Source organism: Sprattus sprattus (genome assembly GCF_963457725.1).
Source record: "Sprattus sprattus genome assembly, chromosome: 17".
In the NCBI taxonomy this organism is placed as follows: domain Eukaryota; kingdom Metazoa; phylum Chordata; class Actinopteri; order Clupeiformes; family Clupeidae; genus Sprattus; species Sprattus sprattus.
Genome location: NC_137915.1, coordinates 20,696,919 through 20,803,097, shown reverse-complemented (window position 1 = coordinate 20,803,097; position 106,179 = coordinate 20,696,919). Strand labels below are relative to the sequence as shown.

At 42.2% G+C, this 106,179-nt stretch overlaps 9 protein-coding genes across 12 annotated transcripts in view; 4 read left to right on the top strand and 5 right to left on the bottom strand.

Moving 5' to 3' along the window:
* Window positions 1–5,306: 5,306 nt before the first annotated feature.
* chodl (chondrolectin) lies at window positions 5,307–11,176 on the top strand (the record flags this gene model as incomplete). Its single annotated transcript, XM_080855486.1, has 7 exons — window positions 5,307–5,388; window positions 7,646–7,970; window positions 8,293–8,450; window positions 8,783–8,833; window positions 9,096–9,165; window positions 9,747–9,902; window positions 11,092–11,176. 7 exons carry the CDS (start codon window positions 5,307–5,309, stop codon window positions 11,174–11,176), a joined length of 927 nt encoding a protein of 308 aa, XP_080711612.1.
* A 2,606-nt stretch (window positions 11,177–13,782) lies between these two features.
* Window positions 13,783–15,140, bottom strand: lyz (lysozyme; the record flags this gene model as incomplete). The annotated part of the gene is made up of 4 exons (XM_080854702.1): window positions 13,783–13,888; window positions 14,251–14,326; window positions 14,570–14,725; window positions 15,008–15,140. The coding sequence occupies 4 exons, from the start codon at window positions 15,138–15,140 to the stop codon at window positions 13,801–13,803; spliced, it is 453 nt and encodes a 150-aa protein (XP_080710828.1). The 3' UTR covers window positions 13,783–13,800.
* An 18,057-nt stretch (window positions 15,141–33,197) lies between these two features.
* LOC308378666 (stomatin) lies at window positions 33,198–36,417 on the top strand (the record flags this gene model as incomplete). Its single annotated transcript, XM_080855626.1, has 5 exons — window positions 33,198–33,273; window positions 34,768–34,854; window positions 35,121–35,320; window positions 35,777–35,911; window positions 36,229–36,417. The coding sequence occupies 5 exons, from the start codon at window positions 33,198–33,200 to the stop codon at window positions 36,415–36,417; spliced, it is 687 nt and encodes a 228-aa protein (XP_080711752.1).
* Window positions 36,418–40,493: 4,076 nt separating this feature from the next.
* On the top strand, window positions 40,494–44,960 carry lipib (lipase, member Ib; the record flags this gene model as incomplete). The annotated part of the gene is given in 10 exon segments (XM_080855485.1): window positions 40,494–40,523; window positions 40,525–40,998; window positions 41,452–41,560; window positions 41,800–41,901; window positions 42,271–42,360; window positions 42,734–42,901; window positions 42,990–43,079; window positions 43,187–43,295; window positions 44,444–44,617; window positions 44,873–44,960. Coding segments are annotated over 10 exon segments (1,434 nt in total).
* A 1,256-nt stretch (window positions 44,961–46,216) lies between these two features.
* LOC308378731 (uncharacterized protein) lies at window positions 46,217–55,218 on the bottom strand. 2 transcript variants are annotated; one of them, XM_080855703.1, is made up of 10 exons: window positions 55,039–55,218; window positions 52,957–53,592; window positions 51,805–52,455; window positions 48,230–48,399; window positions 48,010–48,106; window positions 47,794–47,854; window positions 47,453–47,586; window positions 47,233–47,341; window positions 46,857–46,965; window positions 46,217–46,642 (listed from the first exon to the last, which is right to left on the bottom strand). In XM_080855703.1, exons 2-10 carry the CDS (start codon window positions 53,580–53,582, stop codon window positions 46,629–46,631), a joined length of 1,971 nt encoding a protein of 656 aa, XP_080711829.1. In that variant the 5' UTR covers window positions 53,583–53,592; window positions 55,039–55,218; the 3' UTR covers window positions 46,217–46,628. The 2 variants fall into 2 exon arrangements, with proteins under 2 accessions (XP_080711829.1, XP_080711830.1); XM_080855704.1 differs by having other exon boundaries at window positions 47,453–47,583.
* A 2,325-nt stretch (window positions 55,219–57,543) lies between these two features.
* On the bottom strand, window positions 57,544–69,358 carry map7d2b (MAP7 domain containing 2b; the record flags this gene model as incomplete). The annotated part of the gene is given in 14 exon segments (XM_080854749.1): window positions 57,544–57,793; window positions 58,288–58,462; window positions 59,261–59,327; window positions 59,532–59,579; window positions 60,877–60,981; window positions 61,418–61,598; window positions 62,510–62,648; window positions 64,353–64,591; window positions 64,834–64,961; window positions 65,296–65,423; window positions 65,574–65,678; window positions 66,927–67,010; window positions 68,768–69,202; window positions 69,205–69,358. Coding segments are annotated over 14 exon segments (2,238 nt in total).
* Window positions 69,359–80,597: 11,239 nt separating this feature from the next.
* Window positions 80,598–83,941, bottom strand: eif1axb (eukaryotic translation initiation factor 1A X-linked b). The gene is made up of 7 exons (XM_080855730.1): window positions 83,784–83,941; window positions 82,795–82,878; window positions 82,565–82,668; window positions 81,937–81,987; window positions 81,343–81,424; window positions 81,083–81,174; window positions 80,598–80,858 (listed from the first exon to the last, which is right to left on the bottom strand). The coding sequence occupies exons 1-7, from the start codon at window positions 83,797–83,799 to the stop codon at window positions 80,853–80,855; spliced, it is 435 nt and encodes a 144-aa protein (XP_080711856.1). The 5' UTR covers window positions 83,800–83,941; the 3' UTR covers window positions 80,598–80,852.
* Window positions 83,942–88,746: 4,805 nt separating this feature from the next.
* LOC308378111 (uncharacterized protein) lies at window positions 88,747–90,796 on the top strand. The gene is made up of 2 exons (XM_080854929.1): window positions 88,747–88,868; window positions 89,175–90,796. The coding sequence occupies exon 2, from the start codon at window positions 89,259–89,261 to the stop codon at window positions 90,357–90,359; it is 1,101 nt and encodes a 366-aa protein (XP_080711055.1). The 5' UTR covers window positions 88,747–88,868; window positions 89,175–89,258; the 3' UTR covers window positions 90,360–90,796.
* Window positions 90,797–91,168: 372 nt separating this feature from the next.
* rps6ka3b (ribosomal protein S6 kinase, polypeptide 3b) overlaps window positions 91,169–106,179 on the bottom strand; it is a 34,554-nt gene continuing 19,543 nt past the window's right edge. For 2 of the 3 annotated variants that reach the window (XM_080855600.1, XM_080855602.1), the window contains 20 exons: window positions 103,948–104,064; window positions 102,503–102,584; window positions 101,690–101,770; window positions 101,490–101,569; window positions 101,222–101,328; window positions 100,399–100,436; window positions 99,771–99,913; window positions 99,281–99,351; window positions 98,013–98,101; window positions 97,709–97,773; window positions 97,453–97,555; window positions 96,841–96,965; window positions 96,297–96,422; window positions 96,079–96,168; window positions 94,630–94,788; window positions 94,151–94,312; window positions 93,963–94,039; window positions 93,111–93,228; window positions 92,778–92,918; window positions 91,169–92,629 (listed from right to left, as the gene is read on the bottom strand). In XM_080855600.1, coding sequence (XP_080711726.1) covers window positions 92,507–92,629; window positions 92,778–92,918; window positions 93,111–93,228; window positions 93,963–94,039; window positions 94,151–94,312; window positions 94,630–94,788; window positions 96,079–96,168; window positions 96,297–96,422; window positions 96,841–96,965; window positions 97,453–97,555; window positions 97,709–97,773; window positions 98,013–98,101; window positions 99,281–99,351; window positions 99,771–99,913; window positions 100,399–100,436; window positions 101,222–101,328; window positions 101,490–101,569; window positions 101,690–101,770; window positions 102,503–102,584; window positions 103,948–104,064 — 2,097 coding nt within the window. In that variant the 3' untranslated portion in view covers window positions 91,169–92,506. The remainder of the gene's footprint in view (window positions 92,630–92,777; window positions 92,919–93,110; window positions 93,229–93,962; window positions 94,040–94,150; window positions 94,313–94,629; window positions 94,789–96,078; window positions 96,169–96,296; window positions 96,423–96,840; window positions 96,966–97,452; window positions 97,556–97,708; window positions 97,774–98,012; window positions 98,102–99,280; window positions 99,352–99,770; window positions 99,914–100,398; window positions 100,437–101,221; window positions 101,329–101,489; window positions 101,570–101,689; window positions 101,771–102,502; window positions 102,585–103,947; window positions 104,065–106,179) is intronic. The other variant, XM_080855601.1, reaches the window with a different exon arrangement.

The window sequence follows — 106,179 nt, the reverse complement described above, 5'->3', positions numbered from 1 at the left end:
GAATCTCTATATTTGGCTCTATATTCTGGAGGAGTAAGACATGATGAGTGCAAGGGTGTTTATCAAAAGCCTTTGATGAGCAAAGCATATTTTTTTTAGATATAGTTAGGAAGAAAAACACGAGACACACTCCAATGTGTGTGTTTTTGTGGGAATATTTTTTCCTTTTCTGTATGTGTGTGCCTGTGTTTAATCAACTAGCACTGTGTTACATCTCTTTCTCAACTGTGATTGCTTAGCTGACGAACAAATGGTGCCTAGTTTCACAAGTTGCTCTGAGGCAGTGCAGCTACGCTCACTCCCCAGCCTATGCTGTAGCCTCATCACTGATTGAATTAGTCCTGAGCACCAGTCACTAGCTGATGTCACCCCGGTATAGCATTGTAGCTGTGGCCGGCCGGGGTGCTGCTGGGAGGGGAGTTAGCATTAGTGCTAGGGCTCTCTAAGTGATGAAGAGGAGTGGTACTCCGCTTCAGCCCAGTGCAGTGGGTCTCAGAGGGGTCATAAAGAAGGCCGATTCATTAGCTGGAGACTTTCTCCTAGCCTGTTTTTACTGGCTTGTCCCTTTTTTCACTATTTTCTTTCCCGTGGTCAATGTCTTTCATGGTCCATCCTCCCTAGTGGCCTCTAGGAAAGACTTGTGATGGTGCTGGGTTAATCAACCTGCTGCAGTTAGTCCTAATGGCAACCTTACAGCATGACTTTACAAAAAGAGTATGATTACATGTAACTATACTTCTCAATCAGTTTAATTGACAATCTGTTGGCCCACTCAGATGAGCTGCCTTCTCTGTGGAGTTTACTCCTGAAGTGGCCCAGAGCAAGTATCCTTCCATGTTTGGGGTGTGAAAAGTGCATTATCAGGCGCTAATCTTCATGCCATGAAATATGAAACTATGAAAACAATGCTCTACAAATGAATTATGGGATACAATGATACGGGTCAATGATCACTTGAGCCGAAGAGTGAGCCCTGCACAAGAGGCATTGGGTTTAGCATTCCCATAGATCTGAATGAAGTTGACTCATTGGGTTCTTTAATGGATGTCTGGTACTTCCTTTTAATGTTGTGGCTCATCTCCCATCGCCTCGGAGTGGCCGGTTAATCCAATCAGAGAAGAGGGAAGACTCATTTCCCCAGCAGACTTCAGGGGCCCCTCGTCTGTCTCTGCCGGGGTCAGTGATGGCAGGCGTGTCTTTCTCACTCAACCCTCCAGCTGCCATTTGTCACAGTCTTCCCAGCGTTCCCTTACGTCTCTTCTGGGACTTGCCGATCAGTCGTCCTGGGGGGGAAAGTGGGAGAGGTGAGGCAGGAAGAAGGGGCAATTAATCTGAGGAATAACCCATATGTCAATACTGAGAGATGTATGAACCAGGGGTGTATGTAGTGAAGTTGGTTCACAGGATCGACGTCTCTGTGGTACTGTGGGTTTGCTGCACTCAACATTGTAGTCCCTTTTGTCAGAGCCTTCACAGGTGTGTTTATGTGATCTGTTTAGGCAAACTGTGTGTTGAGTGATTTAAAACCAGTGGGACACAAGGGGTATTGATTGGTGTGAATTCGTTCATACATAACTTTAGGCCCTAAAAAGGATCTACTGTTGTAGTTCTGCTAGATTTAGTGGCCGAGTGTACCTCAAAAAATATTCTACACACAAATAATGTATTTGTCTTGCGTTGAAGGGTCTTAGCCTGTTATAAAACCAGCACAGACATCTCCATATGCACTCCTGGTGGCACCCATCCAGATGATTTAACACATAGTTCAGCATTGTTCTGATTTTGGCAGGCAAGCTTAAATCAACATTATTTCGATTTGCGTTAATAGATGGACTCCTGTCATTTGCTTATGTAGTTATATTGCAATAGCACTTAGTTGGAAGGCTCTGTAATAGTGTATACCAGTTGCATCAATTAATAGACTTTAGCTTCAGGCAAAATTGTATCATAAGCCATGGGTGGCGCTTCTTTTAAAAGTGTGATTATCTTGTGGATTGTACGTTTATGTAATAAAGTAGGCACAGACATATGACATCGCTGGAGGAAAGTCATCCTAAATCAGGGAGATCGAAGGGAGAGAGGTTTGGATGTGCAGATAAAAATAGTGTTAATTTCCTACTTTCTGCAGTAGGAATACACAAAGGACCACACCGTTAGCTTGTTTTTGTTTAAGAACAAGGATATTGTTTGGTTAGACCTAGATTTTTGGTGCAGAAGTGGGACTACCCCTTTTTTCACAAATTATATTGAATACATCCTAGAGAATTCTAGATTCTAGATTCTAGAGACAATGTGAAAGAATAGAGGAATGAGCCCTGGCCCTTTGCTGTGTTTTCCAGGTCAGGACCCTACCAGGTGCAGGCCAAAGCACTCTATCTAACAAATGCTCTTTCAAAGGGAATAGCTCCTTGCCAGACTCTGGCCTCAGCAGAAGGTTTGGCCAATAAAAGTGTCTCGTAGACACAACAATGCATTTAACCATAATCACTTAAAAAGGCTAGACTTCCCACCGGTGAGCGCGCAATAATATTAGATGTCTGTCTGCCCTCATGTAAGTAAATCATGATCCAGGGTTGATTAAATACACCACTGATTGTTTCATGTGGACAAAGAGATATTGGTAACAATAGACAGGAAACACCAGAGAGGCACAGTCTGGTGATGGTGCTGCTGCTGCCACGGAAACGGCATGAGGGGGATGGCAAGTATGTGGATGTGGACGTTATTGATGGTGATGCCCTTGCTGTATCTGCAGACTGGGCCGTTTGTCAGAGCCTTGCAGTCTCAGCGCGGTCTGAAGTCACCTGGCCCAGTTACGGCTCACTTTCTGCGAGTTGCCCCCCCCCCCTGCCTAAAGGCATCACACTGCACTCAGCTCTGGATTTTTGTGATTACCCGACATTTCTTGTATAACGTTCCCCCGCAGCATTTCCTGCCAGATCTCTTTAATAACCATCCAGATGATGCTTCTTGTAATAATGCAGCTTCCATTTGTATTGATAATGTGTCACCGAATCTCTCGGTGTAGTTATCGAGCACGTGGGCAACTGAATGGCATCCACTATTTGGGAAATAACTGATCAATAGGGAATAGCAAATTAAGTAATAGCATTTTTGTGTCGATGCATATTATGGCACACTTAACAGCCCATGGATCGGCATGACTCCACAGCCAGATCAATCCACATGCGGAGCAGGCGTCTGGCCATGACAACATGATTGGCTATCAGAATAAAGGAAGTGTGCAGGGACAATGCCACAGGCCTCCTCAGACATTCAGGTCCACTTTCAGACTCATGCTGGGCACTTTTGGGGCTGATGAGAGACATTTGTGGTTCGTCCTGCAGGGCAGAAAATACTGCTGTTGGTATTATGTGTGAGAGATGAGAGGTGGCATAGGGAAGAGTGATTGGTGACTTCACAAAACATCAGGGAGGATTTCATAGACAAACCAGTTAATCCAAGAGCTAGTATAACATATACTATAACAGAATGCAAAACAGGGGATAGATGTAATGCTTTCAAATGGGCTATGACCACTCTGAGCCAAGCAGGCCAGTTTGAGAGTGTGAAGAAAAAGAAACACATTTTGAAAGTCTGAAAGAGTTGCCCACTGGGTGAGTGTCCCTATTTGTAACTGAGACCTTCCCCCCTCTCTATCCCTTCCTAGACGTTTATTTATTTAATTTTCTATCTATTCATTGCCTATTTATTTATCGCTTCTTTTTAATTTTTTTCCTACTGATATTTGATCGCCTCACAGAATGGTTGACGCATTGTAAATATTTACTATATTTGAGCCAATAAATGTGTTATGGACATATGAGGGCCTATGTTTTGGAAGAATATTGATGCATAGCTGTAAGAATGTACATTCATGACTGAGAAATGTATTTTGTTTTTGTTTTTATGAACATACTAACTGCCAAGAGGTGTATGGGGAGGGTGGGTGAGGGTAATCTTGTTCGTGTTTAAAAAAATGAATGAAAACATGGAGGAAAAATGCTTGAGATACTGCTTGAGATAACCTGTATTGTGCAATTCCTTCAATAAATAAATTATTAAAAAAATAAAAGAAACACTGTAGTTGCTCAAAAGTCTCAGTTGGTGTCCACCGAGTGTGGCAACTGGCAGTTGAGCATACTTCTCCCAGGGAAACTAAGGAAATGGGCCTTCCACTGCGATCTGGAACAAATATATCGAGGACTGTAAATATGGTGCCATGGTCAGATACAAGAACATCCTACATGTAGAAGTTCATGTAAAAATATCCCTTTAAAATGGTAGTTCTGTGCCCATGCAAACAGTTACTGCTCTGAGTACAAAGGGGGGTTGGACCAGTGGTGTAGTCCAGGCTATAGGCAGGTATATGGAGTATACCCACTTATCAGTCAGCATTGAATATACCCACTTCTCAAAACAGTGCGTTTATCCTGTGCTGTATGTAGGGCTGCTTAAAAAAATTAAGAGTATACCCACTTCTCCAGGGACCTCTACACCACTGGGTTGGACATAATGTGGTGATTCACCTGTGAGTAGTATCAATGGACTTTACTACTGTGCCAGGAACCATTTAAATTGATCATAGTTAAATTTCAAACAGCTAGACCCAGTGAGAAATTGATGAAACTCCCATCAAAATCAACACATGTCCAGGGGGAATGATTCAGTCTGTGCCCATGACTAAAGCCATGATCTAATCGCATGAGGTATCAGTTCAAGGAATTCCTCTCCTCCGCTGGTTCCTGGTAGTGGCAGGTTAATATATCCTCACTCAAAAAGGACTAGCCAACCTCTGGTTTGTTACAGAGTGAACTATTGGGATATTACCACTTTTTGTTTATCCGGATGATTCCCGAACTACGTCATGAACCTTAAAATGTAATTTCATCCTTTAGATATGCCATAATTGCCTCTCACACGGGCTCAGTCGTGTTTTAGGCTTAATGAAATAGGTTGTGGAGACGCGGGGTTACAGCTGTGGCCCTGGTCGATTAGCTGTAGTCGAGCCTTGGCAGGCGCGAGGGAGAGATCAATAAACGTTAGAGTCGAGTGGTCGAGCGTGCTCGCAACGTTCGGAACACATCACACATCCGACAGCGCGCGGAGAGAGGGGGGAGTACTCTGCCTCTCCTAATCCAAGAACCTCAAACTGACAGCAAACCTTTACACAGGGATACAATGTCTAGCTCAGAAACTGACAGCCAGAGTGGCCGCCTGTGAACGGAGACAAAGGCACTCTGAATCTCAGGGACCGTTTTTCTACGTGTATTTGTTTTGAGCGTCTTTTAACATAAGTTTGGAGGATGCGCGTGGACACAGCCATACGAATTTTGTGCGGGTTGGGCGTCCTGGTCGTACATGCCCATGGCGCCAGAGTTGTAAGCGGTAAGTCTTAACATTAATTTAGTTAAATTGCATTCATTTTAACTCAAGTAAAAGTTTAACGGTGATTATTATGAATAGGCTACTTTACCTATTACCTATCTGTAATTAGTTATGATTAAAACTAAGTATGAATATGTACATTGCACATTTCATAATTAAAGCAAAAGTCTTTATTAAAATATAACATTAATCATTCAGTACAGTTTGTTTTGTGGGTGAAGTTAGTTAAGTATGGATTTTAGGTATCTAATATTGCAATGCACTGCTGGGTTTCACATTAAAATGCACGTATGTTTGCTCATATCTAAATTCTTAAATTCACACATTGTGTAAATGCGTGTGTTTGAAAGAGAGAGAGAAAGAGATGGTTGTTGAGTATGAGTGAAATTACACTAAAATCTAAAAGATAGTAGATTAGTGTAGTACATTGCAAGGTGGTGTGACAACCACAGCTGAGATCATCAGTGCAAGGTGTAAGATATGTCTGGCAGGTTTTGACATATCGAAAGTGATGTTGAATGATGGGGTCAAAAGTTTAAAACCTGCCAAAATGCACTTGGAATTATGAGGTTGAGCATCAAAAAAGAGGGGAAATGGGACCACCACAGGAAGGAAGAGAGAGGAAGAAAAAGTGGGAAGTTGGTGGGGAAACTGCTGAGTCCAGTACTCCCTCTTGCAAGACCCGGCCCATTACTGGACTCAAAGTGATGATAGTGCAAATCTGGATCAGGCAATTATTTAAAGTACCTCCTGGGCAGTGAGCTAATGTTATTATTAGACTTTTAACAGAGTGTGTATTAATCACAGTTATTATTCTTAACGTGCCGCCGTAACCCAGGCTTTTTAAAATGGCTTCTGCCCTCTACTGTAACCAGTGGTTGGGCTGCTGGATGGCCAGGTAGCAGAATACTGTGCTGACTCCTAAGTGATCATACATAGAAATGTTTAGATGATGAAGAGTTTCATTTGATTGAGTCTTATGTGATCATACATAGAAATGTTTAGATGATGTAGAGTTTTATTTTATTGAGACCTATGTGATCATACATAGAAATGTTTAGATGATGAAGAGTTTCATTTTATTGAGTCTTATGTGATCATACATAGAAATGTTTAGATGATGAAGAGTTTTATTTAATTGTTAGAAAGGCTGGGCTTATCAACTTTATACCTGATCAGTCTGTCATGCCCTCGATACTCTTGTAAAAACATGTGCACTCTACTCATAATTGTTATTTGGTTTGTCTATGTAAGAGTCTCTTACATAGACAAACCAAATAACAATTATGAGTATCTTACTAAGAGACATCTAAAAGGCTCCTGGATCGTTGACTGCCTCACAAAGGCTTGTATAACCTTTCCTGGAGGTTTATAGACCATCAGTTTTGTGCCATCATTCTTTGTGCTGTCTGCCAGTCTATGTATTGTGAAAGCAGAGAAGGAATCAGTTATAAGTAGGTATATCATGGCATTGTCTGCATTTAAGCAGCCTGTCGGAGATATTCAGCAGAAAAGAATGGGCTACATCAAGAATGATTTTGAATACACTTAGATTGTTGGCAGAAGAAAAGTCATGTCAGTATGATGTAGTGATTGTGATTGATATCTAAAGCACATCAGCTGCATGCATGGTTTACAGTTTATTGGATGGTTAAATTCTGGATGGGACAAGATAACTTGATTAGGCCTGCGACTTGCTCATGGGTCAGACAAATTGAGGAGAAGAGATCATCATTGTTCAGAGAAGGAATGTAAGGATGAGAGCGTAAATGTCCACTCTAGTATTTTGTGTCATCCATCTACATTTTCTAATTAGCAGAGTTCTTGGACCAAGAGGCAGGCCTAATGAATGAAATACACTCGCATCAGTGCATGAGTGGACTGAAAATATGGTGCTTTTGGCTCTCCACATCTGAATCTCAACTTGATTGAGTAACTTGAGTTAAATATTCAATAATATAGAAATAATTGCAATAATAAATTAAAAATATGAAGAACACATTTGAACATGTGACTTGAAACATTTTAACCTACCCCCCCCCCCCCCCAAACACACACACACACACACACACACACACACACACACACAAACACACACATATACAGTATATATATGTGTGTGTGTATGTGTGTTTTAAAACATTATATTCATTTTAACCATGTTTGAATAGAACTGATTTATTGAATAGAACTGTTTATGTGACATTATGGTGAAAACACATCACTCAAAATGTTTACAATAATCACCTTATTCCAGGTCAGAACGTATGCCAGGGGGGCCCAGAGCAGCCGTGCTACAAGATCGCCTACTTCCGTGACATGACGAGCCGTGTGGCCTTCTGGGAGGCACGACAGGCGTGTGAAATGGACGGTGGCTCGCTGCTGAGCATTGAGAGTGCCACTGAGCAACGCCACATCGAGCATCTCTTACAGGAGCTCATCAGCACCGGCTCTGGCATCGCCGATGGCGACTTCTGGATCGGGCTGACCCGCTCGGACGGCGACAGCGCCCAGGAACATGCCGGGTTCACTTCCTGCCCGGACCTGTACCGCTGGACAGATGGGAGCGTTTCGGAGTTCAGGTGAGATGGGGCAGCAGTGAGATGGAGATGATAAAGTGTGGAGAATGGACTCCTTTGGGTTATTTAGAAGGTTTGAACTAAATGGGCATTGTCTTAGTTTTGCCAAGTGCAACCTGAACATAAGTCCCACCTCTGTGTCATTGTGTGTATGTGATTGGTTGATTCATGCTTTCTACATGAAGAACCAATCATACAGAGCTCTGAGCTATATTTTTCATGATTGTTGTGCATGTCTGCACACTGACCCTTCTGCCATTAGAGTGGTTTGCATGAAAACCCTGTGATGGCTTTTACATGGCTGTCTCTTCTGCCCTTCTGTAAGAAACTGGTACTTTGATGAGCCATCATGTGGGGGCGAAGCCTGCGTGGTGATGTATCACCAGCCAACCGCTCATCATGGCCTAGGGGGAGCCTACCTTTATCAGTGGAATGACGACAGATGCAACATGAAGCACAACTTCATCTGCAAATATGAGCCAGGTAGAAGAGAAAATGTAGCATTTTAATATACATTAATGTGATACCTGTGCCCACTTAGAGTGCATCAAACAAAGGGTTGAGAAAGTCATGTGTTGGATTGTCCAAAAATTGTTAGAACAGAACTGCATTTCTTCTACATACAGTATGACTTCCTATTCCCATATCATGTCGGTAGGCCTTTAGGATAAACCTGAAAGCCAGTTGTCTCTGCAGAGAGCAAATGCTCACACAAACAGGCACATACACACCCACACAAACAGGCACATGCACACCCCCACAAACTTACACAAATGCTACCATGGTTTTGACAAAGTTAATCATTTCTGGTACAGAGAGTCACCTGGTGAAGGAGCAGGGGGATAGGCCAGGAGTTCGTGAAACAGGTGAGAAGCTTTTCCATTGGTAATATTATAGACAATCTTACATTACTCACTCTCATACCTTAGAAAGACAACTTTGTCCATTCTACACCTTGATGCTTAGACTGACAACATTCCTGAGCTAAATTATAGTGTAGGGGAAACAAATCCCTATTTGTTAGCCTCAAACTGTCATTTCCTCACTTGTAAGTATCGTTGGAAACTCAGGCTTAAACACACTGGTGGCATAACAGGAAGACATTTTTACAAATGTATTTATCCTCAGATCTACACACTTCAGAGGAGTCACAGGACAACAAGCCCGCTGTGGTCACAGAGAATGGAGACAGCCCTGTGTTTGTGGCAGACCCTTCAGGTAGCATATGAGAATCACATTAACAGACGCTAACTTTGCAATCTGTCCAATTGTGTGCTTATTGTTGGTACCTTCTCTGAAATGTTCAAGTGTAGCAGTTGGTGTGTGAGTTCACAGAGACCCAAACTGATAAATTGCTCTTGGATTTTACAAGACATACTAAGTGGATGTTTGCAACATAGCCCTGGTCTCTCAGGCCATATAGTGTAAATGTTATTGCATCTCTCCACTCTGATGGAGAAGGTACTTCTATCTCCAGCTGTGAAATGCAGAGCTAGTGACGTCAGTCTAAGGTTCTGCTTCTTGTGAGTTCATGAACATTCTCAGAATAAAGTTGATACATGGGTTTTTTTTTAAGTTATGTTATATATACAGTATAGTCTTCTCCACATTCGTCGGAACATTTTCTTTGTACTACTAAAGAATCCTATGCAATGAAAACCATTATAAAGCTACAACAGAGTCCTTCTTGAGAAAGTCCAAAATACAATTCTTGAAGGACCATCTGCAGAGAGAAAAAAAAAGTACACTACAGCCATTTTTGTAAAGCCTAATTTTTAGTCATAAAAAGTCTGTTCATAATGCAATTGATTCCATGCATTTCCTTCTTCCCGCCTCAGGAATGTTCCTGGTGTACGTGATCATTCCAACCATCCCACTCCTGCTACTCATACTGGTGGCCTCTGGGACCTGCTGCTTCCAGATGCTCAGCAAAAGGTGATCTCACATTTTCATGACAGAAATGACTGGAAGCTTGTTTTTCATGTAAACCCTCTGGTTTACCTCCAATTAAACTTTTTTCAGTCTGTAACCAGAAACATCTTATACAGTGATACTAGGACTGCATGTAAAAAATAAATAAAAAATACTTTCTCACACACTCACACAAACATACTCTCAGAGACAAACAGTTTATTTGTTTCATTATCAGTAATCACTTGGCTTACAGAAGAGCATTTTACTGGCATGCTCTCAGCCTAGCAGCGGTGGTGTCTGTCTCCTGTTGTTAGCCTCTTGTCTGTGTGTGTGTGTGTGGACTCAGTGCTGCAGCATTACAACATGCTGGCACTGTGTTTCAAAGCTAGTGCAGGATCCTCTTAGCTGTCCCCTGCATTGTGCTGTTATCCGGAACAGAAAGCCAGACATGTACAGACTGAAATGCTGAAGCAAGCCATTCTCCAGCAACCCCCGCCCCCCCCCCCCCCCCCCCCCGCACCACAAACCCCTTCCTCCACTAGCCCCTCTACTGTATAAAATCCCCCCCAACCTATCAAGTGGAGACTAGTCTTTGTGATGGGGCATTACAAAGCTCTTCATTTGTGTAATTTATGATGTTTATTAAGCCCCCCGCTCACTCAGAGTGATGTCTTTTTAACATATTTTCGATCATTGGCCCAGATGGGGCATCTCCAGACAATGCATTTAATCATGGTCTTAAGCGGCCTGGCTGCCTGCATTAAAAGGCTTGCTGGACCGCGTTCAAGTTCTCTCCAGATTAAACGCCTTTCGGGTTTTAATAAATGCGAGGGTCCTGCTTTACAATGCCTGCCACTTGTACCTGTGACACCGTACAGCCATCAGACAAGATGAAATGTTACAGGAGGTCTGATTTCCTTTGTATGTGTCACGAGAAACGCTTTGACAAGAGTCTGCGTCTGCAATTTATTATACACAGCATTTTTCACCTGCGTTGCAGTTCCCAAACACAATTCAGCCCTTTTTTTAACAGGGAATAATGCCATCTAAATAGAGAGGGTAATGGGTCTCCATGCAGCAATTTCTCAGACCAAAGTTAGATTAATGTATTGCCCTGGGCTTGAAAAGTGGGTAAATGCTTGTGTGTATGTGTAACTGTAGTAAAGACTTGATGGCTTAGGGTGAAACTTGTTTCTTTTCCCCCCCACAGCAAACCAAGGACGAAGACAAGTGTTAATCAGTCAACGCTTTGGATCTCCAAGACCCCCAAGTCAGACACCGCCATGGAGGTGTGAGAAACTGGTTTGAGAGTTGGTATAAAATACTAACAAGCCCTCCAGTGGGCATCAGACAAAGTGACTGTTGTCAGCTTTGTTAAGACTGCTGCTAGATTCCTCTGCTTATCTGCGTAGCAGTGTGTTGTCTCAATGTGTAACTGTCTAACAGTCAAGGTCTACCATGACAAACGATGACATTCTTCAGTGTGAACTGCATGTTTAATCGCATTAGTATGTATCTCATCAGCATTTGCCAACAACACCCTCCACCTGTCAATCATCCATCCATCTTGTCTCACCCCTTGCTTCACTAGTTTCCCCCATCAACCGCCTACTCTTGTTGCATATCTTTTTATTTCCTTCTCCACCGCCTGTATCTCTCCGTTCCTTGTGTGAGGGGGAGCCTTGCCTGCTAGTGCACTCAGTTGCTAGGGGAGGGCTAACACTAATTGGCACCAAGCGCAGGGAGTGAATTAATTACAGTAATTAAGACAGATGCAAATGGGATGGAGATAAAAAGTGGAATTAAGAGTCCCAGCTGACGCAAATAGGGTCACAGCCATTGAAGACTTTGACGAACACAAAGACACACACAAAATGAAACACCAAAAGCTGAGCTTAGTCCACTTTGTGTGTGTGTGTGTGTGTGTGTGTGTGTGTGTGTGTGTGTGTGTGTGTGTGTGTGTGTGTGTGTGTGTGTGTGTGTGTGTGTGTGTGTGTGTGTGATAGACAGAGAGAGAGAGAGAGAGAGAGAGAGAGAGAGAGGGAAAAAAGGGAAAACTCTCAAGTGCTCTTCTTTGAACTCTGTTTCAAGAAAAAATTAGTAAATTCCCTCTTCAGAGTTCCACTTTATCTCAAAGTAGCTGTGCCCATGGTGTTCACTGCTTGTGAAACGACTTTCATTTGGATTAATACTTTCTGGTTTCACAGTCATTTGTGATTGAACTAAGCTGAGTAACCAATATAGTATTTTAGGTTTGTATAGCCTTATGAACAATCAGTCAATATAAGCCTCCATAAAAAATATAGTAAATGTTGAAGACATCCAAGGAAAATAACTGAAAAGGAACATGAAATATTACTAAAATAAATATTTAAAAAATAAACATTGTAAAACAATTTCACATGTATGATATTTTTTGTTCTCAAACACAGACAATATTATACATTTTGCATGTGAAGCTTTGTGAAATACAGTTTCCATTTTAAAATATCAATAACTTCTATTTTGTATAATTGCATATATTTTACAATACATGAGCCCTGACTATTTAAATTAACTGAAAATACTTGTACAGTATTAGAATCCGTGATGTTAGGAACAACTGAGTCATATTTCCATTCATGTGTGTTAGTGTCTATGTACACCAAGGGAGAAAAATAATGTCATGAATCCACAACAGTTTCACGCCAGATACACCTGCTATCTATGAGGTGCTTATTTATTGGAATGTGTGTTCTCAACGTTACATTGCTATATATGTCCATCAAATGACATGAAGGTGCACAGAGAGTGTGTAGCTTTTGGTTGTGAGTTTGTGGCTTGATCAGTTTGTTGGTCTGATCTTAAAAAGTTGCGTGTTTTCTACTCCCTCTCTTCACCACTTTTCTCCTGTAGCATGTACAGTATTCTTAATCGTTGAGAAAAAAAAGACGGAAAAAGGGATTATTTTTCACGTGTACCTCCTTTTGTGAACATGAAAATAAAAGTGCTTAGTGTGTGTTCAACTGTTGATTTTCATGTTAGAGCCAGTATTACAAATCATTTCATTGCTTTGTGTGCTTTTGCACACACACACACACACGCACACATGCCCACGTACACACATACACACGCGTACACACACACACACACGTACACACACACACACCCACACACGAACGCACACGCACATTTGAGGTTACAGAAAACATAGAAGCCCATAAAGAAGAGCATTGGCTCTGACGGGTCTGACTGATCACATTCTCTCTTCTTCTTAGTGATCGTGACTGATCACATTCTCTCGTCTTCTTAGTGATCGTGTTCTGTATCCTAGCCATGCCATGTGGTATTTGTATGTGTGATTTTCTTCAGGCCGTAATTAGAAACACAAAGCACTCAAAAACACACTGGTAATTAACGAACCAATTAAACTAATCAGTCTTTTGCTTCGACAGGAGAGCTGGCATCATATACACAGGCTTTGGTAATTATAGATATGACTGTAATCACTGCCTTTGAAGCACAGGGGTAGAATTAAAAATACATAGCCTTTCCCATCTGGAGAAGAGGCTGATTTTGACTAATGAGGGTAAAAAAGGAAAGCCATAACAATCTTACGCTGATTCAAAAACGGCACCAAAGACTTCCATAAATGTTTCAAAGAGACTCAATATTCAAGTATGTCGCATCACTGATTTCGATGGCAGTGTCATTTAGGTATTGAGGAAAGTGGAAAAATGACAAAATTGACAATTACTCATCAATGTAGTCTTGTCTACATAATTGTCCAGAGTATCAGTGTACATGACTATGACAGATAATTATAGAAAGAGCAACCATTGTGTTTGGTGAAATATGTTTTAATGACATAAAAAGTACCATGCACAGATATTTGCATTTGCATCGGATGCACTGACAGACACCGACACACACTGCCCTCTCACCACACACAACTCTGTGACCTGAATTCACACCCTTTAGTCCAACGTCTCATCTTGCGATCCTTACACCATCTAGACCAGCTGTCCCTGTGGGCAAAACAAATGACAGTCAAAACTCAATATCATTGACTGACCAATCACCACAAACAACAGTAAGAGCAGATGGCAGGACTATAATTTCAGTTCACTTTGGACTTTATATATGCATTTCAACTTCAACATACTCTGTGTAGGTCTGTCCAACCGCTGACATAACTGACTATTTTTTCATGAACACTCATATATAATACACACATGCTCAAAGTATCTTTTAAAGATAAATGCCATTGAAATATTGTGCAATGTTATTTCCATTTTGTACTGCTGAATTTTATTAGTATTATTTAACTGAGTTATCATGTATTTTTTTAAAAAGATTTCATGTACATTATATCATGGCTTTGACTTACCACGCCTTCAGCCCATCACGCGCCACAATAGTTTTGAGACAAGCAATGGAAGCCTTCAAGTCATCGTTCAGCAAATCTGTTGAAGAAAAATGAACAAATATTTTTGAAAAAATAACCCTCATTTGAATGAACATTTTAAGTACTTACTTTTAAACAACTTCTTGTCTAAAGGGCTTGATCTCCTTCATTTCACTTGTCTAATATGATTGCTTTTTCCCTCAAGCTTTTTAATAAACAATCGAAAAAATACAATTTCACAAAATGTTAAATGTTCCGAGCAGTAGTAATGAAAGTATCACATTAGCCTGGGATCCTTTACCTGCACAGCTCATTCTGCACAGATTCTTTCCTCCAGGGGTGCCATCATCACACCACTGGTAACTGTTGATTTGGAATATTCCGTAGTCTTTCCCCACGTCAGCCTCTCTCACCTTATGGCTCTTCCACCCAGTCTCCCAGTAGGCCATGCACACATCTACAGAACATACAGTAAGGGACCAGTCCATTAGAGAATACACTATAATGGTCAATTCCAAAATGTCAATCTATATCAGCTGTCAATTTAGCTCACTCTACAATTAACATACACTCACTGCCAGAGTACAATATATTCACTACTCTGACAATAAATGCTGAATAATAATTAAGAAAAGTATCTAGAAATAAATTCATAAAAACATTTGAACAGAAAATATACTATTACATTAACCATATTCAATGTGAATCATAATTTACTTGAATGCATAAATGTACCTACAGTTGCCTAGGGAATGTCCATCCAAACCATCCAGGCCCCCCGTTTTGAAGATCTTGGCAGCTTCACAACGGCTGAATTTACGTGCCAAACACAGGGGCATGCACACCAGAGCCAGCAGCACAATCGCCCTCATGTTGTGATGATGATCAGATGTGAAGCAGGCTGCAGGAGTACAGTTCTCTTGGTGTTGAGGATGGCTACCCAGTGTCATCTTTATATCGGGACAGAAGAGGAAGATGGTGGTGGTGCAACAAAAACATTTGCAGATATTTTAATTTCAAAACAGAGAGAAAGGGACTTCTGTTTGTTTGAGTTTGTTTGAGAAATGGGATTTAGACATCGTGAGGGCACCTTCTACTAAAGTGACAGTTGCAGAAGTTGAGAAACATTGTTGCAGAGGAGAATGCAACATTTAAAAGTATGTTGCCTAGCCAAGAGACACTCAACAATAAATCTTCCTGGATGGCTTATTTGATTGCCCCAATCTTAACATTAACTTTAGTGTTGCAACTTTAGCAACGATTCAGCTTACAATAGACTCCATGCTGAAAAGATGGTTGTGAAAAGGTAACAGAAAATAACAGAAGAATTAAGAGAAGTAAAAAAGTAAAAGGAGAAGTTCAGGACATGTTCTAACCAACACCTCAGAGAATGCAATGTGGCAGTTAATGGAATATGCCTCAAAGTTTGATGCTATTCAGAAAGAAGCTTGGTATGTGGTAAATGCTACCCAGTGCACCAGTTAACTAATCGAAGTACACTCTCTGCTTCATGTCTCTGAAATATCATTCTAATAAAGAATAATTTCATAATTTGGGAGGTAAACATCTGGAATATAGTAGTATCTGGAGTATCTGTTTGGAAGTATTCTCATGTTTTCCAACACTGATAATGAATAACAATAAGGTTATTTATGTACTTTAATGCTCACAACAGTTATACATACATTGTTATAAATAACAGTACAGTATATAAATTGTAACATGTAGTATTTCCTGTCAATGGACCATTGGATACATTGTTTATAATTTTAACACTTTTCTACAATATTGCAAATTTTGAACTGTATAGATGAAAAATGTTCTGTAACATTTGAGAATCAGATTTAAAATAAAATTGCACATGTCATCCCTACAATGGTGCAAGTTAAAGATGCACATGTTACTTTCAGCATGCTATTGTACTTCTTATTTTCATATACACAAAACTGCTGAAATTCAAAACTGCTATAAAAATCACCAACCCTTTATGTCATTAATTAAGGTATGTAAAAAGTTCTTAGTTTTTCCCATCTAGAGGCTTGTAGTTCAGAGAAGGCATTTCAGTTTTTACCCTTCACCGTGTGAGTTTTAAACTCTCTAGTAAAGGAATGCGTTCATCAACAATATAAGATTCCACATTAAATTCGATGGACACAGACATTCTTTAGAATGTTCGTTCTACAACAGTCTAAAAACACCGGTGTGACAGTACCGTCTGAAGGGTTTCATGGTTGTGCTGTTTCAGTGTTTGTGCGCTATTATAACATGAAAGCTGCCAATAACCTGAATGTGCTTTGCTCTAAAATCAGAGCACTCAAGGCCTCTACCAGACAGTGAGTATCCACTGAGACGGCCACTGGTCAAGCCCAATCCAGCCTCTACACAGCAGGGCTCTCCAGACATCGAGCTTCAGCATGAAGGAGCTACAGCAGAGTGTCGGTGTCCAAATTAATCACTTGCTTCTTTTCTTGCTGCTGTGGGCCCTCAGTGCATCACTCTGTGCTCTCAGAGTAAACATCGCATTCCTCTGGAAGACGTTAGACGGAGTGTCAAAATCCACAACGCGGCCAGCGTCTAGCACCAGTACTCTGCAGACACAGGGGAAAAACACAACATTTATTTGTATTTTTCTGTATATATTTTTGTTTTATGACCCAAAGTGACCTTGAAAGAAAAATGAGTGTATGACATTTTCATTATAAGCAGTATTATACATGCACTGTAAACTCCAAAGACTTAAAGTCATGATACAAGGGGGAAAATAATTATAAAAGGAAACCATTATTCCCACACAAAGGTCAAATACGAGCTATTTGAACGGGTTGAAATCTTTCAGAAGGCATTCCTGAGAGTCCTCTTGAAGGTTGACATCGTATTCCCTTCAGTAAAATAAAGTCCATTTTATAGTGTATCTTTTAAAAGGGTCACACATAGCCTTTGTGTGTGACGTGGATTTTGTGGAATCAGTGAAACCCACTCACCTATGTGAGTGCATTACGGAGTGTGGGTTCTGCGCCAGGGTCAGCACGGTGCAGTCAGAGAACTCTGTCCGGATGACCTGCTGTAGCAGGCTCTCCGTCTCAAGCTCCACTGAGGCCAGAGGCTCCTCCACCAGCAGAACGCTGGAGACCCTCAGCAGGGCTCTGGCCACACACAGCAGCCTCTTCTGCCCCTCACTGAAACACAATACACAATGATCTACTATGGTATTGCTATATACTGATGGAATAGCATTTGTTTTATTAAACTATACTATCATACAGTACAATACAGTTTACAATGATGATATACTGTATGTATGGTAGTACGTACAGTACAGTATGGAACATTATGACAAAACACATCCATATAGTATAATATATGCTAGATGTATACAGTATACTGCTATGATGTAAATAGCACTAATAATATTTTTGGTGCTGTATCATTCAAGTAATACAAACAAAAAGCCAGATGTTACAGATGGAAGACACCATGATGATCACTGCAGAGGCCCTGCCTTCACAAACCTTTAGAGAACAGGGAAAGTATAAAGGGTGACATCTGACAATCATTAACTAAACACTTCTCCATCGACGCTTTGTGGCCGTGGCTTTGTGAGCACAGCATACCGACCGATAACAAAGGCCACTGTTACAAAGCACTAGTTCTGTGCTACCTGTCTCAGTGGTGTGAAGGTTCTCGGTGAGAACATGAAAGGTCTGTAATGTTTTCTGCCCCGCCCAATGTTGCACCTGGTTAACAATTTTACCAAGGCCATCAATCCAGACGTCTGACACAAAACACTGGGCATTACCTGCAACCCAACTTGCCCCGCCCCTCTAGACACACCTGTGTCCGGCCCCACCAGACACCTGTGCTTTTTGGGGGCTCACCTGAGACTGGCAGTGCCACCATGCAGTGAGTGCAGCAGCTGGCCTGGCAGCGCCTGAACGGCCTCCTTGAGGTGGCACAGCTCCAGCGCCAACCACACCTGGGCGTCAGGGAGCCTCCTGGCAGGGTCCAGGTTGGCACGCAGAGAGCCTGAGAACAGAACAGGCACCTGGGCATGGAGACAAAAAAAACAAAACATCAAAGGTAGGCTACATGAGAAATGTGAGGCGGAGTACGAACACTGCACCTTTTGCGGCCACACCCTGCGGAACAAACTTCAGAGCCGTGCCTAAGTACACTGCCACATACCGACACACCCCGGTCTGAATCGGTCCTGTCAGCATGCTTTCAGAAGTGATACAAGGGTGAAGCACAAACATTTGCTGTGTAATAGACAAGGACACTTTCACTGGCACAAGCTCACATGTGTATTTGAGTTCAAACAACCTACTATTTTCACATTCCTAATTAAAACAACTCTTACTCAGATCTCTGAACTAACAAGTTGACCCCCTGTCACTCATATTTAGGGGCTAAGGCTCTACCATTTGTCTTCTACCATTTCTACTTAATGCAAAGGAATACTGTACTGTCCTCACACACTTACACTTTGTCCTTACTAATTTGTTAGGTACTTTATTCCAACACAAACTACAAACTATCACATCTCACCTGGGGGAGGACATTAATGCGGCAACGCAGGTCCTGCAGGCCCAGGCTGGCAACATCTACCCCGTCGATGAGCAACATCCCGCTGTCGCCCTCTAGTGTGCGGAGCAGGCAACTCACCAAGGCCTCTGTCTCACCTCTCTCTCGGGTCAGCACACCCACCTGCAGATATGAACGTAGCTACATATAAACTACATGGGGCTGTGAAATCAGCCAGAAATATGACATCACGTCTGGCATTGAGAGAAGAGATGTACACACAAATTGAGCTCACAAAAAAAACATCTATCACAAAAATCAACCCTGGTTTTAAACATTGATCTCATATTTCAATTAATTATTTTTTCATGGAAACAGATGCCAAAAAAAGAAGCCTGTGATCATTCATACCATACACATGGTGTTAACGGTGTTAATGGTTTATACTGGTGCGCTGAATTAAAGTGTGGAAATTCATAGCACCTTTTCTCCCCTCTGTATATGGAAGGACAGTCCTCTGAATGCTGGTAAGGGGCAGTCTGGACATTTGGTCTCCAGGTTTCTGAACTCAATCTCTCCCCACTGCGGCCAGCCTGGGGGAGCTCTATGGGGCAGGGTCCACGGGCCCTGTGGGAAGGTGGAACTTAAATCAGTGTAAAGGATTTTCTGTCTGATAAAAAGCACTCAGTGATAAAAGGCAGTCAGTGGCCATAAATCAGACACAGCACTCTTAAACCGGAACTACGGAAGAGCCGTTTCTCCTTGGAACTTGTTAAGTTACAGCATGTTCCCTGTGGTGGGTTCTACAATATAAAGTACAATAGTCACATCCACTCTCTTAATACCAGGCAGTGTGATGGCTGGCACAAGAACATGATTGATCCCACATAATGGCCTACTACTGACTCAATCTTCTCTATAATTACACATACAGAAGATGGCTCAGACACATATATCTATGGACAGTTTTGGAGGACCTTGCTGAATTAGCCTTACAATGTACCAGTGCACAATGATAAGAATACCTCTTTCTCCAGTTTTGAATATTCAGCCATTTTCCTCACAGACATTATGCAGTCATGGACATCAGAGGATGCCTGTCTACACCGGCGGAGAACTCCCCGCAACTGCAAAAGATCCAAATTCAATCAAACATCATGCCTGTGCTACTGTAAGTACATTAAAAACAAAACACAGCTGTTGGTGTCGTAGAACACTGGCTACCTTAACGATACACATTGGAGTTAAAAGAAAAGAAAGTAAAAGTCTTCCCAATACTTGACACATGCATCCAGAAAACAATAAGATCAGACTCACACTTAGTCCATATAAAAGTGCCAGGCCTAAAATCCCAGAATCCACTGTCCCGGCACTCTCCATCAGGATGACAATGACCAGGAATACCAGGATCCACATGATGGCATCTAACCGCAGTGAGACCCACCTGCACCAAAATCAACAAAACTTTCGGACATGAGCAGGCTAAAGGACTTCTGAACAATTAATTATACAGTAAATGGTAAATTATTTTGAGTTGTTACACAGCGCAGCCATTTTCGCTCTTTTAAAAGCGGCATTGTGGCCTAGGAAGTGTTTAGTTTAGTAGGGCTATGGTCTACACATGACATTTGACCAATTTTACCACTTGGCAAGTCATAAACAAATTACCTTTTGGGGAAATTCACCATAAATTCAACATAACAACCCACTCACATCACCTTCTTGCCAGTACACTAGAAATAGTTTAGTACAATACAAAGTATTTTATTTGATACTTTAGAACTAGTTAAGGCTATTTTAATAACTAGCCTTGACAAAAAGTTGTTTCTCTGGACAAACAATCTAACGCCATACTATTTTTTTCTGCTCTAAAAAGAGATTGAAGGCTAATAGCAATTCAGCAGAAAGCTAGGGAGGGTCATCTATCATATCAGTAGACATGTTATTACAGGCAATATTCAGATGAGCTTGTATTTCACCAATTTTCAAATAAAAATTGGAGAGGTTGCCTCTGTTCCAGATGAAGTGACTGGTTTGAGCTCATGTCAACTTTAAAAAAACATTTAACATTTCCCTTAGATGAAAGAAAGCCACCAGTGTAAATATCTGTGCAGTTATGGTATGCTATTTTAACATTTAATTGGTAGATTAGATACATATCTGTATTTCAATTCTTAAAAAATTACATTTCAATATCCACAATGATATTCTCCCTATCCACAATTTTCATATCAGATTTCCAGAATGTCATTTGTGCTTTTTTGCCATTGATGTGTTTTGATCTTTCAGTGTCAGATATCCACAGATATCTGCAATATAATTTTTACTAGGAAAAACTCCCATTTCAGATATATACAATCCAACTGTTACTAGTCATAATTTTAAATTCAGATATCCAAAATGAAAAACTAATTCCAGATATCCATAATGTAATTTTGAACATCCAGAATATATTGTGAAACGTCATTATGGATGTCAACAATTCCTATTATGACTAGAAAAAAATGCAGATTCCACTTATACTTTTCAATTGCTTTTATTTAACTTTATTTTCAACAACCCCTAACAATTTCATAGATTTTACCTGCTTTTTCACTGTCATTGGCTCTAACAAAATGCATGTTAGAAAAGACGAGAGTTATTTAATTATGTTCTTCTAACTAACAAACCACATCAGAAGAAGGCACAGCACTGATCAACACTCAACAGTGTGGATGTGTAAGCTTATCAGCGCCTGTCAGTGGTGTAGTGGTCCCTGGAGAAGTGGGTATACTATAAAAAAAATTAAGCAGCCCATACAGCACAGGATAAACGCCCTGTTTTGAGAAGTGGGTATCCGCAATGCTGACTGAAATAAGGTGGTATACTCTGTATACCTGCGTATACCCTGGACTACACCACTGCAGCCTGTGGACCTAATAAATCAGTACATTTGAATCTGTTCATGAAAGGCCCAGTTTGTTGGAGGGCATTTCATGAACCAGGGTTTTGTTAAAAATTACACTTGGATGACATTGATTGTGATTGTGCTTGAAGTCTGACCTGCTCATGATGTTTCTGTTGTAGTGACACACCAAGTAGTCATGGAGAGTCTGGTGGCAGTGACTTCGAGTTTGATCCTGATAGCTGAAGGCTGCAGAGTTGACCTCATCACCACGATCACCACGTGGCATCTCTCGGAATAGAGCTTTGACGGAGAGGTGAGCGGCCATTTCCAGACACTCCATGCGCCTCGAAACAGATGAATACTGAGACTAGAAACAGGGTACAGGAAAACACAAAGTGGGTCACCGAGAAGGCGAAAGTAGAGATACAGACATGAAAAAGAAGAGAGAATAGATAAAGTGAGGTTAGAAAATAAACCACAAATGCCTGCCACAACAAAGCAAATCTTTAAGCTCCCCCTGCTGGTCATAAACATAATATTGACCAGCAGGAGGAAGAAAAGCCTCATTTTTAAAAGGGTTGTTTGGTGCATGCATACCATAGGATAGATAAATTGACCAACTGTCAGATAACCAGCTCAGTCATAGATTTAAACTTAAGAGAGTTATAAGAGAGCAAGAGAATTGGCACTTTCATTTCACCCAACAAACACTGACCAAGATAGATAAGCCTTACCTGGACCCTAATAAGGAAAATGAAAAGAGGGCTAGCTGCCAGGATGAAGACGGGTGTGACGACAGAGATGAGAAGAACAGCTCCACACATCTCCAGCTGGGAAAGTGTCCACGCACGCAGACGCTCAGGGACCTGATCGTCAATCAAATACATATCCTGGAAGAGAGAGGGAAGAGAAACACATGGTTCAGCACAGTCTTTAGATGCTCATTTAATGCCTTTGAGGTTTTTTAATTTTTGTGAAGCACAGAGGATAGACACCATTGTGGTAACTTTGCTCACTACATATCAGCCAAATGCCCATATGTAAAACAATGTTCATTACTAGTTTGGGTTGTCTATGATTAACTAGGATAGAGAGACTCGCCCTAACCCGTGTGAGGGACTGCAACACCCTCTCTGGTGAAGACTTCTGGAAGAAGCTGAGGGGAAGGTGCAGCACGTTAGACAGCAGCTCACTGTGGAGTCCCCCAGAGGCCCTCAGAGAACCCTGGGTCAGGAAGTGGGCAGCCCCACACACAAGTATGGCTGAAACATACACACACACAAAAGATAGAGAGAGAGAGAGAGAGAGAGAGAGATTAGCTTTCATCAATCTCCCTGACATAGTACCTTAAAGGAGGAAACTTTCTCATTGTCACCAACCAGCATCCTCACCCTGCAGCAGCCCCAGCACTGCGTAAAGAGAGAGACAGGAGTCCCTCAGCTCCGTCCAGCCCTCCAGACCCTGGACCTCCTTTGCATCGCTGGTCCACTGGCCCAGCAGCCCATCCTGTCCGACTGCCACCAGAACCAGGCCTGTCAGGGCAAGCAGGGACATCAGGACCCAGCCCCAGCCAAAGGCATGAAGGTACCATTGGATATCTGGTCCAGATCCCTGTGTGGCAGGAAAGACGTCTTAAATAAATCACATGCTTAATAATTGACTCAATAAAGCATTGAAGAATTTTCATCTTGTAATTTTGGCTGCAGGTTTAATAAAATATGTTCAATTTGGTTTCTTTTTTACCAAATTCCTACTTCCAAGTTACTAATTTCCCAATTTCCTTTTGTCATGTATACCTTTTGGATGCATATACAAACAATGCTTTGTATTCTCTCCGAATGTGTATACTTCGCTAATATTTACTACTTTTTGGAAAGGCTGGCACAACTGTCAAATAAAGTCATGGTAACAGATCATTTATACTCACACTTAGGGATGGGTGATCCATCTCCACTTTTAATTCACCGAGTTGGTCATCCTGGTTGTTCCTAAGTGGGAACACGTCAAGAAAAGGTTCTGTTGTTTGTTTATCCTGGTACGTTGTCTGTGTACATCCAGCATGGGGATATCATGACACTCATGATCAGGGCTAAATGAAATGCTCTTAGCATCACTGAGTTTATGCTGTGGATTAACTGACTGTAATTCAGGATTGCTGGCTCCCTGTGCCACGCTATGACTGACCTCATAGGACCACACACTCTCAGGAGCTTGATGAGGGCTTCTGTCCAATAATACAGCTCTGTGCAAGCTATTTGCCCAATCAAAGTGCGGATTAACTTGGCAATGATCCCAGTGTCATTTCATGAGGTCGCATGTAAGGGATAACAGCCAGAAAAGCCATGTCATTCCTCTAATCACGTTAGATAATAGCCAAGCAACCACAGTAGATCTAGCAGAGAGCTGGCAGGGATGACCAACTCTCCAAATCGCACAGACGAGGGGATGAAAGAACAACAGCAACCATGACAGGTGCAGATGCGGGAGCAATGGTCATGACCTCTGTCCAACAGCTGGTGGGGAAAATCCCATCCACCCACCTGTGCAAAGCCTCCGTCAGGCAGCAGGATGGCAGGACCAGTTCAGCTTCATCTGAGAGCAGGAGGACATCGTACATATGAAAACAAACACACACACAATCCCCCCCCCCCACACACGCACACACACAAACCAACTGCATGCAATCTCTCTCTCACACACATACACATCCACATCAATTTAAATCACATGCACACACACAAACACACACACATTAATTGCAAATCCCTATACAATCACACACAATCACACAGGCAGTAATGAAATAAGCACTAATGCAAAAGTCACAATTCACAGGACGTTAAAATTCGCTTCTAAATAAACACAACAGAAGGCCATAGGCCAAGAGTCCAGATTAAGCCATCTGCCATCCGTGCACTCCTATTCCGTTTATTCCATTTTCCTTTATTGAGTGTTGGTAGTAAGGTATGAAAGATTGTGTTCAGACTTTTGATGTATATAATCCAAACCCTGGACTAGCTGAATAACGAACCTCTGTCTATCTCCTAATTGGCATATGGCCGATATGCTGAAACCAGTTGACCAGTTAACCCGTTGAGAGACATTTTTTCTCATTATATTGCACATCCATGGAGATATTCCTTTTACCTGATGTAAAGGCAGGATGACAGCAGTCTAAGTCTGTGGCCTCAGTGCGAAAGATGCTTTCCAGGCGACACAGAGACTGCTTAGCCTGCAAGGGGCAGCAAAGCACATCAGTTATTTTCAACAGCAGGGTAGAGTGGCAACATGCAACCAGATATCAAAGTATTGCAGCACTGTGATAGGTTACAGGCATATTTGGTTGCCTTCCTGTATTAGCAGTGAACCATATATTCTGACAATCTTCCAGTTAAGATGGAAAGTATGTTTGTAGAAATGAGTTGGCTTCTGTGTGTGTATGTGTGTGTGTTACCTGAGTCAAGATAGGTGAGAGGTTGGGGAGACTGAACAGTGGCGGACGGAGTAGCCTGAAGAGCCAGATGGAGGTGAACACCTGAGAGGCCGTGAGAACATTCCCTTCATCCATCAGGACAAACGCCCCCAAGCTGGACAGACAAACCTGTGAACACAGCATGCATTTACATAGCAATACATTCATGCACTCACATCCAATGGTACCTGACTCTACAGGATGATAACGCTGTATAAATAAATGTTCTTATTCAATTAGTTATTATGGGAATAGAGTACCCCATACTGTTTTATAACATGTATAATAGTGTGTTATTCTGATGTGAAAATAAAGCATAAATACCACTGAAGTTCTTTTAATGCCTTTATTCATTTATTGTTTGTTACTCCATCATGGAGCTATTTTAAATGTAGCAGAGAAAAACAGTAGTGACAGAGTCAGAGATTGATGAAAAATGGGACTCATACCAGGAAGGGCACACACATGTGGCTCAGCATAGAGAAGGCTGTCAGATAGCCAAGGATGCTTAGCGTCTCCAACTCTCTCTCTCGTGCCGCCGTCACACGACACTGGAACCATGCCTCCCAGGCCAACTGCTTCAGCATCTGCATCCAAACACGGCGCGCATGCAAGGAGGAGAGATGCAAAGAAGATGAGAGAGAGAGAAGATATCAGACTGATGAATGGCACTTGACACATCTGTTTTCACACAGGATAGCAGTATAAAATGGATGAATGCACAGAGGTTATTCTTGCACTGGCTTTGAGAAGCCCTTCGTATTGTCATTCATGTCAGTGGCAGTCCTGGTTCCCTTTATGCCCTTGGCAAACACATACATTTAGGCGCCCACTCTGTTGTGTACCCATGCACTGGCATCCTTTGAAGACTGCCAACATTAAGAACCACCACTGACTCCAGTTAGCAGAATGAAAATGCCTCTTCTTCCACATAAATTGCATAGACAGGGAATGTGTGTAATCTTTTTTATGTTGACATCTCTTCTGTATTCAATTTGCATCCATTGTGGATTACCTCTGTATATGTGTCTGTGCGCGCGTGTGTGTCTGTGTGTGTGTGTGTGTGTGTGTGTGTGTGTGTGTGTGTGCGCTCCTTGGGGATATAAAAGCATCCCTGACCTCCAGAGGAATGATAAGTGGGTCAGGCAGGAGGGATTAGATGAGAGGCTCAAGTGTAGCATGGGGTCAAGCCTGAGAGGGGAGTAGGGCTCACGGAGGGAAATGCATAATCAGGATATGACCAATGAGTGACCATAAGCAGAGGTAATGAGGAAGACAGTTAAGACTGTTAAAACAATACGGGGTGATTAAAGGCATTTCAATGGCAGGACTGCATATTGCAGAAATGTACAGAAACATGGAGATGCATAGTGCAAGTCCAGAAATTATATGGAAAGGATATTTTAAATATTTAGTGGTAACCTTCGGAATTGAATCATTAACATAATTTCTAAATTCCAGCAGGATTTCTAGTGTCAAAGCCTCAATTCTCACACAGCTAGATGACCCAAACAGAAACCGAGTGGAGTATGATGCAATAGCAGCAGCAGAGACTAACCTTGATCTCAGTCAGCATCTCCTTCAGCAGAGTTTCCCTCTCCTCTCTCACTTTCATCTGACTCCTCTGGGGATAGAAGCGCAGTCGTTAACATTTACATGTCACGCACCGACAAACATTCAATTGCACTTTATTAAAACATTTAACAGGAAGAGGCCTATCATGTTTGTAGGATCTGGAATAAAAAAAAAGAAAAAAGAAAGACTGCCCTTCAGCCAGTGTTTAGCAGTTATCACACACCCCCCATAAAAAAACATTATTCTCCACCCCGCCCCAGCCTTCTCTTTCACCTTCAGCAGTTTGACTCTGTGCTCCACAGCTGAGTGGACAGGAATGAGAAACAGCAGCACGGTCACCCCCACCAGCACCGCGGGGCCCAGCTCCCTCCAGAGGAAGCCCAGGCACAGAGCCACCCGCAGGGGAGAGGACACCAGCAGGGGCAGGGTCACCACCAGACCCGTCACCTTCTTAACGTCTACCGACAGGTGCATGGCCGCGCCCGCGGCAGTGACCTGGCAATGAGAACGGCTGGAAACACACAAGACCTGTTGTTTTTTTGATGGTATGGACGAATGGAGCGTGAGCAGATTGAGGTGAATTGAAAGGGAGCATGTTGGATGAGGTGACACAAGAGAGAAGAGAAGAGGGTTATTTTAGACGAGTAAAAATGGAAGACGTGACTCATCAAGCATATATTACAGTGCCAGACTGTCAGATTAAATTCTCGCTTCAGTCATGGTGTGTGATCTCACTGCCCGCCTCTTGCAGCATCAATGGCCTCTGATGCAAAGCCAGAAAAACGTCTTGACAGAAAAGGAGCTCTGTGAATGTAGCTTACAGTTTGACACACATCCACTTATCTCTCAGTGGAAAATGTTTGTCATCTGACATGAACAGGACAGCTTTTGTGATTCACCTTTCTGCATAGCATGCCCGTCAAAGCCACTTGGGCCTTAGCTTTGGTCATGCCACTGTGTTTCTCGTGAAGCTGCTCAACAAGGGAATGGCAAACGACTATGCCAACCAGTGCCAGGACGTACGTGCGACCTTGCCAGTCGTACACTCCCTGGTTCTCGATGAACAGGATTATCCACCTGCGTGAATGAGGCGCAAAGAGAAAAAGGCCAAAAAAAGATGAATGGCACTTCATTTTTTACTTTACTTCCATATGTAAAAGTGGATACAAATATACAAACATCGACATAATAATGAAAAAAATGATGTTTTTTCATGAGGGTAACAGGGTTGATGTGAAATCAAGGGATACTATTTACAAACTCCCAGTTATAAGAGCATACTTCACACAATATGGAAATGCCAAAAAAAACAGGGCAAAATCCTCACCCTCTTCTGCATGAAAGTGATTACAAATAATATGTAGTTGACTTAAGTCAGATTTAATATTGAAGAAAGAAGAGATAGTAATAATAAGTTTTATAAATTGCAAATGTGTTTGTTGTTATAGTAATATTATTGTGGATTGTTTCTGGGGGACCTAAAAGGCACAGATTACATGTAATCACGATTGGATGCATATTTTAAAAATCCATCTGGATTTCTCAATTTGCACAAAGAGGCACTATCAGTAGGTGAAATTAGGTATACTGAAAGGTCTGAACTGGAAGATTTCTCACAAATCTTCATACTACCCCAGGTTATGTCTGTCCTTGTTTTGTTTTAACACCCCTTATTAAAGTTACCAGATATTTCTGAAGCCCTTGGCTGACCGTATCCTTGGTGACACTACTAGTCAAGGACAGACTAAAAACGTACAAAGTTTTGAATCCCCAAGAGAGACACCAGGGGACATTTTCTTAGTAACAAATGATGGGGCCACATGTCCCCCCCCCCTCAGGTCAGGTGTTTGTGAGATCACAGGCCTACCTGAGAGCCAGGGGACCAAACAGCTCCAGCAGGTCGGTGAGCAGCCTGAGCAGCCCCACCTGGAGCAGGCACTGAGAGAAGGTCTGCCAGAGGGCATGGAGGAGGGAGAAGCCTGGACTGACGGGGCCCGGGAACAGAAGCTCCTCCGCCTCGGACCTGACAGCTTTCTGCTGGAGACATTGGACCACACAGGCAGTAAAACCACAATCAAGTCATACTATATGCATCCAATAGAGAACGAGAGAGAGAGGGAGAGAGAGAGAGAGAGAGAGAGATAAATAGATAGATAGATAGATAAAGATACAGAGAGAGAGAAAGAGAGGGAGAGAAAGTGAGAGAGAGAGAGAGAGGGGGATATTCTCAAGTTATTTAGCCGCTGACAATTATTGTAGACCACACTGACATTTAATGACAAATCTGTGAAGTTGAAACATTTGATGGAGAGGATTTGTTGCCTCTGTTATTACCTCTTCATTGCCAGCAACCGCCTCCTGGTTCCTCCAGTGTTGTTCAAAAGTAGAGCAAACATGCAGGGCAGCGTCCTCCTGACTCAGTGGGCTCAGATGCTCCAGCTGTAGTGGCCGTCTCTGACCAACCGCCACCACTCTGAGGACAATGCAACAAACAGCAGCAACAACAACAAACTAATATTATACCCCGGTGTCCTCACATTACGATATTATTATACAGCTAAAAACAGTTTACACAACACATGGCAATGTGGTTAAAGGAGGCAACATTTTTGAATACCTGTTAAACCACCAGTAGGTGATTCGACTCAAGAAGAAGACTTCTTTCTCCTGTGGCTGGTTCTGCCATTCACATGTTAAAGTATAACAGTTCAGTTACATCAGAATTATGCTGTCTAGCATTGCATATCTCATTGTAATTGTAATATTTCATTTTAGGTGAATTGAAAAATTGATTTTAGAATAAGTCTCTAGCTTTCAATTCAATTTAAATTGCCTCAATATAATTTCGAATTTGATAACGATATGCATTTTAGCTTTCAAACTTAACAAAACAATTGCAGGGCATTGTCCTGTATATTGCAGTGAACATGACAGTACGAAAACATGAAACATACAACTATCAACACTGTACCTCTGTCTCGCAGGCACACACCTTTATTTGCCATAATCCATTGTTTGCCTTTTAACCTTTCGCGTGCACAGCTCGCACAACAGTAAGCGGAAGAAAGTTTCTCTCACCTGGTCTCCATTTACCCAGCTTCTGAAGAACACATATTTGAGGAAATATGCCACCGCCAGTTTGGTCAAGCGTCTGAGAGACAATAGCTTCAACGCCGCTGTATGCCGCACAAAGGACGTGGCTACACAGATGTATGCTTTAACAGAACACTCTTCCAACAATTATGTGCAATTAGCGCTACGTAACAGTGCTGTGCAAATAATTTCCCCCTTTTAAGTCATGTGCGCTCGTAATAGTTGTCCCGTCTATCTTAAAATGTAAAATACAATGATCGACTCTGTTAAATGTGGAATCGCGACCGCATCCAATAGGAGATGAACGCAGCCAGGGGCGTGTTTATTGCCTGTCAAATTTGATGAAGCGAGTCCGGTGTGAATTCGAACGGCGGGGTTAATTTATCCTTAACAGAGCGCAGTTATTATGTGTGTCCTGCTCATTGTCTGTTAGACTGATGATTGAATTCTAAACTGTCACACATTTCTGAGAAGGACCTTGATTAAGTTACTGGATTATCGAGGCAGTCGTCCTCATAGGGAGGCAGTCCGCGTTGCTGCACTTTCCTCATCCTCATCTCACTACATAAATTGAAATCAACTAAAGGACCATCCAGGACAGATATCAATTATTTTACCACTCATGAAATAAATATCCTCCACAACGTTGAAATCATTTATCTGAACATGTAAATGGTGTTGACACACAGTGTCAAAAGACTGTTGACAAGCAGCTGAAAGCAAATAAGATGTCAATCAGTTATTGTGCCAAATTAAAGTTGTATTGTGCCAAAATGAAGGTAGGACACAAACAAGTTTGCATAAGGAGAGCTGGAAATGTTTCATCCTCAAAACGAGAGCCAACAAAACAGCTGTTCATTACCGCACCACCAAAAAAAACCCTCTTCAAACCTTCAAATTCTGAAATACCACAATGATATGATAATCAACTTCAACTTGTGAAGATGTTAAACTTGAATGACTGATCAGCATATTTTCAATTAAAGCTTATTTCACAATATCACCATTATTTATCAGTTTGTTGAATAAAGTGTCATTGCTGTGTTCTCTAAGTTCAAGCAAGTCACCATTTGTCTGCAAGAAGATGTGCAATGTTGTATGTAGAAGGAAATACATAATTGATGTTATGTTTATGACACTCCACTGATGTTTGATTGATGAAGAGTCCTTTGAGGCCTTCAGTTTTGAAAAGCACTACACAAAGCCTGTAAATTATGCTTGAAAGGTTACATCTCTGCATTCAATGAATACCTCTCAGGTTACTCTGAGCAGGGGATATACGGGTCTAGCACACTATAGTTGTCTGTTTACAAAGGTAAATGAGAGATGGTTTTCCAAAAAATATTAATTACGTAGGTCTCTATATTACAGGACTATTGAGTAGGCTACCTTTGTGTTTGTACATGAAGTCCCACATTGTGTTCATGTTTACCCCTTGTGGTCATGGATATTGGCTTTGTGTAAATGCTCTTAGGATATTCTGGAAGGTTACTATAGGGATGGTGTACTTTCGTAATGTGACTTATCATCTGATAACTATGCCAGTGTTAGAGTAGGTACAACCACACACACACACACACACACACACACACACACACACACACACACACACACACACACACACACACACACACACACACACACACACACACACACACACACACACACACACACACAAACAAACACACACAATCACACACACACACACACACACACACACACATACACCATAGTTGTTTTGAATCTTAATAACCGTGTGGTTAGTGTTTCATGTTCCAACGACAGAGTCGAAAATCCACCAGTAGTCTGGTAATAAGAAAATTCTGTGAAGAACGAATTATACGCAGAAATGTTGGTAGGTACAGAACAAGACCTTGATATGTGTTACATTTGAATCCCTTAGGGGGCAGGTGGTGAGGCAGTGCAGTCACACAACAGAGGGCTACACTCAGGATACATCAGATGAGGATTTATGTGAAGATTTCTGTGTGATTAAGTAACGCTATGGCCATCTGGGATTAAATTAGGTCCATTCTCAGATTTCAGAGAAAACAAGAGTGACTTAGTTTGACAACAGGCTTGTGTAACAAACAGAATGTGATTAGTCTAAAAACATTTTTTTTATAAGAGTCAATGCGGTACGGTAAGACTGAATGAGATTCTTCTAGAACTCCACTGATTTTTTTTCCACAGGTATAAATCACACTTTCCTCATACAAATGTGAATAACGTTAAATACAATAACAACAACTGTCAATTGTTATAAAAACCTCACAATAAAAATTGTAGATCAGAAAACTATCTTATCTAAAATATTTAGATACATTTATAATCGATATTCACAAATCTAGGATTGGTGGTTAAGACACCCATTGCAAATTCAACACTGTATATTCTGCTGCAAGGCTGGTTTATTTATCTCAACCATAGTGATATGTTTTCCATCGCTTGAACATTTAGATGTTTAGATAACAACATGGAAAAGTCACACTATGAAAAATAGATTGCGTGAAGCGAGTTATGTTGCCTAGGGATATGACGCACCTGCTTCCCTTGTTGTTTGGTGTGAGAAAAAGGTGGTTCTTGGAAATCAGCTCCTTTTAAAGGCAGGTATAAAAAACCCGGACTGATTTAGACCAGGTAGCAACTCTTTAGTGAAATTGATCCGTTGCAGACAAATAAATGATGCCCCTTCATAAAGTTGGGGAAGACACTGATGAAGCAACGGACAACATCGAAACAGGTAGACTAACTCTATTAGTTATAATGTGCAAAATGAACTGTGTTAACTGATGGTCTTCTAAACAAGTTCATGTGTGTTTCTCTCAGGGGATGATGGACCATCGTGTGGTTCTGGATTATGTGGGATCCTCCTTACAATCCTTTCCATGGTTCTGATCATCGCAACCCTCCCTCTGAGCATATGGAGCTGCCTAAAGGTCGACATTTACTCCAAAATGCTTTTTATTTAAACCACAATTGAATAGTTTAATGAATCATTTATAATAATAGAATCATTTAGTGTTGTTTCATTATTTTAATTACGGACCTTTTTTTCAAACCCCTTCGATTCTAAATAACAGTGGAGAGTACAGAATATTACAATGTTATAAATATTGCAGGAATTCTTAGTTTTGTGTGTCAGTACAAAGCATAATCAGTTTAAGGATGTCATGGATTTCAGTAAAGTATGTCATTGGTCTTTAACAACTTTTTCCGCTAGTCATGGGGTTGCGCCTCTGACATCTATGTTTCTATGTATGTTTCTGCTTAGACTCATTTGTATTTGTATGTATGTTTCTGCTCAGACTCATTTGTTTACATATCTGCCTGTCAGGTCTACTTAGCCGTCACATGTTGGAACTGTGTAATTTGGTCCCTATGCAGGTTGTTGCAGAGTATGAGAGAGCAGTGATCTTCCGTTTGGGGCGAATCGCGGGTCGAGCAAAGGGACCTGGTAAGTAGCTCTTCCACTGTAGTGATGTATAGACAGAAGACCTTTGTTTATTACAGTTTTTTACGATCGGATACACACAATTTTGACTGCTTTGTTTTGCTTTTCAATCGCCTCACACAATAAGCACAACCACACACCCAATGAGCAAAAACATTAGATCCATTGCAAAATGAAACACTCTTGTAAAATCTATGCACTCATTTATAAAAAATGTGTTACCATATGAAACACACACATTGCATATACTGAATTCTGTTTGTACCACTTACACACTTCTGTTATAAACCTAAAACACTTTTAGCAATACTACTTCTTAGTGATTACAGTAGTGTAAGTGAAGTACACAGAGAAAGTGAAAATACACAATACAGTAAAAACACTACCCAAGAGCAATGCTGATGAAAATATTACTGTATTTACGTAATTCTCTCCATATACCCAAATCAGTCAACATGACAACATGGAGAATCACAACAAAACATGTCCCAGGTTTCATGCTACTTCAGTAGTGTGCATAACACTGTAAGCTCAGCAAATATCAGACAAAGGTGAAAAGATGTTTCCAATACAGGTGACAATTCCATTTACAGTAAAATGTACAGATTTGTCAGTGTCGCCAGTGTTGACTGAGAGACCTGATGGATATTACTGTATTGAAAATGGCATGGTCACCGATAATGTTTGCTTGAATTTTTCTGAGCCTGATAGCATTACGTATTTGCCATAAGCATGTTTATGATCTCTATATTTTGTTCTTGCGTGAATATGGGCCTGTCCTTCTTTCAAGTTTACTGTATTTGATACATTTGGTCTTCTTCTTTGAGCACATTTTCCTCCTGCTACAGGTCTTCCTCTTCCTCTACTTCCACCTTGACCTCAGCCTCATGGCATGGCCTCGGCCTCTTCCTCCTTCTCCTCCTCTGTGGATTCCCCCTCTCACCCTCACTCTTCTTCTTTTGACTCCTTCCATTTTGGTTGAAGACAGATTACAGTTACTCATCTGCTGCATTTCTATAGTGCTTAAACCTGTTTGTTGTGTCTACAATTAAGCAATCATGTGTTTGGGCACTTGATGGCTGTGTTTATTTGACCGGTTCATAGGTGTGGTAACTTGACAGAGTGTTTTGGAATTGCAAGGAAGTGACCTCTTGATATACGTCTGTGTCTAAAGCATAAAAGTGTGTTTAGTGCTTTGCAAATCACTTGTGTGTATGGTTTCGCAAAAAGTGCGATGTTTAAATGTGCTTATAGTTGTGCAGATCTGAGCCGTTGTTTTGCTCCTTGAGTGAAGGTTTTGATAAATGTGTTACACTTTTGACTTTAGTGTGTATCCGATTGTAAAAAACTGTAAGCTGATCAAGGTGTGGAAAAAAATTGGTTGGTGAAATAAAATATTACATTTTCATTAATATAGGGATAAACATATTGTGATTACCCAGATTTCTCAACTAATTGAATTACTAATTGTAATAATTGAAAATGTCTATTATACAGGCATTTTATGGGTTATCCCATGCGTGGACACTTTTCGAAAGGTTGACATGAGGACAGTGTCCTTCAACATACCTCCCCAGGAGTTAAGTACACAGCGTTACTCCACACATAACCTACATGCACCTGTTCCACAGATGTTCTCCCTGTGAAGCATGACACTGAAGTGGTAGACTGACCTCTAGTGCTTGCTCTCAATCACTGCACATAATTCTTTTAGGGAGACTGTCGCTGTATAAAATGCAGAAGCATGTTTGCCTGGCAAAATGTATTCAGTGAAAGTGGGTAAAAAATAATATGTTAATGTGGAACAGGTTAAATTCATTGAGCCTGCACTGCTTTCCTAATACAGGTACTTACCAAAGACTCAGTAACCATTATGGTTGATGCTGTGGTGTATTATCGTGTCTTCAATCCCATCGCGAACCTCGTCCAAGTGGAGGATGCAAACGTGGCCACGCAAATGATCGCACAGACCACCCTGAGAAACATGCTGGGCACGAAGAGTCTGGCGGAGCTTCTGATGGACCGTGAGGAGATGGCTGAACAGATGGAGGTCAGGCCCTCGTCTAGTATTGATGTGAATAAGATCAGGGCCAGATCTGGCATCTTTATTATTGTATGACCTCATCGGCATTAGGGGATGAAACCCCAGATGAGAAGACGACTCTAGACCAGACCTGACACTGATCCAAGTCAGATCTGATGCCCACCCTAGGGTCTACTGGCTGTCTGGGATTTCATCTCTGTTGCCTATGAAGAAATAAATACAAAATGTCCCTTATGTTAACCTCAATGCCCAACCACTGACCAGTGTCTGGACAATGACCCGTTCAATTAATCACATCTTCCTTTCAGTCATTCTTAAATGTTGCGGCCCATGATATTATTTTCTGGATTTTCATTGTGGATGACCAATTCTAAAAACACTTTACTTTTTCATTCACAAAACTATGGTTGCTTTGAAAAGCATGTCCAATTTCTTCATGCAGTAATGGTATCTGTCCAGTAGGTGGTGCTGTATGACGCTTCCAAACACTGGGGAATCAAAGTGGAGAGAGTGGAGCTTAAGGACGTCAAGCTGCCCCAGAGTCTGCAGAGAGCCATGGCTGCGGAGGCAGAGGCGTCGCGGGAAGCAAGGGCCAAGGTGAGCATACACAATATGTGCACACTCATTCATTATTATTTCTGGAGCTAGGAAATAAGAGAGCAATGCATTCACATCACCTTTAATTTAAAACAGAGAGACAAATTACAATGACTGGCTGATGGTATAGTATTTCAAGTCATACAAATGTTAAACCATTAATGAAAATTGCCATTACTGTCTCCACCGACAGATGCATTAGATAAATACAATGTTTATATCTAAGCGCATATAATAGGTTTACATCAGTGCATCATTTATTCCAAAGGGGAATGAGAGTGAGTGTGAATGGTAGGCTACATTGGGTTTTGATGCAGGTCATTGCAGCTGAGGGCGAGATGAACGCCTCCAGGGCCCTGAAGGAGGCTGCGGACGTGATGTCTCAGTCGCCGGCTGCCCTGCAGCTGCGCTACCTGCAGACGCTGTCCGAGATCGCCGGCGAGAAGAACTCCACCGTCATCTTCCCCATCCCTCTGGACATGATTACGGCCTTCATGAAGAAATAACCATTGAGATGACTCACCAGCGAATCACTATAGTCCTATAGCCACACACAGTAGGTTGTGTTTTGATTCTGGAGGGGGCAGGGTTGAGTCCCATATAACATGTTAATTAATAAAGCAGGTATACCCACACAGAGGATTTTATTTCATTGTAGTTGGAACATGAGCCAATTTACTGACTAAACAGAACCATAACCAGACATGATGTTATCTTTTTAATTAAGGGCAGAACAAATGCAGTAATAATAAGCCAATATGTTAGGTGTTTATTTGCGAGGGGGTAGCATTAATTCTTCAATGATAAATAACAGCTGTAGCTGCAGACATGATGTTTTTATTTTATGTGTGTGGTGATGTGAAGTCCCACACAATGACACGTGCAGAAAGGGCCCTGGAGATTCTCACCCTTCACACCCCAACCTGAGACTGTACAGACTGTACAGTAAAACAAACAACAAAACATTCAACTAAATGTAATCAGTTTGTATTGGTTCATGCTGCCATTTTTCACATTGCATCTAAGAAGGGTAGTGAATGGGATTGGGAGCTGTGGAACTCAAAAGATGGAAATGTTCTTAACATCTTGGAAATAACACTCTCAGCCACAAACAAAGTTTCGAGTATCTTCACACTGTTTCATAATTTTTCAGCTAGTCATTTCTTAGGGGCAAAAAAATTGGTGGTAGTGGGATAAAAATATACCTACTGGATCTGGTTTTCACACATAGGGTCATATTTTTGTTCTCCTAACAACTAACTTCAGTGGAAGTTGAGTACAAAAATGTAAAGAGTTTAACAGATATTTTAGAGAAGTACAGACAGTTTTCTAGAACAGTCTTGAGTCATGATTGAGTTACTCATCCGCTTTTTACCTCACCCCCCAACTGCTACAGGGCTAATCTCCAAACGGAGAAAAAGTCTGTCATCTTACTTTCTCCCTCTCATTTTGATACATGTCCTATTGACTTGGTCCAAATGCACACTTACTGTATGTGCTGCTTCCTGCCAACAGGGAAGATAAAGAGGCAGAGGCGTCACCTTTCTAATCGGATCTTGTCCATTTGATTAGGGTTATCAAGGGTCACAGGTTTGTGAGATGCGTAATCTATCCCCCTTATCTCCGTGTCAAATTAGCAAGGCCACCATGTGCCCTAAAATCACTTACTAAGCAATGGCATTACTGTCATTTTACAATTTTCAACACTTGTATGTGTGCACATTTATGCATGTGCATCTTTTATGATTGCACATTTTATGTTTTGTGATGATGTGCATACAATACAATTTCTAAATCGCATTAGTGCGCCATATATTTTTGGAAGCCACGGCTTTGGAAAGCAAAGGATATTAATTACCTAATCGGCCCAGTAAGGCTTATTTTTGAAGCTTAAATGAAAAACTGGAGCTGGCCTAGGTTTGGCCTCCTCACCTGCATGGATTTACAGGCTAAGTTCACCATTTAGGTTATGAGTGCTCTGGCGCAGGAAGCTTGGAGCACTCCAGATCTGTTTAACCTTCAAACCTTCCAGGCATAAGACGGTCTGCATTGTGACCTGTTGAGCAGCGTATTCACTCAGACGGGCTGGTTAAGAAGTCCAGCTCTGTCCAGGGATGCTCCCTGGAGTCAGTGGAGGTGGTCTGTCTGTTTATTTCATTATTTATTTTATTTAGTTTTTATTTGTTTATTTATTTTTATGTTCATTATTACTTGCAATGTGTTTACTTACTTTTTAATTATTATATCTTGCTTTCTTATACTGATGCTTCCTGCTACTGCACTATTCCCTCTACAGCTGTAACACTGCAAATTCCACCGTTCCTATTAAGGAAGGGTTATCCGACCTAAACCCATTCCTTACACACCTCTCTCATCTGTCTCACAAAAGTCACTATGGTCAAAGACGATGTAACTGAGAGACTGCACTTAATATGGCCAACAGATTTCCTGTACTGTATTATCTTGGTCTCATATATTATTTTGATATGGTGTCATATATTATTTTTGACACTTCTTTCACATTACCCCAGACACAATTACATAACGCATTGTGAAACACGTTTGTATAATCATACAACTCTTGTTTAATTCCTCTCTGATCTGATCTCCCGACGGATCACTATAGATGTCCCAGTCTTAGGGCTGAACTTGAGCCTTTTATCCTGTGCACCATGTGGAAATTACATAGATGCAAATGCTTGCAGGGTGCACTTCGGCTAACCACACCTCATGCCTGTGGCACTATTAATAAACTCGCTGATGTGGCTCTTTTCTGTGCCTGGTGCGGTTTGTGGGTGGAAACGCCCTGTGGTTGGTGACCTGCGTAAGGTAAGAGGGAATAGCCGCTGATGCATACGCACCGTATGAGTGGCAGAGTCAAGGAAAGACTGCCACTTTACCGGAGTAGTCGAGGGTGGTGCACAGAGAATATGGCAGGAGCAAGAGTGGAGGGTGGGGGAAATATTTTAGGAGATGATTGGTGGTAAAAGATGTGGGTGTTATTTCAACCCTATGGTCTTGGGGGAACTCTAATTTTTTCTTGACATCTGAAAGTAATTATTTGCAATGGTTACTTTCTGCAATTATTTTTTAAATTCTGTGTGTGTGTATGTATGTGTGTGTGTGTGTGTATGTGTGTGTGTGTGTGTGTGTGTGTGTGTGTGTGTGTGTGTGTGTGTGTGTGTGTGTGTGTGTGTGTGTGTGTTTTAACAAATCTTTCTTTTGATCAGATTCAGTTCTCTTTCTGACCAGTCAGCCCACTCAAAATTGCGGGAGAATCTTGGACTAAGTGCGTTGACTGTGCAGAGAAGTCCACTGATCTCTTAGTCTCCGCCCTTTTTCCTTCCTCCTCCTCCTTCTCTCTCTTCTTCTCTCTGTGTACTCCTCTGTTGTGCTTCAGACTTTGTGAGCACTCTGTTTGTTCCTCATCCCTTCTGTTACCTCTGCCTTCTCTACCTCCCTCTCTCTGTCAAGTCTCGTGCTCAAACCACAATGAGGATACTACATTTGCAGGTCCTATGTCTGGTCAGCGTCATGATGCTCTGCAAAGGTAGGACCGGGTTCTTGTTGACAGCATGATATTATGACGTGTAGTAGTAACTGAGTAAAGGTGTCGCACTGTGCAAGAGCTGACATACATTCTAAGTCCAATCAGCAATCTCTTGTCTGCCCTAGCATCCATATCTCTTCTTACCAAAAAAGCTAATACATTCGCTCAGCATAGTATATTCAGCAGAAAGGTTAATAGCACCTCTTTCAGACACATCATTGAAATCTGTTCAGTCTGTTCAGTGTCTGAGTACAGCAGTAAACACCCTTCTCTGCCAGGAGATGCTTAATGATTCATCGCCTGGACAGTACAGCATCACGACAGACTGACCTGTGGTGAACCTGCCATCTTTCAATGAACAGCACCACAGGGGAGGGCACAGAGACACGAGACACGAGACACAAGCGCAAGCCATGACTTGAGCCGGGGGAGGGGGGTGAAGACAAATGCTTGTACTCTCTTCTTTGATCCCCATGTTTATAAACAATAGCCATAATCACCACCTGATCCTTTGGGCAGACGAGGGCCGAGCAGGGAAAATCTGAGGATATGCCAAGTGAGAAGTGGGATGTCCTGCTTTTTTATAGAAGCATGATCCAATTGTGCCTGGAACGTTCACGCTAATTACAGACCACAGATCACCTCTAAAGCCCTGGGAGCTTGTGCGCAACACCCAGGCCTCTGGTGTAAATGGGGATGTCAAAGGTTCAGGTGGTCAGAGATAATGAGGTCTCAGCTGGAGAGAGCGGGAAAAAGGGCAGAGAGAGAATGTGGGGGGCGAGTGGGGTGTTGTGTAATGATGATGATGATAATGTGTGAGAACTCAATGATGCCGTCAGCTTAGGAGGATCAGAAAGGCTAGACATGAGGGAATTGGGGCGCAAGAACCCAAGCTGACAGACATCCCCTTCTTTCAGTCTCTATAGGTGGACAGGTAAACAACATTGGTACCTCCTACTCATAAGTCTACTCTATATGTGCTCTTTAGAGCTACTGCTACAACCTAAATAGCTTGGGTAATTATACCTGTCAATGGTTATATCTTTGAATAACACATATGCACAACCACACAGCATCTCCAGGCGCCTCAGTAGTGACCGGAGAAACCAAATTAATCAGATGTTGGGGTAATCAAACCAGGTCCTCTCTCCCAACTCCAGGTCAGGACAGCGAATGTGACAACTTCACTGACCTGTTCTTCCACGAGTCGTTTATCGGGACCAATCTGTATGTGAGGCTGCTGCTCTACACCCGTGCCAACCTGGAGTGCGGCCAGGAGCTTCCCCACCACAAATTCACCTCCCAGCCGCTCTTCAATCTGTCCAGGCCAACTGCCTTCGTAATCCACGGGTACAGGCCCACAGGCGCCCCGCCCATCTGGATCGATCACCTCGTACACCAGCTGGCCAGGCAAGAGGACATGAATATCCTGGTGGTGGACTGGAACCGTGGAGCTTGCAACCTGAACTACTTCATTGCTGTCGCCAACACACGCGAGACTGCAGCTAACCTGACAGGGTTCATTCAGAGTATGCAGGTGAGCGGGAGCGAAGGTTCCTTGAGGTTGTTAAGTTCTTCATTTTGTCCTGTAAGCTTACATTTAGTTCACGTTCAAGGGTTTCATGATGTAGAACCAATAGGTTTTTTTTTTTTTCTTAAATCAGAACATGTAAGAGATCTCTGAGGACAAACCCGAAAACCTTAAAGAGTGTATTTGAAAGTTTCCTTTATGTAAGATGTCTCTTCCTATGGGCATCCGCATCAGTAGCCTTTTGACAAATGCTTAACCTGCACACACCTGCTTTAAAAATCTGCTAATGTGACCTGTGCTTAGGGATACATAATTCATTTGAAATAAAACAGCTCAAATTCACAGACTGACACAGACACAGAAATGTGGGCCTTAGTGCAAAGGGTCAGGCAAGACCACAGTGCTCTTGCCTGCACGGTGAATAAGAATTGTGCTCATAACTCCGTCTTTGTGTTAAAGGACAAGGGAGCATCGCTGGACTCCATCCACCTGATTGGGATCAGCCTCGGGGCACATGTGGCAGGGTTCATTGGGGCTATGCTGGGAGGCAAGATCGGCAGAATTACAGGTAAGAGAGGTCCTGGTTAGTGCCATTTCTTATTTATGGAGGGCAGGCAGTTTACAGATACTTGATCTATTAGACATTACATTGAATGTTACATGGTGATTAAAAAAAAAATGTATTCAAATTATTGTTTCATATTCTCACCAGAAATTATTCATTATTTTGTTGAATCAAAGTCACATATTTTATCCTTATAGAAGGAGGTAAAGATAGATAGACTAACGCTCTGTTCCATCACATAGGTCTGGACCCTGCAGGGCCCATGTTTGCAGGAGTGTCCCCAGAGGAACGCCTGGATCCCAGTGACGCTCAGTTTGTAGACGTCCTACACACAGACATGGATGGTAAGCCCACGTATATGATATTATGCAGATTACATTGAGCCATCCTGACTGTGGCTGGTTGTTAGAGTCACTATCCAGAGTTTTCCTGTAGCTTAACACAGCATGGATTTGATGCCTTGGTATTACTCCTTCTTTTAAAATGTACATCTTCCCTGTGCTCTGAGCAGCTTTGAAGAACAAAGTCTGCTTAATATCTAAATGTAGGAATGACAATTATACAATGTCAGTTTATGTCTTTGTCTTTGTGGTTTCAGAAAAAGAGGTTCTACTGCTGTGAAAGAGTTTATGTGTAATTGTGAGGTTTTTAGTGTTCACTGCAAACCTTATCTCATGTCATTATGTTTCTGTATTCCATAACTGTTTTTGTAGGTTTTGGTCTCCGAGGGGCACATGGCCATATCGACTTCTATGCCAATGGAGGCTCAGACCAACCAGGATGCCCCAAGACCATTTTCTCAGGTCAGAAACTCACACACGCACAAGATAGATAGATAGATAGATAGATAGATAGATAGATAGACAGATATATAGATAGATAGATAGATAGATAGATAGATGGATACTTAATTTATCCCTAGGGAAATTTAAGTAACAAATCTGTGTTGCCTCAAAATGACAATATTTATAGATATAGATTATAGATTTATAGACATGTATTCTAAAAAATAATTTTGCAGTAATCAACAAGGGATGTTGGCTTAGGAGATATGGCTCAGAACAATACAAAATAATGAAGAAAGATTTTACCCTTAATTAAATTACAGATTTCTGCAAAAAAGTGCATATCCACATGACACATGTCAATATTCACTCCTCACTTGCTCCCCTGCAGGGAAGGCCTTCTTTGTGTGCGACCATCAGCGATCTGTATTCCTCTACCTGTGTGCTCTCAACCGCACCTGCAACATCACAGCCTACCCCTGCTCCTCCTACAATGACTTCCTAAATGGACAGTGCCTGCAATGTGAGGCCTTTAAGCCCGCCTCCTGTCCTGTCTTGGGTAAGAGAAAGTTATAAAAATGCAGATTAGCTAGGACTTAAACTTAAGTGAATATTATCTCTTCAACCAAATGTTTTCTTTTTCTCAGGGTACGACATGAGTCCCTGGAAGGACACTCTTGTGAAGCTGGGAGAGACCAGGGCCTTCTTTTCTACCTCAAACGAATTTCCATACAGCAGTAAGTTCTTACATGACTTGCTTCCTTGCCATACCTTAATTAATAAAGGAACTCCACATTTTATGAGAAACATGACAGACATCTTACAGTCTTCTGCACTGTGCCAGAAACCAGCTACAGGGTGGACATCGTCACATGGAACCAGTATCTGCGCTGGGGAGTCGTCATCCTCCGTCTGCACAGTGGGAAAAGCTTCATGGAAGCCAGAATGGACCAGTAAGTCCTATACACGTTACATCATAACAAATAAAAACCTTATTTGTACGCCGCATTTCATACCAGGAGGTAACACAATGCGCTTCATAGTAGGAAAAAAGGGGGGGTGGAGGTTTACAAACACTTGTAAAAACACACAGATTATCCAGAGATAAATAAACAGGAAATGTCATACTAACCACACTGGCACCGTAAAGGACTGGTCAGCACGGTTATCTGCTAGGGTTAAGGGGGGTGGGGGGGGGGTTACAAACACTTATAAAGAGACATTTTGCCAGAGATAAATAAACAGGAAATTATGTACTAACCACACTGGCACCGTAAAGGACTGCTCAGCACCGTGATCGTCAAACTAAGAGACAGCTGCTGGGCAGGGGGGGGGGGGGGGGGGGGTTACAAACACTTGTAAAGAGACACAGATAAGTAAACAGATAAATGTTATAGTGAGTGGTAAGCGAGATCAAAGAGGCATGTCTTAAGTGCATGTTTAAAGGTTTTAACTGTTTAAGCCATTCTTAGGTATCCTAGCAGAGTATTCCAAAGGCTGGGGGCATAGAAACTAAAACCTGCTTCCCCATGTCTCTTTGTCCTGGCTTTTGGAACTGTTAGGAGTTCAGTGCCAGAGGATCTACTGGGTGTGTACCTTGAGAGCATGTCTGTTTTATATTCAGGTGCATGACTATGGAGTGATTTATAGACTAGTAAGAGAATCTTGAAATCTATTCTGAAATTAACAGGTAACCAGTGCAGTAATTTTAATACTGGTGTGATGTGCACTCTCCGTCTTGTTTTAGTGAGGACGGGCGCTGCTGCATTCTGTATTGTTTGTAGTTGAGTAATGGCTTTTTTTGGTAGACCAGACAAAAGCAAGTTACAGTAGTCTAGCCTGCTTGTGATAAACCCGTGCATCAGTCTTTCAGTGTCAGCCTGAGAGAGAAACGGTTGCACCTAAGCAATGTTTGTTAAGTGATAAAAAGATGTTTTAATTATATTTTTGATATGGGTTTCCAAATTGAGATTTGAGTCAAATATGACACCAAGGTTTCTGGCAAACCAATTTAAGGGTCTTAAACACAATTCCTCAAAAATCCCATTTCCTCAGTGGATCAATGTTTCTGAGGCCTTCCTTTTATTCCCTTCAACCTCAGCCAGCGGTACAGATTTGAGCAGTACACATCCACAAGACTACTGGCTCAGTTTGATGAGGACTTGTACCCAATTCAGAAGATCTCTCTGAGGATTTCCACGGGGAACGTGATCGGACCCCGCTACAAGCTGCGTCTGCTGCGCATCAGGATAACACCACTGAACCAGCCAGAAAGGTTCCTGTTCTTCTTTTTCTCTGAAACAACACCAACCTAACATGACTCGAATGTTTCTCTGCATTTTGTGTGTTAATACTTCCATTACCTAATTATGTATTAAGGTGTGTTGATACTTGGGTTAGGGTTAGTTCCGTATCTGACAGGGACAATTACAACTTTTGCCCACATTCATGATAAAGCTAAGATTAAGGTACTTAAGGCAGACACTCCATTCACGTTTGTCAACATGCCTCTAAATCTCTCCGTTCACAGGCCACTGATGTGCCGATATGACATCATCCTAGAGGAGAACATGGAGGTGTCCTTCAGACCCCTGCCCTGCAGCGAGTCCAACGCCTGAAGCCAATGCTGCGGAGTTCAAACCACTGCCATAAGAAAATCACAGTTAACCTTTCTCCACAAGTCAACACTCAGCAAAGACAGACTGTACTCTAAGGTCTCTCTGGCCTGAAGACACTGAATGAACAGCTACAGCATATTTGGAAGGTTGTAGTGGTCCTGTCTGACAACTGGGATTATTGTGTTATGACAAGACTGCGTATTTGAGCAAAGCCTGGTTTGTGCCTTAATGTTTCTGCCAATTTCTTCGGACTGTAAAGGGACCTGCAGTAAGGCGAGATCAGGTGTGACCAGTAGAAGTCATAAGATGTACTGCATTGAAATATTTCACAGCATTACGTGGTTGTCTCACTGTGTGCTGCTTAAACAAAACTCAATGTGCACTTTATTGAGAATATTTCTAGGGCTTTTTCAGACTACAGTGACTATGTAAAGTTATTTTTGTTAACCATGTTTGACCTTTGTGTATGTTTGTAGATTTGTTTTTTAATTACATAAAAAAAACCTAACACAAGTATTTCTAAGCACATACCGACTTGATTGAGCAGATTAATTGATTACCATATGATCAGAACCTACAAAACTACTGAAAGACATTTGTCTTGCTTCAAAAACTAAAACGAGTTTGATTATAGTCATGCTACACTTAGAAAAGTATCAAAGCTTTTCATAAATGGTCCTTCACCATACTTTAAAACAGCTGCAATAAGTAGTCTTTGGCTTGTAGCTCCCCCTAGCGGCGAAACCTGTTAGAATTTGCTTTCCTCTTTTATGACAAACTGGCTAGCTCTGAATCAAACTTGTATCCAGATGTGGATTTTAGCTCTCACCAACGAGGAAAAGCTGTTCTGATAGTGATTGTCACTACCAAATCCAAGTCACGCATGCTCGGAAACAAAGGGCCGGGCGGCTCCAGATATCTTACATACCGCAGTATTTTCCCTAGACCCCCTATGGCAATGGCGGAGAGGCAATTCTTCATATTAAAAGTAATTGAAGCGGCACCATTTTTTTGAAGCTGTTGAGGGTAAAAAAAAAGTTCCACAATGTTACTATAAACTATAGGGTTTGCTAACAGAACTTTGTGAACCTTTGTTTGAGTGTAACAGCAACTAGTCACGTCCATGAGGAGAATGTGTGGGATTTCAGTCCTGTACTAAAATGTGGAGAACGAAAAAGGATTTAACCAGAGAAAGGTTTATTAGACAAATAACATCAAGATGAGGAATGAACCAAGGCTCTCATAAGCATGACAAATTGGGGGTGGGGCAGAAATTATGTGTTCTTAAAACAATATTACCTGAAGAGTAAGAAAATTTCAGTCAGTATGATTAATCAATCTTCAAACCATACCAAAACAACCATTCAAATACATAAATGTTATTATTATTATTATTTTTTTTTTAACACAAACTATGAAAGAAAATAATCAGAACCATCACACTGTAGTTATTGTAATTACACTGTACACATACTCTTTACATTAGATCCTTTCAGTCTTTTTGTCAGAGCTGAACTTTGTTAACAACGTAATCCACGAATTGAGGATTTATTTTTGCAGAAATTAATTTCAATCAGCTCCACGTCTGTGTTCCACTGTTCCAGGTCCTTCTTCAGAAATGGAAGTGAAACAGTGTGCTCAAATGGTCACCCCCAGAGAGTCTTCTGGTTACCAGTTGGCACCTAAAGGAATGAAGAGGTTGATCAGTTTTAGGCCTACTTAGCAAACCAGAAATGTTACCGTCTGATCAACATGAACTAACATCCTGTCTGAAAGGACAATACATCTCGGTGAGGTTAAAACAGACCAGAAAATGCTTGTTAATGTAACAGCTGGATTTCTTTGTAAAGGGTTTGCTGGGTAATTATAAAACAATATGGAAACAGGAGGTGGTACCATTAGCATTGTTGTAATGCCGGTTGGGGCCAGGCTGAGTCCCAGGGCGGTTAAACCTCCGATTGAAGTCCCTCCGGTTGGGTTCAGACATTCTCTGACGTACGTCAGTCTGTAAAGCAGGAGTGTTATAATAATACAAATTATAACACCAACAATAAGGAGACACACTTGTAAAAGCAACTACATTGTGTAAGGTTGGCTCCGAAATGATCTTCATGGTTCTTTTAAAGTCTGGCACTGTAAGGGACTAACATTACACCACAAACTGACAAGATAACTCAATCCTACATACTTATCTACTTAGCCATGATTTTTTTGTATTTATCTATGTAAAAATGTCATAAACTAGTGGAATTGTCCCACAGACAAACTTTACCATTTGACCACCCCAATCCCTGCGTTCCCCTTGGCCCTCTTCAGCCCAGTGACGGCCATCTTCATCACCCCTCCTCTCATGCACTTTAAAAACCGGCTCACTTTCCACACTAGAAAGAAGGGAGAGGATCGGTTAAAAGCAAACATAACTCAAGTCAGACATGTCAATGTGGTCAAGGTGGATGCCCCTGTAGCATACACATATTTTAAGCTATACAAACCTTTCGGGCACAGCTTGAGAGAAGTTGGCACCAGAAATGGTGACCTTCACTCCCTCTAGACGTTCCTGTCTTCGTCTCTCAAGGTCATGACGGAGGTCACTGGGATCGCAGGCCGGCAGCCGTCTCTGTAGCTGCTAAAGGCAATCAAAGAAATTATGACCAATCCAGCAGGGGCCAGAGAACTAGACTCAAAACAAGAGCTCTTCAAAGTGCTCAGGTTCATATTTAACTTAGAAATTTAATTTGGAGGTAATGTGTTCCAGATAAGTGGCATGTAAGAGCCTCCGGATATAGAGGCTATGCATATTTTGACGCTAATTACGTGCCATCTGTCAGCTCACCTGCGTGTTCTCCATCTTAGAGAAGAGAGGCATAATTTCGGGCACAGAAACTTTTATCCTTCTGCAAAGTAGAAACGCGATAGATTAATGTAGCTGGATATAATCTCAAACGGAAATTAGGTGAAGTAACTTCTCGAACTGCAAAAAACTACAAAACAGCAGAGAAGACACTGACATAAGGGCCCATAGATAGGTAGTAAAATGGAAAACACTTACTTGTCCATCGCAGCCTCTTCATTCACCTCTGGGTCAGCAGTCATGACACTGGAGAAGCGATCATTCAGTGTAACATGTTCACCTTTAAAGTAAGTTTCTGACAGGGAAGACAAGGGAGCATCAAGACATGAAGGCTACCATGATATCTATGGCTTGAGTTGAGGTATTGGCTTTTCAGCATTCCCAGTCAGTCTCAGTGAACAAATGAATGTAAATGAACCTTTGACTTGATGGACCAAAGTGATTATCTCCTGTGCAAAAGTCCCAGTGTGTACTGGGGTCTCCCTGAAGGTCCCGGAATGCTCCAGCATAGGGAGGAAGTCCAGTCGCTGTCGACCCACATTGACCAAATCCAAAGACAGCTGTCTGTCTGAGTTGTAACTGAAAGAGCTGCTGGTACACAAAGGATCAAAAGAGGACATGACCATGGGTCTCAAGAATGCTGGCTTGGGTGTGAATCCAAAAATTACAGCTTTAAGTCTAAAATCCTTATGGATCAAACAGGAGCATAACTATGATTATATTCTAAAGCCATGTAGCCATCATTGTCAATAATCAAAGTAACCTTCAACAAACATGCGACAGGTTTGTCTAACATGAGGTCGTCATTTGTCATATGTTTGAGCTGCCTGTACCAGTTTATCTTACCAATATCTGCAGCGTGCACTTACCCATGGAGAGGAAGAATATCAGTGTGTTCAAATCACGCAGTGATCTATAAATATAGTACACAGCGCTAGCCATCAAGAGAGGCAGACATGGGAAAACGGCCTTCTCAGGGGAAATAAGGCATGACTGCACTGTTAGTGGTTCTATGATTTTAGGACTGTTAAAGGAAGCAGCCTATAACTTATAATGTATGTTTGCATATGAACACTCAGTTTTAATATTCTGTTTAAGGTGAGAACAGATATGTAATGCTGTTGCTGAAGAGCCATGAAACTTTCTCTAAATATCCGATACATCAGTTGAAAAATAGATCACATAGATCAAGAACAAACTATCGTTTCAAGAAATATGCTGTAGAAAAGTTTGTAAATTGTTATGCTTTTTAGACACTCATTTCCCCCTTCTGGCTCAAAGGCAGGTGAAAGATCATGCTTCCCTTCCAATTTTGCCCTCTCTACAAATCCATCCACAGTTTTCTGGATCCTCAAGCTTTTGTGGTAGTGGTGTTCGCTTGCCAGAGTCCTTTCGATTTGTAACTTTGGATTACATAGAAATGTAATTTTACTCCTTATAGATGGAAACTGAGTTCTGCACACAGAGCACAGATAGAGCACTCAATGGCATTCCAGAGTGTTTTCTTGATATGTTCTCTTCTGAACTGCTGATGTGCTGGTGGGATAACAGACCCCCATAGACGTTAGATGGCACAATGGAGAACAGCTTCAACAGAAACTCCATAGCATACTCCGACTTCTGCAGTGTTGAGCACAGCAGAGAACACCGCTGGTCATATATTCATTTCCCGGTCAAGTATGTTTGCCCGTAATCCAATACGGTTTTGTTGCCTGGCCATTGGCAGTGGAGCTCAACTGAAACCCATGCCAATGAGATGCATTCCACTCTGTTGTTCATTAGAGTTGAAGCAAGACAAGTTGTGGATTGTGGCAGTCTTGTGGTTTGTATGTTGCTGTTGTCCATCCTCCCATCATTAGAAGGCAAGACACTCCTGGTCCAAACCTAGGTCAAATGCATTCTTCTAGCAGGTGGAGTTTTCCATGTTTTGTGTACATAGAGCCTGGCAAATGTTTGTGAAATAAATGTCTGTCAAAGTATTGCCCTCTTCCAAGTTGAACTCCTCTTCTGCCATCTAAAAATCTGGTCAGTTTTCCTTTTGCAGGGGTGCACTCAGAACCAACAATCCTGTTGATGCTTGAGAATGAGTTTTCCTTTAGGGCCACATAACTTTTTACATTTGGAATGGAGACTCCTGAGAGAGTTGAGTAAATGAAAAATTGGTAAGTACAGGAGCAAACAACTCTGCATAATGCATTATAGACCAGTGGTTTTTATAAGGGGTGAAAAGTGGGCGCCGATATCAAAAACATCCATCAACATCAAGTGTCAGCCATAACATTGTTGTTATTTATTCAAAGCCTTTCAAACGGAAGTGGAGTAATGGAGTAATCTTCTGCAGTGTCTTGCCTGATATTCAGAGTTGAAAGGTCTGTTTAGTAATCCACAGTTCACAATCTTGATGAAGCTTCATCCTGAGGACTTGAAATGATGCAGGTTCTTAATGGAATATTAACAGCTGTTGGAGTGCTTCTGCTGTATAGCTTCATCTCCAGAACTCCACTGTTGTTGCTTTATGAATGCCACAGGGAGCAGGTCAGAAGATGTTTTGACAAATTGATGTAAAGTTGCAGAAACGGTAGGGTCAACCCCTTTGCCTCAGGAGATATCCATCAGATGGGATCACCAACATCGGACAGAATGAGAACACCACCAGCTGGAGCCTTAATTGCAGAAAAAAAAACATGCCGACTTACCTTGAGGATGTACCAAGGATGAACTAAAATAAAAGCCGACATAAAATAGCTTATTTCTTTGTTGTAGGTAAGTGCTGGCATTTTGGTGGACATATCTTTCTTGCAAAACCAGTGTGTACAGTGAGAGTGAATCCACTTATCAAAAGAGCTTTCAAACTTGACCATACATGGAAAGTCCACTTCATCCTCCAGAATGATCATCCAGTGTATTAGTCAAATCCAGACTGATCATGGTCTCAAGTTGAAGTACTGTCCAGTAAATCCCTTTTTGACCAGGGATGTAACCACTGTTTGAATAACTTCACCCTTATTGGGAATGGAAAATCAAAAGTCAAGACTCAAGTCAAGTTTATGATGGTTTTAGAGCTACCAGAGGGCCCCGACTCCCTCGAGTGATGCAGAGGGTCTCCGTCCATCTGCTGAAAAGCATCCTGGTGTACAATAGGGACGGATTATATCTTCCAGAAAATGTAGCCGTTTGTGCTTTTCCTTCTTGAGTGACGTGCATCATGGTGTGTAAAATGCAGGAATACTAGGGACACAGTGATATTCAGTTGCATAGACAGTCCGAGTTTGAATACTGGGTCACAACTTAGGACATGGATGAATTCACCACTTTTGGGCCTGCAGCTATGAAGTGTTGTATCCCTCTGAATGATTGTCAAATAAGTCCAATTAACTCATGTCAAAATCTTTGACTTCACATTTGTAAAATGATGGCATTGCAAAAAAATTGGAGCTCTTTCCTCAGTCAAGTCCAGGAATAATGTTGTGTTAGAATGCAGACCATTCCTTCTCCATTTCTATCTCCACGACACTGTAAGTCCATCATTTACATCTGGTGCGTCCAGCAAGTCCTCGGTCCTGATTTTTTGAAGTTCAGGATGTCTCCACTCACATGAAAGAACCACTGTCAAGTCTTCTCAATGTTCTTAAACCCATGACGGACTGGCCATTTCTTTTGTGACTAGAGGTTTACATTCTGACTTGATACCTAGAGGGAATGTGACTCTGTGCGGTCTTAAAGACTTCCTTTAAATATGATGGGGAGGAAAGTAATAATTTAGTTTGGAGTATGCCTGGATCAACTTTGGAGAATTCCTTTTAACTTGCCATAGAGAAGTACGGTTCCAGCATTCAGTGATTATCCACTTCAACTGTTCACATTGTGCTTCACGATCAGGCTTCTGGATCTGAAGAGAATCCTTTTACACAGGGCTGGGGGCAGAGCATGATTTAGAAAGGAAGCATGAACTTTCAACCATACCTTACAATGTTGGAAATGGCAAGACTTTACCTGTCTTGACCCATGGAGCGATTCATGTCCACCCTGATCTTGAGAGTTTCTTGTTCACTGCTATCAACTCTTGGTGTTATGGATGCGTCTCTGTTCACGTTTGGATTCCTGTGCCGATACGGCGGCCTTTGTGGAGTAATCGCTGGTGCGGCCTTGCCTCTTGGTTGTTTAACATCTTGTCTTTGCTGTTCCCACTTTGGGCCAGAGTAGCCACCATGTTCCACTCTGTCTGGCCTCAAGTCCACATCCTGAACTGTTGCTCTTTTGGGTTGTTCCTGGAGGTGATATGGCCGCTTGTGATCTCCTAACGGCTCATTGTGCCTTTTTCGAACATTGGGAGGAGATTGACTTCTCCTCCTTTTAGGGGGAGGTTCCATCCTTGGCTCCTCACGAGCATCATGCCTTTCCTCCTTCCTGTGTCTATCCTGGGAAGGTTCTGCATGGCGAACATGGTCCCTCCTTTCTCCAGCTCCACTCCTGTTCACTCCTCCACGCTGTGAGATACCATGGTCATGCTCAACAATGACAGGTGTAGGGCCCGGACTTCGGCTGTAGGGCCTTTGAGGGCCACCGTGGTCCTCATAATGACCCAAATCTCTGGATCTTTTATCAGGGCGATGGTCTCTAAACTCTGACTTCTTGGGCTGTAACCTGTGTCGACAAAGCAGGCAATAATGTTCAATACACAAGATACTTGTCTCGATACTAGCCAACAGGAACTGCTCAGGTAATAGTCTATAGCTACCCATCCTATTCCATACTTACCACAGGAAACTAACAAATGATGCTGCAATATGAAACTGTGTTTTAAGTGATGTTTTGTGGCAGATACACCCTACCAAATAACTACAGCTTTTTTGGCAAAACATCACATTTTATCACCACTTTACTACTTTAAAACAAATGTTGACAAATATAAGCTGTTGAGATTACAATTATATCACAACTTATATGTTACACTAAATAATTCACTCAGCAAAAGCTAAAACTGATACACGATATGAGCAACAGATGTGTGTTAAAGATATGAGATACTGCTTTCAGTCGTCTTCTGTGGGATATCGCAATCAGATGCTCTTCTCGTCTCAGCCCCCAAGACTGTGGCCTTCTGATGTGTAATTTAATGATTTGGCATTTTTACTCTTCCTGTACCTATCTGAAAACGGGCTCCTTTCACTATTCCGCTCGTTGTGCTCCTCTGAGTGATAACCATGCTCCATCCGGTCATGCCTCTTCTCCTGCGACCGATTAAATGATCTGCCTCTGGGACTGGACCCTCGGGGTCCCCTCTGCCCTCTGCCTGTACCACTCTCCTGCCTTTCAGGGTGGCCCACACCGTGCTCGTTTCTGCCCCAGTTGGGGACTGGACGTCTGTGGTGATGGTCAATGGTCAACAGTGATGGTAGGCTCTCTCTGGGTAGCCGTCTGGGAGAGTGGGTCTGTCTTTCTTCAAAGGTTTTTGGGGATAACCTCCGGCGCTCTGCATATCCCAAAGGCAGCTCAGCCGGGGGACTTCTCTGACGAGTTGAGTACTCTGAGGGTGAACGTCTGGGCTTGTACTCCTCCGATGACTGTGGTCTTCGGTCAGCGTGTGGCATGAACTCTTCTTTGAACCTGCCCCATTCATCTGAGGGCCCTTTCCTTGGAAAATGCGCATCATTCCAATGCTGGGGGCTGTGTGCCTCAGGGACTCTCCATGGCGGATCGAAATCATGACCAGGGACATAAGTGTCTGTAAAAGGTCTCTCACCACGTCTTCCTGGGCTCCTTTTATACATCGTAGTGTTTCTGTTCAAATGTAAAACATTATTAAATGATGTCAATTTCGGAATAAATTAGTATTAACTTGAGTTTGACACATTAATAGCTGCTGGGGCGAATTAATAGGTGGTTGTGACATTTTCACCTTGAACCACAAGACAATGTTACAACAATATATCACTTGTCAGTTCATAGACATTTGAAGATGAACTACAGAATACCATATTTTGCCTATTTATATAAGGAGTATATGGAAAATAATATGGGAATTTTGAATAATGGCACCTACAAAGCAGGCTTCACCCTACACTCCCCATAGAAGATCACAGGAAATGCTCGAAGCCAGACTATAAAAAAAAATGTAGGGCAAAACAGGAGCATTTCAGAGTACTTTGTTACCAACACAGCTTGGTAGGAGTGATTATTCAAAATCCCCACGTTATCTTCCTATAGAGAAAATCGCTTTGACACAAGGGTTCACAATAGACTACGAAATGACGACATCCTCAGGACACTTAACTAAAACGAATGCAGTCTAATATACAAGTTCTGCAATAATTAGCTCCATGAAGTTCATAATGTTCAGTAGTTGTTTAATATTCTAAATAAAGCTGTTGATTCAACGGTGTAAATATCTGGAGACAGCAGTTTGTGATGCAGTTGATTGTTGTACTGACATGCATTTCCATGATTTTGACTATCCCATTTCAATCAGTGATGTTAGGCTAAATCGCAAGAACACCTATGTGTTTAATCCTATACAGTTTAACAACACCACCACAAACAACATCCTCCAAACTTATAATGCAGTTGAATCGGTACCTCTCTGTTTCAACATAAACTGAACATTCTAACCCCCATGAAGGGGAATGTATTGCAAGAGCGTTGTATTAGACTGCATACATTTTCGCCAGGGGTACACAAACGTGCAACTGACATAATATGTATATGTTTGCGCATCAGTGAAGGAAGAAGCGGTTATATATTTAAAGGGAAAAACCTGGATATGGTGAGGGATCAGGATAAACATAACAGAAGTATTTCCGAGTGCACGAATCACGACAGAACAACTTAATCGACCAAAGCTCGCGGTGTTCATCTCAACAGAAGAGGCCCTAGTAGCTTAACGTTAGAATGAGAGCTTCATTGGTGATTAGTGAAATTGTTCCTCTGAGCAAAAAAACTCATAATAAGTTAACCAAATGCTAAATAAATCACACGCATTAAGTAATTACACAAAGCATTAAGTGACGCCATGCAGCAGAATTAAGATGGGCCTACAAACGTAAACAGCACGACCCTAAACGCATCTATGCTTACATGCGATCAACTATCAAGTAACTACGCAATCACTGTAACTGCTACTACATAAGTAGAATCAAAAATATGCCTAGCCACAGAAAGCATTGCCAAAACACCCATGTATTCTAGCTTCCGTGCTAATGCCAACAGATTCAGGCAGGCTGTACTTACCTTGGCGCGTAGATAGCTCGCTATCTTCCTGAAGGAAGATATGTCCACCAAAAATACCAGTCACTTACAAGAATTAAAAAGAATACATTCTGACAATATTATCGAGCAATACACTAACATTCAATACTCATTCCGAAGACAAGACTTTCGAAGTTTCCTTGCTCGGTCACGTAGTACCGAAGTATCGTTTATTTCCCCGTTTTTTCATCCACAAAACGCTTCCGGCTCAAAAACGTACACGAAAAATCTAACAGCGCCCCAAGAGTAAGTATGTATCACTGCACGATTTAAAAAAATAAAAAATAAATAAAAAATCATTTTTGTTTTGTTTTTGTCTCCAATGGAAAAGGGTCAAGGACCAAAATAATAAAAAATAGGGAATAATACAAATGTGGGTCTACTTTTCTGGTATTCTTTTGAAAATCTGCACTCTAAATGTCCCCCCCCCAGTAAATGTGAATTAAGGGAAACAATAGTATTTGTGAGCTAATGTAGGCTAATATTACTGCGATGGAGTATTATTTCTGATTTATTTATTTTGTGTCTAATAAAATATAATGTGCTTTCAGAGGTTCAGTGGTTTAGTGGTTGTTGGATTCAAATGATTTTCCCCAACAAATGTACAACAAATGTACACCACACATGAAATATCTCTCAGCCTTCAACATCAATTCATTTTAAATCACCAAATAAACAAGTGGTATGACCAATCAGTGTTTTATTAATGCTTTCCCCCAGTGCTGCAGATCCATGCACCATGTCTACATATTCCACGAAGCAGAAATGAGCTGAATTTTACTTTTCAGGATTCAAAATAAAATATTTCTTTCCTTCAATCATATTCCACAGTACAATTGATGCAGTGAAATATTTGGACATCAACAGTAAGATGGTTTGACAGTGACACAGAGAGGGGGGGGGGGGAGAGAGAGAGAGAGAGAGAGAGAGAGAGAGAGAGAGAGAGAGAGAGAGAGAGAGAGAGAAAGAGGGAGAGATAGAGAGGGGGGGCAGACAGACAAATAGACAGTCAGTCAGTCTAGCTTTGCCGTACAGTATGCAGCCGTTCATTCTTTTTATCAGAGGGAATTCCACCCTGATTGGTCCTAAACAATTTACATCTGGAGGAATATGTCATACTATGAACATTTTATGTTAATCTGCCACCAGTTCCTCTAGGACTTCACCAGTAAATGGAAAACAGCAAAAAGCACACATGCTGCACCCTTACATCCTGCATAATAACCACATTGACGACAGGGCAGTTTTTACCAGGTAAGTGATGGTGGTGTTGCTGTTGTTTTTCTTTGCACATTGTGAACCTTGTCACTTGTGGCAACCCAAAGAGGCACATTTGTACATTTGTAGGTTTTGCGGATAAACTTAAGTCTTTCGATGCTGCACACTCTCTTGCATAACAGGCCTGACTCCATGATCTCCACAGAATCATGTTTAGCAGTGTTTACAGCAAAATATAGAGAAATGATGAGCAACCGGACAGTGCATTAGACAATACAACTTTTTTTTTACAGTGTTCAAACCACGGACGTTGGTTTAACAGTTCATTAGAGTCTGAACACAAACAGGATGAGCCCCTTGCTGTTTTCATGTCTGTTCAAAAGACAAATTCTCACTTCACAAGTCAATGCCTTCCAATTTCATTCAGTTGTTTTTTGTTATTTACAGTAATTTGAATGTGTAACAGTGCATAATGTTATAGTTTTATTCACTGTATGTTTGCATGACATATACATATTTGCCTACATAGCCTTGATTGTGATCAGAAATGTAATTCATGATCATACAGTAGAGTTTGCAACATTTTCCCCAGCCATATGATACAATACACCATATAGACACTACACAAAATCACATGTACAGTGCACTGTAAGACTGCTGGTCAGAATACTCTCAAGACAGCATAATACATCAAAAGAAATGTCGAGTTGCTACAGGACTAAACTGTGCTCACCTATCAAATGCTAGGAGTGGGTGAGATGAATATAGAGTTCCCAGCAACTGCTACACTATATTACATTGGCTTGCACAGCCAGTACTGTCATAGAGTAATCTGAAATAAAACTGCCCTGACAGAGAAGCAAAGCTATGTTTTGTGTGTGAGTCCCTGTGTATGCTTCTGTGTATATTGCACGTTGGTATTTGCGCACAAGATGTGTATAGTGTATGTCAGTGTCAGAGTGATTTAACTGCAGGTAACATTCAGTGGTTGCTCTCCGATCTTGCGTCAGAGAATCTTGGGGACAAGGAATGGAGGGGCTTTCCTGCAGGTTAGAGAGGTGAAACTGATTGGCTGATGCAGTCCCTCTTCTGCTTCCATTGCCCAGCACACCTGTCCCGCCAAGAGTCACCGACACGCCCTGGGGACACGGCAGGAAAATATTCACAATGATCAAAACTTCAACCCAGAGACAGAGAGCCATTCTGGAATGAGGAGACACACACAGAGTTATGAAAACTACCGTGAATGTGTTGTTATCACCTGGTTACTTAGATGCCAAGCTTGTCAGAGGTGGCGCTCTGGATGAGCTGAGAGTCAGCACCGGTACTGCTGAACCCCTCAATCAGGTTCTTATTGAGGTCCCCAAGCGTGCCTCCGGAGGGGAGTCTGGGGTAGGAGGCCTGGCCTGTTATTTCCAGCAGATCCTCCAGGGCCTTGGCATTGCTCATGCTATTCTGGGAAGCCTCGTTGACTGGGGAGAAGTCTGGCACAGAGACGAGCTCATCTCTTGATACGGGGCTGTTGGGGTGGGGGGGTGGGGATGGGGTTGGTAGGATGGGTGTGGGGGATGAGAGTGGGAGGCAGGGATTGGTGTGGGGTTGGGGGAGAGCACATGTAGGATACAGCGAAAGAGAAGTATCCCACAAGTAAGTAACCACGTGACGCAGTGTCATGCAACATGGCACTGGGGCTAAATTCACTGTCAAATCAGTCAAACCAGGGAATTTGAATCCATCAGGAATTGTATCTGCACAGATAATGATAATGATTGCCCAAAAAGCAGCATCATTACTGAATTCAATCAACTACCTGAAGCTGATTTGAAATTGCAAAGAACTGAGCTGAAAATAGCCCCAAATGAGAGCCATATAGCAACCATATGCAATGAGATGGCATTTTTTCTAATGTTCAGTTAATTTAATTTCTCCTCATTTCGAAAGAGTTGAGCTGAACACAGAACAGTAAGACACAGTGGATGTGACTCAGGAATGATAAGTGGTGGATCAGGTTACCTAACGTCCATAGACTGGACGCCATCTGAGAGGTCGTCTGCCCCAGAGTTCTTGGCCTCGAGGGGCTCCAGGCTGATGGGGGGAGACTCCATTGTGGTGGGAAGCTGATATTCACCAGCCTTCACCCCGGCAAGCTCTGGTCTCTGCAGCTGACCCACGCTGGTCTGTTTGATGTCTGTGGAGTAAGTCAGAGTAGAAACTGAACTTAGTGCAGGCCAAATTCAGATCTTGTCTCAATTAATGCACTTACATATAAATATTCATTGCATCTATCAAATTACTAAGTCTGATTACATATACATTTTATATAAAATGTGGTCACTATAGACTCATACACTAATTGGGTCAGTTATATTTGTGATTTAACAGGTATATTGACAGAGCGATGTAAAAAATATATTGGGAAGTTTCCTATTAAACCACACAGTGGAGCTGTTCTCAAAAGCTGTTCTGGCATGCTGAGTCACTCTGCAGACACTCCTTATCTTGTGTGTGTGTGTGTGTGTGTGTGTGTGTGTGTGTGTGTGTGTGTGTGTGTGTGTGTGTGTGTGTGTGTGTGTGTGGTGTGCCCGAATAGGTTTGTGAGTGTGTGTGTGTGTGTGTGTGTGTGTGTTTGTGTGTGGTGTGCCCCAATAGGTTTGTGTGTGTGTGTGTGTGTGTGTGTGTGCACGCTTACTTTTTGTGTGTTGTGTTGGTTGCTAGTGATAATGCTTATAATAAAACTTTGAAATAGATAGGCAGAGAATCCATCATCCTTGTCTTAGTGCTGTGGACCTGTGTGCTATGTGTGTGTGTGTGTGTGTGTGTGTGTGTGTGTGTGTGTGTGTGTGTGTGTGTGTGTGTGTGTGTGTGTGGGTCTGTCTGCCTGTGTGTGTGTGTGTTAGAGAAAGGGAGAGAGATAGAGGACCCGTGGCAAAGGCTGCAATCCCATTATGAAATAGACAATCAACCTCTATTTAACCTTTGGGCATACCTCTGCGCTCCTGTACCGGCTCTTGCGAGTAGATGTGGGATTGCATCTCCACTGGCACTTCGTCTTTCTGAGCAGGCACAGAATGTACAGCACAACAGTGTCTGATTAATGCCTTGTGTTCCTCTACCATGCTCTTTGTTTTGAGCATCAACCAATGCACCTCATCAGTATACTCTACAACCTCTGACAGTGGAACTGCTGAATTACCAGTTACTGAATTACATCTTTTGTTTAAAAATGTCTACGATTGTTTTCATTTTTTTTTTTTTACCTTTGGGTCTTCACTTTTCCGTGTCCTTTTCATGATCTCCTCAATCCTCTGAGAGGGAAACAGCACAGTACACAAGATACATGACGGTTAATGTTTCAAGAATGGACACCAGTACTTTGTTTAATTTCACTGAGTCAGTTTTGTAGCCACCTAAAAGTCATATCCCTTATGTTTACCACCAAATGTGTGGTAATAGGAACATTAAATTGTAAGAAATGTTAAACTTGACAGCTGATTGACAGGAAGTGTACTCTGTGTGAGACCGTGAAGTGCTGTACGATGTGAGGAAAAGTGGGAAGTCTGCTCCTGCTTTCTCTGCTGTACACAGATGTGTTTTATAAAAGTGTTAAATATTTTGTATACCAGCTGTTTATGTTTCTACTCAATGGGAACTGAGATGCTGTCTTGGGGAGTAACACAATGTTATGCAATCTGATAGAAGACATTACAGACTTCTTCCTGCGTAGTCTCACCTGCTTCCACCAATTTGACTATAGAGAGGAGAACCTCTTCCCTTTTCCAGCTTCTCTTGTTGTTAGGCAGATGTGTATCTGCTACTTATTGCTCTAATATGATGAAGATAAGCTACAGGGTTATACAACCTAATAAACAATGTAGTCCGTCTTTTTCTCAGGAGTGTCACTTAGTGTGCGGTAGTGACTGATGTTTTGTACATTTTATTCCAGGAATGTTTTGAATATCTGAGATTTATCAGCTGATAACTTTTTTACTCTAATGGGGGATTGAGGCGTTGAAAAATTCCATGATTAAGAATCTCATAAAATCTCTTTTCCACCTGCAGTTTCTCCTCCTTAATCAACAAGAGACAACTGGGACAAAATGAATGCATTCAATGTTTTACATATCAATACACTCTCCAAATCACTCTGTACACTGTGATTGGGATTAAATTGTCTAACATAATGACAGCAGTGATGCTGAGGTCAAGTTTTAAGTTATAATAAAATGAGTGTATTGAATGTTTTATTTATCAGCGCTGAAGTCATCCATTCATGGTGGATTAAGATGCTGAAGGGCAGAGCAACATAACAAATAAATATATCAAACAATCTGCAAGATTGAAACCTTTACTGTGTAGTTTTGTTCAAAAAGGGTGTCTGTGAAACTGTCTAATCACTCGTCTGTTATGACAATTGTGGTGCTGATATCCAGGGTTATAAAATCTAATAGATGAAACAACGCCAAATAATCATCTCTTTCTGCAGTCTATCTGGCTGATACCATTGTTACCTATGTTGTTGTAATTTAATGTTAAATATTTGTGTGGTGAATAGCTGAGGAGAAAAGAAGTGCTGTAGGTTTATCTGATGTAGAAGATGGGCACCTTCTTCCTCTGCAGTCGCTCCTGCTCCTCCCTCAGCTTCAGCAGCTCTCGCTCCTGCTGCTTTCGCTCCGCCTCCCTGTGGGCCCGAAGCACCGCCTCCTCTCTCTGCCCGTAACCATGGCGCACACACAGAAAGGCATGACGTCATCACATATGAACAGAAATGAGTAATGCACAGATTCATGTTTACTGACAACACGCATGCTTCCATTTGAGGTTGATGTTTCCACACGTGTATGTTTTAGATGCCTGAATAATTATCCCTTAGTTGAAAACAAACAACAGATCTTAAAAAGACAAAAAATTGTCTTCAGTTAATGTATTTTATATGTTTAATCTTACGATATAATATAATATACTACAATATTATATGATTATAATATACTATACCACAATATATTATAATATACTACAATATAATTTAATATGATATACTGTCTCTGTACTATAATTTACTATACTATAAATGATATTATATTATATTATAGTCTATAATATAATATAATACAAAAGTGGGAAGTAAGTGTATTTGCCCCCTGACCTCTCTGTCCCATTGATCCTGCATCTCCTTCCAGCGCCGCTCTCTCTGTTGTCTGTCCTCCAACTCCTTCTGCTGCCGCGCCTCCTCCTGCTTCTTCCTCTCCTCCTCCGCCCAGCGTGCCGCCTGCTCCTGCCTCGCTCGCTCCTCCACCTGCCTCCTCTGATCCTCCTCAGCCCTCAGTCTGCGGGTGGTAATGGAGAGTGTTAATACACACACACACACACACACACACACACACACACACACACACACACACACACACACACACACACACACACACACAAACAACCAAAACATATCAACACACTTGGGCATGTAAATGCACACGCATACTAGATACATCCTTTGCCACATTCACACAACCATATAATATGCACAGTCACACCCATGTATTTAATCTCAGAAACCCAGATACACACAACATACTCTGGGAGCCTGAAATGTCCCTAAGACTAGACTGTTAACCAGCTAATTTTAAAGCCTGTTAGGTTTGATTGATTGTTTAATGCTTCATTGAGCATTGCTTCTTTTTTCCACCGTGATGAAGCCCCATCACTTCCACCCCTGACATGCAGTCAGAACAAGAGATTGGTCATCCATTAGAATGGATAAGTATGCTTTCATTGCATTTCAAATGTCACGATGGCTTATTTTACAGTTAAAGGAAACCTTAACCTTTTTCATATCAAGAACCCTACGTTGTCAAAAAGTCCCATTGAAAGCTGAAAAAGGTTGCCTAAAAGCTAAACATGGTTCTGCCACACATCTCTCTAGACACATTCAACATAAGGTTCTTAAAAGTGGCCTTAACAACTCAAAAGAAAGGTGCATAAACCATATGGGTCTAGATCGATTTTATTCCATCTAAAAGTGCACTTTTTGTTTAAACATCAAGACAACAACAACTGGTCATCTTAACGGTTAGGGTTAGGGTTATCTCTGTTAATCATACTCCGTAACCGCCAGGCGTTCTGGAGCACCAGCAAGAGGTCTTAGGGAAGTATACAAAGTGCAAATGGAATAGATAGAAAGATAAACTTGTATTAATCACGTTAGGGACATTTAGAAAAAAGAGGGTAAGGTTCCATGTACCTCTCATCCTCTACTCGCTGTTTCTCCTCCAGGTCCTTCTGAACTCGGGCCTGTCTGCGCCGCTCAGCCAGCAGCCTGGCAGCCTCCTCAGCATCCGTGGTCCCCGCGAAAGACTTCCCTGTGGGAGTCCCTGGGGACTCTATATACATAAACACACATTCTTATCATTTATAATTTATGTCCACAGTGTAAAGCAGAAATAAAGGACATAAGTTCAGAGGTGGGTAGATGGGGAAGTTGTACTAGCAGTACACAGACACACAAACGCAAGACACAATGAATAAGCATGACAGTGGGTTCAGAGTCTTTTGACACAGAGTTTTCAAGGCGGGAATAGTGCGTCATCATTCCACCTCATCGTTCTGTATAAAAGGTACAGAGGCAGAATGGGGTGTCATTGTTGTTCTGCCTGTGAGCCTGCAGTGAAGGTTGTCACAGAGGTGGAGCAATGTCTGTGTAAAAGGGAAAGCCGGCATGTCGGAACAGGGGTGTGACGCAGCCTAGCAGCTAACCAAAATGAAGCAGGACTACTATGCTGTCAGAACACACAAATCTGACACGACAAACATTAACATGTGGTACATGTGGTACTTTGCTTAAGCCTGAACATTGCGATAAATATGCACAGCTTGCAAGAGCATGCAGACACTAAGTTCAGCCATCATTGCTTTTGAAAATAACAGATAGGCTAGTTTATTTCCGACACAGATGTTATGGAGCTTTCGAGGCAACTCGGAATTCAGAATGTCCACATATTCCCAGCTCTGACTTTAATTTGAGCAAATGTAAACACAATGTGGTGATGACTCATCAATGGATTTACCTTCTACCTGCTGGCTATCAATAATTAAGTAACAAAATGTCTCGTGCATTTTGATAAATTTCCTCTTCATGGATCTTCTCACATATTTAAAAAGGTGTTTATCCTAGTTAATCTATGCTCAAGGTCTCTGTAAGGATCTGTTAGGTTCCTCACCATATTGATTATGATGCCAAATTGATGAAATTGCATGCCTTACTGAAGCTGGGATATTTTTTTCTTTGAGTTTCTGAGTCCGAGCTACATCTTCAAGTGGCTTTCTAGTGCAATTTTCCAAGTTGGAACTGTCTGAGTTGTCAGTGGTCTCGTACACAACTTTATAGGTGAAGATTGATGCTACATTAAACGTCACGCCTTTGGTTCCGCAATGCTGGATAGCTCTGGTTGGTTCAGCATATACAAGCAAAGGTGGCTTAATGAGGGGTCTTCATAACGCCCTTATCTCTGTATAAAAAGGACCTTAAAGGAAGCCACCCAACCACACACAGATATTTAGGGGATACAAAATGGAGCTAACCCCAACCATGAAATGTAAATCACTTTTAGATGATCTGCTCCCACCACATTTTGCTCAGCGTTTTGACCAAATAGCTGAGATCTGACATGTGTACTGATATGTTCTCAATGTTATGTGAATACACACATATAATCTGAATGTTTTGTGAATACAGACATATAATGCATACAATTCTGGAAGCAACCACTATGTTCTCTGCTCTCTACATGCATACCATAGGTATAATCTGTATCTCTGATAAAGCCGTTTCAAGCCAAGGTTTCATTTTGTACATTGAATTTCTGTGATTTAATTTGTTTGTTTCTGAGGACAATAGATATCTTACAGCTAGAGAAAGGTTTTGGCCAACCTGCCTTTGTCAGACTCTCACCTGGCAAAGGACCTATTCATTTCTTGTTTATACTGTAGCTGTTACCACATGGTGCAAAATACAATTCCCTCCATAAAAAATTGAAATGTGTTTGAGGACAGTGCTACTTGGCTGGTGATTAAAGGGAGTAGTTCACCTGCATTGCGGTCTCCCAGGTCCCGGCTTGCAGACTTGGGCATTCTCCGCTCTGAGTTCTCAGACTTGGTGTTTTTTCTATCCAGAGTGCTAGAGCCTCGGGTTTCAGCAGCTGCTTTCTCCTCACCCTCCAGCCTTCTGGGGCCGTCGGACGGAGTGGTGGCCCTGTGTCTCATCGAGGAAGAGGGGAACAGTCCTGGGGAACAGGGGGACTGGGTGCGGCTCTTGGAAGATCTGGCCCTGCGACCATAGAAGCTTTTGTAACAATGGCATCCAGATTTTGATTTAGTATTTAAGGTTAACATGCAGCTAGAATTACACTCTGATAAACCTACAGTGAAATACAACTATTTATGTTGGCATGTGATACCATTCAACATTAGTCAGACCTTTGCAAATACACATAAGTATCAGTATTTGATACATTTTGCATTAACAATTCAAAATTAAAATAGAATATAGCAAAGACAATAAGGTGGAACCTTTTTGGGGTGCCATGGTTCTTTTGTGTCTTAGGAGAGGCACTTTTGGTTGGTGTGGTGGGGGATTCAAGGCGTTTGGGGGTTGGGTCTAATAGGGTGGGGGTGGTGCATCCAACCTGTTTCTCCATCTGAGAACAGAAAAGAGACAAAGCTTTTGGGCTAAGAACACATGCATATTCATGTGCGTGTCTTACACATAATTCAACTGTGTGTTTTGCTGGGGGAAAACCCTACAAGACAAAGCAAGATCATGTCTTGACTATATGTGAGCCCATGCATGCCGTGCAACAGATTCCAGTACGATGTGGCTGGACTGGAAAGGATCACAGTGGTACAGTTGCTAGGAGACCAGTTCCACAGCGACATGTGTCCCACAGTGCTGTGCACCAAATATAACTGTCTGAACTACGTGAGTCCATTTGCTTTGAGCAAGAACATGATTCCACAATTGAGATGGCGGACCTGAACCGTCTTGAGGATTGTGGCTAAGTCCTTGGACTCCTCCATGACTCCTGCGGTGCCACCGTTGTTCTTCCTGCGATCTGCTCGGCTGGGGGAGCCCCTGTAGGGAGACCGGTGGGGGCTGGAAGCTAAATGAGGACAAAGGTACAAGACTGCAGGGTCAGAGATCACGTCGGGAGGACACAGGGAGAGACAGGAGCAAATTGAATACGTATGATTTATGAGAGCTATTTCAGAGGCAGCCACCCAAACACAGACACAGATACACCTTCACACACACTTGCCTCTCTCTGTGAGAATGGGTAAAGCGGCGGAAGAGGAGGACAGACGTTTGTTGAGGGACGAGTCTTGAGACTCAGACAGGGCCATATAATCAGCCACCACTTCAGAGATGAGATACACATCACAAGAGGGGTGACAGTCCACGGGGAAAAAAGGCAAAAACAACAATGAGAACAAAGCAACGATATAGAAGAAACCAATATCAACATTCACATGGCACAGAGTCACAAAACACATTACAAGGAATGGATATCTCAATTTAAAAGGGACAATTAATAAACCAAAAGACTTATTTTCCAGCCAGCTTGTCGGTTTAGCTGGAATATATTAGTGATATATTTGTTTTTAAAGTCTCCCACTGGGTGAAAAGACAGAACTCAGATATGCACTAATTTACATAAAGCAGACTCAGTTAGAAGTAAGTAGGCCTTAGGGTGGCCTAAGAGTGCGTGTATGCTGCCCTAGTTGTGTTTGAAGGACTGTGCGTATGTATTTGTAGCTCTGTCTGTATGTGAATGTGTGTTAGCACATGTGTGTGTATTTGTTTGTGTGTGCATGTGTGTTTGCACGTGTGTGATTTGTTTTTTTTGCGTGCATGTCTCTGTCTAGGATGAGGAGGGAGGGGGGCACTGCTGGGATGAATCACTGCTGCTACTGCTGCTGCTGCTGCTGCTGCTGCTGGGCAGTAGCCTTAATGTGATTTGGGGAGCAGAAGCAAACTGGAGCCCAACAGGACACACACAGCCGCAGATCCAGTGCCCTCCATCTCTTCTCTGCCTCATCCCCACCCTGCCAGAGCCAAGGAGACGTCGCTGCTACCAATGTACGGTGCCTTGTGCCTCACCCACCAACCAGCTGCCCACGCAGCCAGGGCCCCTGCTGAGACAGGAAGCTGTTCCAGAGAGGGGCACTCAGTGATGAGAGGCAGAGGCGGCATTATACCTTTAATTACTCATTTATTTATCTGTGATGATTATCATCACAACATTTTCCATTCCTCTTGAGAAAAATCAGGGAAGGGTTAACAAAAGAAAGAAGATGCTCAGTAATGAGGGGAAGAACAACACAGTATCTCACCAAATACACGTCATGCATATCAAGACCAAAACATATTGATGATTATTACTCTGCATATCCATGACACACTGTGAAACTGAAGATGTGAAGGTTACCAATTATCAGTGATCCGTGAATCCATACCCACACACACACACCCACACACACACAAAAACACGATCACAATTCCAAACTCATTGTATCTGTGCATGCGTGTACAGAATGGCAGGCTACTGTGGTGGATCAGGTAAACACAGACTGGAGTGGAACATAGAGTATCAGAAGGTCAGTACCCATCCCGGAAAGGCTGGCAGAGGCGGGGTCATGGGCTAAGGAGGTGGCGGTAGAATGAGAGGGCGGGGCGGTCTTAAGGTCACCTGGGCATCAGGTAACGTCACACAGAGAGAGGAAAGCCACACACAAGCAAAAAACACACAACCAGCGTTAATGACACATGTGCGTTTCCGCAACACATGAGAATCACATGGGCACAGTAAGCCTTCTACTCTCAGGGCTAGCATCAACAGTGACGGAGAGGGAAACAGCTGTGCCTACACGATCAGGAAAAGTACATTAGCTCGAGCCCAAAAACAAGGATGAATAACTGCATGAGAGACTGCGTTTCACAAGCCTGTTCTGAAAACATACTTCAGCAGTATGAACAAAATGGCTAGTTTAAGCGAGAAGGGTCAGCAAAATGGTAACAAAAGGCTATAGCTGGCTCCAGCTAACAGCCTCGTAATGGTAATACAAACTGCACAGGTTATCATATGTAAGATGAGCATCCTGGTAATGAAATCTACAGTAAAAAAAAAAAAAAAAACACCCGAGGACGTTGAAAGATTTGCGCACTGCAAGGGCCCTGTCACTGCAAAGATCGGGTTTCATGAGAGGCCTAACTGCATCAGAGACAACCACAAAACTGACTCCCGATCTGGGCACTTAGATAAGCCGGCCGTATGGATCAAATAGAATTTTTGTCAGCGCTCTCAATACTCTGATCCCAGGTCAGTCCCTGTGCTAACCCCCTTCCTTCCCTCATAAGAGCTGGGCCACCGATTTCTGATTCGAGATTCCAGAGCAGGTCTCCGGATCACCTCGTGAGTTGGTGCTCTCGGACAGTTTAAATAATTGATAGCATTATGAATGCACCACAGAGCCTGGGTGGTGCACTTGTCTCGCTCCCAATGGCAGCAGCCTCAGCCTTATGTGTATCTCTCGCTCACTGTCTCTCTCTCCATCTCTCCACATCTCCTCATTTTAGCAAACCTCTCTTCTTAGCAAACATATATATATATATAATATATTAGATGTATAGAATTGTTCAGTAGCACCAGTTAATTCGTTCACACATTCATTCAGTAGCACTAATATTTGATATGCTGACAGTGTCTGACAGAAACAGACCACTGGGTGTTTACCTCCACAGTAAGCAATCTCAAAGGAGGTTTAGAGACGAGGGGGAGGGGGCGGGGGCGACAACTGGACCAGCAGACTGACAGGCTAGTTTGAGGGACTGCGTTTGCGAGCTAACTTCGTCCGTGCTGGTTTTTGCTCTGAGCCGGTGATTAACCACAGGGTAGTGTGAGTGTGCCGACCGGAGATAACGATCTGAGAGGGCGTCAGCTCTAACCTTGAGGCTGAAGAGCACACTACACAGCTGGGGCAACTCCCTGAAAACAGCCGCTGAGCTCCGCAGAGGGAGCAGGATGTGATGTAGCTGACTGACATTGCCCTCACACACACACACACACACACACACACACACACTCACACACACACACACAGACACACACATTCACACACACATACAGACAATCACACAGGGAGCTGCCCAGGTTTTTCCAGCTAAAGTGGCAATGGCTTAAAAAAACACAAGGCCAAATATAGCTATAAGGCTAGTGACGGTGATTAGGCTGTGGAATACAGCAAAAAACCTACGCATGTATACAAACACACATACACACACCCATCACTAACACACCCCAATCGAATTTCCTCCTTCCTCAGTGACTCAATCACCACATCCAAATCCACATTTTTTGAGACATAAGCGCGCCCCCCCCCCCTGCATTGCAGCCTCCACACCCAGATAGATTTTCACCCCCCCCCCCCCCCCCCCCCCAGGACTCACCCTGGCAGTCTCCAGGCGGGCCCCCCCACGTCCACCGCTTCGGCCTCTGGTCCATCGGCTGGCCCCGTTCCATGGAACGTCGCATTAGGGCCTCCAGACGCTCCTTCTCGTTGCGTTCCAGAACCGGGAAAAAAAGAGACTCTTTCACTGAGCTGTCGCTACGGCGACGCGGGGACTGAGCCACCTGCTCCATGGCGACCGCCTCTTTCGCTCCCTCTCTCGCTCTCTCTCCTCTTGGTCCCTGTCTCCCTTCTCCCTCACTCGCTCTGTGTCTCACTGCCTCTCCTGTTTCTCCCTCACCCTTTGCATTAACTAACAACTGAAACAAGGCCCCTTCTGCCGTCTTTCTGGCTCTGTATTTCTCTCTCTCTTGTTCCCTCCCTTCATTCCCCCCCTCCCTTTTTTTCTCTCTCTCTCCCTTTTCTCTCTCTCTCTCTCTCTCTTACCGAGTGTCTCTCCGAGGCGACCAGGTTTGTCTAAGGGAGCACACAGCCAGACAGATGAGAGGATGGCGACATGTAACTCCACCCACCACCTCCTCCCCTCCACGGTTGACACACAAATGAGGCGTGAGCGTGCACACACACACATGCACACGTATAGGGGTGGCTATGGTAATGGCACAGGTTACATCAGTAGCATCATCGCTGCTCTTTTTCTCCCCCTCCTCTCTCTCTCTCGCCCTTCTGCTCTCCCCTCCTTTCTCTCTCTTGCTCTCTCTCTCCTTTGTGCTCCGCCTCCTCTCTCTCTCACACACTTTCTCTCTCGCGCTCTCTCTCCTTTCTGCTCTTCTCCTCCTCCTCCTTTCCTCTCCCTCCACCCATGCAGTGCTGTTTCCTCTCTCTGACTTCAGCAGCTCACTGATAGGATTTCTTCTATGAATTTAACCCCCTGGTGCCTGCATCACAGCAGTGCAAAATGCAGAACAACACAGCAAAAAGGATGGAGCTCTGCGATGTTAATGAGTGGAAGGAAGATGCTACTAAACACAATGTCCATGAACATGAGTAATTGATTAGCAGTGATTTTCATCACAAATGAATCTAATGTTGACAATTAATCTAATGTTAATAAAAAAATGCTAGCATCAAAAGGGCAAGGCTTATTGTGGACTGTATATACTGTATAGACACACTTGCTTAATCCCTTAATTAATTGGCTGGATGTGTTTTTCCATACAGCTGAAACCACACCTTTTTATGCATCTGAGGGCAACAAGCACATCCAAACAAAAACCAGCTGGTCTGATTCATCTGATTCTTACTGAAGGCACTGCAGTAGAAGGGGAATCAATGTAAGGCAGAAGAGTCTGCCAAGAAGCGAGTCATCTGAGGTGAGGCAAGTGGCTGGGTCCACAGTGCCACAATGCAACATAATGCAGACCCAGAACCAAGGGCATTCCCTTGCTGGTCCAGCTGGCCCAGGAGGACAACACACCGAGAGACTTCAGCTCACAACACAGACCGAGTGAACCTACGGCAGCAGTGTTCCAGAGGCTAAATCAGAGCAACCCGATTCTTCCCCACAAAGGAGACCACAGGGAATTGGCTTGGCATACATAGGCGTGGTCAGCATTACAGAAACACCAACAGAACTGAGAGGCTCACTAAGGAATGCTTCTAAATGCTGCGTTATTGCTGAAAACCAGCACCTTAGCTGTAGCCTGATAGGAAACATATCAAGTTCATTCAATTTTAAAGATAGAAATAGAAAGCAGAAGACTGATGCCTGACAGCAAACAAGATATTCCAGGAAAGGCACCTGATTTGTCAGAGGGGTCACTGTGTGTCATCTCAGTGAAAAAACAATCATTAAGCCATTAGCAAATGGGGGGATGGTCATACAATGCTGGGTCCTGAGTCAATACGCACTTAGAAAAGAAAATTCCATTTTTATCAGATGCTGGTTAAAATTGCCAGGTGAGGAACGATAACAGACCTCTTCGATAGCAATACATTTTAAATAATTAAACACAGGTTGCACAGAGAGACGATAAGGTCACAATAGACACTCAGTTTCATTCTGAAAGACTGCCGTCCTGGTAATGTACAAAACCCAACAGGCCAAGGAGACGTGAGAGTGGAGAATTAATCAGGTATGGTGACAGTATGACGTCATATGAAGGTATGAATACATCTGCTTCTTTTGTTCTGGATTTTAGCAGTGAAATGCTTTGGTAGGGATTATCTTGATCTGATGCATGGTATATAGACAATTGTAAGTGTAATTATACTGTATTGTACTAGCAAGACCTAAAAATGAATCTGACAGTGTCAATAATAATAATCACTCTAAATTTGCCAGAATAAAGGAATCCTCCTAAAAGTGAGTTTGATCACATGATCTAATGATCCACTATTGTGCTGTATAGAACGTCATTCTGCATCATTATGGTGACCTTTCATAAATGCAGATAACTAAATACAGTTTATTATGTTGCAGTTCTGTTAATACAAGCTTCTACATTCAACAGACCCATGTGCAGTAGACTGCATGTGAATTTTACAAAAGACTGAAATACCTTTTGAAATAAGTAATACGTAAGTTAACACAAGAGATCTACATACTAGTACCAAATTATTAATATAAATCAATGAGACGCACCTAAATGTATATTTAGATTTCCAAAACTGGACGGAAGGAAGGACGGAAGGATAGATGACTATGACAATGTTTAGAGGGCCACTAACAATGCCACTTACAATGTTAATAGCCTAACCATTATCATTCCAGTATGCATACCCTGAAACAATCGGCCAAAGAACATGAACTTGAACTTGAGTGTGTATGGAGCTTGCTGTGGGTTCCTGACCTTGTCCTGCTCCTCGTGCTGCCTCCTCTTCTCCTCCACGGCCACCCTGCGGAGCTCCCCCCGCTGCCGCTGGCCCTCCAGACGCCTCTCGCGCTCCTCTGCCGAGCGCTCCAGCTGCCTCTGGGCACGCTGCTCCTTCTCCATCAGGGCCTGCTCACGCACCACTGAGGCACACAGCAGAAATACATTTGGGTTCTATTACGTCACGCTTAAGCATGCTATATTACATTAGCTGCATGTAATGTGATCCAGGGAGCCACAGCGTTGTGCGTTGTAGGTCTCCCCCTTGCTGAAGCGTTGCTAAAGTAAACGCACTAAGGGATTCACATTATAAAAGCTTAATTGGTGCTCGAAGGCATTTTGATTAAGAATGCCTCACAATGCCTTAAGGGCAAACAGTGGTAATATTTCATCACCCTAAGAATAGAAGCCTTGACCTTTGGTGTTTGCACGTGCCATGGTCTGCCTACTTGAGGACACCAGACCTGTGTATGGTTGTGGTAAATACAGGCAGACAAATAGATTATCTTTTAGCACTTTTTATCGACAGTGACTTAAAATGCCTTGAAGGCATTGCACATGCATGTTCAGCTATATATTTTAGCTTTCTGGAAATTCAGCAAACCACCTTTGGAGTGCTGATGTCACACGATAGTGCCCTTTAAAGAGTCTGAGACACAGACAAGTAAATAAAACACCTTTCTCCATCCATGTGCATTTTTTCTTTTTTTTATTAAACGTTAAAAATCCTTTTTCATGGTTTTGCACAAACCATGCCCTGAACAGATCTAAATCTGGCTTCATCTTAAATTAAAGAGTACTAGTACTAAAATATAAAGATATAACTACGATTTACTAAGCCTGTAAACTCATCAAAATGTCCAAACAGAACCTGGGATTACTAATGCACAAAACAGCCAAGATGCATGAGACAGAGGGAAGAAATAAATGCAACCATCACAGCGTTTCTCCACCACTTTTTATAAGTTGGTTATACTAGTCTGAGTCACCAACCCATGCAGTATGACCCAATCTGTGCTAAATAACACCTACAGTTTCTTGGCACACAAAGCTGCAGAGAATCACTTTAAAGCAGCCCTAAGCGTAAATACAACCTGTCTGATGATGTCCACAGGAGGGACTACAATGGATAGTTACCAGGCGCCGTCACTAATACCAAGATCACTTCTGTAATGTAATAACTCAGTGGAGATTATTTTCTTCTGGCTCTAAACCTGTTTTTGTGAGTTGCATGTGTGAGATTCTGGTAAAGTAGGTGTAATTTCATATGTAATGCAAGGGTTTAAGTCTAAGACCTACTGTGTGCAGCTTTTTTACACCTCTTTTGTGGTATAATTCAAACATTTGGTTAAGATTACCGCAGGGCCATCGTAGAGATATCTTGAAACAATTGGGAGAGAAGAGGTCTTGGAAGACACTGAGAGTTTTCAACCAACATCTAGACTCTAAGATCTATCTTAATGTCTTGCAGTTATTCTACATGTAGTTCTGTTGTATTTTCATCAATAAATGTCTTCAAGAATACTCCAGTGTCATCCTCTGTTCAGGAAAACAGAACTCTATATTTTCAGTACAGTTTAGCTCAGTTCAGAAACACAGCTCAATTAAAAACACCAAAATCTAACAAGTGATAATATATTGCATTGGTGACACTAGATCACAAAGATGCTCCTTTAAGGGGAACCATTGCCTGTTCCAAATGCATATAGTTAGTCCATGCCTCTTCTTAGTGCCACTCTGTTATACGGTTAAAGATCTTGTTTTGAAATGGTCAAAACCCATCTGGTTTATCTAATGATTATGGTGCCATCAAATCACAAATGACCTTGGTTTTTCAAAGTGCTTACCTTGAGTCCTCTCTTTCTCCTCTCTCCTCTCTTTGGCAAGGCGCAGTCTGTCCTTTTTAGGGGTGCAGTCTACATTTACGAAGCAGAATAACAGTGGGGAAAAAATGGTTACTGTGAGCAGGACGTGGAAAATTATTGGTGGAATCCTATATCACATGTCTAGCCTTGGGTCTGATAAGCCCTGTTATTTTTTTGCACGTGTGATTTGCACGCGCGCAGACACACGCATCTCAAAACAGCATCTTGGTTTCATTAACGTGTAAAATAATGCTAATGGTTGAAGGGTCAGCTGCGTCTGAAGGGCAGAAAGGTTAGATTTTGTTTTTGACCATGTGGTGACTTGAGAGATGTTGGATTAATTATTACTAAGCAGTTCAGTTCAGTCGAATGTCCAAAAGAAGATTTTTTTCTTTTTTTGTATTTGCATTATATGCCCATTCTCAACCAGCAATATAGAAAGATGTCTGAATGCACTTTTGGCAAACGAGATTAAAATGCCTTAGTGCATTTCAACGATGCATTTCTACCTAGCCTATAGGCTTTAATAAGTCAGTTGGCAAAGTTCTTTCGAGGGATAGCTCACGGTCATACATTAATAAAAAGGAAACATGTAGGCTATGGAACAGACCATGAAACAATGCAATGGGTCCTTGTCCTCTCCCAGCGGAGCTATGTGGAAGATCTTCACAGAATTACTAAATGAGTTGGGTATGGGTAAAAGAGTAAGAAATGAGTATAAGATTTCATTATGCTTTTTCCACACAGTAATACAAACGGTCAGATATTTCTATGTTCATGGTGGTAAACAATCGGTTTCACACTGACTGGAGTCAGCAAATAGCTCTTAAGTAAGGATATGTTTTAGGTAAACATGGGTTAGCCCACAGCATCAAGGTAACTTACCGGTCGGTCTTTCGATTGAAATCTCACACGCAAGAGTTGCCATCCGTTCTGCCCACTCCGACACTAAGTAAAGTAACCTCGCAGCGTTGTTGATTATACAGAGAATTAAAATCCAGCCGTTACAGCGTTATTAACCAGATATGGAACTCATGAAATGCATATAGCCGTATTGACAATATAACGTCACGATGCTCCACTGGTCTCTTTAACTGAAAAACAATCTGCTAAACACGTCGGGGACAGCCTACCAGCGAAAGCTGTTAATATGGCTTTTATTCAAAGGTCCATGCAGGAACCTGAGGAGTTCCTCCTGATTAAACCGAAGAACAAAATGACAAGCGAGATTCCTTTTCCCATATGATCCATGATGGTCCATGCGCAAGCGAGTGAGAGAGATGATGCGAGTGTAAGCAGTGCACCCAAAGGGCTGCATTACATCATAGTATATCCTGTACCATACATGGTTCGCATAGCAGCTGCACGTGGAGATATTACTGCCAATATAACCACAAAATAATTCATTCAGATGCTCCTAATATAAAAATACATCAGCTGACACGTTGTTTTGTGTGTTTAAAAATAGACGGAAGCAGCCGTAATGATTATTACAACACACATTGATTTTAATGCATGTAATAAGCCTAGATTAAACTACATTGATATGGTATTCTGTGTTTTGTTCACTTCTGCATTTAAATTGTGTTATACTGCAGAAAGCATTTTGATTAAAGGAAAAAATAATTTCAATAGAATACTTTTAATCTGGATCTGTCTTTCCATCATACTAGAGTTGACAGTTATTCCTCAGGAGTCTTCAGAAACATGCATGCTTCACCTATAGAGTTGGCAGGGCTACCACGTGAGTGCACACAAGCGAAACATGCAAAGGCTGAGATCACCCATGCCTACAGCAAAAAACAAACGTCATAGCACAGAGAACCCAATTAGGCGCTCACACAATCTCCCTCTCCCATGTTGTCAGATGATCAAAAAAAAAACATTGTGACTTGTGTTCAGATAAAGGCGCAAGAATGTGAGTGTACCACTTTTGAGGCATGGGAATGTCATAGCTGAAAACAAGTGTTTATGACCAAACGGTTGTCCCTACTTCCAGTGATAAGGTAACCACTGCAGTGCAGTGTCCATGTAAAAAATATGACAGTGGCAGCGGAAGAAAGAAACACAGAAAATGATCTTCAGGATATCATTCACAATTATTTTGAGAGCTGATGATGTGTCTTCCAAATTGTGAACAGAAGTTGGACACAAACTTGACCAGATGTAAAAAACAAAACAAAACTAAGACACTGGAGATGGGTGTTACTAAGGCTGGAATACACACACACTCACACCAACTAAAAAAAAACACACAGAGCTTTAAATCAAAATATACCAAACACCTAACAGATTTCAAGACTATAATCAATTCATAATAATTCAATGAGCAACTAGAGACTGCAACATGCACTGTGCATATGCATATGGTAATACCTAAACCTACAATTAAGAAAATGATCAAAATAGTTATTGCCACCTCATTTTTCTTAAAAACAGTCACCGCAAAAACAAGCCTTGTGTGATTGATAGGCCCAGAGAATAATTGTCTTAATCTCAGACCTGCCAACCTTGAAGAAAGCTTCTGAGTACCAGGAGAGTTTCAGTTTGGCAGGGGCTTTGCACACGGTCAATTCCCCACTCACCACCATATCATTCAGTGATTCAACATAATCAGAATCAGAATCAGAATCAGAATCAGAAACAGATTTATTTTCAAGTAGGTGTGCGCCTACCTGAAATTTGCTCTGGTGTATGGGTACATACAGTAAACATAAAAACATAAAAACATACATAACACACAATAATACTACACACAACCTTAAACATAGAAACACACTAATTATTACACATAACATAAGTACTACAGATAGAACACAGTATGGAAACAGATATGTATATGTATAAGTGTATATAAAAAAGTAAAGTGAGAGGTAAAAAGCAAAAAATGCAGGGCAGGAGTGCAAAAGTGAGTGTGCAATGTGCAGTGTGCAATGTAAAGAAGTGAAATGTGAGTTAACATAACCCACACTTGGGGTGTGGGGGCGGGACAAGAGTCCAAGACAGCTGGGGATCCCGGGCCTTGTTAATAAGGCCAGCTGCAGCTGGGAAAAAGCAGTTTTTGCGGTGTGAGGTTTTGGTCCTGGACTGCAGCCTCCTGGCGAGTTTGTGTCCCGGGTGGGAGGGATCGGCCGCAATCTTACCTGCCCGACTCAGGGTCCTAGAGGCAAACAGGTTCTGTAGAGATTGTAGCCAATCACCTTCTCAGCAGTGCGGATGATACGCTGCAGTCTGCCCTTGTCATTGGCAGTGGCAGCAGCGTACCAGATGGTGATGGAGGAGGAGAGGATGGTCTCCATGATGCAGGAGTAGAAGTGCACCATCATTGTCTTTGGCAGGTTGAACTTCTTCAGCTGCCGCAGGAAGTACATCCTCTGTTGAGCTTTTTGGTGAGGGAGCTGATGTTCAGCTCCCACTTGAGGTCCTGGGTGATGATGGAGCCCAGGAAGCAGAAGGACTCTGCAATGTCGACTGGGGAGTCTCTCAGGGTGATTGGGGTGGATGGGGCTGCGTTCCTTTTAAAGTTTACAACCATCTCCACTGTTTTCAGAGCATTTAGCTCCAGGTTGTTCTGACCACACCAGGTCACCAGATGGTCAATCTCCCACCTGTAAGCGGACTCGTCCCCACCAGAGATGAGTCCAATGAGGGTGGTGTTGTCGGCAAACTTGAGGAGTATGACGGACTGGTGACTGGAGGTGCAGCTGTTGGGATACAGGGAGAAGAGTAGAGGGGAAAGAACGCAGCCCTGGGGGGAACCGGTGCTTTTGGTCCGGGAGTCAGAGACATGCTTCCCCAGCCTCACATGTTGCCTCCTGTCAGACAGGAAGTCTGTGATCCACCTGCAGGTGGAGTCAGGCACGCTCAGCTGGCAGCGCTTACCCTGAAGCAGAGCCGGAATGATTGTGTTTCAGGCAGAGCTGAAGTCCACAAACAGGATCCTGGCGTAGGTTCCTGAGGAGTCCAGGTGCTGGAGGATGAAGTGAAGGGCCATGTTAACTGCATCTTCTACAGACCTGTTGGCTCTGTAGGTGAACTAAAGGGGGTCCAGTAGAGGGTCAGTGATTGCTTTGAGGTGAACCAGCACAAGGCGCTCAAATGCCTTCATTACCACAGAAGTCAGGGCGACGGGTGTGTAATCATTGAGTCAAGTGATCTTAGTTTTTTGGGGGACAGGAATGATGGTAGAGGTCTTGAAGCAGGCTGGATAAAAAATCGGCGAAAAAAACAGAACAATCATATTTTCTTGACAAGAATTCCATCTTTACATTTTTGCATCATTAAGCACTTAAGAATATATATATATACAGGTGCATCTCAATATATAAGAATATTATCGAAAAGTTGATTTATTTCAGTAATTCTATTCAAAAAGTGAAACTCATATTTTATATAGATTCATTTCACACAGACTGATATATTTCAAGTGATTATTTCTTTTAAATTTGATGATTATAACTGACAGCTTATGAAAACCCAAAATTCAGTATCTCAGAAAATTAGAATATTACTGTAGACCGATAGAAAAAAGGATTTTTAACACAGAAATGTTGGACTACTGAAAAGTATGAACATGTACAGCAGTCAATACTTGGTTGGGGCTCCTTTTGCATGAATTGCTGCAGCAATGTGGCGTGGCATGAAGGCAATCAGTCTGTGGCACTACTGAGGTGTTATGGAAGACCATGTTGCTCTGATAGTGGCCTTCAGCTCTTCTGTGTGTTTGGGTCTGTTGTCTCGCATCTTCCTTTTCACAATACCCTATAGAATCTCTATGGGTTTTAGGTCAGCGAGTTTGCTGGCCAATCAAGCACAGGGATACCATGGTCCTTAAACCAGGTACTGGTACCTTTGGAAGTGTGTGCAGGTGCCAAGTCCTGATGGAAAATGAAATCTGCATCTCCATAAAGCTGGTCAGCAGAGAGAAGCACAAAGTGCTCTAGAACTTTCTGGTAGATGGCTGCGCTGACCTTGGACCACACAGTGGACTAACACCAGCAGAAGACATGGCACCCCAAACCATCACTGACTGTGGACACTTTACACTGGACCTCAAGCAACTTGGATCCTGTTCCTCTCCTCTCTTCCTCCAGACTCCGGGACCTTGATTTCCAAATTAAATACAAAATGTACTTTCATCTGAAAAGAGAACTTTGGACCACTGAGCAACAGTGCAGTCCTTTTTGTCCTTAGCCCAGGTGAGACGCCTCTGACGTTGTCTCTGGTTCAAGAGTGGCTTGACACAGGAATGTGACAGTTGAAGTCCATGTTCTGGATACGTCTGTGCGTGTAGGCTCTTGAAGAACTGACTCCAGCTGCAGTCCACTCCTTGTGAATCTCCCTTGAATGGGCTTTGTTTCACAATCCTCTCAAAGATGTCGTTATCCCTGTTGCTTGTGCACCTTTCTACCAAATTGTTTCCTTCCATTCAACTTCCCATTAATGTGCTTGGATACAGCACTCTGTGAACAGCATGCTTCTTTAGAAATTACCTTTTGTGTCTTACCCTTCTTGTGCAGGGTGTCAATGATCGTCTTCTGGACAACTGTCAAGTCAGCAGTCTTCCCCATGATTGTGTAGCCTACTGAACTAGACTGAGAGACCATTTAAAGGCTCAGGAAGCCTTTGCCATTGTTTTGAGTTAATTAGCTGATTAGAGTGTGACACCATTGGTCATCAATATGGAACTTTTTCACAATATTCTAATTTTCTGAGATACTGAATTTTGGGTTTTCATTAGCTGGCAGTTATAATAATGAAAATTAAAAGAAATAAACACTTTAAATAGATCAGTCTGTGTGTAAACAATCTATATAATATATGAGTTTCACTTTTTGAATAGAATTACTGAAATAAATCAACTTTTCGATGATATTCTAATTTATTGAGATGCACCTGTATATATATATATACATATATATATTAAAACCACCTATTAAAGTATCCATCTACTGCTTTGCCTCATAGCTTGGGGACGTGGCCTTTGTGAGCAGAGCATCACTGAAGCCTTTCATGTGACACAGTCCATTTTGCAGCCATGCTCACCTTTCTAGTCACCAAAGCGCTTATGTCATTGCTCAGGGTGGCTCTGTATTGGGGGTTGTGTTTGGTAACGAGACTGAAAATCGTCATCTGACGTCATGATTATTTTATACCTGCAAGGCCAGTCGGTTGAATGGCTGCAATAGTAGGAATGTTTTAACATTTTGTATGCTAACATTACGGTCACATTTATGTGCTTGATTATTACTCCCCCACTTCCCATTGTACCTCCGCAATGCATTACGCCTCGGTGGATAATAAAGTAGTAGTGTACAGTAGTAGTATCAGTGGATGTTGAGTGGGTGAGAGTACTATTTCGGGTCAGGGAGGGTTACAGAACCACAGGCACAAGGTCGTAGCATCTTGTCCAATCTGAGGGATGTAGTTTAAAGCTAAAATGTACGGTATAGGTTTGTATTGATTGATTTTTTTTTGCAGCTTCAGCTGGCATTTCTTACCTGTGTATTTTGACAAAGAATTGCGTGGTTGGTACACAAAAGTGCAGGTTGGCAGGTCTGTAATCTTAAAACAGGAAACCCTTGTCCCCAAAAATATTAGTCAAGGATGAGGATGATTTAATGTATTGGTGTTTTTTTATTCAACATCCCTCAATCCATAAAGACAGCATTTTACAATACTTCAATGTAACACAACTGCTATACAGATAGAAACAGATAAAGGCTCGGACAGGCATTTTTCTTTCGTTTTCATAAATGAAGCTGCTTTGCACAGATATCTTTTTTTGAATTCAATTATCCATACCAAAAGTCAAAAAAACATAATGAGGTTGTCAAATAGAAAAATACAGCGAACTGGTGCCTTGGGGTTAATGGGCCTGAGACAAGCTTGCTCTCAATTTTGGTGTTAATTCTTACAATCAATGCATGACCTACTGCATTGCAATATCTGTATTTATTGGAGATAAAAAAAAAAAACAATAACAAAAAAAAAAAAAACATTCAGTTAGACTGGAGGCAACTTAGTGGCATAAAACTGTTCTTGAAGAAACATTTCTTACCATTTTAGCTCTCAGGCGGTAATAACAAGTTGACTAAAATCTCTACAATGATTCAGACTGCCAGACCAAATATAAAATGGTTCATCTTTTTATTGCGAATCCAGAGATTCTGAACTAAATTCCACGTGTGTGTGAAATTAATATAAATACACAAGATAACAAAATATATTGGGTGAGCCTGGTGCTGTAGTCATGTTAGTGGTGACAGAACCCTAACGGGAGCCACCTGATAAGCAGGGAAGAATAGCCACTCCAAAGGGGGCATGGGAGATTGGTCATATCTTTCCAGGCCGAGCACAAGTTTGCCATCCTCCTCACAGTGTCTGTTTAGATCTGGAGGGGGTCAAAGTTCAAAGAGTTTAAAGTTATATTATGATACATAAACAGTATGACAACATTGTTAATTGTAAATGAATATTTCCTGCAGCAAACACATTTTCTAACAGTAATACTGCAATTTAATTTTCATATTTTAACAGTAATGCTACAACCCAGGAACTGACTAGCTTTTGTTATACACGCATATCCTCCAGATAGAAACACTGCTATATGCTCACATCATCAATGTCCTCGTCATCATCACCAATGTCATCAAACATGATTTCATCATCATCTCCAGGTCCGAAAGTATCCGTCTCGTTGATTTTGGCTGAACAGAGAGAAGATAAGGGCATGACTCTCAGCTTTAGGTTGTAATACATTTCAAACAGCCAAAACATGTTTACTATTTGAGTTAATCTTAGCTCCATCACTGAGAAATGAACCTTGGATCAGTGGAAAAATGGACAGTACCCTAGTGTACATAAGATATTCTTACCATGCTCTGGAAGCTCTCCGTAGGCTTTCAGACTCCTGGCCTCATCAGCATTGTACTTCAGAATGACATCAGCTTTGTTGTCCTAAGGGTAGAACACAAATGTCAGAATCTATAGACAGAGAATAATTATCCTTTAGAAGATGTGAAATTGATGAGGCTTCATGCAACTGGAATCTTTCACTTCAGTTATCCTGAGACCTCATTCACTCAACAAGACATGCCACACTGTCAATAAAGAACACTGAACTATGTGATAACAGAAAACTATTTCTATGATTATTACTAAACTGCGTTGTAAAATATGTTTATTTAAATAACATTGCATGATATAAATAGGTATGAGAGCATCATCACGCAGGAGTGGATGCCGTAGCTCTCAACACAGATCATTAGAATGTGACATAGAATATTGCAGTTTACATCATTCCTTGAGCACTCATTTATCACATGATACTATTAGGGCCTGTGTTCAAGGGTGATGCAATGCTAGTTTGCTATGATAGTGAAGTGCAATCCCAACTGGGTTCCAACCATGAGATTAGGAGACATTGTATACCTTCAGAAACATAAAAACAATAATATAATTTGACAAACCTGATAATCTCTTAATCCAACAAGAATGATGTCTGATGTATTGATCCACACCTGCAAGTAAATGCAAAAATATGTTGAACGGTGTGGTCTCAAATGATGCTGTTGTAAAAAACAAGACTGGTAACCCACCATCAACTGACAAATGATCCAAATACCACAGAGGCAGATATGTCTGCATGTAAAGATTGTGCCAATTATGAATATTCAAGAACAACAATTTAGACACAAGGTAGTCTGTAGTAAATCAGTCCATTATTCCAATTTCACATATATTCATTATAATCAGTATTTACTAGATTGGTGCAAAACACTGTGTAAAGGTCAGCTCACCATAAACAAACAGGTCAGTCTTATCAGCCTGACACAACTGAGCTAGCCATCCGAATGATGGTCACAAGAAAACATGCACCTTTCCTTTCATTGTACACACATGTGCCCTTCAGAGACACGACTTCATTGCCTATTTACTTTGTATTACAAGTATAAACCTTATACACAATACTAGAATGATGTTGTGCAGACTGCCATAACTCTTATTTCTGGGTTAACCATCCCTTTTAACAATGTGTTCAGAAAATGTTGAGTCAGCATGTAACTAGACTAACACAACAGAATCAGCGAATTGTACCTTTTTCCGGAGCTTTCCCCGGATGTGACAGAGTCGCTTCACCCCATCGAAGCACATAGCCTCCAACCTGCCATTGCCCAACATCTTAATCACCTGAGCATATTCTGGAAACAAGACAAAGGCATCCAAATGTCAACAATACCACAGTGACTTTGAACACAGACAAGTGTACACAATACACCAACGGGATACATAACAACAATGTGGGACTGGGTTCTTAAAGACTTTACCTTGTCCATCTTCCTTAAACACCAGCTCCCTCTTCTCTGACTCGTTCTCATTCTTACCACGACGACGATTCTTTCCTCCCTTTCCTGCGAAACAAAGGGAAGTGCAAATTAATGTATATCAATTTGTAAATGACAAGTATAATCTCATCAGCAAGTTATCAACCACAGTGACATGACCACCAAGAGACCTACAACCACTTTTCACAGTTCAATTTCACTTCACAACCTGAAAAGTTAATCTATTTCTAAAAGGTAGGAAACCAGAGTTCCAGTTCTTACTAGCTAGTAATATCAGCACAGAAGAAATCAGTAGCAGATGTCGACAGCGGCAGCCAGTGAGTTTCAACTGCCCAACTAATGTAGAAGACCGGGAATTCCGAGCTACCGTTAGCAAACGGAGTTGTTAAGCTATTTTACTAGCAAACTAACAGAATGAAGGCTGGCCACCTCAATACTTGGTACAGCCTCGAAGTCTTTCAAATGATCACCATTTTGTTAGTCTAAAGACCCAACAGAGGTAACAACCAGCGTTTTCGGCCTCTAGATACCCATTATATGCCCAATCAGAATCAACTAGCATATTCATTGCTAGCTAGCTTATGCCATGCCAGTGAGCAAGTTAGCATTGAGCCACTGCCCAAAACCCAATTCACCGGTGTCAGCATCAGCTTTCCATATATTGCCTAATATCGCCCTGTAAGACATCACCAGTCAAGTACAATATAGTTTATATACAGTGAAACGTAGTCGCAGGAGATATCCGTTAAGTGTAGTGTTAAAGCATGTCTAGCTTTCTGCTAAATCGACAAGCGTTTAAATGACTAGCTATGCTTGTTGAGCTAGCTAACAAGCTAGGCAGGGAGCAAGAGATCTCTCGTGTCACGCTTTTAATGCGTGTTCTCGGTGGCTATGCTAACATTAGCTTGCAAACTGCGCACTCACAAATCGATGAACAACTTCAACGATTACACGACATATGTTTTACGAACCTTTATTTTTGGGCATATTCTTTAAAGCGGCGTCCTAACTCCGAGTCCGTGTTGATTATACGTTTGAAATGAAGATATCAGAGAATGACTTCACCACTTTCCCAGATGCCTGACTAGCGTCAGAGTCCTTTTCGTAGCAGCGAGTGAAAAGGTGCGCCTGCGCGAAATAGGAACTGTTCATTGTAATAATTTTAGTGCAACTTTATCAAAAAAAATGAATATGATTTCAAAACTAACTTTGTTTTTTTTTTAAATTTTGTTTTGTTTTAAATTTCATTTTAATGATGAACATTTTTTCGATAAATTCAGCCTTGCATACACAACGATCGGACGGAATTAATTACGGATGTTAGCTTGTTGTATTATGAATTTCAATTTAAACCAATCATTGAATTGCTGTTATTTTGAACACGATGTAGATTGAGATACGTATTAAGTAACGTTTCTGAAATGTATTTAATTAAATAACGCATATTTCCATACGCAGTGGTAAACCAAAGCTGTGTGAACAAACCCCAACAACAACTAACCACATTTCCGGAATCATATTTCAAAATAAAAGCCTCTTGTTTTGTTGGCAGTAGAAAAACGGCCGACAAACAAACTGTATTTCTATGTGTGGTTAGAAGAACAGGTATTTGAAAGATGGGTGCAGTTTTGCAGAAACTGTATGTATCAGGTAATATTACAATCTTAAGCAGCGCAAAACAACGACGGGAAGGGTGATTTGGGGTTGAGCTAGCGACTTGGTGATAACTTCACTCAACACAAACAACAGTGTGTGGCAATAATATAAGCGACAGTATTAACGCATCGTAAAATGGAAATACAAAATGAATCTACACAAATGGATGTGAATATCACTTAAATATGTTCGCAGCATGGTTCGGTGATGTCAACAGTTGTAGTGGCAGCAATGTGTCTCTGCACTTCCTCTTTGTGGAAACATTGTGGATGGAAGGATTTGACATGTGAACTTCAAAAAGAAGATTGGAAAAAAACAAGTTTATATCCTACTGCTGTGGTACTACGATTCAATTTAGTTAGGGTGAGAGTAAAGTCCGAACAGCCACATATGTTATGAAAGAATAAGTCGACACTTCGAAAGCGAAACATTATTTCAAAGGACTGGAGGTAGCCAAGACTGCTAACTGTACAGTGAATTAGCACTAAGCTTATGCTAACGTTCTTTTTGGTTCTAGGTTAGGGATAGCTAACAGGTCAGGCTAACGAGCTACTTCAACCATCTTTATGGGATAAGAGAAGTGGAAACTAGTCAGCTAGCAAGGAAGTTAGTCATTAGAAGCTATTATGATCCATATTTGTGCTGTAGATGGCTGTCCGAACAAATCGGACACAATTATTCACTACACATTACCGGAGGAGCCGACCAGACGTCTAAAGTGGATAGCATTTCTGGAAATGGGAAGAAAAGCAGAGCTTTCTTGCACTACTAGGATTTGCGGTAGACATTTCTCAGAAGACAGCTTCACTAAACTGGACTTGGGATTCACAACACGGTTGGTTCTGAATGTGAATGCTGTTCCTAGCATTTATCTAGATGGACTGACAGTGCAACAAAAACAGGAGGAAACTGATAAGGTGCGTGTTTGAGCATCATTTTAGTGATAACATTTTGCCGATACCAGTAAGCTATCGACGCTAGCAACCAAGCTATGTGAAAGCAGTCGATCGTCCCGACGGTCTTAGCCTTAGCCTGCTAATGTTTTCTCTATTTTTGTGACTATAAAGGAAACAACACCACATAATCTTAATATACGTCTAATTGTAGGCTATTAGTATATCTTCCACGTCGTACTATCAGTAGTTAAGCACGTTTATTAAAATGTTACCTCTTTTCAAGAGATATGCACCATAACTTGAAAGTTGAATTTATTTATTACAGGGGTTTCCATCAGAGATTTCCAGTGAAGTAGAAAGTGGCATCATTGTCACTGACACCATTTCTTTGGCTTGCTTGAAAGAGGAGCCTCTTCAGGATGAACTGAGTTGTGATGCTATGAGGATCATTAAAGTGGAACCACTGGATGACAATGGATATGGGGATTCATCATTTGACCAACCTACCGAAGAAGAAATGTTGGACAATGATGCCACTATTTTTAAAATAGAGGTTTGTGAGGATCCCATCAACGTTGATGATGGGAAACCATTTCACTGTTCAACTTGTGGTGAGGGTTTTCTAAACAAGGGGGTTCTGAAACAACATGAGGTCAAACACCTAACTTTGTTTCCTCGACCTTCAAAGTCCTACCAATGTAAACACTGTGGAAAGGCTTTTCCCCACAAAGGATTTTTAAAAGCCCATGAAAAAATTCATGCTAATATGGAGTCACAAATGTCATTCAGCTGCACTGAATGCGACAGGAGATTTCGTAACCATTCAAGTCTTAAAAAACATATGCACAATCATTTGACAAGGTTAAAATATCCATGTCCGGTGTGTGGGGAAGACTTTGAAATGAAGGGTAGTCTTCACAACCATATAAGGACACACCCAGGAGAGAGATTTCGCTGTACATTTTGTAATATAAGATTTTTAAAAATCGATGCCTACCTGAAGCACGTGGACCGGCATACGGTTGTAACCCCGTACTATTGTGACAAATGCAAAATCTATCAGTTGACACAGAGAGGTTTCCTGCTGCATCAGAAAAGGCACGTCTGCAAAGAACTGATGCCGATAATTGCTAAGCAGAGTGAGATGATTAAAAATGGGGGAAAAAATAAGAATTATCTTAACACACCACTTCAAGACAGTCAAGCTGGAGAGAGAATGGTGGTTGAAGATTCATACTTAAAATCACCTTTACAGTCACAGAACAAAACTGTAACAACACCTCTGGAGACTAGTGAGTTGCCATCACATACAGGACCATGTGCCACTGAAATAGAAAAAACAACCACATAAATGAAGCTGAAACTAAGTGGGCCTACGATGGGGAAACGGAAATCATACGAAACAGAAAGTCGAAATTATTTAAAGCCAAGGCTGAAGTCCATTTGACCAGTTGGTACACATGCGGAGTGAAATGCATACACTCAGTCTAGTAAACTCAGCCCCTACCCCCCACCAAGCCATTTGTGTACTAAGGGCAGCAACCCGTTGCTTTGTCTTTTACTGAAAATGCAAGGCAATAATGTTCATTCTTTCATCGTAACTAACTACACATTGTTTATGTTATAGCCCAGATGTGACGTTATTATAACATGAGCTTGTATGTGTATGACATGTGGAACAGAAGCATTGCAATGACACTTGAACACTTCTGCGTTCTTCAGTGCATAGGCAATGCTCGGACTATCACAGTGAATGTGGATTATGAACTACTGCAATCTGCTCAGGGTTCCTCCATTTTTCACTTTTTGTAAGCATTCAATTTATTGTCAACAGACTGAAAAACAAAGCTGACTTATTATGTAAACCGAGATTTAATATTTGAATAATGAATTTTAGATAGCAGAACATGTTGTTATTTAATGAAGAACGTCTTGAATCATGGTTAAACTGAAAGATTTCCATACATGCCAAAGCAACCTGTATATTTTTGTTTTCCTTTACCATGGCGTGATGACAAGTTATAGTCAATTTTGATTATTTGTCCTTCAGAAACAGGCATATGGTTTTAGTATTTTCCATGCAGAATTTAAAATCATGGAGTGATTTTGCAAACGGCAGATATCAATTATATCTATGTGCTGCATCTTTCAACCCTTCACTAAAGTGTTAATATTCTTCCTGAAATGGAAACATCCTTTCTTGTTTTTTTTAATTTTATTTGTATTTTGTTTATAAATAAAAAAAGAATTAGGCCTAATTATGCATATGGATGGAAATGTGTATGTGATTTTTATGTTGTTGTCTTGGTATGATTGTGTTTATTAAAAAGTGAGACCATCCGCCGTAGGAAGCCTAAAGCAATTGTATACTTTTCCATGATGTCTCTTTAGGCGATGGCTATTTGTGGCTATTTAGCCCACACCTGAGAAAGAAACTAACTACCAGGGAGTTAAAATACCCAACCTTGGCAAACAAATACGGGGCATCAATTAGCCTAACTTATGTAGGCCTACGACAGAATCATCTGAAGTCTGCTGTAGTTTTATGTCGCACATACAGTAACTCAAGCCTATCTTTACTCGACGGACGGAAAGGACTGGAAAAAGGTTTTAAAAATGGCTTCATTTATTGGCTTTAAAAAAAAAAAACGCTATTTCAAATTAAATGATAGGCCACTTAAACCATAGTTTATAAAGTAGAGAAGTAACAGGTAGGCTATACGGTCATACAAATACATTAAGTGTGTCCACTGATGTTGTATAGGCTAATACAGGTAAGCTACATTTTAACACAAATTTTGTTCGCGAACTCAATGAAAGGCAGTGACAACTTGGTCACGTGGTCTGCAGGGATTTCCTATCCTGTAAACACCACGGAGGAAGCGTGTTGTTCAAAAAGTTGGCAAGCAATTTATTGTGATATGTTCTATTATGCAATTTTAAGACAGCGTGCGTATAATAAGAACATTCGGTTGCTCAAAGAAGGAGTCGAACAAACTTCCACTTTATTTTTCAGAACCGAATAGTCCATTAGCCAGCTAGCTAGCTAGCTACATAGTTACCGGTATACACTGGAACTTTTGCGGTAGTTGGTTGAAACACCACCAGCTTATTAGGAGCAGCAAAGAAGCTACCGAGTTTTTTTTTTACTCTGTTTTGATAAAATAAAACGGAAACTGGTGTGTTTGCAAGCAGCTTGGCGAGAAATAAGAAGCAAACATGATTCACAAATGTGCAGTGGCTGGTTGTCCAAACAAATCGGACACAATTATTCACTACACTTTACCAGAGGAGCTAAACAGACGTCGACAGTGGACACAGTTCGTGGAAAGAGGAGGAAAAGAAAATAACGTCTCTGTCACAAGTAGGATCTGTGGTAGCCATTTCGCAGAAGACGACTTCACTAAATTGGATTTGGGATTCACAACGCGGTTGATATTAAATGTAAATGCAATCCCCAGCATTTATCCAGAAGAACTCGTAGAACAGCTAAATAAATCTGACGTAAGTGTTCTAATACCGTGAATTTCAGTGTGTTTCTTATGCAAAGTTAGTTCTACAGTACATAGCCTACTGTGCATGCTTACTCTAGCTGGCTAATCAGCTAGCTTTATGTGGCAGTCGATCAGGTAGACCCGAAAATCTTAGCGTTAGCATAGCGGTGTAATGGACTAACAGTATAATCAAATTACCATTTAAAAAATATGATATTTGAACATCAGATGTAAATGAGCATATAGTTGTTTAATAAAAGTCTATACGCCATTTTACTAGTCTTTAATTCAAATTTTACATTTTGTTTTCTTTCAGCACCTTCCACTAAGTGATAGTTACACAAATGGAACTGAAAACATTTCTTTACAATTTTTGAAAGAGGAGCTGTTTGAAGATGGTATGAATGGCGAGCCGGTTGAAGATGACATGACTGGCGAGCCGGTTGAAGATGACATGACTGGCGAGCCGGTTGAAGATGAGATGAATGATTCATTTAATGTTGTAAAAGTGGAACCACATGATGAAAATGGATATGTTGATTCATCATTCGAGCAGACCAGTGAGGACAGCATGCTCAGTGGTGACCCTGGCATCACAACAGAACATTTTCAGCCAAATGATGATGGGAAACCATTTCACTGTGATTACTGTGGTGAAGGTTTTCTTAACAAAGGGGTGCTTAAGCAGCATGAACTTAAACACAAAACCTTAAACGTTAACCCCTTTCTGAAAGAATATCATTGCCATCAGTGTGGGAGGGACTTTTCTCACAAAGCATTTTTGAAAGCCCATCAAAAGGTTCATGCGAGTGTGGAGTCACAAATGTCATTCAGCTGCACTAAGTGCGACAGGCGATTTCGCAAAAAGTCAAGTCTCAACAAACACATGCAAAATCACCTGGCTAGGTCAAACTACCCTTGTCCAGTGTGTGGGGAAGAATTTGAAATAAAGGGTAGTCTCCATACCCATGTCAGGTCACACCCCGGAGAGAGGTTTCTCTGTAAGTACTGCAATCAGAGATTTTTAAAAATCGACGCCTACCTGAGACACGTGGACAGGCACACTGTGGTAACCCCGTACTATTGTGAGAAATGCAAAGTCTACCAGCTCACCCAGAGGGGCTTCCTGCTGCATCAGAAAGGGCATACCCGAACTGACCTGGAGATGCACCTGGCCGAGACTAGGCCAGTGGTGACGAAAAAAGGCAGACCTCTGAAGTATCCTGCTAAAATTAAGAACCTGCCCCAACAAGGTGAAGCCAAACCACAGGTGGACTCTGAAGTTCCTGAACCGAACCTGACCCTGCAGTCACTCTGCGACACTGGCAGTAGTGCACTGCTGGAGGCGTTAGGTGAAGACCCATTGCGTGAGACTACAGGGCCCTTAGATCAAGCTGAAGAGGAGGTGAAGAAGAAGAAGGAGGAGGAGGAAACATCACCTGAGATTGAAATAGAAGAGGCCTCTGATGACAATCTTGAGATCTCCCTTCAGATATGTTAACAGTACCTTGAGCTATCCACCCTCCACCTTTATGAGACGGTTGTGCCAGGACAAGGAAAGAATTTATTGGATGTAATGCATTTTTTCAAAAGCTTTCAGAATTATTCGGTAAAATAAGCTGCATGTCAAAGAGGTAGGAGTGTGATTGAAGTAAATTATGTTCATCTCGTTCTTTTGTAAATATAAGTCGTGTATGATTTGATAGTTGTCGGGCCTGTCTATTACAGGCTGAGGATATGTCATTACATTAAGTATCTTACCAAGCTATAGATGATGAATTGATGATAAATGATGAATTTTTGCTAGCAATCATGGTATATTGAAATCTGGTTGTATTTCATTTACTTATACAGACCTGTAAATACATCTTGGATCTGTGTTTTTATCAGCTGTCAAATAGGGATGTAGTTTCTTTTTTTTGTAGACAAGACGGCATTTCTGGCATGTCCTACTGTCATTGTCATGTGAATTATTTTACACAGTAGCGATGTGACAAATTGAGGATGATTATTACATTGGGGAGACATGTTTTTAACAAATGATATTTTTACACTTGAAATCAGTAGTAGTAATTCCTCTGTACATTTGCATTGAATAATTGCAGAAATGTCACTGTCTTAATCCTCTTTTTGAATAGTGTCTTGTTTAGAAATGAGAAATAAAACACTTAACATGCCTTTGTCTCTTTTGGGAGAACGTAAAAAGCTTTTGTTCATTAAACTCAAAACACAATTTAATACATAAGAGCTTTTTTATTAGATAAAAATCTTTAGTTTTTTTAAACTACATTTACAAAAAAAGAGGGACAAACTGTAGCAGCTTTTCTAGACAAGAAGCAATAATAGTTTTTCCAGCAGTCCTCAGTATAATGTTGGGAGAGACCAGGGAAAAGGAAACACCCTCTACTGTCTCATCTGACGTATGTCACTCATACGCCTGTTGGAATACAGTAGAAATCATAAAAAAAACTCAGTTCTGCATATACACATACATTCACGCGCACACACACACACATATCGTCTTGGCCACTAATGATTATACTAATTCCATGCACATATAAAAATACATTTATGTCTTGAAAAGAAATGATGCTGTCACTGAGGAATTACATCCCTAATGACGTACATACAGATCACAGCGGAGGGCTGGGACAATACTACTGTGTGCTTGAGTCGCTCCACTGGTACATAATGCATTGCATTTCATTCATATAGACCTGAGTTCTCTTTTTTTCCGAGTTATATACAGTTCTGCATCGCAGGATCAGAACTGGGCAGATCCTCTGCACTTGGGGTCTGATATACAGCTGGACCATGCTGAGGAATCATAATTGGGTAATTGGTTCATCGGTTCCAGGCCTCTCTCTCAGTCTCCGTGCTGTCAGCCTCTTCCTACAGGGGACTTGAGATGCAGAACTGATGGTGCCGCATTCCTTCCAGGGGCAGCCCTCTCAGAGCAGATAGCAGAGAAAGTTTTTTTTTTTGCTGTTGTGGAACTACACTTAAGGGTCTTCAGGAGACTGAATTTTGACATATTCTTCTGCTGGACACTGTAAGTGGCAGGTTTCTTTTTTTAATATTATATTTAGCAACATAGCCTCACAGAGGCTAGGTTAACTAAGATGACACCAAGGAGTTGGAGGTGTATAGCATAGACATCAGGGGAGTGTTACAATCAGCCCCCAAAAGCAACTGTTCCAGCAATGGCCTCACTGCTTCCTCAGATCAGCCTAAATAATCCTTGTCCAAAAAGGGGGGAAATGTGCTTTGCATGGTGCCCTGTCCTTTTGACAAGTCACCATCAATACAATCATATATTTGCATTATATATTAACCTTCAGATGTATGTGGTACAGGTTTTATGCATGTATATGTGCATGTGTCTCCACCTCCATGACACTTCCTGCTGCCTTGTCTGTTGGCTGGAGGCAGTTATAATTCTATAAGCGAGGGCTTTTGCTGTTTCGAAGGTTACAGGCTGGAGGGATTCAGTCAAGTGAAATGGGTTTCTGAATCTATTTGGCATCGGGGGCCGGAAATGTGCAGTAGCATCCGGTAGTCTCCAGGTTCGGTTAAGTGGCTGTGTCCAGCTCACACCCAGAGAGGTTAGGGAGGGAAAGTTCAATAGGAGGTTGGGTGGGAGGGGGCTCAGAGGGCTGTGGAGGTGAGTTTCTTCGCCCCCCTTCGCTGAGCCAGAGTAGAACAGCCCACAGGATCTAGAACTGGAGTGACATTCCTGTTGAGTGCAGAATATGTTGCAGCCATAGCCCCCTGTGAGAGAACAACAGTATTAGTTCACCATCACATCAACAGTGGATAAGACACAAAGTGTTTTGGACAAACGTAGGAAGTATATTATCTCATTTGCTAAAAAATTGTACGATAGACAAATGTACAATAAAAATGTGCAATAGAATACCTTGACTAAGTGAGGGGCATCTTGTCTGTTGAGCTGGTACTTGGGCAGCTGGTCCTTATGTACTATCCAGGGGTGTCGCAGCACCTGAGCTGCAGTTAGCCTCTGATGAGGGTCCACATGCAGCATCTTAGACACCAGGTCCTGAGAAAGAGATAAGAAAACAAGGCATTTTAATCTACAACACTACCTGTATCAAAGCCATATTTTTTGAGTTGAGAATTACTATACACCTTGCGACAATAAATCAATGCTGTGCCTTCCAATACAGGAACTGAGTTGAATCTTTCCAATGGATCATGCTTAAGGATTTAGGATGAAAGGTGCCAACATTACCTTTGCCTCGGCTGAGACGGAATTCCAGTAGCCACCTGTCAAGGAGAACTTCCCACTCCCAATCCGAGCCAGAATCTCTTCCGGTGTGTCCTCTGGACCATTAGCAAATGGAGTGAAGCTGTGGAGAACACAGAGCCAAATAAAAAACCCATTAGAGATGCATTTAGTAAACAACTAACAAGTGCTGTGGGGTTTGAGGTTTATTCTTTTCCATGCGTGCCTTCATTCTCTTGTGATTGAACCAATGATTCTGCTGTAGCTAATCTGATACTCTAAACTGTGTTATGAAACAGCGTTATAGGCCTCAGCTCCTGAGCAGAAGCACTATCCAATGCCAGTCTCTCACATTCTCCTCACACCCACCACACTGTCATAAACAGCAGTGCCAGCACACTCGGCAAAAATTCAGCTTTCAAAAACAAGGGAAAAAAGTAATAAAATGGGTGATATATGACATAAACATAATCTGCCAACAGAACAGGAAAATTTGACCTACTAAGATTTGTTTTGGTCAAAATATATCTTAAAACTAGTGTGACTAAGTTCTCCTTGACAGTACATTTGTCTTGACTCTGACTTTGACAAAGCAGTTTTGTACCTGTCAGTGGTGATCAAACTGCCTTATAATTATGGCAATTCTAGTTTGAATCAACTTGCTCAGAACCAGTCATAACATCTCAGTAACAAGTTATAATACCTCATTAAGATTATTTAGGACTGAAACGCTCGAAGCAAGTGAAATGCTCTAACATAAAACGTGCCTGGTAAGAAGAAATGTCTAAAAAGACAATCATATATTACCTTGATTTAAGATATTTCATCTAAGATTTCATTTTTTTTCAGTGCACCTACCCTGTCAACATTGTGTACAGAAGTACACCGAGGCTCCAGATGTCGCAGGCTGCATCATAGCCTTGCTTCTTCAGCACCTGCAGAAAGGAAACACAATACTGAGTTATTTGATGTTAAATGAAACACACAGTAACAGTAAACAGTAGAACAAGAGACACAGAAGAAAGTGAAACTAAGTTGCTGTGTACCTCTGGAGCTACAAAGTTTGCAGTGTAGCAGGGTGTCATCAGAAGCCCATTCTCTGCCCGAAGCTGCTTGGCAAAACCAAAGTCGCAAATCCGGATAGACTCCGGGTTACCCAGTTCATCTACGTACAGAATATTGCTGGGCTTCAGATCTCTGTGCACCACCTGTTCACAAATAATACAAGAAAGGTTACAGACAGAGTAGTTTTGTATCAAACCAACAACAAACAAAACTGCACTTGGAATGGGCTCTTTCTGGTAATAGCTTTGTTTTTTTTCTGTATGTAGGCAGACTTAGTGGGCAACTTCAACTTCATGAATCTAAAAGAGCTACCTGGTATTTTGTGTCATTCATGAACATTTCTTAGCTCTTTAGCCGACATCTTATAGCTGGCTTCATACATGGGAACCCCAAAAAACTGTGGCAGAACCTGAAACCTCACTGCTTATAGTGCATCAGATTGGTAACCCTGAGACATTACCCCTTGACTGTGCAGGTACTCCATGGTCTTGGTGATGGTGTGCAGGACAGCGCTGGCTTCCCTCTCAGAGAAGAACTTCTGTCTGAGGATCTTATCCAGCAGCTCTCCACCCTTCAGCAGCTCCGTCACCAGGTAAACTGAGCGACCATCATCATACACCTGCCAGCAGAAGCATCATGACTAATCAATATCATCAGACAGATGATACAGCTTCTATCAGATGGTTTTTCAACAATTTCATAGTAATGGTTACTTAGTAAATCACTGTTGCTTTCTTTAAACTATAATATTTTTAAGCTCACACAAGTTGTAAGCCTTTTTCGTTACTTCTTTATTAAAAAAAAAACAACAACTTTGGTAGACATTTCTTGGGAATTGTCTACAGGAGGAGTTTCACTGCCCGTTAATGTACAGTCGTGGCCAAAAGTTTTGAGAATAACACAAATATGCATTTTCACAAAGTTTGCTGCTTCAGTGTCTTTAGATATTTTTGTCAGAGAGCAAAACATCCTCTGAGAGCCACTTCTCCCAACCATCCAGGAACAGTTTGGTGATGAACAATGCCTTTCCCAGCATGATGGAGCACCTTGCCATAAGGCAAAAGTAATAACTAAGTGGCTCGGGGAACAAAACATTGATATTTTGGGTCCATTGGCCAGGAAACTCCCCAGACCTTAATCCCATTGAGAACTTGTGGTCAATCCTCAAGAGGCGGGTGGACAAACAAAAAAAACTATTTCTGACAAACTCCAAGCATTGATTATGCAAGAATGGGCCGCCATCAGTCAGGATGTGGCCCAGAAGTTAATTGACAGCATGCCAGGGCGGATTGCAGAGGTCTTGAAAAAGAAGGGTCAAAACTGCACATATTGACTTTTTGCATTAACTGCATGTAATTGCCAATAAAAGCCAATGACACTTATTAAATATTTGTAATTATACTTCAGCCTTCCATAGTAACATCTGACAAAAATATCTAAAGACACTGAAGCAGCAAACTTTGTGAAAATGCATATTTGTGTCATTCTCAAAACTTTTGGCCACGACTGTATATGTTAATGTATGCTCAGTAGGTTTAAAGAAGACTTAGGCACCGGGCTGAATCAAGCCTCTGACATTTGACATCGTTCAAGGTCAGCTATACTTTGAGTCTCTTTCCCCAGACAAGGATTATAGTGCGTCTTGGCCCGATTGTGTTTTGACAGATATTTGGTCAAGCACTTAGTTAATCCCTGTCTGGTGAAAGTGTGTGTGTGTGTGTGTGTGAGTGTGTGTGTGTGTGTGTGTGTGTGTGTGTGTGTGTGAGAGAGAGTGAAAGTGAGGGAGTGCGTGCATCTGTGTGAGTATTTGTGTGAGTATTTGTGTGTGTGTGTGTGTGTGTGTGTGTGTGTGTGAGTGTGATTGAGACAAAGAGAGAAAGCGAGTGAGTCTGGGGCGACTCGATCTTACGTCTTTTAGAGTGATGATGTTGGGATGCTGGCCGTACCGCAGCAGAATCTCCACTTCCTCTGTCGGGTCCCGCTTAGCTTTATTAATGATCTGCATTTAGATCAGAGCACATTTCAAAAGGTCATTGCACCATTGCAGACTATGGCAAATCCATCATGGGCTTTACCCACTCACAGCTGCGGTTGTGTTGTGTTACCATTGCAGTGAGGATAGCCCACCTTGACGGCGTACTCCATGCCAGTGCTGTTCTGGATGCAGCGCTTGCAGATGGAGTAGGAGCCCACCCCAATGTCTTCCTTCATCTCATAGGCCTCGCTGAACTGGGATGTGTTTCTGTGCAGCTGCTGCAGGGGGCGCACAAGAGTGGCTTCAGACAACGTTTTTGATTTGTGAGTGTATGTGTGCTTGTGCATGCACAGGAAGTACGGTAAGGTAAGACTTATTTGTGCACAGAACATTTAAAAACGACAAATGTTGTCTGATTTTCTGTACTGTAAGTGTTAAATTGCAACCAATATTACATTAACAGGGCTGTAAATTAGATTGTATTTGACTTACATTCTGAAATGTAATAAAGAAAATACAGTTCATGCATACAGTTCATGCACAAAATTGTGACGAGGGATAGACACATTTTGTTAGACCCTTACCAAACACGTCAGAGAGAGTCGTGCTCTAGAGAAAGGTACAGTGTGATGTGAGTTTGTGGGTACGTGTGTGTGTGTGTGTGTGACAGTGATTGAGTATGAGACATACTGGCACCTGGACTATGGAAGTCATGTTGCTACTGGGCAGTGGCTGGGTCTCGTCCTCAGAGCTGATTGCCACAAAGCTGAAGCCTCTGAAGAGCTGGTGAGCGTTGGCACTGGGAGGCACGCCTGGGGAGTCTGCAGCAGGAAAGAAAAACACTGATGAGTACTGTGTGACACACACACACACACACACACACACACACACACACACACACACACACACACACACACACACACACACACACACACACACACACTGCTCTGAGCACTGTTTCAGCAGGAATGCACGTTCTGTATTTTTCCCCTCTCTTCCTCAGTCTTCAACGTCTGTATGTGTATTTGTGTATTGGAAACATGCAATGCTTCAGCACAAATTTTGGACAGACAGACACACACACACACACACACACACACACACACACACACACACACACACACACACACACACAGTAGCAGCACTATTCTCAACACCGCTCCCATCAAGCACTGCGGCAGTATTCTAAAAATCATTCAACCCTCATTAACGCAATGGGACAAGCACCACTCGCTAAGTAGCATCTTGCATTGTTTGAACTCACAGAAAAGCAGGTCAGGGGGTTAGGAGTGTAGTGTGACATGGCACCTTTGGGGGTTTTTGCTGTGAATTCTGGGTCAAAGTAGAACGTGTCATCAGGTCGCCCTGAAGCAGGCTTAAAGGGTGGATGGATCTCTCGTCTGAATAATTTCTGAAAGAGAGTTTAGAGATATCACATAAAGCCCATAACAGCAACAAAAAGCATACAGAAATAACAAGCTCATTATAAATCTCATTAAGAAAAGCATGACAAAAGCTTACTGCGAATTTCATTGCTCCTTATTTCTACTGATTACAAACTTACATTCCAGTCTATGTTAGAGTAGAATGAATGCCTCTTGATCTCCTCGACCCCATCTGGACCTGCACCTACACAGAATGAAACAGCTCAGAGTCCAGCACTGCCAGAAATATGTCCGCTGTCTTTAAGGAAGGTAGTTGAGAACAAAGCCACCTCTAGCCTTGGCTGTGGATTTCAATATCCAAGGAGCACTGACAGTTTCCCAGCTTTTATTAAAAGATACATCTCTTTCAAGGAGTGTTTGACTAAATTACCAAATGCTAAAATAACCAGCTCTCCAATTTAGCTTTCTGGTGCGGCTGCTTACCAAGCCTGTTGGAGGGGTTCCTTTTGAACAGGCTCCTGAGGAGGCTCTGTGCTTCCGAACTCAGGAACTGTGGCATCCCCAGCTTAGCTCTACGGGAGAGACATGCGAGGAGGGGAATGGTCATTAGTGGGGAGAAATAAAAAAAATAATGCTTGACGATAGCCAACATCTAACCGCTGTAATTTAAAATGTATTCAGTGATGATGTGCTCCATTACTGTGTGTGTGTACGTATATGGCTGTGTGGTGACACAGAGACTGTCTAATCTGTTTGGACATTAAATGTTTATTTTCTTGCAGGTTAAATCTGACCAGAATTCTCACAACATGAAAGTAGGAATGAAGAAACTAAATATTATTGCTGTCCTCTACGGCTGCAAGTGACTATTAGCCATATGGTGAATGGGCTCTTATCTGGTTGAACAAAATATCCATCATCTCTCCAACACACACACACACACACACACACAGTCTGCTCTGCTCTGGGAGTGTTAGACCCCATTACATCTGCATCTCTTGGCGCTTAGCAAGCAGCCTTTCTCAAGATACAGCCACTCTAATTAATTCCAGCCACCATTACTGCCAAGATCCATTTGCTAAGCAGTTACTCATGTCCCACGGTAGCATACCTTCACATTTTAATGTCTTTAAAATCGTATTTTCTCTTAGTTTCTCTATCTATCTCTCTCTCTCTGGATTACACAGGAGGTTTTAGTCTGCAGTGCTGCCTGAGCCCTGTGATACAGCAAATTGAAGAGCTGCATTTTTACAGGAAATGGTCATCATGTGGAAATGAGGAGTGGAAGAGCTTGAGTGTAAAATGAGGAGTGGAAGAGCTTGAGTGTACAATGAGGAGTGGAAGAGCTTGAGTGTAAAATGAGGAGTGGAAGAGCTTGAGTGTAAAATGAGGAGTGGAAGAGCTTGAGTGTAAAATGAAGAGTGGAAGAGCTTGAGTGTACAATGAAGAGTGGAAGAGCTTGAGTGTAAAATGAAGAGTGGAAGAGCTTGAGTGTACAATGAGGAGTGGAAGAGCTTGAGTGTACAATGAGGAGTGGAAGAGCTTGAGTGTAAAATGAAGAGTGGAAGAGCTTGAGTGTACAATGAGGAGTGGAAGAGCTTGAGTGTACAATGAGGAGTGGAAGAGCTTGAGTGTAAAATGAAGAGTGGAAGAGCTTGAGTGTACAATGAGGAGTGGAAGAGCTTGAGTGTAAAATGAGGAGTGGAAGAGCTTGAGTGTAAAATGAGGAGTGGAAGAGCTTGAGTACTCACTTTAGAATCATGGTCATGGTTTCCTTGCGATCCTTGCCTTGGAATGGCAATGTCCCAGTTAGCATTTCAAACTGAACAGACAGAAAAAAACAAACCCATAAACAACTTGCACCTCTTTTCTCTCTCCTTTAAGCCTTTAAGCACTACTTATCCTCTGAAGATTCTTAATGATCACTCTGGATCATCGCTAATGATCGCCCAGTGGTAAAATCCTCCAAAATAACCATGTCAATTCTACCGCAGCAGACAATCTGAGTAGCAATTATTTAGATGTCAATGCATTATTAAATTCACATTTCTATAGTACACACTGTAGGCCATTTCACATCATTTAAAGTCAGCACTTAATGTACCTCCTACGAGGCCACAGAAGATAGACCTAACTGTCGGAACAATGTTGGAATATCATGCTGCACAGAGAGGTGGAGTACTTCTGCGTAACACTGGCGGCTAGTGACTGTGAGGAGATAATGATGTGGCTCCTGCTCACCATGAGAACGCCATAGGACCACCAGTCTGCGCTGTGTGTGTGCCCCCTCCTGTTCACCACCTCTGGGGCCATGTACTCCACTGTCCCGCAGAAAGAGTAGGCTTTGTTCTCATGGTCGATAGACTCCTTACTGAGGCCAAAATCTGTGTGTGGAACAAACACACACACACACACACACACACACACAAAGAGACATAGGGAGAGAGAGAGAGAGAGAGAGTGAGTCACATGTGAGGTTGCATTTACAGCTATGCGCTCCAAGAGCTTTTTCCACTGACACATATTTCTCACTGATAAAAACCTAGTGGTGCATTCTGGATAACAGTTCCTAAAGGAGCATAGCACAGCAGCTTTCATGCAGCTTACAACAGTGCCAACAAAATGAGAGAGCGGGAGGGAGAGAAGGGGTGAGTGGCTGGACGAAAGAAGGGGAAAGGGTGAGAGCAGCAGACGTGTGAGAGTGAGGGGACAAAGAATGGGGACAGAAGAAAAGGTGAGAGAAGTGAAGAGAGAGGGATAGATAAACAGATAGTGAGACAGAACAGCAAGTCTCCAGGGTGCTAGGCTGCTGCTGATGCTGGCAGGAAAAAAGATGGAGGGGGGGGGGGGGGGGATTAAAATTACCCACCCGTCAGCTTGATGTGCCCTTCTTCATCCAGGAGGATGCTGGAATTAGGGGGCAGAAAATTCATAGCATTACAGAGGCAGTCAACAGTGTTCATAGACACCAGAAGATCACATTACAGTCTCCCTGCAGAGGCATTTACAGGCAGGCGCACAAGCTCATGTCTGGCAAGCTGGCAAGCACACACACACACACACACACACACAAGAGAATAGTTATCAATTTAATGTCTGTCCTCCAACCGCCCATTACAATGATTTAGAGATTACTATTGGGAGGCTGAGATTTGGCAGTAGTGTGAGTGGTGTGTGTCAGGTCTATGTCTAGTGTGTGTGAGTGTGTCTGGTGTGTGTGTGTGAGTGTTAATATAAGGTACAGAGGGCTACTACTTCTACATCATACTGATCTCTTGGGACACTGTAGACATAAAATTCACACAGTTCATATCATATCAAGCAAACATGGCATGAGAAGCCATTAAGCCATGGGGACCAAAGTCACGCATTTCATTTGAGATCTTCCGGTTATGTTCATTAAAAAACTTTCAGGTGTAAAATTCATTCATCCCCTTATTGGTTTGTTGGATCGTATCCATAGGGATACATCCGCATAATAGGAAGCTCACTAGGCCCAAGTACAGTACTAGACATTTGGGATGGATAACTCTGAACTATGTGTCAGCAATAGGCAAATTATATTTGTGTCTTCTGCCACAACATGCTCTTTCCCCACAAGGGTGAAGATGTTGAAGGTACTCCAAACACAGATGTGGATGTTGCGTGGTCGATGGGCATGATGTACACCCAGTGGGTGCAGGATAACATACTTCTCAGGTTTGAGGTCTCTGTAGATGATGCCCAGTCCGTGCAGATGGTCCAGGGCCAAGGCCAACTCCGCCAGATAGAACTTCACGTCCTCTTCTGTGAACATCACCTAGCAAACAGGGGGGACAGGTGTGTCAGTAATGCAGTGAATGGGCAGGTATATGTGCAACCATACACACGTACACACATACACAAACACACACACACACACACACACACACACACATACCTATGCAACTGCAACCATACACACGTACACACACACCTTACCTCTTTTGATAGACGAGTGAAAAGATCCCCTCCTCGAAGGAAGTCTAGGATCAAATAAAGCTTCCCTTCTGTTTGGAATGCTGCACAGAATCATGAGACAGTCAGAACATATATAAAGACACAACCACACACAATCCTTCAAGTTTCCGTCGTTAATGTTTTATAGATTACATGACGAAGCAACACTGGCCTCTTCTCACCATAGTGCAGTTTGACTATAAAGGGGTGGTTCACTTCAACCAAGATGTCTCGCTCCATCTTGGTCCTCACACGATCTCGAACTGTCAACAAGCAGGCAGACACACACACACACACACACACACACACACACACACAGACAGAGACTGTCATGAGTCATCAAGACAATCAGCAGAGGTGCTGAGAAGCTTTCCCTCACTGTGTCAATATTAGCACCCCCCCGATCCGATCCACTCTCTCTCTCTCTCGCTTGCCCTCTTTTTCTATGTCTTCTATTGCTGTTTCTCTCTGTCTCTCTTTCTCTACCTCTGCTCTGGCACGGCACAATCACACAGATGGCACTGGATGACTAATTAAATAAAGGAGACAAAAAGAATGCAGTCACTGAAGAGGAGACGGAGAGAAAGAGAGGGTGAGAGAGTGAAAGAGAGGGTGACCGAGAATATGAATGACAGGTTTACATGACTGAATGTATGCTTGTGTCTGACTCTGACATATTAAATATGTCTGGCGAGACAGACACATGGTGCGCTCTGAGAGGTATGACCCATATTTCTTTCAGACACTAGGGGGAGTCTGTGGCGAGACCGAGAGGTTCAGGAGAGAGTAATAATATTCATCATGATTATGACTGTGTATCTAATCCAGATTAAAACACATAACAGGTCCCTGGGTATAGTACTAGGTAAAATCATACCCTCCCCTAGACGCTCAAACACCAAATCTCCTCAGGTCAGCCTAAGTAATCCTATTCTACAAGGTCACTTCCTGTGTGTGGCCAACTTGCAGTGGGAGTTGGTTTGTCGTGATCCTACCTTTGAGGGTGGCTTTCTTCAGCACCTTCATGGCGTAAAGCTGCCCAGAGTCAGGACCTGTGACTTTCTTCACCAGGAACACCTACAGCAATCACAAACAGAGTGTCCAGTGTATATGTGAGGTATCGAGACAGAGAAAGAAAGCGAGTGAGTCTGGTGCACACAGGTCTTTACATCCTTGCTAAAATAAGACCTACTTTTCAGCCTCATCCTCATCTACCAAAAACACAATTAATAATCTCCTTGGGCACTGCAAGTCTGATGAGTCAGTAGCTACAGCGACTAGCGGGCAGGGGCTCTCCACGGCTCACTTTACTAATATAATTTCCATAAATTATTCTGGGCTTTGTGCACATGGGAGTGCAATTATTGAGCATGGACACACAACCCTGCCTTTTATGTCTCCTTTAAAGCAGCAGGTTTTGGCTCCAGGGCTCTGAGGAGTTATGAATGTTGCTTCACATCTCACCGTCGAGCAACAGGGATTTTAATGTTTTAGGATGCAGTTGAGACTAGTTATACAAACAATCAGGTGAAAAATATAAATGGGGGGGGGGGGGGGGTGATCTCCCTTGCCTTTCTGAAGCGATATCTAGGCAAGGTATTCATTTAAGTATCCAAAACTTCCTTCAGCTTTCCAATGAGCTGAATCAAAGCTCTATGGCTGAATATGCCTGGGTGAAGAAAGTACTGTTTAATGCGATGTAATGTTGCAACCAACTGCAGACTTTCTATCAAAAGAACTTTCTTGAAACGGAATTGAGTACATATTTTCTGCCTAACTTGTGCAGATCCCTCGAACTAACAAGATACAATTTAGCATATTTTTTTTAAATCTGTTAATGTGTGACTGAACAGGAAGTCTGAGGAAACTGTAACTGTGATGACATCCAGAGGTCTGTGCGTGCGACTATATCATCTCCTTCCCGTGACTAAGTTATCTTAACCACCTTGCAAACTTCCGTCACATTTAAGTCTGCAGACTGTTCAAGAACGCTTCATCCGGGGAGTCTACCCTACAGCTAGTCTTTCTCAAACTCCCATCTCAATTACAACCATCATCAGGGACCCACAGAGGTAGCACAGTCATACCTGGGAGGCATCTTTTTTACTTCTGCTCTCATTATCTTTATCCAAATTTGCTTAACGCACTGGCAGCCAAATTTGCTTGTTTTAAGCAGATTTTGCTTAAAACAAGCAAATTTGGCTGCCAGTGCGTTAAGCAAATTTGGCTTGTTAAGGTTTCTTAAAATAAGTAATATTTGCTTGAAATAGGCAAAAATAACCTTACCAAAGAGCACTAGGTAAGTTCAATTTAGCTAAAAACAAGACCAACTAGATTTTTTCATCTCAATATAAGAGTAATAACACTAGGTTAGAAAAGCATTTTTGCAGTGTAGAAACACACTGAGGGACACGAAAACACACTGCATCCTTTCATCTACCTTTCCAAAGGATCCTTGTCCCAGGACTTTGCGGAGCTCAAACTGCCGTGGGTCACCCTTTTCCGAGCCCTCCTTGACATGGTGCGTGATGCTGATCTCCTTCACCGAGATTTCTTCCTGTGGAAAACAAACAAACACACACTTTTGAGTTCTCCTCTCTGTGGCCATTTGAGCACAGGCTTCATACCACAAAGGGGAAGACCATCAGATGCAAAATTACTCCACAAAAGCACTTCACTAAATTGCAAGATGTAGTACACCTTTCGTTTGAACAAATAACAACCCACACACAGTAGGACTCTGCACACCATGAAAATCAGTTAAAAGGAAGTTAAGCAAGCTTTATCGTTGGCCACATCTCACTGCCCTTCAGCTCCAGAATTTTACCACCACAACAACACACGTCACATATTCCTGTTAAGAGCATTCATCCAGGTCTGACTCACTTTCTCTCCCTCCCCCTCTCTCACCTCACACACACACACACACACACAAAGTGCACTCAAATCCAACTATTCATCAGCCATGCTGTATTCACAAGCACGAGTGCGGTCCAGACAATTCTACATGAAAACACATCCACGCTCAGAGTGAAGGCAAAAACAACTACACCCGCCTGTCCCAGCCCCCACACACAACTACACCCGCCTGTCCCACACACAACTACACCCGTCAGTCCCACACACAACTACACCTGTCTGTCCCATACACAACTACACCCAACCACCCAAACCCCATCCCAGACACACAACTGGACAGGCCCTCTCTGAGCCAGGACAAGTCAAGGGAGACTCCTTCATGCCCTCGGCCTCCCCCTGATCCTCATCATCATCGTCATCCGATGAGGTAGGAGGGTTACTGGAGAGGTCATACCCCACTAAGCCCCTCAACCCAACCCACGCTTCATCCCCAAAGTCTGTCTGGATGTTCTTACGTGCCACACACACACACACACACACACACACAGAAAGTATGAGAAAGGGAGAGAGAGAGAGAGAGAGAGAAAGAAAGAGAGAGAGGGAGAGAGACTGTGCTCTGCACAAAGCCCATGACGGACAGCTTCCCACACGGTTGCCATGACATCGCCCCCAATCCTCCTGCTTCATCACAGCAACAGTGGGCGTGGAGGAGGGTGACTAAAGACTCAGCGCTCATGCTACAGTCTCTCCACTCTCCTCTCTCACTTTCTCTCTCCTCCCTCACTTTCTCTCTCACTCTCTTTTACTCTTCTTGTCTCTTTCTATGACTTTGTATTTGCGTACTCTTCCTTACTCATAGACTCTTAACCTCTCTCTCTCCCTTTCTCTTACCATGGCTTTCTTTATGTACTCTCATCCTTACTGCTCATGCTCTCTCTCTCTCTCGCGCTCTCTCTCTCTCCCCCTCTCTTACCTTTCTCTCCAGCTTTCCAGTCATCTATATTTTTCATCTCTGCCCCCCATCAATCATTGTCACTCTATCCAGCCCATATTTATGGCCAGCACTACTTCTCATGCTCTCTCTCTCTCTCTCTGACTGTGGAAACTTTACACAACAGGGACACAAAGCCATCAAAACCCTCACAAGCTGGCGTGCTTGCCTGACTGTGGAGTAACGGGTGACAACAAAATCTGTCCTCCTCTAGTACTCTCTACCTCTTCAATCTTCTCCTCCACCTCTCTCTCTCTCTCTCTCTCTCTCTCCTTTTTTCTCTCTCCCTCTCTCTCCACAACAGAGTACCTGTGAGTTCCAGGGCGAACGCAGGCGAGTGGAAACCAGCGAACGCTCCATCGCTAGCGGACGCGGAGGTTCAGCCGCAGCAGCAGCAGCCTGGTGGCAGCAGCCGTGATGACTGTGCTGACGGGGTTGGCGGCTGTGGTGGTGGTGAAGGTGAGGTTGGTGATGATCCTGCTGGGCTGGGGGGCTCAGCGGAGTCAGCATGCTGCCATGCTATGGTGCCACACCGAGCCTCGGAGCCTCAGGTGGAGAAACACGAGGCGGGGGGAGCAGTCACCTTCACCCGCGCCGTAGAAACTTCAAATCAAGCTACTTCTCAAAAGTCAGGCAGCGTCTCACAGGTTTCTCACCGAGGCAAGTTGTCGCTCTGCTGAACGGCTAGGCTAAAGGCTAAACCGCACAGCTGTGTCTTGGGGCTGAAGCTTTATAATAGAGTCCATGAAACCCTTCCCCTTGTCAGCTCTAAAGGGTAAACATCCTGTTGCCCCTCCATAAGATGACGGGGAAGAGTGGAGA

What these genes read in the sequence shown, in the direction of transcription:
- LOC308378731 (XM_080855703.1), bottom strand. Translation starts at nt 53,582, where the DNA reads ATGTATAAAAGGAGCCCAGGAAGACGTGGTGAGAGACCTTTTACAGAC. An exon ending in GAAGAGGCTGCGATGGACAA is followed by an intron (nt 47,855 to 48,009) that starts GTAAGTGTTTTC and finishes TCTACTTTGCAG; the next exon opens with AAGGATAAAAGTTTCTGTGC. An exon ending in TCTCAAGCTGTGCCCGAAAG is followed by an intron (nt 47,342 to 47,452) that starts GTTTGTATAGCT and finishes CCTTCTTTCTAG; the next exon opens with TGTGGAAAGTGAGCCGGTTT.
- LOC308378111 (XM_080854929.1), top strand. Translation starts at nt 89,259, where the DNA reads ATGAATGGCGAGCCGGTTGAAGATGACATGACTGGCGAGCCGGTTGAA.
- eif1axb (XM_080855730.1), bottom strand. An exon ending in GGGGAAAGCTCCGGAAAAAG is followed by an intron (nt 81,988 to 82,564) that starts GTACAATTCGCT and finishes ATTTACTTGCAG; the next exon opens with GTGTGGATCAATACATCAGA. An exon ending in CGGAGAGCTTCCAGAGCATG is followed by an intron (nt 81,175 to 81,342) that starts GTAAGAATATCT and finishes CTCTCTGTTCAG; the next exon opens with CCAAAATCAACGAGACGGAT.